Here is a 144,179-nt window from a genome sequence, read left to right as displayed (position 1 = left end):
GTCTGGCACGGAAGCCCAAAAAGCCCGTGAGTAACACCCAAAAATTTCTTGGGGGGGGGCTAAGAGGTAGTGGGCCAAGGGCAGGTAGGAGACCTGCGCCCACTTCCCAGGCTTACCGTGGAGAGCGGGAGTACGGGCAGGCGCCGTGTTACGCAGTAGAGCGCACGGTGTCTCCTGTACGAGTGCATAGCCCAGTGCGGGTTATTCCACCTCCCCGCACTGGTAGGGCTAGATTGGGCATTGAGCCAGGTGTCATGAGGCCGGCTCAACGCGTCTGGTCTCCAGTGCGTCTCCTCGGGCCGGCATACATGGCACCTGCCTTACGCATGGTTTCCCCGGTTCGCCTACATAGGACGGTGTGGGTTATTCCACCTCCCCGCACTGGTCGGGCGACCGGGAGCATTCAACCAGGTAAGGTTGGGCAGGCTCAATGCTCAAGAGAGCCACCTCCCCGCCCCAGCCTAGTACCTACAGTGCCTACACTACGCACTAGGCTACCAGTGCGTCTCCTGAGCCCTGTTCCTCCTCCACGCACTCTCCCTGTAGTGCGTGTATCCAGTTCGGTGCCTCCAGTTCCGGCACCACGCACTAAGCCTCCTGTGCGTCTCCAGAGCCCTGTACACACTGTATCTTCTCCCCCTACTAATCCTGATGTGCTTGTCCTCAGCCCGGTGTCACCAGTGCCGGTACCACGCACCAGGTATAGAGTGGGCTTTGAGAGTACAGTGTGCCCTGTCCCTGCTCCCCGCACTAGTATGAAGGTGCGTGTCCTTAGCCCGGTGCCTCCAGTTCCGGCACCACGCACCAGGTCTACAGTGCGCCTTATCCGGCCAGAGCCATCCGTCTTACTAGCGCCATCTGAGCCATCCGTCTCACCAGCGCCATCTGAGCCATCCGTCTCCCCAGCGCCATCTGAGCCATCCGTCTCCCCAGCGCCGTCTGAGCCATCCGTCTCCCCAGCGCCGTCTGAGCCATCCGTCTGCAATGAGCCTGCAAAGCCATCCGTCTGCAATGAGCCTGCAAAGCCGCCCGTCTGCCATGAGCCTGCAAAGCCGCCCGTCTGCCATGAGCCTGCAAAGCCACCCGTCTGCCATGAGCCTACAGAGCCGTCCGCCAGACAGGAGCCGCTAGAGCCGCCCGCCAGACAGGAGCCGCTAGAGCCGCCAACCAGACAGGATCTGCCAGAGCCGCCAGCCAGCCATGAGCGTCGAGAGCCGTCAGCCTGCCATGAGCGTCGAGAGCCGTCAGCCAGCCATGAGCGTCGAGAGCCGTCAGCCTGCCATGAGCGTCGAGAGCCGTCAGCCTGCCATGAGCGTCGAGAGCCGTCAGCCTGCCATGAGCGTCGAGAGCCGTCAGCCTGCCATGAGCGTCGAGAGCCGTCAGCCTGCCATGAGCGTCGAGAGCCGTCAGCCTGCCATGAGCGTCGAGAGCCGTCAGCCTGCCATGAGCGTCGAGAGCCGTCAGCCTGCCATGAGCGTCGAGAGCCGTCAGCCAGCCATGAGCGTCGAGAGCCGTCAGCCAGCCATGAGCGTCGAGAGCCGTCAGCCTGCCATGAGCGTCCAGATTCGTCAGTCAGCCAGGAGCTGCCCTTCAGCCAGAAATGGCTATATACCCAGAACTGCCCCTCAGTCCAGAGCTGTCTCTCTGTCCGGAGCTGCCTTTCAGTCCGGAGTTGCCCCTCTATTATGATCTCCCTCTCTATCTTGATCTACCTCTTTATTCTTATCTATCCCTCTGTCTTGATTTATTCCTCTGTCCCGGTGCTGTCCCTGTCATGGATGTTACAAAGAGGATTTTGTGGGATATGGGTGGACATTTTTAGGGGTAGATGGAGGTTGGGATTGACTATGGTGGGGTGGAGACCTCGCCCGGAGCCTGAGCCACCACCGTGGTTAGATGCCCACCCAGACCCTCCCCTAGATTTTGTTCTGGTGCGCCCAGAGTTCGCACCTTATGGGGGGGGTTATGTCACGTTCCTGACCTATTTATGTTAGTTTGTTATGTGTGTTAGTTGGTCAGGACGTGAGGTTGGGTGGGCATTCTATGTTTTCTGTTTCTGTGTTGGTTTTGGGTTGCCTGGTATGGCTCTTAATTAGAGGCAGGTGTTTGGCGTTCCTCTAATTAAGAGTCATATTTAGGTAGGCGTTGTCACAGTGTTCGTTGTGGGTGATTGTCTTCCGTGTCTGTGTAATTGTTTGCACCATACGGGACTGTTACGGTTTGTTCGGTTTGTGTAGTCTAATTGTCCTATTCGTGCGTTCTTCTTGTTTTATGTGAGTTCGTCGTATAGGTCTGTCTACACCGTTTTGTTGTTTTGTTAGTTTATACAAGCTCGTGTCTTTGTTAAATAAATATGTGTTCAAACTTCGCTGCGCCTTGGTTCCTTCAATACTCCTCCTCTTCCGAAGATGAAGAGGAGGAGGATCGCAGTTACAGAATCACCCACCAAATCTCCAGAACCAAGCAGCGGAGTAAATGGAGTAAGGGACAGGAAAAGAAGGAGGAATGGACTTGGGACGATATATTGGACGGGAAAGGTTGCTACACATGGGAGGAGATCCTGGCTGGTAGGGATCGCCTCCCATGGGAACAGCTGGAGGCACTGAGGAGAGCAGAGGCTACCGGAGAGAGGAACCGGAGTTATGAGGGAACGCGTCTGGCACGGAAGCCCAAAAAGCCCGTGAGTAACACCCAAAAATTTCTTGGGGGGGGCTAAGAGGTAGTGGGCCAAGGGCAGGTAGGAGACCTGCGCCCACTTCCCAGGCTTACCGTGGAGAGCGGGAGTACGGGCAGGCGCCGTGTTACGCAGTAGAGCGCACGGTGTCTCCTGTACGAGTGCATAGCCCAGTGCGGGTTATTCCACCTCCCCGCACTGGTAGGGCTAGATTGGGCATTGAGCCAGGTGTCATGAGGCCGGCTCAACGCGTCTGGTCTCCAGTGCGTCTCCTCGGGCCGGCATACATGGCACCTGCCTTACGCATGGTTTCCCCGGTTCGCCTACATAGGACGGTGTGGGTTATTCCACCTCCCCGCACTGGTCGGGCGACCGGGAGCATTCAACCAGGTAAGGTTGGGCAGGCTCAATGCTCAAGAGAGCCACCTCCCCGCCCCAGCCTAGTACCTACAGTGCCTACACTACGCACTAGGCTACCAGTGCGTCTCCTGAGCCCTGTTCCTCCTCCACGCACTCTCCCTGTAGTGCGTGTATCCAGTTCGGTGCCTCCAGTTCCGGCACCACGCACTAAGCCTCCTGTGCGTCTCCAGAGCCCTGTACACACTGTATCTTCTCCCCCTACTAATCCTGATGTGCTTGTCCTCAGCCCGGTGTCACCAGTGCCGGTACCACGCACCAGGTATAGAGTGGGCTTTGAGAGTACAGTGTGCCCTGTCCCTGCTCCCCGCACTAGTATGAAGGTGCGTGTCCTTAGCCCGGTGCCTCCAGTTCCGGCACCACGCACCAGGTCTACAGTGCGCCTTATCCGGCCAGAGCCATCCGTCTTACTAGCGCCATCTGAGCCATCCGTCTCACCAGCGCCATCTGAGCCATCCGTCTCCCCAGCGCCATCTGAGCCATCCGTCTCCCCAGCGCCGTCTGAGCCATCCGTCTCCCCAGCGCCGTCTGAGCCATCCGTCTGCAATGAGCCTGCAAAGCCATCCGTCTGCAATGAGCCTGCAAAGCCGCCCGTCTGCCATGAGCCTGCAAAGCCGCCCGTCTGCCATGAGCCTGCAAAGCCACCCGTCTGCCATGAGCCTACAGAGCCGTCCGCCAGACAGGAGCCGCTAGAGCCGCCCGCCAGACAGGAGCCGCTAGAGCCGCCAACCAGACAGGATCTGCCAGAGCCGCCAGCCAGCCATGAGCGTCGAGAGCCGTCAGCCTGCCATGAGCGTCGAGAGCCGTCAGCCAGCCATGAGCGTCGAGAGCCGTCAGCCTGCCATGAGCGTCGAGAGCCGTCAGCCTGCCATGAGCGTCGAGAGCCGTCAGCCTGCCATGAGCGTCGAGAGCCGTCAGCCTGCCATGAGCGTCGAGAGCCGTCAGCCTGCCATGAGCGTCGAGAGCCGTCAGCCTGCCATGAGCGTCGAGAGCCGTCAGCCTGCCATGAGCGTCGAGAGCCGTCAGCCTGCCATGAGCGTCGAGAGCCGTCAGCCAGCCATGAGCGTCGAGAGCCGTCAGCCAGCCATGAGCGTCGAGAGCCGTCAGCCTGCCATGAGCGTCCAGATTCGTCAGTCAGCCAGGAGCTGCCCTTCAGCCAGAAATGGCTATATACCCAGAACTGCCCCTCAGTCCAGAGCTGTCTCTCTGTCCGGAGCTGCCTTTCAGTCCGGAGTTGCCCCTCTATTATGATCTCCCTCTCTATCTTGATCTACCTCTTTATTCTTATCTATCCCTCTGTCTTGATTTATTCCTCTGTCCCGGTGCTGTCCCTGTCATGGATGTTACAAAGAGGATTTTGTGGGATATGGGTGGACATTTTTAGGGGTAGATGGAGGTTGGGATTGACTATGGTGGGGTGGAGACCTCGCCCGGAGCCTGAGCCACCACCGTGGTTAGATGCCCACCCAGACCCTCCCCTAGATTTTGTTCTGGTGCGCCCAGAGTTCGCACCTTATGGGGGGGGTTATGTCACGTTCCTGACCTATTTATGTTAGTTTGTTATGTGTGTTAGTTGGTCAGGACGTGAGGTTGGGTGGGCATTCTATGTTTTCTGTTTCTGTGTTGGTTTTGGGTTGCCTGGTATGGCTCTTAATTAGAGGCAGGTGTTTGGCGTTCCTCTAATTAAGAGTCATATTTAGGTAGGCGTTGTCACAGTGTTCGTTGTGGGTGATTGTCTTCCGTGTCTGTGTAATTGTTTGCACCATACGGGACTGTTACGGTTTGTTCGGTTTGTGTAGTCTAATTGTCCTATTCGTGCGTTCTTCTTGTTTTATGTGAGTTCGTCGTATAGGTCTGTCTACACCGTTTTGTTGTTTTGTTAGTTTATACAAGCTCGTGTCTTTGTTAAATAAATATGTGTTCAAACTTCGCTGCGCCTTGGTTCCCTCAATACTCCTCCTCTTCCGAAGATGAAGAGGAGGAGGATCGCCGTTACACACTGGCATTTAAATGTTCCTCCTATGCTGAGTCTCCTCCTTATGCATCTGGACAGCCAATACATCGCTGTTGCTGAACAGGACTTTAGTGATGCATGTTCTTTCTCACTTCATCTGACCTGACCTAGGCCCAAATTCCTCACTCCTCCCTAACTCACGGCTGTCCCGTTGACTTGTACCAGGACTGTTTCCCTTCTCCTTTCCATAGGATACCTGATATCTAGCAATAACATGTTCTGACAATGTAAACTTTCCGCATACCCCTCTCTCCCTCAGTAACATGAATAAGGATATTTCAAGTTTAGAAGTCAGACCCCATCACATTAGAAAAGTGCCCTCCGTGCTCCTTCTCGGATACCTTGATTTGGACTCATACTCCGACCGTCCAGTGCTCCAATGTGTGTGCTCGGAGCACGGTAGTATGCATTTTGAGAAACACCCTGTACATCTCTTTCTAACCTCAATACAGATGTGTATGTCTGGGTATCTCCTGTAGAAAATGGCCCTCGTGTTAATCTCCAAGTGGTTTCCATTCTCCCTTGAACCCATATGTTCTTATGGTGTCGTACTCCCATCGAATCGCAGCATACCAATCTGTTGCTACACGTCACAGATACAGACAATACATTTAGTCTTGATTTCGATGGAAATCAAGGTCTGTACGGAATAACATCAGATGTGATCAAATCAAAGTTGGTCATATGCACAGAATATAGGTCAAACGTTGTCGTGAAATGCTTACTCGTGGGCTCTTAACAGTGCAGTACACATCCACCATTACGAAAGATGTCAACATCCGTTATGATAATGTAATAACAATGGTCCAGTGGTGTGTATACCTGTACGCTTAGGCTGGCTGAGTCCAGAGGATGGTGGTCTCTAGATTGGGCTGGGGAAGACACTGCAATTTATGATGCAGAGACATGTTGTAAGTTTGTGTGTGTAAAAGGTTCTCCTTGAAGTCTGATAGTCCTGTCCAGCTGATCTGGAATCAGCTCAGGTATCTGCCACTATAAAAGGTATAACACAGAGACAGACACACAACTGGTAACTTAGCTTAGCTATACCTCATTGGAATGTCATGACGTGTCGCCATGCATAAATTGCAGTATTGTGATAATCAGATTCCATGTGAGGCTAAGTTCTTCACGAGATTCTATTCTATTCCTATTTATTGCCTTACCTCCTCACGCCATTTGCACACACTGTACAGAGACTTTCTTTTTCTCCTATTGTGTTATTGACTGTAAGCTTGTTTATTCCATGTGTAACTCTGTGTTGTTGTTTGTGTCGCACTACTTTGCTTTATCTTGGCCAGGTCGCAGTTGTAAATGAGAACTTGTTCTCAACTAGCTTACCTGGTTAAATAAAGGTGAAATAAATAAAAATAAAACTATTAATTCCCTCCATCTCATACTAGCTAGCTACTCCTCTCTTTCTCATACACACAGATGGCTTCAACGTAACAAGCTTATGAAACATTCAATGGGTTAACATTAGCCCTTTTGTTTGCTACATAGCTAGCTACCTAGGTTAGCTAGAAAAGCGAAGTGGTCTGGTCAGCATCTAAAACAGCTAGCTAGCTAAACTAACTTAACTCCATGATTTACGATAGACTTGAGTTTAGATTGGCTAGCTAACGTTAATGAGAGAGAGCTAGCTAGCCACAATGGCACCAAATTGTATGCAATCTAGCTAGTTTAGTTAGCTGCTGTTAGCATATAGTTAGCTACAGTTAGCTCGTTATACCAAATAATTACAATGCTGAACCAACCAAAATAATTAAGCAAATTTTGCAGCATGCCATCACATCTGAACCTCTACCTTCCATTCTGTCCCCTGGACTAGACTAGCTAGTCATTCCACATACGCTTCCACTCAACCTTCCATAGCAGTCTCCCTCCACAACAGTCTTTCAAAGAAGTTTACTCTGAAATTTCCACTTACAATCGTTCACTCTCCTCCCCTGACAGTCTGCGCTTCCGGATCTCATTTACATGAGAGGTTTGAGTCTTCCAATAATCACTATTGCGACACTGCCTTATGACTTGTTAGTTGAATATTACATGTTACAATTGACAATAGTGTGTGGGCACATCTTCTATATAAACAACAGTTTTTGTGACAAAACCATCAGTCGAGTTGAAATTGCGTTGGAAACCCATTTAACTTGCATTTTTCATTTGGTACATGGGAATTTAACCGCAAACGTTATTTTTTATGTGCAATACGTCATGGTCTTGGCATGTGCTCTGAAGCGTTATACATGCTGTATTGCCAATTGTAACATGTGAGATGGAAATTGAAAAACTAAAGGGTGTGCAATATGTAGGCCCACTGAGAGTAAATTCTGAACCTTGTTGACCAAGGAGCTATTGAAATGAGAAAGTTTGAAAAATGTAAAATCACCTGAGATGAAAAGGGACAAACAAAAGGGTGTGCAATATAGAAGGGTAGTCAGTGGACATTCTGAACCTTGGTTGAGGTCAGTAGGTCACATGACCAAGGAGCTATTTAAATTCGAATGTAAAAAAAAAAAAAAAAGTTTGTACTTTTGTTTACGCTCCCTAACTAATTCAACTAGGAATACACGATGCTGCTCACATTTCCAAATGTTTATTAGCTTTGGAAAGCGACTCAATGTCCAAATCGTGAAGGCCTGTGCAATCTTTTACAACACCATGACACTTGAATATCCAACTTGAAACTGTTTTGACCTAGGTATTACCTATTACCACCTCGGTATTATTAGGTATTGCCTTTGCTTGCCCGCCCGTTGGCTCAATGGTCGCTCCTCTGATCGCGCTAAGTGCACGTGATCCTTTGCTCTGTGCGCTACAGTGCCTGCTGTTCAATATGCTTTGTGTTGTAGTCACGACAGACAGATATATATATATAGTTAAGCAAACTTTACTATGCATGTGGTCAACCCACACATCCGGTACATGAAGAAAGTAAGTAACAATTGGTTTCCGTTTCCTGTATACCATCAATATGAGTAACATCAATATTGTTACACCTGGTGCTGTTATCCTCGAATAAACTATGATTGATAAGATAGCAGTGTCAAATAACCGTGTGCGGTAGGATCAATGACATGTACGTTGATATTGTTGATGAAGTGGTGAAACATTTTTTACGTCCGTTTTCTCTGCAGTTGGACGTTTGCGTTGATTGCGTTTGTGAGAAAGAAACATTTCGGAAATTAATGAGCACATTCTGTTCTGCAAGAAGCTAACGGGGAGATCTACATGTGAGGATGCGTTTCACATTATTGACAGCTTTTTCACAGAGCACAATCTCGATTGGAAATCCTGTTTTCCCGTGTGCACGGATCATGCTGTATCAATGCCTGGGAGAGTGAAATGATGAAATGCCCACATAAAGAAGGTAAATCCCACTCTATCATTCACAGAGAGGCATTGGCTAGCAAGAGAATGAGTCCTGAGTTACATGATGTTTTGAATGACGCAGTGAAAGTGATTCACTTTATCATGTCCAGGCTTCTGAATAACCGGTTGTTTGAAAAGCTCTGTGATGACAGCGGGACTGAGCACAAGCAGCTACAGCTTCACACCGATGTCCGTTGGCAATCCAGAGGGAAAACGCTAGAGGCTTTTTGAGCTGTGTGCGGAAGAAAGTGATTTTCTGTCTGACTCACACCCCCTTGTGGCTGTGTTTGAGGACACAGACTGGAGAGCCTGCCTTGCCAAACTTGCTGATGTGTTGAGCAAACTGAACAACCTAAATCGAACTCTGCAAGGTAGACACACACATTCTAAAGATGTATGACAATGGGTGTGGATTCATGAAGAAGATCAAATTCTGGGAGAGGAAATGTGGAAATGGGGATATAAGTTGTTTCAAGCAGCTTTACACCTACCTATCTACAGGTGAAGTTGACAGAGCTCCTATGGTGAAAGCGTTAGGGGTACAATACATGGTATGTCATTTCTCTGTTCACAATCCTGACACACGGTTATACAATTGGTATTTGATGAACCAATGTGTGAACAAACATCTGTCAAATTAAGCACTTTGCTGTTCTACAAGTGACATCAGTCAGGGTCGTTGGGAAAAATAAAGTGCCACAATCACTACGAAGGTTTTGGGAAACCCAGCCCAGTTGCCATCGTGTATAAATGTTTTTACTTAAATCCCCTGATGCATGTGCGGCCATCAATTGAGGTCCAAGTGGTACAGGAATTACAAGACACTTCTCACAAATGTAATGCTTTACATATACCCAATAGACAAATTCACTTCTAAAGTATTTTTAGAATTTTTTGACACATTGTAACGACCAGGTACAGAGAAATCTAATGTCATGGATCATGAAAATCAAGGTTATATATATATATATATATTTTTTTCTCCAGTATCTTATTTTGTATCAAGTCCCATCATTCATAGTCTCTCTTAACAACAAACAGAGCTTACCTCTGAATCCTCAGCCTGAATTCAGCCAACGACAGTTTGTCACTTCAAACAAACACCCATGGCTTGTGGAACAAGCTTTTCTCCCCCACTGCAGGATGGCAAAGCCTGGCCGCAGACTAGACTGGCACTTCACTGAGCTCTATGTCGGCAGGCACAGGATAGGCAGACATAGTGAGAGAGCAGTCCTGTTGGGTTCCTAACAGTTGCCCTGTGAATAGCTGTAATAAGCTGCTGGTCAAACCAGAATCTAATTTCATTGGTCACATACACATGTTTAGCAGATGTAGTGATGTTTCTAGCTCCAACAGTGCAGTGGTATCTAACAATTCACACAACCTAAAAGTAAAACAATTGAATTAAGGAATATATAAATATTAGGATGAGCAACGTTGGAGTGGCATAGACTAAAATACAGTAGAATAGAATACAGTATATACACATGAGCAAAAATATGTAAACAATATTAGAGTGACTAGTGTTCCATTATTAAAGTGGCCAGTGATTTCAAGTCTATGTATATGGGGCAGCAGCCTCTAAGGTGCAGGGTTAAGTAACCGGGTGGAAGCCGCCTAGTGATGGCTATTTAACTGATGGCCTTGAGATAGAAGCTGTATTTCAGTTTCTCGGTCCCAGCTTTGATGCACCTGTACTGACCTCGCCTTCTGGATGATAGCGGGGTGAACAGGCAGTGGCTCGGGTGGTTGTTGGCCTTGATGATCTTTTTGGCCTCCCTGTGACATCGGGTGCTGTAGGTGTCCTGGAGGGCAGGTAGTTTGCCCCCGGTGATGTGTTGGGCATACCGCACCACCCTCTGGAGAGCCCAGGTAGCCTACTACCTTGTAAAATCCTCTGGCATGCAGTACACAAACTATTTACTTAGGAAAAGCTGTGCAAATAGATAAACGTTTAACAGCTGTTATCTAGGTACAGTGCTTTCTTGACCACTCATAAGCAATATTATTGAAGGAAAACGATCAAAACTAATTGTTGAATCTCAGCATAGATGTGTTAACACTCTGAAACGATCTATGTTTAAAGGAGGTGGATCAGTGACCTGAGCCAATGTATGGGCTTTAGCGGGCTAAGGTATTCTTCTGGCACACAGGAGATCTGGGTTTGAATGACATCCGTTACATTGTGCTTTGATCCAGCTGTCTATGAGGAGGATGAGGTCAAAGGGTGACGTGTAATGTTGGTTGGTGACCATCCTCGTGCAATGAGGGACTTTGTCTGAAGAGTTGCGCTGGCTTCCTGACTGAGCAGGAAAAATATACTTTCTGACACTGATACCCAGTTGTCCATTTATTTTTATGGGAACTAAACAAGGCAGTTATTTCTATGCAATTGTGTGTGGAAATCTATTGCTTGATATAAACTCCAAACGGACCCATTTTAAATGTCTCTTTATTAAGAACTGGTGCAATTTGAAAAGACAAAGGGAAACATAAATATTATGTAAGAATATAATTTGCATATTATATATTTAAAATCAAAATATTAAAAGTGGTCTAGTACAGAAAAGAAATTACAAGTATTAAAAAAAAAAATTGGAATGAGAAACCATGATACACAGCTCTGAAGGCCACTTGTGTAAGGTTAACATGTTCTGAAGAAATGAGAGAACATTACACTGTAGACATGTCTATGTACATTCAAATGTCCATACATGAGAGTAGAAGCACTTTATGGCATGAGAACGAATCGAGAGGGCAGTAGTGCTATGATAAATGAAGGCCAGTAGTGTAACGCAACACTGTCACAGCAACATAATGCCTGCTTACTAACAACTGGATCGGACTCCCTGTGCTTGTCCAATAAGAAATGAACGTTTGTGTTTTCTGTTGCAACATAAAAACGACCGTTGTGTCTTAATGAACATGACCCTACACTCATGTTGACCGACGTAAGAATCTAATGACTTTCTCAAAGCATTCACGTCCATTGGGAGCATGTGTAGAACGTCCATCAGTCGTTATGTCACAGTTTTGCAAGGCTACATAACAGCTAGAGCGAGTTAGGTTTTTACCAAAAACTATATGAACGTACACTGAGAACTTGGAACTGTAAAAGGGCAAGGCACAAATAATTCACAGCGTTCATATGTCCATAAGTACAGATAATGCCAAATGTATACATCATGAGAAGTCCATTGCTTGGTATGCATTTAAAATGACCAAAACTCCAAAAAGAGAACAAAACACGTATCACAGCAAGTACTACTGCTCTCTCGATTAATTCTTATGCCACGAAGTGCTCCTACTCTTCAATGAATGGACGTTTGAATGTACATGTCCACAGTGTGATAAATATGCAGAAAAAAAATACATATTTTAGACACCTTTTGTAAAAGGCCAAAATGATTAACAAAGGGGGTAACTTATTATTAAAGGGTTAACTTCATTTTATGTTTAAATCTCTCGTCATCCGTTACAGCATGAACTATATTCTGCGTTGTGTTTTACTGTTGGATAAGGTGCACATTTTGACATAAGGACCAGTTATAGTTTTTGAAGATGGTTGTTAATCCAAATATCACTTCTGAGGAGGTATGGAGCAAGTATGGCCTTACGCCCAAACACAAAACAACCCCAAGCCCCTACACCCTGACCACTAAACACTTGTACAGATCTGTGAGGATTGGACTGGTGTGAGCAATATGGTGAACATTTCACTTCGACAAAAAGAGGCCAATGTGGAGCTCCACATGTGCATTTTGGGGATTGGGCTTCACAGCTATACTTATCCAATGTTCTATGTGTTCTATGGAAACACCAAGGTCAAATACTAGGCACCCAACGGGGGGAAAAAAACAGCTTGAAACAGGTAAGGGACTTAACTGAAGGTGTCCAATAAGAAACAGTCGTTTCCATTGTAACATTTGGATTACCCAAACTCCGTAACGTTTTTACTTTCGGATTACTTTCCCCTTAGGAGGCATTCGACCATATCTATTGCTATTGCAGGATAAATCAATGTTAGAGTTTACATCGTTAACCATAAATGGATGTTGCATTTTACTTTATGCGTTGGTTATATAGGCTTCTTCTAACCCATTGCTTTCTACTTTAATACAGATTTAGGTTATATCTTTACATTAAAAAAAACAAAGTCTGTCAGATTTCCAATCCAAATAATTTAATACCCCTTTATTTTCAAGAATAAGACTTGGAAATATACAACGCATTTGAAAAAGTATGTATATGTATATCAAAAAAAATCCATCTGAAATACCTTTTATTACATACGTTTTCAGACCCTTTGCTATGAGACTTGAAATTGAGCTTGGGTGCATCCGGTTTCCATTTCTCATACTTGAGATGTTTCTACAACTTGATTGGAGTCCACCGGTGGTAAATTCAGTTGATTGGATATGATTTGACCAAACTGAGCAATCGGGGGAGAAGGGCCTTGGTCAGGGAGGTGACCAAGAACCCATGCTTCAGATTTCCCCTGTGGAGATGGGAGAACCTTCCAGAAGGACAACCATCTTTACAGCACTCCACCAATCAGGCCTTTATGGGAGAGTGGCCAGACAGAAGCCACTCCTCAGTAATAGGCACATGACAGCCCGCTTGGAGTTTGCCATAAGGCACCTAAAGACTCTCAGACCATGATAAACTAGATTCTATGGTCTGATGAAACCATGACTCTTTGGCCTGAATGCCAAGCGTCACGTCTGGAGGAAATCTGATGCCATCCTACGGTGAAGCATGGTGGTGGCAGCATCATGCTGTTTTCAGCGGCAGGGACTGGGAGACTAGTCAGGATCGAGGGAATGATGAACGGAGCAAAGTACAGAGAGATCCTTGATGAAAACCTGCTCCAAAGCGCTCAGGACCTCAGACTGGGGCGATGGTTCACCATCCAACAGGACAATGACCGTAAGCACACAGCCAAGACAACGCAGGAGTGGCTTGAACTTGATCGAACTCTGGAGAGACCTGAAAATAGCTGTGCAGCGACACTCCCCATCCAACCTGACAGCGCTTGAGAGGATTTGCAGAGAAGTATGTGAGAAACTCCCAAAATACAGGTGTGTCAAGCTTACAGCATCATACCCAAGACTCGAGGTTGTAATCACTGCCAAAGGCGCTACTGAGTAAAGGTTCTGAATACTTATGTAAATGTGATATTTCCAGTTTTTATTTCTAATCAATTTGCAAAAATGTAAAAACTTTGCATTTTCATTATGGGATATTGTGTATAGATTGATTAGGGGATGTAACAAAATGTGGAAAAAGTCAAGGGGTCTGAATACTTTCAGAATGCACTGAGCATAACCTCAAAACTAAATTAAATATCAGCTTACTCTGTTTTGTTGTCATGGAGGACTGATTGGGCTCATTGCTTCAAGAGGAAAAATAAATGCTGCTCGTGGAATGGCATGCTTTGAGCACGACCTTAGTGTTATTTGCATGTGAAAAATGAATGCCATATGCTGCATTTGCTATCAGAATAGGCTCATTGTTTACATTTTTTTGTTGGTGACATTTTGATATCTCGATAATTTGCAGGTGTTAAGTCTATCAAAAGTGTGCGAATTTAGGCCTTATGGATTTTTAAAAATTATTATTCGATTGGCCAATACAAGCGTCTTCATAAATTAAACTTGTTTTTGACCGTATGGACCACAATACCACGGAGGAGCTTAGAATGGGTTAACTCCCTCAAACTGTTCTTCCATAGGCTGGGATCCGTACTATGCAGCTGTTGCAAGAGCACACTTTTCACAGGGGTCGCAAAAACGATGATTGATATGCAGCTTAAACTTCTTCAATTCATTTGGGTTAAAATACACGGCCATTTTGTGAACAGCCATCCCAAACAACCACAATCTAAGGCACAAACAGCGAAATGAGAGACTCACACTGCTGCTCTATGTAGATATCAATAATAAGTCATGTCCATATCACCCGTAGACATCCCTTGAACTGTAGCCTACAAAAGCCTATTCCTTCATTTTTCCCGCGATCCATCAAACGCATGTGGTGTGTCATCATAGTAGTCTATGACACTGGGACGGCATTATGGACGGGCCTTAGGTGGCCTGGCCCATCCTACCGTACCTCCTTGCCCGTCCAAATAAATATGGAAATATTGATTTATTTGACCGAATGTGCGCTGAGAGAAAGACCATCAATATGTTAAAGAATCAGAGCGAGCGAAACAGCACTACTCTGTCTCAATGTGTAGAGTATGTACACTACCTGGACAAAAGTATGTGGACACCTTCAAAGTAGATTAGTAGATTTGGCTATTTCAGCCACACCTGTTGCTGATAGGTGTATAAAATCGTGCACACGTCCATTCAATCTCCATAGACAAACATTGGCAGTAGAATGGCCCGTACTGAAGCGCTCCGTGATTTTCAACGTGGCATCATCATAGGATGCCACCTTTCCAACCAGTCAGTTAGTCAAATGTCTGCCCTGCTAGAGCTGCCCCTGTCAACTGTAAGCGCTGTTATTGTGAAGTGGAAACGTCTAGGAGCAACAGCTCAGGCGCGAATTGGTAGTCCACACAAACTCAAAGAACAGGACCGCTGAGTGCTAAAGCGTCTGTCCTTGGTTGTATCACTCACTACTGAGTTCCAAACTGCTTCTGGAAGCAACATCGGCACAAGAATTGTTCGATGGGAGCTTCTTGAAATGGGTTTCATTTCCGTGGCCGCACACCAGCCTAAGATCACAATGCGTAATGCCAAGCGTCAGCTGGAGTGGTGAAAGCTCGCCGTCATTGGATTCTAGAGCAGTGGACACACGTTCTCTGGAGTGATGAATCCTGCTTCACCATCTGGCAGTCCAACAGACAAATCTGGATTTGGAGGATGCCAGGAGAACGCTACCTGCCCCAATGCATAGTGCCAACTGTAAAGTTTGGTGGAGGAGGAATAATGGCCTGTTTTTCATGGTTCGGGCTAGGCTCCTTAGTTCCAGTGCAGGGAAATCTTAACGCTACAGCATACAATGACATTCTAGCATTCCTCTTTCAGCATGACAATGCCCCCATCCACAAAGCGAGGTCCATACAGAAATGGTTTGTTGAGATCGGTGTGGAAAAACTTGCACAGAGCCCTGACCTCAACACCATCGAACACCTTTGGGATGAATTGGAACGCGGACTGTGAGCCAGGCCTAATCTCCCAAAATCAGTGCCCGACCTCTAATGCTCTTGTGGCTGAATGGAAGCAAGTCCATGCAGCAATGTTCAAACAGCTTGTGGAAAGCCTTCCCAGAAGAGTGGAGGCTGTTATAGCAGCAAAGATGGGACCAACTCCATATTATTGCCAATGATTTAGGAACGAGATGTTCAATGAGCAGGTGTCCACATACACTACATGGTAAAACGTATCTGATGCTGTCTGGACCAAAATAGTATGATGCCATTTCTGACATGGGCTATATAGAGGGGGCGCTGTTTCGCTTGCTCGGATGCTTTCTCTGGTGAAATAGTTTCAGCAGAGAGGAAGAGGTTACGCGAGAGGGCTCACTCTCGCCAAAATCTGTCCAGAATAAGCCCAAATTGCCCAATACGTTTCTATGGGCATAATATGCAGACCTAAGCTTGTCGCCTACCTTACCGCCTTTGGGACAAAGTCTCCCATTGTTAGGGCAGAGTCATGAGCGGCTCATCATTATATACAGATCTCTGGTTTCAGCCTCTTGCGAATTGGAAAGTTGGCGGGTACATAGAGCACTGTTAGGATGCTGGATTGCCCTAAAGTAAAATGATGTTTTGCCAAAATTATATAATTACTCCTGTCAACAAAAAAAACTATCATGGAACATAAATTAGCCACTGAGGATCATTAGATTATTTGAAAAATAGCTGGATTGTTTCAAATCACAACCCAATGCCTATTTGGGAAGCCCACAATTATGGTAGTGCGCGTGGCAATAGGTGTAGCTGATTGAGTTGCGGCTGTCTGTGAAAATCGTCTAAAATGTGTGAAGATAATGTGTCTTGAGTATAATTTAAAATGTTGCATCAAGAAGTAGGGGAGGGGAGTGTGGCTTAGATATGGTGCGTCTCCCGAATGCATGCATATGTAGGAAAGTGCCCATTTGACAATGTCTGATTGTCTTAATTCACCACGAACACCACTAATAATGTAAGCTGAGTTTGTCATTTTTTCTTCACCTCACACAGTAATAAGTCAACAGTTTGTTTTTTTAACATCCATTGCGCATGATAGTCCCTCGCTATTTAAAAATCTTTCCAACACTCTCGGCCTCGATATTCACCAAGCCTCGGTGTGAAAGAGCAACGTTTCCTTATCTGATGATCCCATGCATCCAGTGGAAACAACATTTAAAAAACAGCTGTCTGTCCTGAGTTCACTGGCGCGGGAGTCTCTGAGGCTAGTTGATACAATATTGAAAGTTCGCTAGCGACTGGCCAGACTCGGTGATGATTTGATACAATGTTGTACTTCACTATAATAGCTCAAGTCAAGACTTAGCAAAGGAGGCAGACAGGCAGAGTTGAGAGATGAATGTGATTGAAAGAACCAGATATTTTTTACTGCTTTTATTTGTCGACTTTAGGCCTATCTATTTAACTTAGTTGACCCTTGAAGTTAGGCCTACTGCTGCATTGCCATAAACTGCATTGCCATAAACTATGAGTTCAACGCTCTCATTCCTTTAGCCGCCAATGGATCACTGTGTATCAATGTGTCCATATTGAGGCTGGTGCTCTCGCCTCAGTTGAATTTAAACTTTTCGATTTTAATAATTTTACATCAGATTATGATTAACCACGTGACAATGATTTGGAGAAACGAAAACGTTATTACACCAATTTACAAAAATTGTGAACAGGTGCTCACCTAGGGGAAATCAAAGGCCCATCCAACTGATTCGTTCTGGCGAAGGCCCTGCTCTGACTTGTAGTCAGACTCGCTCTGGTGGAACAAACTTAAAATGGCCACTGAATACGCCGATTGGCACGTGTGTTTTTCTGTTGCTCATCAGATTTCAGTCTTGGAGGTGTTTCCTGACTGATTCCGCATTTGGTTAAATATGCTTGTCCCCCATGAGCCACTGTAGACGCGGAAGCCCATATCACATCATAAAAATAACCAGAATGAATCTAAAAGACGTCTGTAATTAATGTAGACGTTTTTGCCGAGGATGTTTTAGTCGTGCAATTTTACACCCAACTACAGTGTTTGCTGCAGTATTTCTCAAGTAAAAGAATGCACGACGTGTTGTCTTACATAAACAAAGAGCTGCTGGGCAGGTCTGTCTCACTGTCTATGCTATTGGATAGAGCGAAATCACCACAGCTGTTCACACCATGTTAGTGGGCAAATGGACATCGTCAAATCAAAACCCAACCTTAATATTAGACAAGACTGACTTCATGATCAAAATTATCCTACAAGTTGTAGTCAATTTTGACACAATACCTTTTTCTGGCTTGAATCTTTGCCACACAGGCCGTTTTCAAAGGGATTGTTTGCTTTTTAAAAGCAGTTGCTCTTTAAACTTGCGTCTTTTTTAAATTCTGATTATGAATATCATTGAGAAAACTGAAAGGTGTCAAATACTTTTTTTGAGCATCCCAGAGTCGCCTCTTCACTGTTGACGTTGAGACTGGTGTTTTGCGGGTACTGTTTAATGAAGCTGCCAGTTGAGGACTTGTGAGGCGTCTGTTTCTTAAACTAGACACTAATGTACTTGTCCTCTTGCTCAGTTGTGCACCGGGGCCTCCCACTCCTCTTTCTATTCTGATTAGAGCCAGTTTGTGCTGTTCTGTGAAGGGAGAAGTACACAGCGTTGAACGAGATCTTCAGTTTCTTGGCAATTTCTCGCATGGAATATCCTTCATTTCTCAGAACAACAATAGACTGATGAGTTTCAGAAGAATATATTTTTTTTTCAGGAATCGAACCCACAAATGCTGATGCTCCAGATACTCAACTAGTCTAAAGAAGGCCAGTTTTATTGCTTCTTTAATCAGAACAACAGTTTTCAGCTGTGCTAACATAATTGCAAAACGGTTTTCTAATGATCAATTAGCCTTTTAAAATGATAAACATGGATTAGTTAACACAAAGTGCCATTGGAACACAGGAGTGATGGTTGCTGATAATGGGCCTCTGTATGCCTATGTAGATATTCCATCCAAAATCAGCTGTTTCCAGCTACAATAGTCATTTACAACATTAACAATGTTTACACTGTATTTCTGACCAAGTTTATGTTATTTTAATGGACAAAAAAATGTGATTTTCTTTCAGAAACATTTGTAAGTGCCCCCAAACTTTTGAACGGTAGTGTATATATAGACCTTTTGTCTTTTTTCCGTAAAAGCACAAGGATGTGAAACGGATGAGCTAAAACGTGGGATTCTGTCTTATATGCGAAAACGTGTCTTTTTCAATTTTGTATGATGTTAGCTAGTTGCTTAGTCAAGGATGCATCACATCATGCAATATGGCACTCTACACTTGAGACAGACCAAGTGAGTGGAACAAATGTAAACCTTGAAAATAGAGGTTTAAAATATCCCTTGTGAGGGAAAAATTATGTATTCACCTTATTTCTTGGCTATGTAACAATTATTTACTTAACAAACAGTAAGATATCGCTGTCCTGCTAATGCTGTGTTTTATGGTCTCCACTCTAGCACCCTGCAGCTAGTCTGGATGTTGAGGACATGGATTCTACTAGAGTTAGCTTGAAGCTGACAATTGATTTGTGTTGGTGATAAAAACCTAAAAGCTAGCATTCTATAGACAAGATGTGGTGTGTGTGACTGGAGATAGAGAGCCTGGAAGAGTTAAGAACAATGCCTCATTGTCTCATCTTCCTGGCATCTGGAAAACTAAGTAAAATACCATCCTGTGTAGATAACCAAGGTGGCTTATGGGAAGGTTAGAAGTGACTGACTAAGCAATCTTGGTATCAGCTATATAAAAACGGTGCATCGTCTGTAAAGGCTAGACTCTCAGCCTAACAGTCAGTCGAGGCTGGTGGGTTGACGGTCTCATTATTGCAATAATTAATCGATATTAAATAAAGATGATTGTTTGAAGAAATGACCAAGACCAAGTCTCTCTCAGTACTGAATTTCCTTGATGCCCTCTGGTGGCCAAGTTGACCTATTTTAAGAAATGCCATTGGTTGATGGAGAAAGAGTGTAATATATTTGATAGGCTGATGCAAAATTTGTTACAGGAAATAATCACTGGCACCTGCTCATGTTAGTATAGGGCCAGGTTATCTGGATGAGATAGCTAACATTTAGTGTTTGATCAAGTGCAACCATGTCAATGATTTTAATTGGCTGATGCTTAAATTTAGGGTTCTATTCAACCCGCATCACAGAAATTCAGCTTTACAGCGTGATTGAAATTTAAAGAAAATATTCCCATTTTAGCGAGACTGCATTCATGGTAAATTCTGCTTATGTCGGCTCAATCGGAAATTACTTTTACATTTATATTGTGGAATCTGTTACAGATTGAATAGAGCCCTTAAATTAAAACTTGAACATGCTCTAATGTTCGCAAGTATGGCCCCTACATGTCTTGATTCAATAAGTATTCAAATTCTTTGTTATGGCAAGTCTAAATAAGTTCAGGAGTAAAGGTTTGCTTTAAAAGTTAAATAATATGTTGCATGGACTCACTCTGTGTGTAATAATAGTGTTTAACATCATTTTTTTTATGACTACCTAATCTCTCTACCCCACACACAGATAATTGTAAGGTCCCTCAGTCGAGCAGTACATTTCAAACACAGATTCAACCACAAAGACCAAGGAGGTTTTCAAATGCCTCGCAAGGGGTAGATCTATTGGTAGATCATTAAAAAAAATACATTGAATATCCCTTTGAGCATGGTGAAGTTATTAATTACACTTTGGATGGTGTATCAATACACCTTCTTCTGATGGCATTTAGGAGTACACCACATCAATAAGTGCAACGATGACGTCGCCCCCAATGTGACCATACGTACATACCCCAACCAGAAGCCATGGATTACAGGCAACACCCGCACTGAGCTAAAGGGTAGAGGTGCCGCTTTCAAGAAGTAGGACTTTAACCCGGGAGCTGATAAGAAATCCCGCTTTGCCCTCCGACAAACTATCAAACCATCAATACAGGACTAAGATTGAATCGTACTACATCGGCTTCAACGCTCATCGGATGTGGCAGGGCTTGCAAACTATTACGGACTAAAAAGGGAAGCACAGCCGTGAGCTGCCCAGTGACACGAGGCTACCATGAAGTGCTTTGAAAGGCTGGTCATGGCTCACAACACCATTATCCCAGAAACCCTAGACCCACTCCAATTTGCATACCGCTCCAACAGATTCACAGATGATGCAATCTCTATTGCACTCCACACTGCCCTTTCCCACCTGGACAAAAGGAACACCTACGTGAGAATGCTATTCATTGACTACAGCTCAGCGTTCAACACCATAGTGCCTTCGAAGCTCATCACTAAGCTAAGGACCCTGGGACTAAACACCTCTCTCTGCAACTGGATCCTGGACTTCCTGACGGGCCACCCCCAGGTGGAAAGGGTAGGTAACAACACATCTGCCAATCTGATCCTTAACACGGGGGCCCCTCAGGGGTGCTTGCTCAGTCCCCTCCTGTACTTCCTGTTCACCCATGACTGCATGAACAAGGACGACTCCAACACCATCATTAAGTTTGCCGACGACAACAATGGTAGACCTGATCACAGACAACGATGAGACAGCCTATAGGGAGGTCAGAGATCTGGCAGTGTGGTGCCAGGATAACAACCTATCCCTCAACGTAATCAAGACAAAGGAGATGATTGTGGACTATAGGAAAAGGAGGACCGAGCACGCCCCCATCCTCATCGACGGGACTGTTGTGAAGCAGGTTGAGAGCTTCAAGTTCCTTGGTGTCCACATCACCAACAAACTATCATGGTCCAAACACACCAAGACAGTTGTGAAAAGGCCACGGCAATGCCTATTCCCCCTCAGGACACAAAATATTTGGCATGGGTCCTCAGATCCTCACAAAGTTCTACAGCTGCACCTTCGAAAGCATCCTGACTGGTTGCATCACCGTCTGGTATGGCAACTGCTCGTCCTCCGACCGCAAGGCACTACAGAGGGTAGTGTGTACGGCCCAGTACATCACTGGGGCCAAGCTTCCTGCCATCCAGGACATCTATACCAGGCGGTGTCAGAAGAAGGCCCTAAGAATTGTCAAGAACTCCAGCCACCCTAGTCGTAGACTGTTCTCTCTGCTACCGCACGGCAAGTGGCACTGGACTGCCAAGTCTAGGTCCATAAGGCTTCTTAACAGCTTCTAGCCCCAAGCCATAAGACTCCTGAACAGCTAATTAATTGGCTACCTGGACTATTTGCATTGTCCCCCATCTTTTCGCTGCTGCTTCTCTGTTTATTATCTGTGCTAAGTCACTTTACCTCTACCTACATATTACCTCGACTATTATTAGTTATTTTTATTTACAGTTTATTTTTCTTTACAGTTTATTTTTGTAAATACTTTCTTAACACTTATTTTTCTTAAAACTGCATTGTTGGTTAAGGGCTTGTAAGTATGCATTTCACTGTTGTATTTGGCGCATGTGACAAATACAATTTTATCTAATTTTGATTTGAAGACTATGGAGTGATATTAATACCAATAGAAATTTTTACTGAATTCAATTGTCTTGAATTTGACAAAGATGTGCTCACATCAGTTATTAAATTTAGTTAGCTTGTCAGAACAGTTGCTAAAATATGATTTGTGAGAAATAGTATGTGGAATTTATTGTAGATCCATTAAACCTCTCCTTGATTGTAAGCATACAAGCACTATTTGGTGAATGGGTGAATCCCAGAACTGTTCCAGGACTTGCTGTGGTTACTCAAATCTGAATTGGATGAATGGTCTTTCTGTCGACGTGATGGACAAGATTCACAATGTAACTCAAAAAGATAATCTAATTCAGGAGCTGTTCCAATAACATTGTCTACAAACGTAGTAATTACATTTGCAAAATGGACACTCAAATTTTGCAAATAGTGAGGGATGTGTTCTAATGCAGAGCTATTGAAACATTTTAATGGAAAATTACATTCGGGACACATTATCTAAAACTGCAGTGTGGTCAAAATTATGTTTTTCCAGTGTTTTGTATCATATTGTACCAACAGCTGATTAAACTAACATTGTAAAAATGTAAAATAAAATTGACAGTGTTATTCATGATAGTTGCTGGTTTAAAATACAATTCATACCGGGCCTTCTAATCAGCAGGTTTGCATGAGCAGCAGTTTCGGCTTTCCATGGTTATCGAATAACAGACAGTTCCAAACCTTTCTGCCAATAACAGCTAGTTTTCAGTTTTCCCCTCCCACTCAAAACACTCACAGACAGTCCTAGAAAAAATCTAGCTTGAGAAAGTTTTTTTTAAAAACTGTTTGCCCATTTTAATGGACATATATTTCAGTAAGGTACTTACTTCTTTATTAGCCAGAAATGGTACTGTACACCGTTAATCAATAAACAAATTCTTATTTGCTGTATTATCTGACAGACAGTGAATGTTATGCGATATTATAGGCGCCACTATAGTATGGGATTGGTTTAAACTTCATGTTAAATAAAAATCTCCCTAAAGTTTTTCTAAGCCAATATTACACCAATGTTGAAACTTCGTAAATTAACCTGATCGGAGGTACACAACACTCCCCTGCCTCTTGTCATGATCCGTTCAGCCCTTACCGAAAACCAAATACCGGATTTTTAACAGGGTCATTAGCATTAGGGGAAAAAAATATTTATTGAGGATGAAAAGGGCAGTTTTCATGGAGGAGTGTGGATAAAGGTCAAATTTGGAGTACAGTGGCAAGTCCCATCCTTGCATTGAGGTACATTTTCTGACGAATATCTCACGCAGGGTCCACGGTGTCTTAATGTAACCAAGATTGCGTTCCGACCCCAGTGCATCTCAGTGTAAACAAGCGTAATGGTAGGGTCGGTGTCTTCTGGCACGACCCGATTAGCTCAAGATCTTGGCGTCGGATAAGAACGAGAATACAGTGTCCATAAAGTGACCATTAGACTTGCCCCCTTTCGGACTGACTATGTTTGTGCAACAGTTCTGATTAAATGTATAATTTATCACTCTCACGTGTCAATAGAGAAACAAGGAGGTGCTAACTTTTTGTAGCATTTCTAACAATGCTAACATATTTTTCAACCCAATCTCAGAGTTCTATCTAAAACCGGGCCCAGCAACTAGGTTACTCAGCAAATCAATAACACAGCTGGCCGGCTGTACCAAGCATAATAAGTGGTTGAGAACAAACCTAGGCAACTGTAGATATATTGGTATTCAAGCTGAGGTGAATCAATACATGCATAATGGGTTGGTTGTTGGTTGTTATCAGTGAGCTGTTTCCGATTTGATAAGCCAATGAATGTGGTTTTGTAGCTGTAGATAGCTAGCTATCTAATGTAACGTTATACCAGTCAGACGAGAGCTAACGTTGGCTAGGTCGCTAACCAACAAGCAAGGAAAGCGAGCTAGCTATTTTTTTTTGCCAAGGAATGTTTTTCATATAAGACTGACATCATTTGTGTAAACTGCTGACCTATCCAGCATGCAATGAGGGATCGGCCCAGAAGCGGCCCTCTTCTGGGGGGCCGGAACTGATTGAATCGGGTGTCAGACTGCCCAGAATCGGCCCAAGTACATCAGGCCGTTTCCACCTACCGGAATTCAGCCGACTTTGCCGGCATCTTACCAGAATCCCCCCAGAAGCGTCCCGATGCAATTTTAAATAATACTATTATACGTTTTATCTATACAAATTATACCCATTCACAACTTTTTAAAATAATTGTATTTATCTATTTATTTGTATCCCCTTTTCGTCATATCCAATTGTCTTGTCCCATCGCTGCTCCCGTACGGAGGTCGAGAGCACCAATGTGTAGGAGGAAACACCGTAAACCTGGTGACGGTGTCAGCATGCATGCGCCTGGCACACACAGGAGTAGCTACAGCGCAATTGGACAAGGACATCCCGGCCGGCCAAACCCTCCAATAAACCGGACGATGCTGGGCCAATTGTGTGTCGCCTCATGGGTTTCCTTGTCACGGCCGGCACGGGTATCGAACCAGCATCTGTAGACCGCTGTGCTACTCGGGACCCCATCCACAAAGTTTTTAATGCTTATCAATTGCCTGGCACAAAGTATAAACATTTAAAAATACTACTTAAACAGGACTCTTAAATAATTAAATTTAAATGTTAATTTTATTTTTTGATCACAGAAACAATGAGGAAATATGGAAAAATAAATAAATAATGAAATGTTAATTATATAAAGCAGCCTGTGTAATCCTTTGCCAGAAAGTAGCCACAATCGGCCAGAGCCCTAAGTAATACATTTGGTCCAGATAACTCACACCAGAATCGGCCCGAGCTCAATCCCCGCATCCTAGCCATAAGTAATACTGCCGAAGGCGGGCTACATGACGTTGGCCGAGTCTGACTCTCAGCCGGAATCGGCCCAGATCCACTGTGCTAGCTGGGTAGACACTTGTGTGTAATCAGAGCACAGACACATATGACCAAATAAGCTAGCGAACGTCCTTGGCTGCCATGATAGCCAGTTAGCTAGTTAATATTAGCCAACGCAAGCCTGTAAAGTTATTTAATGTTAGATAGCTAACATTAGCTTGCTTATCCAAAGTCCAGCTTGCTAGCTAACACCAGTCAGCTGAAAGCTAGCTAGCTAACAAATAGGCAAAGAAAGGTAGCTAGCTATATTTGGGCATGGAAGCTTTTTACACAAATTACTTCGGCCATTAGCAGACAACGGCTGACCTAGACACAGAAGCTAGCTAACGTCCAAATGCCCCACCCAAAGCCGGATTATAGAAATGTATAGGATGCATAACTCTGCAATGCTTTAGGCTAGAAACAAGCTGTAAAAGGCACAAGAAATATGCGGCTCTAGTTTACTTGGGGATATCTTTGTTTAGTCTTTTTGATTATATGACCTTCAAAAGTAAATTACTTAAAACAGTATTCTTTTACTTTTGTCATAATTTAGAATGTAAGACTGTCAACAATCCATTTACCTCTCAGATAACTGCTGACAATTACTTTGGACTTAAATGACTATCCATGCTAAATTCTACACATATGTTAATAGTTACTTCCAAACTGATATTATTAACCCAGAAGAGTCTAAGCTGGGGGGGGGGGGGGGTACAATTAAGCTATATGGAATTGTTTTAAGAAGGTCATACCAACGATCATTTTGCTATTTGAGTTAGAATTTTAAGACCCCTTGAAGTACAACAAAAATATATGCAAAAATGATTTGCAAACATTTTATTTGGCCTATTAGCCCATACGAACGCATTGAATAACATTAACTATATGGAACAACAGATAGTCCCCAAAAAAGTATCTAAACAAGTGTAGTGTCTATCATATCTGAGAGATATGTGACTCGTTTCAGGAAACTAGGCGTATGTCGCGGGTCACTACTTCACAGGAGAGCCATTTGAACGTAAACCTTTTTTAAATCAAAATGCGTTTTTTAGCAGAAATGCCTTCTGAAACATGTGAACTTTCATGTGCCTTAACAACAAACTTGTATGCCATCTGTAAATACAATTGTTAAATTATGAGCCTAGTTGGTTAAGCCACAGAAAAAAACAGCAATCTTCCTGCTAGCCATGATTGGCTGAGATAATGAGTGGGCTGGACATGCTGAGAGAGGAGTTCAGATTGGTCTGCCATATAGAGGGCTTCTGTCTATTCGAGCTGGTCAGTCTGTGTTGGTAATCCTGTCGAACTCAGCTTTTTAAAAAACTGTATTGTGTAGTGGAGCTGCATAAGTGTTCATCTCCACTTTCTGGAGGATTGAGTTTTGAAATCAGTGGAATTAGAGTATGATAGCTAAAGAGATGGAGAAAACACCTGTCTCCGGATTACATCTTCAAAATAAGGGCAACCGTGGAATGGCATCCGTGACAGGGAGATGTGTCCATCATGCCTGATGATGTATATGGGTAAGATAGTCTAGCGAGCTATATTTTCAGATATTACACATTTCAAATTTTGACAGAAAGTGGTTTAATTTCAAGCTAAAATGTACTGTTAGCTAGCTGGCTGGCTCCCTAGCTAATGTTACGTGTATGATGTTATTATTCGTATCCCAGAGCTGTTTGCATGGCTAGTTAGAGCCTAATGTTAGCTAGCCTACATTGAACCTGGTTGGTTAGTTACCACTACCAGCAGAGTCATGTAAGGGGTAGTAACCTCATGAGCTGGCACTATGTTCACTGTTGTTTAACTAGCTAACGTTAGCTGGCTGGCTCACTAGCTAACGTTACGTGACGTGTATGATCTTACACGTTGTTTACCTAGCTAGGTTCATTGTTTACCTAGCTAGCTAACTACATGTCTTAAGCTAAAGTGTACTGTTAGCTAGCTAGCTAACTTTAGCTGGCTGGCTCCCTAGCTAACGTTACATGTACGATATTATTCGTATCCCAGAGTTTGCTTGGCTAGTTAGAGCCTAATGTTAGCTAGCTAACATTGAACCTGGTTGGTTAGGTCCCAGCTGATTCATGCAGGGTAGTCACGACATGATTTGGCACTTTGTTCATTGTTGTTTAACTAGCAAACGTTAGATGGATGGCTTGCTAGCTAACGTTCTGTGACGTGTATGGTCTTACACGTTGTTTATCTAGGTTCATTGTTTACCAACTAGCTAGCTACATGTCTTAACAAAAGTATAAATTTCAGGTGTGTTCGTAAATTCAGTCTGAGTACGCCAGAGCGCTGAGTAAGTGAATTTACAAACGCACAACACAAGTTGATTATGGCCGGTGTCAGTAAACGTCAGCAAAAACACGTAATGAAATTATTGCCAGCAGGGCTGGTTAGGCTGTTTTCATGTTATCCAGAGGTAAACAAATCATCGGCCAGAGCGTCAAGTGTGTGCTCTGAACGCTCCGAGAGTGAAACGAGATGGGTGGGGCTAAAGCTTAAGAGGGTGTGAATGATGCTGAATGGGTGTAGACAAAGAATAGCTCTTCACTAGGTACCAAAACATTCAAAAGGCCATTTTCTCAAAAGTGAGTTTACAAGTTTATCAACTTTCAAAGCATAATTACTTTCCCATTGTTCCTCAAAAATGCAGTGCATTATATACCATGTTGTAGTCTTTACTCTTCTCCAATGTAAAATGTCAAATTTTGCTACTTAAGACTGATTTGAGCCAGTTGGTCACATATAAGAAAGATCAGGAAACTTTAAAAAACATTATTTTTTTTTACATGTATTTAACCCCTTATTTTTGTCACTAAACAGTCTCCATATATACTTCCATTAATTTTTTCAACTGGTTCTGGAGGACCTTTCAGACGAGTCTTGTGAGGCCTGTGGGCGTCCTAGAGCAAAACAACCAACATGTTCGTGCGAGTCTCACCATTACACTATTAGTGTGTAGCCCAAACTGTGCGGACGCTACAGACAGAAGTTGGCAGATCAGCTGTACCGACTTCAGACAAGTCCTAATCCGCTTGTGGGGGCCGTAGAGCAAAACGGAGAACACCATCATGTTCGTGAGAGTCTCTTCTTTCCATAGAGTGGTCATAATAGTTTGGACGCTAGAGACGATTTTGTGAGAAGACTGATTTTCTGGATGTCTCGTGGTCTGACAAACACTGCTCTAGCTCTGTCACCTTTCACCACAAATGCGGAAGTGTTACATAGATATCTCTAGCTCAAACTGACAGATTTCTATGGGGATTTTTTAAATGCTAATTAGATTTCCGGAGGGGCGCAGACATCGACCTTAAGGCGTTAAAGGGCTACAGCCAGCAGAACAGGATTTAAACCAGCAGCCCTTGCAGTTATGCAAGCACATCACCTGTGGCATTAAGGCTGATCTTTTGGCAGAGGCCAAATTAAAGGTTACAATAGCACTGCCAATATTTTAAGTTGAATGTGGTACAAATCACCTTATAGTGGGAGCACCAATTCTAAGACTATGAATTACAGTAGGCTGTTTGAGAATGTTTGAATCCTAAGCAACCTGCATACACATTGTTTGAAGTACCAACATAGCTACTGTAGTAGGTCAAAGCTGTTTGCTGAAAAACCTTGGTAGAGCATGGGTAGAGTAGGCATTGTGGTGCTCATGTGAATTTCCTTTCTCTTTCGGCGTCAGACCAATGTCCTACTTCTCACTTAAAACATTGTTTAAAATTAACAATTATTTTAATTTTGTATTTATGTCTTTAATCCAATCAATTCAATCTGTATTGTAAAATATAAACATGTAGATAGATAAACCTTTGATTCTAACATTTGGCAAGTCTTAAAGACTTTGTGTGTATGCTGTATGTCTGGTTGAGAAGATGTCATACAACCAGATAAAGCCATTTTGTTTCATTCCAATACATTTTTGTTATCTGGTCAGATTACACTTCTCTGGTTGTTAAAAAGACATTAGCAAAACTCCCTCAGACTAGGGCGTCATAAAAGACAGCATAATCATGTAATTGCAAACAGTTTTTCCCACTGGATTGACATCTACAAAGAAACTACATTTTCCCTTTTAAACCAAAAAGAAAATAAACCATTTTGGAAAAACACAAAACTTCAATGTTACATTTGTGAGGGCGACATTTTTCCCCACTTTTGTTCATATTTCTTCAAGTGATTCACATCACAGTGATTTATTTGCCAATCTGCTCTCAGTAATAAAATAAGACATTACACAATTTTTTCACTTATCGTTAAAGTTGACCTACATCATGCTACACTTGTCATTACATTCTGTGAAAATGTCATGATATTGTCACGGTTTTCTCATTTTACATACTATGTAGATTATATATTTATGGCATAGACGTATATGTCATATTATGGTATTATTCTAGCTGTTTTAAGATATTGTACTATTTATATAGTGTTTTGTCATAAGTCTAAGTACATACAATATTATGTATTTTTTAAATTATGGAATCAGAATTTATGATGCAATCTTGCTAGATAACCGTTTCTTCTAATCTAGACGTGGCATGTGCAAATTCACTTTAAGCCTATCTGCCAAATGATCTGTAACTTATCATGCAAGAATTGGTTCTTACCATGCCTCATCACAGAACTTACTTGAGTTGTCCGTCCTGAATGTGTCATTACAAGTTTTTTTAAGATGCAAAAACCTCTGTATGCCAAATAAATCTGTGGTGTGTCAAAGAGGAAGAGTTGTCTCTCATTTAAGGATAATAGTGAATTAATGACTATGATTTTATGTTTGAATGTATTTCTGATAGGAACTAAAACAACCTTTCAATAACCGCACAGCACGAAAGAAGAAGGGGCATCCCTATATTGTCTATTGATAAAAAGGAAGCAGAAGTTGTCTTTTCTCTCTGGCTTGTCATTCTTTTCCCAACTCACACATACATTAGTAAGCAACACGTGTACTGTACTAAAGAATGAGACAGGAGACTTTTGTTAAAAATATCCAGGTCAACCGTTTGTAAATGGTGCATCATCATGCAAACCATGCAAAAGAAAAATGCAATGTATTTATATAAAAAAATAAGTATTACAAAAAATGACAGTATTTATAAGTACCATTCAAAATTGTTTATCTTTTTCCTGAAACCTGAACATTGCAGGGTCTACGACATAAAACTGCATGCGGTACATGCAGTGCGGTTTGCTTTGCAGCGATAAAGGTTTGGGCGTATATATTTATATGAATGCTATATATTTTTTTCTTCATCTTAGCGTTATGTATGTTGTGATGAGTGCGCTGTACTGTACAAAGTCTGTTAACTATTTTGAACGGTGCCTTTTCTTTTCGTGTGTGTACGCAGTCTTGAGACCTTGGCTTTCTCTGGGCCATCGGGTCACACAATGAGTGTAGGGTGTAAACCAAATCGAGTCAGGTTTCAGAGTCAATTAAATCCGGATCGAATTGGGGTCTATGGGGATGAAGTCTATCCAAACTGACTTGGGTGTAGAGACATGGGTTTCACCCAAAATAATTGACGTGTGCCGATTGAACTCGCACACGGCGTTGAGTTCAGTGATGTCCGTTTAAGCCAAAGACAACTGGCTTTTAGAGGCATGGGTTTAGGGGCTTAAGGTTGTCAATTTGAATAAAACTAAATAAGGTTGGTGAGGAGGTGTAAGATAAAGGAATAAAAATGAGGTGCGACTCAGGGCGGTGTGTTCCATACAGAATCAGGGAAGCCCTCTCCTGTGGATGACATGGGGAGTTGCCCCCCACCCCCGCTGGGCGTGAAGGGTTCCGTGTCTGTGTCCGTCTCCCCTTCCGCCAGGTAACGGCTGTCCCGCAACCTTCCCGACCCCCCTGCTGTCCCCAGCGTGGGGTCGTCCCGATCCTCGCGCTCCCCCGATATACTGAACCCGCTGGGTGAGCGATCCAGCTCCTCGTGGTTCACAGAGAGCATGGATAGCGGCGAAGTGTCCGTCACCGCTCTCTGCCCCATGGTCCTGCCCAGCCCCAGCGTGAGGTGCTCCGTGTAGGGACTTTGTGGCCCATGTCCTCCATCCCGTCCAGCCGCCTGGGTGTCCAGGAGTGAGCTGATGGGGAGTACGTTGGGCCGCTCTGTGTAGGTAGGGATCGGGGCTAGGTGGTGGCCAGGTGGGGCTTGATGGGCAGAGGGGATGTAGCCACCCCCAGGCAGCCCCAGTCCCCCAACTCCTTCCGCCCCTCCAGCTGCAGCACTGGGCTCCCTGCGGTAGCTGTAGTAAGGCGTCACTTTGCTCACAGGCACCTGGTAGGACATTTTGGGGCATGTCTCGGTGTAGTTGAAGAAGACCCGGCGGATCTCAGTGTAGCCACAGCCCTCCTTGCCGTCAGAGCCTGTGTTGCCTGTCACATGGTCAAGGGGCTCCGTGGTCATGCGGGCGGCGCCGGCCGAGTCCACCTGAAGGTGCTCAGTGTGCTGGATGTGCATGTCCACCAGAAAGTCCAGCTTCTTCTCCATGTCCTCCACCTGAGACCACACAACAGTTACTCACCTACATTCTGGAACTACTACAATCCTACACTCTTAGAAAAAAGGGTTCCAAAAGGGTTCTACTGAGGGATAGGGTTCTACAAAGGTACATTTTCATCTGAAGACCCCTTTCTTGGAAACGAGGGTTCCTTGTAAGGCAAAGGATTCTACCTCGAATCTTTTTCATTCTAAGAACTATTTTTTGGAAGAAGGGGTTCTTTGATGATTCTTAGGAAGGATAGAAGGGTTCTACATATACATATTTTTTTCTCTCTTTTAAATAGTGCCTGAGCATCAGAGGGTTGAGTAATCTGATGTGTTTACAAAGATAGGTGTGAGAATGTTTTAAAAACTATACCTATATGGGACTTTTTGTGCATGCTTCTAGTGTTCCCTTAATCATTTTACCTCTACAGTACTGACATAGTTGATATCTTTGCCATGATTTATGTCTCTCAAATTAGTATTTTATTGTGCAGAGAGTAGAGGAATTGAAGGGAGTATGAGTCAACCAGCAGTGCATTGTATGTTACACAGCAAATTGGCCAATTTGACATTGTGCTGATTTTTCCATCTAACATTTCTAGTGTTGATTCAGAAGTTAAAATAATTTAAAACAGTGGTGTAAAATATTCCCAGTGTTGGTGTTAGAGATTCTCTGGTACTTTTGTATACTCTTTAGCCAGTAGTTTTGAAAGTAGCGCTCACGAGCCAAAAGTGGCCCCCAAAAATTGCATACATCACATATGTGCCATTGCCTTCTCTTTCGCTCTGCTGTCTGTGCATCTTGCTAGCTGTCACTCAAATGGCAAGTGGCTGAACCTCATTGGCTGGAACTCTAATTGCTATGAGGCTGGCCCACGTGGGGGGGGAATTTAAGGGAAAATGTACAGCTTCTAGTAAACAGTCACTTTTAAACTAGGGATAGCTCATGCTCATAGATCATGCATGTATGAACTACACATTGACACATCCAGCCAAAAGCGTGAGGTTTAAAAAATACTTACTAGTCGCCAAAGTTCCAGAGCATGTCTTTAATAGCCAGAGTTGAGTGTGATAGTATAATTTTTACTCTTTGCAGAGTAAAACTCTCAAACAATCGCCCATCACTATCGTATTGCTCTATTGTAGGTTGATTTTCAGAATTGTTTGTTTCAAAATCTGTGTTTTTGCATGTACATTGAGTGGTTGACTAATCTTATGCTACAATAAATAAATAAATACTCTAAACTAATCGAATCTCTTAATAGTTGGACTTATTGCACCCCGCTACTGAGATGGTTGTTCCAGTTTCGATGAGTTAGGTAGTCTCATTACTCAAGCCTCTCTACCCCGGCAGTTATTCTGAATGCAGGTTGCGGGTGATTAAAAGTTCCAATTGTTGGATATCCTCACTCAGGCTGGATTCCAATAGGAATAACATATCACTTCGCAAGCCAGCATAATGTGACTTGCAGGTCTGATATGGCCTGTAAACCAGGAGTTTCCTCACACAACTGTGTTAGGGTACAACAAGGCCATCAAAGAAAGGCCTTATGATATGTTATAGATTGTCATAATGAGTTGAATTTTAAAGGCTAATAAGGCTGTTGGAACCCTACATGGAGGGTTCAAGGAAGAACCCTTCAAAGATGAAAGGGTTCTCGGGAAGGACCCTTCATAGGGTTAGAGGAAAAACCTTTAGATGATCAAAGGGTTATTGGTAGAACCCTTCATAGAGGATTCTATGTAGAACAATTTACATAGGGTTATTTGAAGAACCCTCTGCAAAGGGTTCTAAATAGCACCAAAAAGGGTGTGGATGTGGAAAACCAAAATGATGTGGAACACCGAAATGGAACACCAAAATGATGTGGAACACCAAAATGATGTGGAACACCAAAATGGAACACCGAAATGATGTGGAACACCGAAATGATGTGGAACACCGAAATGATGTGGAACACCAAAATGGTACACCAAAATGATGTGGAACACCAAAATGGAACACCAAAATGATGTGGAACACCAAAATGATGTGGAACACCGAAATGGAACACCAAAATGATGTTGAACACCAAAATGATGTGGAACACCAAAATGATGTGGAACACCAAAATGATGTGGAACACCAAAATGGAACACCAAAATGATGTGGAACACCAAAATGGAACACCAAAATGATGTGGAACACCAAAATGGAACACCAAAATGATGTGGAGCACCGAAATGGAACACCAAAATGTTCCATATGCACAACAAGCTTATTTCTCTCATTGTGTGCACACATTTGTTTACATCCCTGTTAATTAGCATTTCTCTTTTGTCAAGATAATCCATCCACCTAACAGGTGTGGCATATCAAGAACCTTGTGCTGGGGACAAAAGGCCACAAAAATGTGCAGTTTTGTCACATGCCACAGATGTCTCAAGTTTTGAGAAAGCGTACATTTGGCACGCCGACTGCAGGAATGTCCACCAGAGCTGTTGCCAGAGAATTTAATATTATTTTCTCTATTTCTCTACCATCAGTTTCATCAGCTGTCCGGATGGCTAAGATCAGCCACCCAGACAGCTGATGAAACTGAGGAGTATTTCGGTCTGCAATAAAGCCCTTTTGTGGGGTAAAACTCATTTTGATTGGCTGGGCCTGGCTCCCCAGTGGATGGGCCTACTCCCTCCCAGGTCCACCCATGGCTGCGCCCCTGCCAATCATGTAAAATACATAGATTAGGGCCTAATGAATTTATTTCAATTGTTATTTTATTGTATTCATTTTTTTATCTTTACATGTTTTATTTAATTCCAAAACATTTGTATTATATTTATTTCATTTTAAATATATTTTTTTACTTTAGTTATTTCAATAAATATTTTCTTCACTCTATTTTCTTAAAACTGCATTGTTTTTGTAAGTAAACATTTCACGGTAAGGTTGTATTCGGTGCATGTGACAAATAACATTTGATTTGATTTCCTTATATGAACTATAACTATAATTTTTGCATGTTGTGTTTAGATTTTTGTTCCGTATAAATGGATTATTGTCTACCTGCCTCTCAATTTCCCTACCTATCTGCAATCCAATGTCCCCAAAATCGACATTTCCTAACCTTCTCCTTCCATTAATTTGGAATTGTGTTACATGAGACCACTTTTGAAGTCGGAAAACATCTGACAAACTTTGATTTTGGAGTGTATTGTCCCCTTACATGTTGTTTTAAAACTCTTGCAAGAATGTTTCAGATGAACTACATGTTGACTCATTAGATGGATCTCCAATTGAAAGTGTTCCCGCATATAAATAATTAGGCATTTGGATTGATATGGATTTGACGTTTAAAAGAACATATAGATGAGCTGGTTAAGAAGCTAAGATTTAAAGTTGGCTTTTTCTACAGAAACAGATCCTTTCTCTAAGCAGTAGGAAGCAGATAATTCAGTCAACCTTTTTATCTGTTCCTGATTATGATGATATTATTTATCAAAGTGCAGCTGCTACTACTCTTAAACCCTTGGATGCCATCTCCCATAATGCCCTTTGTTTCGTTACAGGTGACAGTTTTAATACTCATCACTGCATCCTGTATCAAAAAGTTGGCTGGATTTCGCTAAAGACCCGTAGATCTCTACATTACCCCCTTTTGTATTTACAAGGTCCTACTTCATAAACTTCCGTCTTACCTAACTGTGCTGTTGAAGTACAGACACCCGAGTAGGCCGAACCTGTTCACAGGATTGGTTAACTCTTGAGGTTCCTAGGGTCTCCACCGAGCTAGGTAAATCTGCTTTTAGTTTAAAGCCTCCTATTGCTAGAACAATATTCTAAATACATTTAATCAACATTCTGGTGCCGTTCGGGCAGTTTAGAGGAATGTAACTGTTTTTGCAGGTGATTTATGATGTTTTACTTGTGTTTCCCATGACAGTGTTTAAAAAATAAAAATGCGTATGCATATTTTGGGTATAATATGTATATGTGTATAGGGCACTGAAAGAGAGACATGGGTCTCAGGAGCACAACTGGAGAAAAAGGATTGAACATGGACTGATAAGGCATTTCCTGTACCTGTCTCTCCACTCTGACAAATCTACCCATCATGCTTTGGTCTTGGTCAGCATCTGGAATGGATGCTTTGGCTAGATAGGACTCGTGCCTGCAACACATTTAGGGATTAACACAGTTTGATCAGAGCAATGCAGTACAAGACGCCAGTGCCACACATTAGTATAAGTAATGCAAGATTGTATGACGGTGGGGCAATGTTTTGACAGGAAATGACTTTTGCAGTCAGACCTTGGTGACTGTTGAGTTGGAAAGGCAAATGGGTTCTGTTTGTTCTGGCTCTTCTTGTGTTTCGGGGTCAAAGGGGCACCAGGGGCGAGGATCATGTCTATTCTGAAAAGGGAAAAAAACAAGAAAAGATAACAGTCGTATGAACAGATATTGTGATATGGTTTCAACACAAAGAATCATGGGCTCAAATGTTCTCGGCATAAATAGCACAAATGCTAAGTGCAACGAAAGGATTAGTTAAACTTCCACACAGAAGTTCATGGCGGAAAGTCAGTTTAGATGTATATGCTTGAGGTTGAGAGGCCTCGCCTTTGGGATACAGGTCAGAGAATTAATTGAAATGCAGTTCTTGATTTATAAATAATGTCTATTCATTTTGGTGAGGAATTGTGAATTGATTTTGTCAGGATTAAAATGAAATTGAAGAAAAACATACCACAGCATCTCACAATTACACAGCATTCACTGAATTGGTGCCATTATCATTAAATGTGAATACTTGTTTATATCAAATCAGTTCTCTAGGTTTAATTATTACGTGATTAAACAAATAATGTAAACATTTATTAACGAGGAAGTCGGGGCACCACGGAAAATGTTGAGATTAAAAAGTTAGAATTTTCCAAATATAACTCTTCAGATATTTTAATATCTGATCAATTAGTCTTCTATTAATGAATTATTACCTCATCAGTTCTCATTCCATGCGTCGTAAAATTATTGGTTATCTGCACGAACCGTAGTTTCCATAATGAATCAGCAATATACAAATTGGCTTAATTATTTATTTACTAACTAACTAAATAAATAATCACAGAAATACATTAACAAACAAACAGTAGATATTGGTTACTAACAATGATAGAAAAGTCCCTAGCCGGTATGACGGCTTGGTAGACAAAGGAAAGGGGTGGGGACTGAGAAAGCGGGAATGACTAAATGGATTCACTACACACAGTGGATAATTATAACCATTGAAATGCTAATCCTTTGCACATGAACGGCCACTCATTCGAGAATAATTGCAATGTATATATATATGAATATATTTACACCCGTATGTCGTTGTTGTCTTCTCTGTGGAGTCCTCGATCGTCCTGTAGAGTTCATCAGATTCTCAGGTTAACTTTCCCAGAAATCACAATGTATTTCGTGGTTGTGTTAGGAAGGATACTTTCGGTGGTTGTCGGTATACTCGTTCTAGACTTACGTAACTTCTAGCTGCAGACTAGTAATTATACTTCTAAGATTTGCTCTTATTCTGTAGTCATTAATAGTCTCAAAGTTTAACATCACATCTTTTCACAAATTTAATCACATACGTTTCACAAAATTTAGATGTAAACCTGACAGCTGGGAAATGTACACTAAGAGATACAGTTCTGTTGTTCTCCTGTGCTTCCCTGATGTCACAGAATAAAACAACTTTGACAGGATTGTTCTTTAATTAACCACGGACCATTCCCACATTCTCAAAAGTAGAAATATTGTTTAGTTCTCCCATTTCGGGGATTAGGAGTTTTGAACTAAGAGAAGCTCTTTGTTCTGGTAGACTCTCCCCCAATACTGCATGGCAGTTTCTACCAGGTATTTATGACCTGTCGTAAAGTCATAAAACTGTGGAGAGAGAGAGAGGGGGGGCTATGTTCCTCACCCCATGGCACGTCATGACATAGGATTCAATCTTAGTGCTGTATTGACCCATTGCCTGTTTGATGGTTCGCCTGAGGGCGTAGCAGGATTTATTATAAGCGTCCGGATTAGTGTCCCGCTCCTTGAAAGCGGCAGCTCTAGCCTTTAGCTTGGTGAGTATGTTGCCTGTAATCCCTGGCTTCTGGTTGGGGTATGTACGTACGGTCACTGTGGGGATGTCAATGCACTTATTGATGAAGCCGGTGACTGAGGTCGTATACTCCACAATGCCATTGAATCAATCCAGGAACATATTCCAGTCTGTGCAAACAAAACAGTCCTTTAGCGTAGCATCCACGCCATCTGACCACTTCCGTATTGAGCGAGTCACTGGTACTTCCTGCTTTAGTTTTTGCTTGTAAGCAAGAATCAGGGAGATAGAATTACGGTCAGATTTGCCAAAATGAGGGCGAGGGAGAGCTTTGTATGCATCTCTGTGTGTGGAGTAAAGGTGGTCTAGAGTATTTTCCCCTCTGGTTACAAGTGACATGCTGGTAGAAATGAGGTGAAATGGATTTAAGTTTCACCTACATTAAAGTCCCCGGCCACTAGGAGCACCACTTCTGGATGAGCATTTTCTTGTTTGCTTATGGCCTTTATAGAGTTGGTTGAGTCCGGTCTTAGTGCCAGCATCTGTCTGCGGTGGTAAATAGACGACTACGAACAATATAGACCAACTCTTTTGGTAGATAGTGCAGTCTACAGCTTATCATAAGGTACTCTACCTCAGGCGAGCAAATACCTCGAGACTTCTTTAATATTAGACATTGCGCACTAGCTGTTATTGACAAATAGACACACACCCCGCCCCTCGTCTTACCAGACGTAGCTGCTCTGTCCTGCCGATGCACGGAAAACCCAGCCAGCTCTATATTATCCGTGTCGTCATTCAGCCATGACATGGTGAAACATAAGATATATAATGTCCAGTTGGTAAGATAGTCTTAATCGTAGATTGTTCAGTTGATTTTCCAACGACTGCATTAGTACGGACGGTAGTAGAGGTTTATTCTCTCGCCGACTAAATTTTACAAGGCACCCTGACCCCCGACCCCTTTTTCTCCGTCTTTTCTTCACGCGAATGGCCAGAATTTGGGTCTGGTCTGAAGAAAGTAGTATATCCTTCGCGTCGAACTCGATAAAGAAAAATCTTCGTCCAGTTCAAGGTGAGTAATCGTTCTATTGATATCCAGCAGCTCTTTTCGGTCATACGAGACGGTAGTAGCAGCATTATGATCACAACAAAATGGCGCCGACAAAGAGGGCTGCCGTGCTTCTAGCTCTACTATGCAGTATGTTGTTTTTTCATGTATTATTTCTTACATTATTAGCCCAGAACTTTTTGGGTGTTATTACGTACAACCGGGAAAAACTATTGGATATCAGAGTGGCGGTAACTCACCAGCACTACGACCAGGAATACAACTTTCCCGAAGCGGATCATTTGTTCTCATCCCCCCAGGGAGCTTTAACTGATTCCAGAGGCCGACCCAAAACACCATCAGCGGAGGAGAGGAACTCGGAGTGGACTACTCGGAGCGCACACCACCCACCGCTTCCAAGTATATTACTCGCTAATGTTCAGTCTCTGGATAATAAAGTTGATGAGCTCAGGGTGAGGGTTTCTTTCCATAGAGACATCAGGGATTGAAACATACTCTGTTTCACGGAAACATGGCTCTCTTGGGATATACTGTCTGAGTCAGTCCAGCCAGTTGGGTTCTCAGTTCATCGCACAGACAGGACTAAATATCTCTCCGGGAAGAAGGGCAGGGGCGTATGTTTTATGATTAACGACTCATGGTGTAATTGTGATAACATACAGGAACTCAAGTCCTTTAGTTCAAACGACCTAGAATACCTCAATCAAATACCGACCGTATTATCTCCCAAGAGACTTCTCTTCGGTTATAGTCACAGCCGTGTATATCTCCCCTCAAGCCGATACCACGACAGCCCTCAAAGAACTTCACTGTACTTTATGCAAACTGGAAACCACATATCCTGAGGCTGCAAATTTGAGAAAAAGGCTGTCGAAGTTTTATCAACACACCGACTGTAGTCGCATTTGATTGTAGTACTCGCGCTGCTAAAATACTAGACCACTACTACTTCAACTTCCGGGATGCCTACAAGGCCCTCCCCAGACCTCCTTTTGCCAAATCTGACTAAAACTCAATTTCCTATAGGCAGAAACTCAAAAAGAACCCGTGCTAAGGACTATTCAATGCTGGTCTGACAAATTGGAGTCCACGCTTCAAGATTGTTTTGATCACGCAGATTGGGAAATGTTCTGGGTAGCTTCCAAGAATAATTTTGACTAATATACTGTTACAGTGACTGAGTTTATCAGGAAATGTATAGGAGATGTTGTACCCACTGTGATTATTAAAACCTACCCTAGAAACCGTGGATAGATGGCAGTATTCTCGCAAAACGCGAATCACCACATTTCACTATGGCAAGGTGACTGGGGATATGGCAGAATACTAACAGTGTATTCCCTCTGCAAGGCAATCAAACAGGCAAAACGTCAGTATAGAGACAAAGTGGAGTCGCAATTCAAAGGCTCAGAAACGAGACGTATGTGGCAGGGTCTACAGACAATCACGGACAACAAAAGGAACACCAGCCACGTCGCGGACACCGACTTCTTGCTTCCAGGCAAGCTAAGCACCTTCTTTGCCCGCTTTGAGGATAACACAGTGCCGCCGACGCGGCCAAGGACTGTGGGCTCTCCTTCTCTGTGGCCGACGTGAGTAAGACATTTAAGTGTGTTAACCCTAGCCGCGTTCTCAGAGCATGCGCAGACCAGCTGGCTGGTGTGTTTACGGCGATGTTCAATCTCTCCCTATCCCAGTCTGCTGTACCAACATGCTTCAAGATGGCCACGATTGTTCCTGTACCCAAGAAAGCAAAGGTAACTGAACTAAATGACTATCTGTCACTACTGTCATCATGAAGTGCATTGAGAGACTAGTCAAGGATCATATCACCTCTACCTTAGCGGTCACCCTAGACCCACTTCAATTTGCTTACCACCCCAATAGATCCACAGACGATGCAATCGCCATCGCACTGCAGACTGCCCTATCCCATCTGGACAAGAGAAATACCTATGTTCATTGACTATAGCTCAGCATTCAGCACCATAGTAGCCTCCAAGCTCATCATTAAGCTTGAGGCTCTGGGTCTGAATCCCGCCCTGTGCAACTGGATTTTGGACTTCCTGATGGGCCGCCACCAGGTGGTGAAGGTAGGAAACAACGCGTCCACTTCGCTGATCCTCAACACTGGGGCCCCTCAAGGGTGCGTGTTCTGCCCCCTCCTGTACTCCCCGTTCACCCATGACTGCGTGGCCAAGCATCCCTCCAACTGAATCATCAAGTTTGCAGATGACACAACAGTATTAGGCTTGATTACGGACAATAACGAGACAGGGTACAGGGAAGATGTGAGGGCTCTGGGAGTGTGGTGCCAGGAAAATAACCTCTCACTCAATGTCAACAAAACAAAGGAGATGATTGTAGACTTCAGGAAACAGCAGAGGAAGCACCCCCCTATCCACATCGATGGGACCGCAGTGGAGAAGGGAGAAAGCTTCAAGTTCCTCGGTGTACACATCACTGACAAACTGAAATGGTCCACCCACACAGACAGTGTAGTGAAGAAGTTGCAACAGCACCTCTTCAACCTCAGGAGGCTGAAGAAATTTGGCTTGGCACCTAAAACCCCCACAAACCTTTACAGATGCACAATTGAGAGCATCCTGTCGGGCTGTATCCCCGCCTGGTACGGAAGCTGCACCGCCCGCAATCGCAGGGCTCTCCAGAGTTTGCCCAACGCATTACCGGGGGCAAACTACCTGCCCTGCAGGACACCTACAGCACCCGATGTCACAGGAAGGACAAAAAGATTATCAAGGACAACAACCACCCAAGCCACTGCCTGTTCACCCCGCTATCATCCAGAATGTGAGGTCAGTACAGGTCCATCAAAGCTGGGAAACAAGAGACTGAAAAACAGCTTCTATCTCAAGGTCATCAGACTGTTAAATAGCCATCACCAGCACATTAGAGGCTCCTGCCTATATACATAGACTTGAAATCACTGGCCACTTGAATAAATGAAACACTAGTCTCTTTGATAATGTTTACATATTTTGCATTACTCATTTCATACGTATATACTGTATTCTATTCTATTGTATCTTAGTCTATGCTGCTCTGACATTGCTCCTCCATATATTTATATATTCTTAATTCCATTACTTTACTTAGATTTGTGTGTATGTTGTGAAACTTTTAGATATTACTTGTTAGATATTACTGCACTGTCAGAGCTAGAAACACAAGCATTTCGCTACACCCGCGATAACATCTACTAAACACGTGCATGTGACCAATAACATTTGATATGTACAAAATAAGTTACAAACCATACGAAAAAACAAAGAAAATAGCACAGTTGGTTAGGAGCCCGTAAAACGGCAGCCATCCCCTCCGGCGTCATTATATCACTTTGAATAAGATTCTAACTTTGAACAACTCTCATATACCCATTGTTTTTGTCAAAATTGCTCCAGCTCAGTACATTTGGTTGGGAGTCATTGATGGACAGCAATATTCAAACCTTGTTTCTCATTTTAAAGCAGATTTAAGTCAGAACTGAGACTGGACCATTCAGGAACACTCAACACCTTTTGGAAAGCCATTCTGGTGTGTCTTTGGGATTAACATTTGATGACATCAAATGTAATCGCTCTTTAGATTTCAATTTAAAACAGCACACTGTGAAGAATGTGCAAGGGGTGTGTAGACATTCACTAGGCACGGTAAATCAAATGCTTTGGGTAATACAATTTACGGTGCTGTTCAATGTCGACCCGGTTCATTTCAGTCAACTCAAAATGTAACCCCAACTCTGCTTACCTTGTCTGGAGGTATTTGATTCTACAGAGCATGTCTAGGTGGCCGGCAGAGTACTGCTCGATCACATCCTTGACATCATAAGGTCTCAAAGTCTCCTTAAACTTCTTCTTGTTCAAGAGGAACTTCATAATCCTGTAGAATAGAGTATAACTGAATTACTTAATTTTTCCAGAGGGAACTTCATTCATCCTGTGAGACAGCGTCCAAATTGGGTTAGGTGCAGCTTGCCTTTTGACAAATCAGAACAAGTAAAAAAGTACCATAAATACCATACAAATTGGATGAAGTGAATTACCTCCTCAAATGTTTTAAGGCAATTAGAACCAGAAATTGTGAGGAAAGCAAATCATTAATAATTAACTAAGTCCAATCAGAACATGTGAAATGGTTAACAATATTTTATAAGGACACCTGTAAATCAAAATCAAAGGCAGGCCTCAAAAACCACAATACAGAACAAAAAAACTAATTCTAACCTGCTTTGTAATAGAGAGCCGGGACAAAAATAACATGGGGTGAAAGTAACGGCCATTTTCTCAGATAAAACAGAAGCTAAAATGACATAGTGAAGTCAGCACGTTCCTAACGTGGAGGACGACCTCCTTGCAAAAAGACAGCCCAATCAGACCATGTTTTGCTGAGTTATCAACAAAAAGTGATTGAGAGATTTTTCATTTTTTTTTAAATGAACCCGGAAGTGTTTTTCGGTTGTAGAGTTGTGTTTAGTTGTTTAAGATTCCAAACATGTCAACTAGTGACTAAATGGCAGCATAGGTTTCAAGTATCATGCTATTTGGATGTTAGCCTAGGAGAAGTTACAGGAGAGATGGGTGGGACGAAAGTAACACACGATAACCTGGAATAAAATAAAATGAACGTTTACGCACAGGTCATTGTCTCCTCTAGTTCATATTCCTTTTATAAATGTTAGCAAAAATATCAACAAGTGACTGAATGTTTGAAAATTATATATGACATTCGAATTATGCCTTAATCAATTGACTTGATGGATCATCTTCTCACAAGCTTTTATCGAGAGGTTAGTGGCTAGAAATATGATTCTGGGGGTCAATTACCTTATGCTAAGACATGGAAATGTGATAAGCATGATGAGTTTTCTGTTCGTGAAGAGAATTAAGATGTTTATTCTTTCAAGACACGAGCAGCGCGCATGACAAGGACAGCTGGAGCACAGCTGATTGGTTGGGCTAAGCATTAATAGTCACTGAAAATGGTGCACTTCTCACCTGCTGTTATTTCAGTCCCAAGGCTGTGTTAATCCCGCCCCACCGGCGGGTACAAAAGTATTGCTGCGGTAGTTATGTTCTCGTTCAATTTAATTTAAACTCAATGACCCTAGAAATTAAATTACAGTTGCTAATGTTAGTGGACACACAGTTGAAGTCGGAAGTTTACATACACTTAGGTTGGAGTCATTAAAACTTGTTTTTCAACCACTCCACAAATGTCTTGTTAACAAACTATAGTTTTTGCAAGTCGGTTAGGACATCTACTTTGTGCATGACACAAGTAATTTTTCCAACAATTGTTTACAGACAGATTATTTCACTTATAATTCACTGTATCACAATTCCAGTGGGTCAGAAGAATACATATACTAAGTTGACTGCGCTTTTAATCAGCTTGGAAAATTCCTGAAAATGAAGTCATGGCTTTAGAAGCTTCTGATAGGCTAATTGACATAATTTGAGTCAATTGGAGTTGTACCTGTGGATGTATTTCAAGGGCTACAGTCATGGCCAAAAGTTTTGAGAATGACACAAATATTAATTTTCCACATAGTTTGCTGCCTCAGTTTGTATGATGGCAATTTGCATATACTCCAGAATGTTATGAAGAGTGATCAGATGAATTGCAATTAATTGCACAAGCCCTCTTTGCCATGCAAATGAACTGAATCCCCAAAAAAACATTTCCACTGCATTTCAGCCCTGCCACAAAAGGACCAGCTGACATCATGTCAGTGATTCTCTCATTAACACAGTTGTGAGTGTTGACGAGGACAAGGCTGGAGATCACTCTGTCATGCTGACTGAGTTCGAATAACAGACTGGAAGCTTCAAAAGGAGGGTGATGCTTTGAATCATTGTTCTTCCTCTGTCAACATGGTTACCTGCAAGGAACCACGTGCAGTCATCATTTCTTTGCACACAAAGGGCTTCACAGGCAAGAATATTGCTGCCAATAAGATTGCATCTAAATCAACCATTTATCGGATCATCAAGAACTTCAAGGAGAGCGGTTCAAATGTTGTGAAGAAGGCTTCAGGGCGCCCAAGAAAGTCCAGCAAGCGCCAGGACCGTCTCCTAAAGTTGATTCAGCTGCGGGATCGGGGCACCACCAGTACAGAGCTTGCTCAGGAATGGCAGCAGGCAGGTGTGAGTGCATCTGCACGCACAGTGAGGCGAAGACTTTTGGAGGATGGCTTGGTGTCAAGAAGGGCAGCAAAGAAGTGACTTCTCTCCAGGAAAAACATCAGGGACAGACTAATATTCTGCAAAAGGTACAGGGATTAGACTGCTGAGGACTGGGGTAAAGTCATTTTCTCTGATGAATCCCCTTTCCGATTGTTTGGGGCATCCGGAAAAAAGCTTGTCCGGAGAAGACAAGGTGAGCGCTATCATCAGTCCTGTGTCATGCCAACTGTAAAGCATCCTGAGACCATTCATGTGTGGGGTTGCTTCTCAGCCAAGGGAGTGGGTTCACTCACAATTAGACCTAAGAACACAGCCATGAATAAAGAATGGTGCCAACACATCCTCCGAGAGCAACTTCTCCCAACCATCCAGGAACAGTTTGGTGACGAGCAATGCCTTTTCCAGCATGATGGAGCACCTTGCCATAAGGGTAACGTGATAACTAAGTGGCTCGAGGAACAAAACATCGATATTTTGGGTCCATGGCCAGGAAACTCCCCAGACAGTAATCCTATTGAGAACTTGTGGTCAATCCTCAAGAGGCGGGTGGACAAACAAAACCCCACAAATTCTGACAAACTCCAAGCATTGATTATGCAAGAATGGGCTGCCATCAGTCAGGATGTGGCCCAGAAGTTAATTGACAGCAGGCCAGGGCGGATTGCAGAGGTCTTGAAAAAGAAAGGTCAACACTGCAAATATTGACTCTTTGCATCAACTTCATGTAATTGCCAATAAAAGCCTTTGACACTCATGAAGTGCTTGTAATTATACTTCAGTATTCCATCGTAACACCTGCCAAAAATATCTAAAGACACTGAAGCAGCAAACTTTGTGAAAATATATATCTGTGTCATTCTCAAAATGTTTGGCCATGACTGTACCTTCAAACTCCGTGCCTCTTTGCTTGACATCATGGGAAAATCAAAAGAAATCAGCCAAGACCTCAGAAAAACATTGTAGACCTCCACAAGTCTGGTTCTACATTGGGAGCAATTTCCAAATGGCTGAAGGTACCACGTTCAACTGTACAAACAATAGTATGCAAGTATAAACACCATGGGACCACACAGCCATCATACCACTCAGGAAGGAGACGCGTTCTGTCTCCTAGAGATGAACGTACTTTGGTGTGAAAAGTGCAAATCAATCCCAGAACAACAGCAAAGGACCTTGTGAAGATGCTGGAGGAAACAGGTACAAAAGTTTCTATATCCACAGTAAAACAAGTCCTATATCGAAATAACCTGAAACGCCGCTCAGCAAGGACGAAGCCACTGCTCCAAAACCATTATAAAAAAGCCAGACTACGGTTTGCAACTGCACATGGGGACAAAGATTGTACTTTTTTTGAGAAATGTCCTCTGGTCTGATGAAACAAAAATACGACTGTTTGGCCATAATGACCATCCTTATGTTTGGAGGAAAAAGGAGGAGGCTTGCAAGCCGAAGAACACCATCCCAACCGTGAAGCACGGGGGTGGCAGCATCATGTTGTGGGGGTGCTTTGCTGCAGGAGGGCCTGATGCACTTCACAAAATAGATGGCTTCATGAGGATGGACAATTATGTGGATATATTGAAGCAACATCTCAAGACATCAGTCAGGAAGTTTAAGCTTAGTTGCAAATGGCTCTTCCAAATGGACAATGACCTCAAGCATATTCAAAAGTGGTGGCAAAATGGCTTAAGGACAACAAAGTCAAGGTATTGGAGTGGCCATCACAAAGCCATGACCTCAATCCCATAGAAAATTTGTGGGCAGAACTGAAAAAGCATGTGCGAGCAAGGAGGCCTACAAACCTGACTCAGTTACACCAGCTCTGTCAGGAGGAATGGGCCAAAATTCACCCAACTTATTGTGGGAAGCTTGTGGAAGGCTGCCCGAAATGTTTGACCCAAGTTAAACAATTTAAAGGCAATGCTACCAAATATTAATTGAGTGTATGTAAACTTCTGACCGACTGTGAATGTGATGAAAGAAATAAAAGCTGAAATAAATCATTCTATCTACTATTATTCTGACATTTCACATTCTTAAAATAAAGTGGTGATCCTAACTGACCTAAGACGGGGATTTTTTACTCTGATTAAATGTCAAGAATTGTGAAAAACTGAGTTTAAATGTATTTGGCTAAATTGTATGTAAACTTCCAACTTCAACTGTATATACGTTGTTGGTCATAAAATATGGTCTCTCTAGCTCTATCGATCTCCGAGTAATTTGGAAAGCAATCCAGTTTCTGGAGCAATTCAGTTTCTAGTGACTTGAATTCAACACCTTTCCCATAGTTTTATGGTGCACACGCTCACTTAAAAAAAAAAAAATGAAACCCAACAGAACTTGCACATCCCATTAAAAACCCTATTCACCCACAGATAATGGTGTGGAAGGAAACAGACCAGTGGTGGCATGTCCATTAGGACATCCGGGGCACTTAAGCTCTTGTGATTGGTATTTTTTTTATTTTTATAAAGTGAATAATTTCACACTTTACTATACAAGCACATGTCACTGTCATGTTTGTTATGGGGAAGGGATGTAACATTAAAACTAAAAGAGAAACAGGTTATGATGCACTTTCCAGCACGGATGCAGAGTTATTACAGACACAATACAGTCACTGTTACCAGGTAACAAACATATGCTGGCTGGGGTGTCAGGAAAGGATTGGGGAAGAAACAACATGGTAACTACTAATGGTAATAACTAACTAATTACCTAGTGAATTCATAGTTATTACCATCTGATTACCCGGTTATTACCGAGCTGGAATGTAGAGGTAAAACGCTAAGGCCAGGATTAAAACAAACTCATGATGATCTCATGAATTCAGTCCTTGTATCCAGAGCTCTGTCTATGAATATAATAGAGGTTACACTTCTCAGGTCCCATCCCTCAGTTCATAGAGAGCAAAGTGGTTGGATCTAAAGTATGTAATATGTACATGGAGGTTCTATCTCTTCCATAGATTTTTAGCTAGCTGTGGCTAAATTTAGCTCAAGTTGTAGTGGCTGTTAATCATCATGGATTACAGTTTCTCCTGGCCATAGATTACTTTCAGGGTGTCGAACCATCTAACATTAAATTGTTGAATACGGAACTTCCCCTTTAAACTTCTATTACCTGACTGCCCTGATGACCAGCTTTAGCGTGGGGATCATCTCCTCCAGGAGGATGTCTGCAGGAAAGCCCCTCTCCTCAGGGTCCTGCAGGGCTCCAGCATCTGTGGGAACAACGACTGTCCCTACTTACAAACTACATGTTATAAAGGCTTTATATAGAATATATCAAGTCTTCATGAGACCTAGATAGATGTTTCACTAATCTTCTATAAGCCTATGTCACACTTTACCCAGTTCCTTGGGCGAAACAAAATAGGTCATAACTCCCAGATTACCATATACGGCAACGACAGATTATTTTACGGGATTATTTCAGATGGTCACAGTTGTGTTGATAGACAGCAGGGTTGGTGTCATTTTAATGTCAATTCAGGAAGTAAACTGAAATTACAGTTGAGGAAATGTGGATTGGAATTGGCTGAATTTGACTGTTGTTATACCATCAGAGCTCTGCCGCATGGTGTAGGCCTTCATCCGGAAGGCTGTGCGAAACCGCTCCCGGTTACTGAAGCCGCCGGGTTTGGGGTCCTTGGAAGGACTCTCTTCAATGTCCGGGTTCCCCGGCATCAGCACCCTGCCCCTCACTACTGCTGTCGACTGTCGCGCATTAGGCATGCGACAACGCTCCAGCAAACTCAGCTTTTGACTGAGACGAGAGAGAGGGGAGAGGAAAGGATTTTTCCTAAGAGTAACTTGAATTTATTCAATTACACAGATGATAATAACAGTAATGACAATATGGTAATAAACACTGAAACAAGGCAGACAATCAAGCTACTGTGAATCAATTTCTCTAAAATAGAGGTCAATTCAGGATCTTCTCTGTGGACACGCATGACGATACCACTGCCTCGACAGAAAACCCGATAATTTGGTTTCTATTTTGTTTGGGCTGTCTGCCTTGGACTGGGGACGGATTCAACGTAACAGTGCTTCAGTACTGAGGTATAAACGAAGACTCAAAGACCGCAGTAGGAGAAACACATTGAACGGGTCAGTAAGAAACAAGAGATCACCTCTCCTTTTTGCTTATTGACCGTTAGTTGTGGATCGGGGCACTTTTGTTTCTCATATGACCGAAAACTGATTTGATATCCACCTGACCTTTTAAATTACATGGAAACACTATCTCTCCTCCATCTCGCTCTTCCCCTCACTCTCTTGTCTGTCTCTCTCCCCCTCCCTGTCTCAGACTTGGCAGAGGTGCCTGGGCTGGCCTTTGGGGTGGCTGCCAGGGAGCATTTAGGGGCAGTAATTCAATCCTGAGTGGTGAACATGGATTAGCAGCGCGGGGGGCGGCAAGCCAGGAGCAGAACGCATCCTCTTCTAGTCTTGTAACGAGTGCCTATCGAGACAAAAAAAAAAATCTAAAAGCATTGGATTGGTGGAGGCCTGGGATACAGTGAATTTCTACCATATAATTTCCTTTTGAAGTGAACAAGTGCACAATTTGGGAGGAAGCAGAGGTAATTGGGATATAGCCAATGTTTAGAAAAGTGGTTGTTGTCAAAATAACATCCAATTAAATGTAGGGTAATGAATATCCATGAATGAAAGGACTACTGAAAGGTGGTAGTACAGCAGGAACATAAGAGGGCCTTGGGCCTTCTTGTCTTTCCAAGGACAGTGTATTTCAACTCTCCTCCTCACGTAGCCCCACACAGCACAGGTAAACCGGATTCAACTTCTCAACTAATCATCAAGGCCTTGATTGATGATTTTGTGGGGCTAAAACACTCAAGGAGTTGAGAAACACTGGCATAGGACATGCTACAGTGAACGTCAACCTGGGACCGATTATACCTGGTTCTAACACGCACCTTTGAACTGATCTTGACCACATTCTGATTGTATTCACATTTTTAAGCCCTGTTTATAACTGGTGCTAACATGCACCCTTTGTCCTGATCTTGTCTACATTCAGAACATTTTTACAAGTTTGACAATTCTTATTTTTTTTTATTATTCTTATTTTTTTAAACCCTTATTTAACTAGGCAAGTCAGGCAAGTCAGTTAAGAACAAATTCTTATTTACAATGACGGCCTACCCCGGCCAAACCCGGACTACGCTGGGCCAATTGTGCGCCGCCCTACGGGACTCCCAATCACGGCCGATCTCCCGGACCACCTCCAAAGGTAGGCATTGTGTCTGGATATTAATCAAGTTTAAACAGATCTGGATGGTCAAACCACTTAAATAACCCTTATAACAGCTTCTAAAAGCATCGACAGGTAGCACCATTGACTTACGACTTTGAAAAACGACTTCCTGAATGGATTTTTCTCAGGTTTTCGCCTGCCAAATCAGTTCTGTTATACTCACAGACACTATTGTAACAGTTTTGGAAACTTTAGAGTGTGTTCTATCCAAATCTACCAGTTCTATGCATATCATATCTTCTGGGCCCGAGATGCAGGCAGTTTAATTTGGGCATGCTTTTCATCCAAAATTCCAAATGCTGCCCCCTACCCTAGAGAAGTTAAAGAAGAAGACGTGTGTGAGAGAAAGTCATAGAACACATATTTATAATGGCCATTAGCCACTACTCTAGTTGGCAGATTCATATGAGTTGTGAATTAATTGAGGAAGTTATTTGAAGAAGGGGTATTCTGGGACCCTCGTTAGTCTTATGAGCTAATGAAAATGCCATGAGAGATTGTTATACCAGTGACTTTCCATGTTCGTGACTATACATGATCTATCAGTAGAAGAGATCAGTCATTGGTGACCTACCTTGCTATGCCCTCCAAATTATCCTTCCTTTGGACACAGAAAGAAAATACAGTAAATGAACGCAGTTTTAAGAACTTAAAATGCATGCCACCACTCAATATAACATGACATGGACACTAAGGACAGTAGTTTTGCACAACCTCCAACATCTCAATCTCTATCTTCGTCCCGTACCAGAGAATACCAGTGAAAAACAGGACTAGGCCTATAGATCAATAAGTAAAACTGTATGAAAAAATTTAGAGACTATGTTTACATTTCAGATCATGTAGGATCACGTTACAAGAGGAAGCTAAGGTAGAGTCTTAGCAATAAAACTATATTAATAATGCTGTTAGGCTCTATGAGGCAGTAAACACGAGATTAGATGCTAATTCAGTCATCAACTAGCTATTATGACAACTGTTATTTCTAATGACAATATTATTTAAGTCCTATAACACATTTCACTTCATGTATATTTTGACCAAGAAAACAAAATCAGTGAGGCAATAGACAGACAGACAGACAGTTAAAAAAGGACCAAATGACATCTGTGTTACCTCACAGATTGTTATCCTGTTTGGTTGCAGGAATCCAGTTTTCCATGGAAACCAATGTCTCCAACTCAGGGTAATGTAAATCATGCAAACTAAAAAACAAAACAAATAAAGTTGAACAAATCATATGGTGAGGTTACAAATGCACAAATTAATTGATAAATCATTAAGAAACTCACACTGTACATGTTGGATTGACAACATGAATGCAACACTTGATCAAACAAAAACACATTGTAGCCTGCCATAGAAAAAAGTTTCACGTACATATGTAGGATCTTAATTTGATCACCCTGTTACAGGAGAACTTGTCATGTATTTGAGGTTTAAAAAGGTTTGTTTGTAATTTCCACTTTGAAATGCCAGACTTGATTTTCTAAATATATCAACCCGTAAAAAAATTCACATAAAAATGCAAATATCCTGTTGCTGCAGGATTATTTTCCTGCTCTAGCAAACTGGCTCAATTTAAGACCCTACATATGTATCAGAAATGTACGCAAGTACTTGCCTGAAACAGGGTAAAGAGATGACCGTTTCGTAGAATCTCCATGTGGAAATAAGGTCCTCTCTGATTGGATTGGTGGCATAGTATCGCCAGGCAGACTGCACACGAAAGAAAACAATACACATTTTGTAAGGAAAGTCACCTTACAGTTTTTACAGTTTGTGTGTGTACCAGTTGCCAATTAAACCCCCATGCAGTTTTTTTATTGTATTTTTAAATCATCACTGTATGTCTAATATACAGTACCAGTCAAAAGTTGACACACACCTACACATTCCAGAGTTTTTCTGTATTTTTATTATTTTCTACATTGTAGTACTCGCATATGGAATCATGTAGGAACCAAAAAAGTGTAAAACAAAGAAAAATATATTTCAAATGTTAGATTCTTCAAAGTAGCCAAACTTTGCCTTGTTAAGAAAAACCCTCGAATGAGTAGGTGTCCAAACTTTTGACTGGTACAGTATATATATATATATATATATATATTTTAAAATTTAACCCAACTAGGAAAGTCAGTTAATAACTAATTCTTATTTACAATGACAGCCTACTGTGGACAAATTCTCCCCTAACCCGGACGACACTGGGCCAATTGTGCGCCGCCCTATGGGACTCCCGATCACGGCCGGTTGTGATACAGCCCGGGATCGAACCCGGGATCTGTAGTGATTCTTCTAGCACTGCAATGAAGTGCCTTAGAATGCTGTGCCACTCGGTTCACTATGTGTGTTTATTTCATGAATATAACTCCAAATATATTTTTATAATTTATTTCCCTGAGCCTCCTTCTGCCATTGAAATGCTCAAGCTGATTGTGTGGGCGTGTTAATAAAATACTTACATAGACAGCCCTGATTGTGTAAATGAGTGGTCACCAACCTTTTCTGAGTCAAGATCCCTTTCTGAGTCAAAATGTAAGCCGAGATCTACCGCTCAGATGTTTTTTTAAACATGACATATAAAACGTAAGCCTATGCAACATTAACCAATTAAAAACAGTTCTGGAGCAATGAGGTTTGTGCAGTAGGCTATAGGCCTAATACATTATCACTGCATATTGTCTATGCTTGAATTGCCATGCCAATGTTATTCGTCTCAGACCATTCTGAAATTATTTTAAACAATTTTAGGTATATGACCACACTGGTCATAGATAATTTGTTGTATTACTTGTGGGGCACAGCTAAGTGACCATAATAATTTGCTTATTTATTTTACTGGACTGACGGTCTGCATCTGATGGTCAGTCTGAGTGGAGCGAGGGAGCAGCGGTGAGGCTGCCTCTCACCCGACTCACCGTCCCTCCGCTCTCCCTCCCTTCGCTGAGAAGAAGGGACAGTTTTCCATCTGATGGCGAAACTCAAGTCGCACTGCATTATTTCTGCCTCATGCACAAATTCATGTTGCTCCTCCGATGACCAGAGGAAGTGAACTATTCCTCGATATTAAAAAAGGCACGCGCCACAAATAATGACAACGCAAGCTGATCGAAAAACTTACTCATTCATTGCAGCTGCAGTGCTGGTTGTAGCGTGAGTGGAAGTAGGTAGAACGCGCATTTTATGGCTTATAAAACTGTTGAACAAAGTGTTGACAGTGCTGAACAACAACTTAAACATGAACTTACTCGTAATGAAGGCGCCGAATAACATGGCTGACGTTCTACATTCTCCCAACCAATTGTGCTATTTAGTTGTTTTTTTTGCGTGACTTTTTATTTTTTTAACTTATTGTGTACAAAATGTTGCTGCTACCGTCTCTTATGACCAAAAATAACTTCTGGACATCAGAAAAGTGATTACTCACTGCGGACTGGAAGAAACGGGTAAGACTATATTTTACCAAGGGGACATTAAATATCTTATGTTTCACCGTGTTGTGGCTGACCGACGACACGGATAATATAGAGCTGGCGGGGTTTTCCGTGCATTGGCAGGACAGAGCAGCTACGTCTGGGAAGACGAGGGGCGGGGGTGTGTGTCTATTTGTCAATAACAGCTGGTGCGCGATGTCTAATATTAAAGACGTCTCGAGGTATTGCTCGCCTGAGGTAGTGCGGTCTACAGCTTATCATGAGGTACTCTATCTACCAAGAGAGTTCGCATCTGTATTATTCGTAGCCGTCTATTTATCACCACAAAACGAAGATGGCACTAAGACCGCTCAAACAACTCTATAAGGCCAAAAGCAAAGAAGAAAATGCTCACCCAGAAGCGGTGCTCCTAGTGGCCGGGGACTTCAATGCAGGCAAACTTAAATCCGTTTCACCTCATTTCTACCAGCATGTCACGTGTAACCAGAGGGATAAAAAATTCTAGACCAACTTTACTCCACACACAGAGACGCATACAAAGCTCTCCATTTGGCAAATCTGACAAGAATTCTATCCTCCTGATAAGCAAAAACTAAAGACTAAACCAGTGACTTGCTCAATACGGAAGTGGTCAGATGACGCGGATGCTACACTACAGGACTGTTTTGCTAGCACAGACTGGAATATGTTCTGGGACTCATCAAATGGCATTGAGGAATACACTCGCTCAGTCATCGGCTTCATCAATAAGTGCATCGATGACGTCGTCCCCACAGTGACAGTACGTACATATCCCAACCAGAAGCCATGGATTACAGGCAACATCCACACCGAGCTAAAGGCTAGAGCTGTCGCTTTCAAGGAGCGGGAGACTAATCCGGACGCTTATAAGAAATCCCGCTATGCCCTCAGACGAACCATCAAACAGGCAAAGCGTCATTACAGGATTAAGATTGAATCCTACTACACCGGCCCTGACACTCGTCGGATGTGGCAGGGCTTGAAAACTATTTCTAAACTATTACTACAAAGGGAAAACCAGACGTGAGATGCCCAGTGACGCGAGCCTACCAGATGAGCTAAATGCCTTGCTTGCCTCGAAGCGAGCATACAACAATTAAGCATGCACTAGAGCACCAGCTATTCTGGATGACTGTGTGATAACGCTCTTGGTAGCCGATGTGAACAAAACCTTTAAACAGGTCCATATTCACAAAGCCGCTGGGCCAGACTGATTACCAGGACGTGTACTCAAAGCATGCGCGGACCAAATGTCAAGTGTCTTCACTGACATTTTCAACCTCTCCCTGACCGAGTCTGTAATACCTACATGTCCTCCCGGACACCGTAGGACAGCGGAGTCAATCACCACCTTCCGGAGACACCTGAAACCCCACCTCTTCAAGGAATACCTAGGATAGGATAAAGCAATCCTTCTGCCCCCCCCCCCCCCCCCCTTAAAAGATTTAGATGCACTATTGTAAAGTGGCTGTTCCACTGGATGTCATAAGGTGAATGCACCAATTTGTAAGTCGCTCTGGATAAGAGCGTCTGCTAAATGACTTAAATGTAAATGTAAATGTTTCAAGCAGAGCACAATAGTCCCTTGTGCCCAAGGAAGTGAAGGTAACCTGCCTAAATGATTACCGCCCCGTGGCACTCACGTCGGTAGTCCTGAAGTGCTTTGAAAGGCTGGTCATGGCTCGCATCAACAGCATCCTCCCGGACACCGTAGACCCACTCCAATTCGCATACCATCCCAACAGATCCACAGATGACGCAATCTCAATCGCACTCCACACTGCCCTTTCCCACCTGGACAAAAGGAACACCGAAGTGAGAATGCTGTTCATTGACTACAGCTCAGCGTTCAACACCATAGTGCCCACGAAGCTCATCACTAAGCTAAGGACCCTGGGACTAAACACCTGGACTTCCTGACGGGCCGCCCCCAGATGGTAAGAGTGGGCAACAAACACGTCTGCCACGCTGATCCTTAACACTGGGGCCTCTCAAGGGTGTGTGCTTAGTCCCCATCCCGTATTCTCTGTTCACACACGACTGCGTGGCCAAACACGACTCCAACACCATCATTACGTTTTCTGACGACACAACAGAGGTAGGCCTGATCACCGACAACGATGCGACGGCCTATAGGGAGGTGGTCAGAGAACTGGCAGTGTGGTGCCAGGACAACAACCTCTCCCTCAATGTGAGCAAGACAAAGGAGCTGATCGTGGACTACAGGAACAGGCAGGCCGAACAGGCCCGCATTAACATTGACGGGGCTGTAGTGGAGCGGGTCGAGAGTTTTAAGTTCCTTGGGGTCCAAACAAACTATCATGGTCCAAACATACCAAGACAGTGGTGAAGAGGGCACAACAAAACCTTTTCCCGCTCAGGAGACTGAAAAGATTTGGCATGGATCCCCAGATCCTCAAAAGGTTCTACAGCTGCACCATCGAGAGCATCCTGACCGGTTGCATCACCGCCTGGTATGGCAACTGTGCGGGCATCTGACCGTAAGCCGCTACAGAGTGTAGTGCGAACCAAGCTTCCTGCCATCCAGGACCTATATAATAGTATCAGAGGAAAGCCCATAAAATTGTCAGAGACTCCATTCACCCAAGTTATAGACTGTTTTCTCTGCTACCAAACAGCAAGAGGTACCGGAGCGCCAAGTCTATGACCAAAAGGATCCTCAACAGCTTCTATCCCCAAACCATAAGACTGCTTAACAATTCATAAAATCGCCACCGGACAATTTACATTGACACCACCCCCCTCCCTTTTGTACACTCGCTGTTTGTTTGTTAGCTATGCATAGTCACTTCGACCCCACCTACATGTACAGATTACCTCAACTAGCTTGTACACCTGCACACTGACTCGGTACCGGTGGCCCCTGTATACAGCCTCATTATTGTTATTCTTATTGTGTTACTTTTATTATAACTTTTTATTTTAGTCTACTTGGTCAATACTTTCTTCTACTTGAACTGCACTGTTGGGTAAGGGCTTGTAAGTAAGCATTTCACTGTAACGTCTACTCTTGTTGTATTCGGCACGTGACAAATAACATTTGATTTGATTTGAAAAACAGCAGCTCTTTGCTGTATTCATTGAGTCTCTCTAGTCATGTATTTTTTATTGTACTTCTACGTGATACACACGCTTATCCCAGAAGCCAGCCGCAACAATGTGTCAGAGGAAACTGCCAAAAGGAGTCGCTAGAACGCGATGGGACAAGAAAATCTCGGCCAGCCAAACCCTCCCCTAACGCGGACGATGCTGGGCCAATTGTGTGCCGCCTCATGGGTCTCCCGGTGACACAGCCTGGGATCAAACCCGGGCTGCAGTGACGCCTCAAGCACTGCGATGCAATGCCTTAGACCATTGCGCCTCTCAGGAGGCCATCTATGATTTTAAAAGTTTCGAAATCTCACAGTATCAACTTTGCTGTGTGTTCGAGGCTTCTTTTAACAGTCTATGGCTCGAGGAAACTGTGCTGACAAGGTGATCTGAGCTATCTGATTGGCGAGCCGTAGGCCTATGGATGCACTTGATTTGCTCTCTGGGCCTGCCGGGTAGGCGGAGTTCTACCTTTAGACACATTCAATGGTTCAAAATGGGAACACTTTGCCTTCCCGGCGCTAGGGCTGCTGAATCAAGCGCACCTACTATCAAAAGCACAAAACTATTATTATATTATTTTTTTTAAATAGGGACGCAAGGCTTTACCATTGTTTTTTTTTACAGAAATGTTTGATGATCGACTAGGAATGCCTTGGAGATCGACCAGTAAATCACGATCGACCGGTTGGTGACCACTGGTCTAGACTCTCGAGCCTACCCCGCTTAAGACTTCAGCATGTTTCAGTTCGGCTGGTCAACCGAACGAGTGTGCTTGCATACTCCCTTAAAAGACTTTGGCTTGAAAAACTTGAAAAAGCAGCAATAGTAGTGTTTGTCCATCTTGAGACGCTGTAGCCAGTATTCACTACTTCAAAGTAGTCTGAATTAATCTAAGATAACTCAAGAAATCTGTCATTCAAATTGCCCGAGGAGATGTTAGTCGTGCAATTTTACATTTAGCCAAGATATGTGGTGCATATTTCTCAAGTCAATTTTTTTTCATGGAAACTAGTCATTTTATTGAAGAATCCCTATAGTTGACCAATGACTGACGAAGGGGCGTAGACTTTGGCCCTGAACTTTGGCTTGCCTCAAGAACTTTTTTGGTTTGCACGAACAGCCGAAAAAAACTTTGCAGAAGACCAAAACGAACAAAAAAGTCACAAAATGTTGTCATGATATATGCACAAACTGTTCTGTACTGTTTTAGATGGGAAGCATGTGGACGCCTTTTATGCATCCTCCTTTTTGACGGGGTATCCTTTTATGCATCCTCCTTTTTGACGGGGTATTCAAATAAAAGATGACTGGCCATTGGTCAGGATAATCAGATAAGATTTTTTTTTTTAAATTACAAACAGCTCTTACACAAAAAGAGCGTTATCATTTTCACAATTTCAGAGTTTTCTTTTGACCTCGTAGTGTGGAAATATAATTAAAATCACATTTTTGACTGCATCTTTAAGGAGATCACTAGTCAGTACTTTTGTCTATATAATACCACCACTATGCCTATGCAGTGGGAATAAATGTCAGAGGCCCCACAGGGTTCAGTCCTTGATCCGCTGTCATTTTCCTTCAATGCGATATGCCAGATCTATCCTGTTTTCTCAAGTCTTCCCAGCAAGCACATTTGGTGCCTTTAGAATTTGTGGAAACAGGTGTTTTTGGTTTCAGATTGGTTCTGTGAACAAAACCTTCAGGAATACTGAAATCTTTTTTTCTTAGAATGTATTTAAAAAAAAACATTCCACAGTTTTGTGAACATTTGTTTTTAGGTTGAAGGTGGGTTCTGTGAACATTTAATTAACGAATGTATAGGTCTGAGAATGGAAATTATAGGTGATTAAATAACATTCTGAGAACATTCTTTAAATGTTGTGAAAGTTGTATTATTGTTATTATTAAACGTTTTCTTAGCACTCTGAGAACGAAATTTAAAGGTCATTTGGAGATTTTTGAATAACAATTTGTTTGAACTTTCACTGAATGTTGCATGAAGGTTTTTAATAACACTGCTGGCTTATTTTGGATAATTGCTTTTAACTCCAAGCACAGATTGACATAGACATACAGAGTAGGGCCGGTAGGTGGCAGGATTTGTAACCACACAGGCAGGATAATAATGTATGTGCCTAGGGAGGCAACCACAAGTGCACACTCAGAATGTGCCCCAGTTTGACCTATACTGTCATCCAGTGGTTTTAGGGGTGGTAATCTCTTTACTTAATCAAAGTTATAGGGATTTAGGTTGTGCCAGTAAAATATACCCCTTGATAATAAAAAATGTCCCTTTTTCTCTCATGGAGTTTCATTCAGATATTGTATGCCATTACCATTAAGGGATTTTTGTATGTGAGAGGCATTCCACCCTTACTATTACTGTAGTCTCACCTGAATAAGCCCAGCGGCTGGATGCCTACGCTTCTCAAAGTGCTTCTGTCTGTGCTGCTCCTGGACCTTCAAAGCCAAGCCTGAGCCCAAGATGCCCTAGGGGGGAGACAGGCAGCATTCATCAATTATCGTTCCCATTGTGGAAAAGACATCAAAAGGTCCAATGCAACCGTTTTTATCTCAATATATCATATCATTTCTGGGTAACAATTAAGTACCTTACTGTGAATGTCTTCAACAAAAATTGCTTCTTAGTAAAGAGCAATTTCTCAAGCAAGAATTGAAACTGAAATAACTAGCTGTTATTGGCAGAGAGGTTTATAACTCATTTTCTTATTGGTCTGTTAACTAATTAGCCGCCTGGTGATGTCACCAAGCAAGCCAAAATTCCATTCCTCCACACCAGGCAAAAATGTAATGCAGTCTTTTCAAACTGCTATTACACAAAAAGGTATTATCATCATTTTCACAATTTCACAGTATTATTCCAATTTCAGCGTGAAAATATATATCATACACGGGAAATCATATTTTTGACTGCACTGGGCCTTTAATCAACTAGTGATCGCCTTTGCGAAGCCACTGAGTTTACCAAGTTTACACATCGCCTAAGGAACATACACTTTATATCAAATACTGTATGTATCCATTAAGGAAACAGATCTTATTCATCAATAAAATATTACTTCTTAATGTTGATGATTCAGTCACCTAATCCTTGACGAATGCCAAGTGTGTAAATAAGTGGTCTTACTATACAGTACATAACTAATAATGAATTTAACATTTGAGCAAATTGACACTGGCGTGGTATAGAATTTGCATCTTCATGTACAATTGCAAAACAAATGCATGTGTAAAGTATGTGATAATTCATACATTTCACAATAATGCAATCATGGACTAAACCCTATCCAAGAGTTGTTTACTTACTGCAGGCAAAGCGAAGAAGGACACTCCAATGAGAGCAAAAGTGCCAGCTAACAGTCTCCCAGCCCACGTCTTTGGGGTTTTGTCCCCATAACCAATGGTGGTCAATGTGATCTACGTACAGGGGAGAGACGTGATCTTCATACACGGCGCCATGGAAACTGAAGAAAGGTACAACATGGTTGGTAATGTGAATGTTGCCGTATTTGTAAAGATGCAGGTAGGATCTGACATTGCCAGCTGGTATTATAGCTATCCATATGTACTGCAGATGCTTCCAGCTCTCAGACATTAAAGATAAATGGGGCAATAGTGTACAAAAACATTACATAAACATTGCTACGGCATGATTGATTGAGTTTGGCTCAACTTATGTCGCTACATCCCACCTTGCACATAACCTTCTAAGAGCTTTTGAGAGTGGTTGTCCTATGGTGATTTTGCATACAACCTTCCGACAACTTTATGGGAATGTTGAAGGATAGTTGCTTGGCTTTGCAACTTTCTCAGCATCTTTAATGAACTTTCTTCGTATTTTATGACTGAAATGTAACGTTTCCTCAAAATGGTGTGGCATTGGGAATGTTCTGAAACCGTTCAGAGATCATTCCCAATATCACATGTTTTAGAACACTCCCAGAATATAATCAAAAATGTTTTTAAACAGAACCTTGTGGGAACCTCCAGGAAGCGTTATGTTGAAGTACTGAAATTCTCCCAAAATAATGTTTTTTCCCGAAAGTTCTCTCAACTATTTGAGAACATTCCTAACACCGCACCATTTTTGAGAATGTTCCCAGAATAACGCCCCAAAAATGACATTAACTAGAACCATTAGGGAACCTGGAGGAAACGTTATGCTGAAGTAATGAAATTCTCCCAAAATGGAGGCTGTTTCCTAAAGTTCCTCTGAACTATTTGAGAACATTCCCAATATCACACCATTTTGAGATTGTTCTTAGAATATTACCTACAATGAAATGAAATGTAACCCCGTGGGAACTTATAGGAAGCATTCTGTTAAAGTAATGAAATGTAACAAGAAAATCATGTTTTTTTTCTTCAAGTTCCTTAAATGTGCTGAGAATGTTCCAAAGCCAAGCAACTATCCTGCAACATTGTATGAAAATAATAACCGTAGTAGTGATGCGTGGGTCAGCTGTTCGTTCACAAGCACCCGCCCACAATTGCTAATAACCAATCCGCAACCGCCCGACTATATGTATGGGATAAAGCGAAAATCTGAGGCCTGCACCAGACCCTAACTCGCTAACATAGAAAATGCGCTGTAGCCTACAGTCAGAGACAGCGGAATAATTTTTTGACAGGGTTGCAGGATTTTTTTTGTTGCCTGGTTTATATGTTTCTGCTTATAATTTCCAACTATTTGTTAGTCAACTTCTCTACAATTAAATACATGCAACTTCTCTTCTGTCATTATACACTGAGTGTACAAAACATTAGGAACACCTGCTATTCCATGATATAAACTGGCCAGGTAAATCCAGGTGAAAACTATGATTGATGTCACCTGGTAAATCCACTTGAATCAGTGTAGATGAAGGGGACGAGACAGGTTAAAGAAGGATTTTAAGCCTTGAGACAATTGAGACATGGATTGTGTAATGTGTGCCATTCAGAGAGTGAATGGGAAAGACAAAGTATTTAATTGCCTTTGAACAGAGTATGGTAGTAGGTGACAGGCGCACCGGTTTGAGTTTAATCAAGAACTGCAACGCTGCTGGGTTTTTCACGCTCAACAGTTTCCTCTGTGTATCAAGAATGGTCCACCATCCAAAGGACATCCAGCCAACTTGACAACTGTGGGAAGCATTGGAGTCCACATGGGCTAGCGTCCATGTGTAAGGCTGTTCTGAGGTCAAAATGGGGTGCGCCTCAACATAAGGAAGGTGTTCCTAATGTTTTGTACACTCAGTTTCCCAAACTTGGTCCTGCCCCCCACATTCCCTCAAGATGCTGAAAGAAATACATCATATTTCTCCACTCCTGTGCCCATGTCAAAATGTACATTTGGTGTATCATTTTACTGTAAGAAATGCTTCATTCTGCAGGAGTTAATATTAAGGCTATGTGAGCTGTTATAGACCTACAGTCAGTGTCCAGATTCTATTTAACCCATCTGAACAGCAGTCTACAGCTCCCTTGATGTGCCATAAGCCTTTTTGAAGTCCCCGTCTTGTGACTGTGGAATTTGTATAGCACCTCACAATCATCACACATAATATAGCCGGCACTGCTATCGTCCTCTTTTACCATTTCACCAAATCTTTCCCCAAAATGTATTTTCTGACCCTCTCGTTCCTTTATTTTCAACTCTCCATTTTACAGCTTTTCTCTAATTTAATTAAATTCCGACATTGTCCTTTTCGCCTCTGTGAATAACGTTCACTTTTTAATGCCGTTCCCAAAAGCATTTGGCGATTGGCGTGTAGGCCTTTTTGGAAGGGTGTACGGTTAGGCCCTAAAACTTAGGCTTACGCACTAATGCCAGGTAGTCTAAAATAATGAAAGAAAAATGTAAATGTAGACTATACTGTAGATATAAATTGCACAAGAATGAAACGTTTATAGATTTTTTTTAAGGTATTGTTTTCTCTTTATCCCACCTGCCCTTCATCCACACAATATTTCATGATCCTAAACCCGCCCGGCCCGCAGTTATCCGCAGGGACTGCGGGTTATGAGTCAACCCGCGCATCACTAAACATAGGGCAACCACGCTCTCTAGGAAACATATGGTTCTTAGAACTTTTTGTGCAAACTGGGAATATACCAGTTGGCTGAGATTCTCTTTTAAAACATAGACCTGGGAAGGTACCAACTACAGGTTTTTCTATAAATACATACCAGGCCCCACCACAGTCTCGTTTAAAACAAAGACCTGGGCAGGTACCAACTACGGGTCTTTCTACAAATACATACCAGGCCCCACCACAGAGCGTCGGCATACGTGTCAAAGTCCTGGGGTTCGGGCTTAATGGTGGGGCTATCAGTATCCGACACCTCCATGGTGACATCATCCTTCTCCACCAGGTACACCAGGAAGGAGGCCAGAATGAGGGACAGGAAGCCAATGTACCAAGCGGTGATCAGCTCCTAAAAGCCAGTCACACAGAAACATACAGTAAGGGTTCTGATGTGTATTTAGGGACGTGAAACACTCTGAACCTTGCAGATTGAAATACAGTACCAGTCAAAAGTTTGGACGAACCTACTCATTTAAGGGTTTTTCTTTATTTGTACTATTTTCTAAATTGTAGAATAATAGTGAAGACATCAAAACTATGAAATAACACATATGGAATCATGTAGTAACCCCCCAAAATAATCCTTAGCAATCTACACACAATACCCCATGAAGACAAAGCAAAAACAGGTTAACATTTTTGCACATGTATTAAAAATAAAAAAACGAAAACCGACTACTTATTTAGATAAGTATTCTTTGCTATGAGACTCAGAAATTTTTGCTCAGGTGCATCCTGTTTCCATTGAGGTTATTCTACAACTTGATTGGAGTCCACCTGTGGTAAATTCAATTGATTGAACATGATTTGGAAAGGCACACACCTGTCTATATAAGGTCCCACAGTGCATGTCAGAGCAAAAACCAAGCCATGAGGTCGAAGGAACTGTCCATAGAGCTCCGAGACAGGTAAGTGTCGAGGCACATATCTGGGGAAGGGTACCAAAATATTTCTGCAGCATTGAAGGTCCCTAAGAACACAGTGGCCTACATCATTCTTAAATGAGCAATCAGGGGAGAAGGGCCTTGGTCAGGGAGGTGACCAAGAAACCGATGGTCATTTGGACAGAGCTCTAGAGTTACTTTGTGGAGATGGGAGAACCTTTCAGAAGGACAACCATCTCTGCAGCAGTCCAACAATCAGGCCTTTATGGTAGAGTGGCCAGACGGAAGCCTCTGCTCAGTAAAAGGCACTTGACAGCCCGCTTAGCATTTGCCAAAAGTCACCTAAAGATTCTCAGACTATAAGAAACACGATTCTCTGGTCTGATGAAACCAAGATTGAACTCTTTGGCCTGAATGCCAAGCGTCACGCCTGGAGGAAACCTGGCACCATCCCTACGGTGAAGCATGGTGGTGGCAGCATCATGCTGTGGGGATGTTTTTCAGCAGCAGGGACTGGGAGACTAGTCAGGGTCGAGGGAAAGATGAACGGAGCAAAGTACAGAGATATCCTTGATGAAAACCTGATCCAGAGTGCTCAGGACCTCAGACCGAGGCGAAGGTTCACCTTCCAACAGGACAACAACCCTAAGCACACAGCCAAGACAACGCAGGAGTGGCTTCGGGACAAGTCTCTAAATGTCCTTGAGTGGCAAGGCCAGAGCCCGGACTTAAACCTGATCAAACATCTCTGGAGAGACCTGAAAATAGCTGTGCAGCAACGCTCCCCATCCAACCTGACAGAGCATGAGAGGATCTGCAGAGAAGAATGTGAGAAACTCCCCAAATACAGGTGTTCCAAGCTTGTAGCGTCATACCCAAGAAGACAAAGGCTGTGATCACTGCCAAAGGTGCTTCAACAAAGTCCTAAGTAAAGGGTCTGAATACTAATGTGAATGTAATATTTCGTTTTTTTTATTAGTAATAAATTAGCAAACATAAAAATAAAAATAAACTATTTTCCTTTGTCATTATGGGGTATTGTGTGTAGATTGATGAGGGGAAAAACTATTGAGGCAATTTAAAATAAGGCTGTACCCTAACAAATAGTGGAAAAAGTCAAGAGGTCTGAATACTTTCTGAAAGCACTGTAGATGGAGTTGGATCAGGGCACTTTGTGTGATGGAATTATGAGGACTCTGTACATTACATCTCCAACTCCGGTACTGGAGAGCTACTGGGTGTGCAGGCTTTTGTTCAGCTTTTTTCTGCGTTTAAGTAATGAGAACTCCATCTGACATAAGTTCAAATACTATTTCAAAGTATTAAAAATACTTGATCTGCACTTCATTGAGCTTGCCTGTTGCAATGGAACCAATACAAAAGTCCCAAAAGTGGAAACCCCACCCCATCTGACCGTCAAAGCAAGCTAGGGCCGACACTCAATAAAGTATTTGAAAGATTTCAAACATTATTTGAACCCAGGTGTAAACTCTATACATCAGTAGCTGGAGTAAGGGTATATAAGGACACTGTACCTTACTGTGTGTGTAGATGGAGTATTTTGAAAACATATACTTAATTGTTTGAAACCTGAACATTTTAATACATATTATGAGGCATGTCTTACCTTGCTTGTAACCTATTAACCTATTAAGTAACCTATTCGATCTCCTCTCTTTCTTTCTAAATTCCTAAAGGATATTTTCATCTCCGTCACATGAAACCGCACGCATTTGCAATGCACTTTTGACAATGGTGTTTCCCCACTAATTGCATTATGGGACATACGTAGCCTACTGCCTGGTGCACATGCTGCGCTCATAATGTGACGAAATAATAGTTTAGAAACATTTTAAGCTCAACGTTCTGATCGGTTGCATCAGACTCAATGCTTTACAAAAGGATGTTGCCTCGGCCTACCAGTTCTATTCATTTGGTATCGTCCCACAACTGTTCCAGAGTCTGTTTGGAATAGGCCATTTATTTCTCCACAAGCTGACCAATAGAATAGGTAGCCTAAACTTTTCTACTGTAGTAGATTGACATAGTTTAGTGATTTCGCTGTTCGTTACTCGTCTTGTTGGCCGAGGAAAAGTACACGTGGACAGTTATTCTAACATGTTCAAAGTGCACGTCAGCATTCCATAAAAGGACCGCACATTTTTGCATCCTGGACTTGCACGTTCTGTTATTATCAATTACCATATTCTAAATGTGATTTCCATCATTCTGAGCACCGTGGGTGGATGCCCTAACCAGGTTACACACCCAATGCATATGGGTCTGGTATATTTAAACGCTGCCTGTCAAATATCCGGCGCCACATTTTCCTAAAGGAAACCCTGCTCTGTGTGCGTAGATGGAGTAAGTGTTTATGGACACCATACCTTACTGTGTGCGTAGATGGAGTAAGTGTTTATGGACACCATACCTTACTGTGTGCGTAGATGGAGTAAGTGTTTATGGACACCATACCTTACAGTGGGAGTAGATGGAGTAAGTGTTTATGGACACCATACCTTACTGTGTGCGTAGATGGAGTAAGTGTTTATGGACACCATACCTTACAGTGGGAGTAGATGGAGTAAGTGTTTATGGACACCATACCTTACTGTGTGCGTAGATGGAGTAAGTGTTTATGGACACCATACCTTACAGTGGGAGTAGATGGAGTAAGTGTTTATGGACACCATACCTTACTGTGGGAGTAGATGGAGTAAGTGTTTATGGACACCATACCTTACTGTGGGAGTAGATGGAGTAAGTGTTTATGGACACCATACCTTACTGTGTGCGTAGATGGAGTAAGTGTTTATGGACACCATACCTTACTGTGTGCGTAGATGGAGTAAGTGTTTATGGACACCATACCTTACTGTGTGCGTAGATGGAGTAAGTGTTTATGGACACCATACCTTACTGTGGGAGTAGAAGGAGTAAGTGTTTATGGACACCATACCTTACTGTGTGCGTAGATGGAGTAAGTGTTTATGGACACCATACCTTACTGTGTGCGTAGATGGAGTAAGTGTTTATGGACACCATACCTTACTGTGGGAGTAATGGAGTAAGTGTTTATGGACACCATACCTTACTGTGTGCGTAGATGGCGGAGCCCAGTAGTTTCCAGGTGCCTCCGCGGCGGTCCATGCGGAGCATGCGCAGAATCTGCAAGAAGCGCAGACTGCGCAGGGATGTGGCAAGCACGTTGCCTTGGTTACGCACAGCAACCACCGGCACCGAGGCAATCAGCACAAAAATATCTACCAGAGAGAAAATGAAAAGACAAAAAACATCCAAAATTAGATTCAATTCATAAACCAATTGTCAATGTGTATAACACAGGGACGGTTTCCCAGACACAGATTAAGCCTAGTGGAGAATCTCTATTGAACATGCTTTTTAGTCTAGAACGCGTAATCTGTGTCCGGGAAACCAGCCCATAGTTGTATAGTTAACTGATAAGTCTACAATATCAACCAGATATAAAGAATTCTGTGTGAGAGGATGATTGTGTTCTGAAAGGTTCTGGGTCGTATTCATTAGGGAAACCAGCCCGTAGATGTATATTTAGCTGATAAGTCTACAATATCACATAGATATAAAGAATGCTGTGTGAGTGGATGATTGTGTTTGGAAAAGCCATGGGTCATGTTCAATAGGGCACGCAACAGCAGAAAATGTTGTAAAACCTTTGCATTTGAGCATTGGTTATTGGACAAGTCCAGGTAGTCCCAGCCAGGTATTCCCTGTTGCAGTCCATTTTTCTTCCCTTTGGTGCCTAATGAACACAACTCTGGATGTAGTGCCGACAGGTTGCTCTGAGTTAGTTCTTACTTGTCAGGGAATATATGTATTTACTATTTGAAGACGTGGCTGTGTAGTAGTATATTTTAGTAATTAGCTAAAGGGCTTACTGCACTATACGTTGGGTTTAGTCTTGTACGATTATGACCAAATAGAAATCTTGATATCAAACCTGGCCAGATTGTACAATTTGCTTGTCAACTTCAGCAGTGTATTTGATCTGCGTATGTGCCTCCCTCTAATCGTACAGTATATGCAGTATATGAGTAAAGTGAGTTTGTCAAAACTGAAAGCATGCATCTTAGAAACTGTTTTTAAATCCAAACTTTATACGTCCGAACTTGGCTTATTCGCTGTGGTAGAACGTTTATTGATTGGCGATTTTGTGCACGTATCTAAATCCCATCAGGTAGCCTGATTTCAGATGTGTCATGTAAATGAGATTATTAGGGAAATTGTTATTTTTGCAAGGCATGTAAACGTTGAAATCAAACTATAATATTCATCTGACTGTGCATACTCAGTGCCGGCCGTGTTCCTACTGGTCAGTCACAGGGATCGGTTCGTAACACCAGCCACACTACATGATAATGGCTCAATATTTCTGACACTGTCAGAACTTTGTCGGAGCCTGCAACTGCACGTAGTGGTGCTTAATTGGCAGACCCAAACCCTGTCACACTGAACGAGCCAAGATATCCGACAATTGTTCACGACCTAAGAATTTACCCACGAGGAAATGTTTTGTCTGTGACGGCAAAATCGTAGCATAAGACGGCTAAAATTGTACAGTCCATGAAGCCCTTAAGGGATTTTGGAACAGTATTTGAAATTCGATTGAGTGTATATGCATTTTGTACTTAACATTTTCAGATATGGCCCTGACTAATAATGAATAATAAATAATAGTAGTAAATAGTCATTATAATTACGTGCACTGCAAATAATCAAAGACTAAAAATGAAACATGCTAAATCTGTTTCTTTGGCTGAAGAGACTCTTGCGCTCTTAACATGACTGTGTACTGGTGAAACCAAAAGTATTCTGTACTTCCTCCATCTTACCTAAAATACATAATGGCTTGCGGGCGAATTTGAGGCGCCCCCTCCATCCTTTGTATCTGGAGCAACAGCCTGCCGACCATATTCTCAACCCAAACTCTGTTCCGAAGACAAATATGGTGGATGTTTCCTGAGAAAGTCAAACAAGACAAATAGAATACCTTCAGTAAAGATTTCACATCAAATGTTGCTATTATTATGCATTAAATTCATTAGTACAGATTTTTGCAATTGGACCCAATATTAATATGTGATGTATTTATGATGTATGTATTTCAATATTGAACTTTTGTGCATTTATTTACAAGATAAATCTGCAAACTTACCAATATAACAAGCCAATGGCCGGAGGCCTTTTCGTGTTCTTTGAAAGTTGTTAGTATGGCCAATATCAAACATCCCAGCACAATCAAAAATCTGCAAAGACAGAAAACTAGAACAGTTCGCAATAGATTCAGGAGATTGTATAGCCAGCAATTTGACACAAAAGGTAGCCCATATGCTGTAATAACAAAGTATGCTTCATTAGTGAATGGAATTGTATTTTTGTTTAACAATAATTGTCTACAGTGAACTCAATTTGAGACTGTATTTCGTCCAACCTTTTTGCCATTTTGTAATCACAAAGCCATGCCACTAGGGGGACTTAAGTCCTTTCTAATGTGTGGGTTTATAGAAATCTCTGCTTTATATATCCCCTAAACAAACAAAATTCATAGAGTGGAGAGGTTCCTGGAACCTCAAAACCCCCACAGTTGACAACAAAATGTCCATTTTATCTAAAATGTTTGAAACAATTGTAAACAGACTTAGCATCTCATTAACTGACTGTCGTCTTTAGAGAACTGGAGCACATGTTCAAAATGATATACACAACTGAGGTTCACACAGAAGATACTCATCAACGTTCCCTTACAAACATTTGTAGATATGAATTAGTCGGTCCTGTAGGTATGCTGACATGAAACCGGATTGGTCCATTTCACTTCTCTCTCTTTTTTTGTTGTTGTTGAAATCGTAAAGTGAAACAATACAATTCAGTTTGGATCTAACCTCTCACTGATGGTTCAGTGAGGGGTTAGAAGTTGTCACTCCCGGATGTCTGCTAACAGGATACGGTCTATAGAATACAGGACATGTGCCAAACAGAGCCATCAATCGGTTAAGTGTCTGAGCCCCTAATGGCACCCTATTGCCTATGTAGTGCACTACTTTTGGCCAGGGCTCCACAGGCAAATAGGGTGCCATTTGGGACGCAAACAATGTGTACAGTTCTAGCTACCTACAGTCAGGAAGTGTTGCTACGGTAGCCCCCAGTGTTTCTCTATCAATTACCAGGGGAACCAATTCAGGCGGTGCACAGTCAAGCCCAGCACTAAAACACTTGTTTCAACTGATCAACTGGTTCTAGCCCAGTACTAACAAGCCCAGTACAAACACACCTGTTTCAACTAGTTCTAGCCCAGCACTAACAAGCCCAGTACAAACACACCTGATCAACTAGTTCTAGCCCAGTACTAACAAGCCCAGTACAAACACACCTGATCAACTAGTTCTAGCCCAGTACTAACAAGCCCAGTACGAACACACCTGTTACAACTGATCAACTAGTTCTAGACCAGTACTAACACACCTGTTACAACTGATCAACTAGTTCTAGCCCAGTACTAACACACCTGTTACAACTGATCAACTAGTTCTAGACCAGTACTAACACACCTGTTACAACTGATCAACTAGTTCTAGACCAGTACTAACACACCTGTTACAACTGATCAACTAGTTCTAGACCAGTACTAACACACCTGTTACAACTGATCAACTAGTTCTAGACCAGTACTAACACACCTGTTACAACTGATCAACTAGTTCTAGCCCAGTACTAACACACCTGTTACAACTGATCAACTAGTTCTAGACCAGTACTAACACACCTGTTACAACTGATCAACTAGTTCTAGCCCAGTACTAACAAGCCCAGTACGAACACACCTGTTTCAACTGATCAACTAGTTCTAGCCCAGTACGAACACACCTGTTTCAACTGATCAACTAGTTCTAGACCAGTACTAACACACCTGTTACAACTGATCAACTAGTTCTAGACCAGTACTAACACACCTGTTACAACTGATCAACTAGTTCTAGACCAGTACTAACACACCTGTTACAACTGATCAACTAGTTCTAGACCAGTACTAACACACCTGTTACAACTGATCAACTAGTTCTAGCCCAGTACTAACCCACCTGTTACAACTGATCAACTAGTTCTAGCCCAGTACGAACACACCTGTTACAACTGATCAACTAGTTCTAGACCAGTACTAACACACCTGTTACAACTGATCAACTAGTTCTAGACCAGTACTAACACACCTGTTACAACTGATCGAGTTCTAGCCCAGTACTAACACACCTCGATTCAACTAAATTAATAATTACCAAACCCAAGGTTAGTTAAATCAGTTGTGAGATAGTGCTGGGGATGGGCCAGCTGAGTATAAGCCTGTATCATCTGCATATAAATGGATGAGAGAGCTTCCTACTGCCTGAGCTATGTTGTTGATGTAAATTGAGACGAGCGCGTGGCCTAGGATCGAGCCTTGGGGTACACCCTTGGTGACAGGCAGTGGCTAAGACAGCCAATGTTCTGACTTTATACACTGTACTCTTCGAGAAAAGTAGTTAGCAAACCAGGCCAAAGACCTCTCAGAGACACCAATACTCCTTAGCCGGCCCACAAGACCGCCCTATCCCATCTGGACAAGAGGAATACCTATGTAAGAATACTGTTCATTGACTATAGCTCAGCATTCAACACCATAGTTACCTCCAAGCTCATCATTAAGCTAGAGGCCCTGGGTCTCAACCCCACCCTGTGCAATTGGGTCCTGGACTTCCTGGCGGGCCTCCCCCAGGTGATGAATGTAGGAAACAAAATCTCCACTTCGCTGATCCTCAACACTGGGGCCCCACAAGGGTGCATGCTAAGTCCCCACCTGTACTCCCATGACTGCGTGGCCATATACACTTCTAACTCCATCATCAAGTTTGCAGACGACAACAGTAGTAGGCTTGATTACCAACAACGACGAGACAGCCTACAGGGAGGAGTTGAGGGCACTCGGAGTGTGGTGTCAGGTTGCCAAAACAAAGGAGATGATCATGGACTTCAGGAAACAGCAGAGGGAGCACTCCCCTATCCACATCGACGGGACAGCAGTGGAGAAGGATGAAAGTTTTAAAGTTCCTCGGCGTACACATCACGGACAAACTGAAATAGTCCACCCGCGCAACAGCGCCTCTTCAACCTCAGGAGGCTGAAGACATTTGGCTTGTCACCTAAAACTTTTACAGATGCACAATCGAGAGCATTCTGTTGGGCATCCTGTGCAGTCTGCACAACGCATCACCGGGGGCAAATTACCCGAGACACCTACAGCACCCGATGTGACAGGAAGGCCAAAAAGATCATCAAGGACAACAACCACCCGAGCCACTGCCTGTTCACCCCGCTACCATCCAAAAGGCGAGGTCAGTACAGGTGCATCAAAGCTGGGACCGAGAGACTGAAAAACAGCATCTATCTCAAGGCCATCAGCCTGTTAAACATCCATCATTAACACAGAGGCTGCTGCCAACATACAGACTTGAAATCATTGGCCACTTTAATAAATGGATCACTAGTCACTTTAATAATGTTTACATATCTTGCATTACTCATCTCATTTGCATCTACTGTATTTTATCCCATTTCGCCTATGCTGCTCTGTCATTGCTCATCCATATACTAATATGTATATATTCGTATTCCATTCCTTTACTTAGACTTGTGTGTATTAGGTAGTTGTTGTGGAATTGTTAGATATTGCTGCACTGTCGGAACTAGAAGCTACATTCGCAATAACATCTGCTAACCACGTGTATGTGACCAATACAATTTCATTTGATTTGACAAGCCAGGGCAGACGGTGAACAGATTGCCAGGTGGAATCCAAGCAGCAGGCAACGGCAATAGATGTCACACCCTAAATGACCTAACGTAAAGTCCACTTGAGTGACAGAAGACTTAGCCAATCACTGCGCAACGCTCCATATTTTCTGCTGGCTTTCCCCACCACCACAGAAAGCACTGAGCTAGACTTAAACACCTGCATTTTGGAGCTGCCTTACACAAGAAACCAAAAAAAGAGACCATGTTTGTATGCGGCTTTATTAATTCAATGATATATATTAATTTGACATTGTTTGCAAACTGATATGTGACACGTATTAATTGCAAAATAACATACAAAACAGGCAAGCCCACCTGCCCTAAATGACAGGTCGCTATTGTGCAGAACATTGTCCCAAAACAGCCCTTGCAGGTCTGAAAGGACTGGATAGATATGAGCGATATAACAATAGCTCATGCAAGACTATTTTAGGTTGTTTATTTATATGTAGTGTACTGTACCAGCAAGAACCAGCATGACAGCTCCCTTCCTGGCATGAGACAGAAGTAAAACATTTTTTTTTTCACTTATTCTTATTATATTCCGCCTTCTGCACTAGAATTTCCTAGACGGCTCTGAGTCATGCGTGACCTTAGTTTACCAGACTATACTCATTTTAATTTAATTCACTGTGCAGTTAACAAGCTGTAAAATGGCTGTGATATCATCCTTGTTTCAGCTATTGCTTTACTGCAAAGCATATTTTCTCAGTCATTTAATTTAAGGTAACAATGCAACAAAATGGTACATGTAAATGGGAGTTGTTGGGAGAGTAAGACTTGATAATGTACAGTACCCGTCAAAAGTTTGGACACACCTAATGATTCAAGTGTTTTTCATTATTTTTACTGTTTTCTACATTGTAGAATAATATTGAAGACATCAATATTAAGAAATAACACATATGGAATCATGTAGTAACCAAAAAAAGTGTTAAACAAATCAAAATATATTTTTGATTATTCAAAGTAGCCATCCCTTGAAGACACCTTTGTACACTCTTGGCATTCTCTCAACCAGCTTCACCTGGAATGCTTTTCCAACAGACTTGAGTTCTCGCATATGCTGAGCACTTGTTGGCTGATTTTCCTTCAACTCATCCCAAACCATCTCAATTGGGTTTAGGTTGGGTGATTGTGGGGGCCAGGTCATATGATGCAGCAATCCGTCACTCTCCTTATTGGTCAAATTGACCTTACACTACCTGGAGGTGTGTTGGGTCATTGTCCCGTTGAAAAACAAATGATAGTCTCACTAAGCACAAACCAGATGGGATGGCGTATCGCTCTGGTAGCCATGCTGGTTAAGTGTGTCTTGAATTCTAAATAAATCAATCACCAGCAAATAACGCCCACACCATCACACCTCCTCCTCCATGCTTCAGGGTGGGAAACACACATGCAGAGATTCCCGTTCACCTATTCTGCATCTCACAAAGAATCAGTGGTTGAAGTCCATTGCTCGTGTTTCTTGGCCCAAGCAAATCTCTTCTTCTTATTGGTGTCCTTTAGTAGTGGTTTCTTTGCAGGAATTCAATCATGAAGGCCTGAATCACAAAGTCTCCTCTGAACAAATCAAATCAAACTTTGTCACATGCGCCAAGAACAAATAGTGCAGACCTTACCGTGAAATGCTTACTGACAAGCACTTAATAACCTCTTGAAGCTAGGGGTCAGATTTATAAAAAAAAAAAAAAAAAAAAAAAACGTTCCCAAGGTAAACGGACTATTTCTCAGGTCCAGATTGTAGAATATGCATATAATTTACAGATTAGGATAGAAAACACTCCAAAGTTTCCAAAACTGTCCAAATATTGTCTGTGAGTATAACAAAACTGATTCTGCAGGCGAAAACCTGAGAAAATCTAACTCGGAAGTGTTTACATTTTTATTTATTTATTTATTTATTATTATTATTTATTTTTTATCTGTGTTTCCTGGCCCGTCTTTCTTCCATTTAAAGGGGTATCAACCAGATTGCTTTTCCAATGGCTTTCTCAGGCTGTGACATAGTTTCAGGCTTTTATTTTGAAAAATTAGCGAGATTCTTCGAAACTAGTCAGGTGTCCTCTGATTAGTTCCTGCGCGCGAGAGGGGTAGCTCTCCATTTTCTTTTTCTCTCTTATTGAATAGGTTACGGTCAAAATATTATCGATTATGTTTGTTAAAAACAACCTGAGGATTGATTATAAAAACCATTTGACATGTTTCTACGAACATTACGGATACTTTTTGGAATTTTCGGTGAACGGAACGAGGCTTTGGTTTTCTGAACATAACGCGCAACCCAAATGGCGTTTTTTTGTTATAAAAGTAATATTTATCGAACAAAAATAACATTTGTTGTGTAACTGGGAGTCTCGTGAGTGTAAATATCCGAAGATTATCAAAGGTAAGCGATTAATTTTATTGCTTTTCTGACTTTCGTGATCATGCTAATTTGGGGCTAGCTGTTGTAGCATTGATTGATACACTCACAAAAGCTTGGATTGCTTTCGCTGCAAAGCATATTTTCAAAATCTGACACGATAGGTGGATTAACAACAAGCTAAACTGTGTTTTGGTATATTTCACTTGTGATTGCATGATTATAAATACTTTTAGTAATATTTTAGTTTAGGAAAATGATCCCGCTAAAGGGATCCGTAGCGCAGAGAAGTTAACCAACAGTGCAGTTCATGAACAATTAAGAAAATATTTACCAAATAAACTACAGTAAAAAACAATAAAAAGTAACAATAAAATAACAATAACGAGGTTTTATGCAGGGGGTACCGGTACCGAGTCAGTGTGTGGAGGTACAGGTTAGTTGAGGTAATTCAGTCTTATGGCTTGGGGGTAGAAGCTGTTGAGGAGCCTTTTGGTCCTAGACTTGGCGCTCCGGTACTGGTTGCCGTGCGGTAGCAGACAAAAACTGTCTATGACTTGGGTGACTGGAGTCTCTGATGATTTTATGGGCTTTCAGCTGACACCGCCTATTATATATGTCCTAGATGGCAGGAAGCTTGGCCCCAGTACGCACTACCCTCTGTAGTGCCTTACGGTCAGATGCCGAACAGTTTCCATACCAGGCGGTAATGCAACCGGTCAGGATGATCTCGATGGTGCAGCTGTAGAACTTTTTGAGGATCTGGGGACCCATGCCAAATCCTTTCAGTCTCCTGAGGGAGAAAAGGTTTTGTTGTGCCCTCTTTACGACTGTCTTGGTGTGTTTGGACAATGATAGTTCCTTGGTGATGTGGACACCAACGAACTTGAAACTCTCGACCTGCTCCACAACAGCCCTGTCGATGTTAAGGGGGGCCTGTTTGGCCCGCCTTTTCCTGTAGTCCACGATCAGCTCATCTCCCTCAGCACCACACTGCCAGTTCTCTGACCTCCTCCCTATAGGCTGTCTCATCGTTGTCGGTGAGCAGGCCTACCACTGTTGTGTCGTCAGCAAACGTAATGATGGTGTTGGAGTCGTGTTTGCCCAACCAGTCGTGGGTGAACAGGGAGTACAGGAGGGGACTAAGTTCACACCCCTGAGGGGCACCAGTGCTAAGGATCATGATGGCAGGTGTGTTGTTGCCTACTCTTACTATCTGGGGGCGGCCCGTCAGGAAGTCCAGGATCCATTGCAGAAGGGGGTGTTTAGTCCCAGGGTCCTTAGCATTGTGGGCACTACGGTGTTCAACACTGAGCTGTAGTCAATGAATAGCATTCTCACATAGGTGTTCCTTTTGTTCAGGTGAGAAAAGGACAGTGTGGAGTGCGATTGAGATTACGTCATCTGTGGATCTGTTGGGGCGGTATGCGAATTGGAGTGGGTCTAGGGTATCTGGGAGGATGCTTATGATGTGAGCCATGACCAGCCTTTCAAAGCACTTCATGGCTACCAACGTGAGTGCTACGGGGCGGTAATCATTTAGGCAGGTTACCTTTGCTTTTTTGGGCACAGGAACTACGTTGGTCTGCTTGAAACATGTAGGTATTACAGACTCGGTCAGGGAGAGATTGAAAATGTCAGTGAAGACACTTGCCAGTTGGTCCAAGCATGCTTTGCGTACATGTCCTGTACTGGCCCAGCGGATTTGTGAATGTTGACCTGTTTAAAGGTTTTGTTCACATCGGCTACCGAGTGCGTTATCACCCAGTCACGCAGAACAGCTGGTGCTCTTATGCATGCGTCAGTGTTGCTTGCCTCGAGCATAAAAGACATTTAGCTCATCTGTTAGGCTCGCGTTAATGAGCAGCTCGCCTCTGGGTTTCCCTTTGTAGTCTGTAATATTTTTCAAGCCCTGCCACATCCGAGGAGCGTCAGAGCTGGTGGAGTAGGATTCAATCTTAATCCTGTATTGACGCTTTGCTTGTTTGATGGTTCGTCTGAGGGCACAGCGCGATTTCTTATAAGCGTCCGGATTAGTGTCCCGCTCCTTGAAAGCGGCAGCTCTAGCCTTTAGCTCAATGTAGATTTTGCCTGTAATCCATGGCTTCTGGTAGGGATATGTACGTACAATCACTGTGGGGACAACGTAGTCAATGCACTTACTAATGAAGCCGATGACTGAGATGGTATACTCATCAATGGCATCCTATGAAACACATTCCAGTCTCTGCTAGCAAAACAGTCCTGAAGCGTAGCATCCGCGTCATCTAAACACTTCCGTATTGCACGAGTCACTGGTACTTCCTGCTTTAGTTTTTACTTGTAAGCAGGAATCATGAGGATAGACTTATGGTCAGATTTGTCAAATGGAGGACGGGGGAGAGCTTTGTATGCATCTCTGTGTGTGGATTAAAGGTAGTCTAGAGTATTTTTTCCTCTGGTTGCACATGTGACATGCTGGTAGAAATGAGGTAAAACTGATTTAAGTTTGCCTACATTAAAAGTCCCCGGCCAGTAGGATCACCGCTTCTGGATGAGCATTTTCTTGTTTGCTTATGGCCTAATACAGCTCGTTGAGTGAGGTCTTAGTGCCAGTATCAGTTTGTGGTGGTAAATAGACGGCTATGAATAATATAGATGAGAACTCTCTTGATAGATAGTGCGGTCTACAGCTTATCATAAGGTACTCTACCTCAAGACTTCTTCTAGACATCGCGCAACAGGTGTTGTTGACAAAAAGACACACACCCCCACCCCTTGTCTTACCAGACGTAGCTTCTTCTCTGTTCTGCCGGTGCATGGAAAATCCCACCAGCTCTAAATGATCCATGTCGTCCTTCAGCCACTACTCATGAAACACAAGATATTACAGTTTTTAATGTCCCATTGGTAGGGTAATCGTAGGTCATAAATGTTATTTTCCAATGAATGCATGTTAGCCAGTAGAACGGGTGTCAGTGGGAGTTTAATCGATCACCTACGAATTCTCAGAAGGCAGCCCAACCTGCGCCCCAATTTTCCTGTTCCCGGGAAAGCAGTATATCCTTCTCGGCGGACTCGTTAAAGGTAAAAGCTTCTTCCAGTTCGTGGTAAGTAATCGCTGTTCTGATGTCCAGAAGATATTTTCGGTCAAAAGAGACAGTAGCAGCAACATTATGTACAAAATAAGTATAAATATAAGTTACAAACAACGCAAAAAAACTAACAAAATAGCACAGTTGGTTAGGAGCATGTAAAATGTCAGCCATCCTCTTCGGCGCCATCTTAACAGTTGATGTTGAGATGTGTCGTTACTTGAACTCTGTGAAGCATTTATTTGGGCTGCAATTTCTGAGGCTGGTAACTAATGAACTTATCCTCTGCAGAGTAAACTCTGGGTTTTCCTTTTCTGTGGCGGTCCTCATGAGAGCCAGTTTCGTCATAGCGCTTGGTGGTTTTTTGCGACTGCACTTGAAGAAACGTTCAAAGTTCTTGACATTTTCCAGATTGACTGACCTTCATGTCTTAAAGTAATGATGGACTGTCGTTTCTTTTTGCTTATTTGAGCTGTTCTTGCCATAATATGGACTTGGTCTTTTACCAGATAGGGCTATCTTCTGTATACCACCCCTACCTTGTCACAACACAACTGATTGTCTCAAACGCATTAAGAAGGAAAGAAATTCCACAAATGAACTTTTAACACGGCACACCTGTTCATTTAAATGCATTCCAGGTGACTACCTCATGAAGCTGGTTGAGAGAAGCTGGTTGCAAGAGTGTGCAAAGTGGTCTTCAAAGTAGCAAAGGTTGGCTACTTTGAAGAATCTCACATATAAAATCTATTTTGATTTGCTTAACAGTTTTTTGGTTACTATATGTTTCAATATGTGTTATTTCATAGTTTTTGATGTCTTCACTACTTTTCTACAATGTAGAACATTTTTAAAATAAAGAAAAACCCTTCAATGAGTAGGTGTGTCCAAACTTTTGACTGGTACTGTATATATGTATAATATACAGTATAAATGTATGTATAAATGTCATTATTTTAAAACACAATCTCAATGTTGAATCAACGGTTTGTTCATTTATAATATAGGTTTATCTTAGGTTTAAAATTAATAACGTGATATGACCAGTGATACTGTTCTATTATATGACCAGTGCATCTATATTTCTATCCACACAATGCAGTGTTCCACCTAAATTCTTATTTGTTTTGTAAATGTCTGCCTAGACACGGTATTAAGATCAGAGTGACAAGTTACAACAAGTTACATATCATCCTCAAATTCTCATCAGATCGTCCGAGAAACCGCTAAGGTAACTAGCTTGCTGGCTTGTAAATCCTGGAAGTGTAGTCAACCGTATTAATATATACAATGCATTCGGGAAAGTATTCAGACCCCTTGACTTTTTCCACATTTTGTTACATTACAGCCTTCTTCTACAATGGATTAAATAGTTTTCCTCCCCTCATCAATCTACACACAATACCCCATAATGACAAAGCAAAAACAGGTTTTTATAAGTGTTTGCACAAATATTACATTTACATAAGTATTCAGACCCTTTGCTATGAGACTCGAAATTGTGCTCAGGTGCATCCTGTTTCCATTGATCACTCTTGAGATGTAGATTGAAGAGAAAAAAATAAATATTGAATACATTTTAGAATAAGGCTGTAACGTAACAAAATGTGGTAAAAGGGAAGGGGTCTGAATACTTTCCGAATGCACAGTATATGCAATGTGTGTTAGCCAAGATACAGTAACGGTATGCTATCTAAATCATTTGTTGGGTTAATATAGAATTGGCTGGTGATGTCACTGAGATCAAATTAAACTGTCCTCGATTTTCAGATGAGTTTCAAAGGAAAAACATTTCATTTTCATGCATTTTGGAGTAGAATGTCCTTTAAAAAAAGGTCACCAGAAGTTACCTTTTCACAGTTGTTCAACAAAAAACTAAAAATTCCTGGAGGGGCATGCCCCTGGACCCGCCTAGGAAGACCCCACCTCTGACTCCGCTGCTCAAAGAAATCCTAGGGGAAACACTGCTCAATGCAATACCCTGAATCTAACAATGAACAATCATGGTCCAAATAAGCATTGAATCACCAACTGCATGAGCATACCGACTGTCAATTAACATTTACCTAATGCCACTGTCCAATATCATCGAGTAGTGTTTTTGCAAAGTTATTTTATGGACCATATTCCCTGGGCGTACCCCATTCATCCCAATAGAGCCTGGAGAGTGCACATGCAATGCAGATTCAATATGACTTTAAGAGGGTCCTGAAATAAGACAGCATGTACAGGCTCATCAGGAGCATGGTCCCATATTGGCAATTAGCTCAGGGTAGGGCAGAGTTTATGAAGGGTGAAATGGTGGAAGGTTTACAGGAAACTCTGAGTAAAGTGCTAACCTAACTATGAGGGCTGTGAAGAGGAAGAGAGCAGGAGCCTGTGTATTTATCAAGTGTCTCAGAGTAGAGGAGTGCCGATTCAGGATCGGTTGAGCTTTTTAGACAACAATGACAGGGCTGTGAGTTTTGCTTTGTGAATTTCATTGCCCTTTGGCACAACCACTGTTATAAAGCAAATATCCTGTAATTCTACATATTATGACATGGCTTAGGCATATGACCAAGGTGGAAAATTTCAAAAATGCTTTGCACATTAAATGAACAATTCGACGACTTTGTTACTTTGAGATTATTTGGGGATTACATTTAAAAGTAATTTTTTTATATTAATGCTCGATGGCAGTGGGTAACCAAATAATAGATTGTGGTCTCCTTGTCCATAGACTGTTTCAAGGTAAGGACACAAACAGTTTGTAATTTGGTTGAACTCTCTCTTTAAAATAGGGCTGGAAGAAACTCCTGCTTGCTCTCCAGGAGGGTTGGCCTCTCCTGCAGTGCTGGGCGTTGGAAACTGTTCCTGTTACAACAATTAATTTCTCAAAATCGCATAACCTTCAAGAAAAATCGAATGAATATCAATATTCACGTGGTTTATGCCTACTGGTTGAAGATCCTTGCCATCATCTTAGTCTACATAGACCAAATAGCTCTACTCTGTGAAGTGCAAGAGGTGTGAATGCACTGACTTCAGCAGAGGCTGTATCACTGTAAACGCTGTAGCGCCAATGCAGACATCAGATTGACCATGCAGCTACAGTCATACTTCTTGCGCTTCACGGAGCAGCGTAGAGCTTTTGTGACGGAAGTGAGTTTGGGTTTATAAAAAGGCCTCCCGCCCTCACCTACCGTCAAACAATCACGTCAATGGGGAGCTATACGGAGCCTGTTACAGAATGTGAGAGATGCACGGCGATGCAGTTCAGAGCTCAATTTGGCCTCTGGAGGCTCTGCAATTGCTTCATAATCATCCATACAGCGCCTCTGACCACAATTTCGGGTTCAAGCATAATTTGTCTCTTATGCTAAGCTAACTGTTAAGCGCTGCAGGGCTGGGAAGTGTAAGTGTATCCTTATATGCTAAGCTATGTATGTGGCAAACTCAATCAAAGCCACAGTGTCTGTCTGTGCACTACAAAAGAGAATGGTTTAATTTAACTTGAAAGTAGTTGCTTTTCTCACCCACTTAGCCTAATCCACTTATTTGGTTTTGAGACTTGATGGAATGGTTAAAACTAGGGATGTGACAAATGGACAATTTCGCTTAACGTTTAAAACAGCCATTTTGTATATGTCAATTACAGTTTACAATGCAGAATAATGGTACTTTTCTTCTGCTTGACCGCTAGGGCTGGGCAATGAAGTTATATGTTCCGCAACCCTTTACAGACAGGACGCAGCTACAGTAACATGTCAATGGCGACAATTGATAACTTTTCAGACAATTAAAAAGTGCCGCATCAGGTCTGTACCTGTAAAATGTTCTGTATTTTTTCCCTGACAACAATAAATGTAGCTGATTGATGTGCTTCTGTGTTGTGTTTTATGGTATGCTAGATGTGTTATATTTCTACTAAATGTCTTGGTAAGTCATGGTATTGAACACACTTTAAAGTACTTAAAAAAAAAAAAACACTTTAAAGTAAAGCCCCCTCGGCCAAACCCTCCCCTACCCGGACGACGCTGGGCCAATTATATATTGGTGTATTGTTGACATGCCTTTTATGAAACTTGAGCAGTGCACTTTAGACAGCTCTGATCCAAAATGGAGTCCTCACAAAGGGATGCCTTTGAGAGTTTCCTCCTGCCTAATTCTCTAATGCTCAGCACTTTCCCCCTAGTTTCCAGAAACTAAATCATTCATGGGCCTGTTGTGTTGCCATTAGGCTGCGTCGACACCTCTGATAAGTTCTGAAGCACAAAACCATACCAGCATTTCAATGGCAGCCCAAACAGAGCGTGAGTCATTTGCTTGACTGACTCAGAGTGGTTATGTGTTCGGAGTCATACACAATGCAAACTTTTTTGCGCCCAGAACCAAAATCTTGATTGCAGCTACTTGACTGGATTCTGAAGGCTGAGGTGTTCAAATCTGAACTGGGGGAAGTGGACGGAAACAGCAAAACATCCTCCAATCACCAACTTCCCCTTCTGAAAAGTCCACCTGTGTTTACAATCTTTTGCAGTGAAAATCCCCACCTCCACTTCAAAACACCACCCCCACAAATGAATAATTTGTCAAAAGAATCAGAAATGCTATACCAGAACATGCAGTGTGCAGATTCCCCTTTTCACCTTTTATGTATCACCAAACCAAGCTAACGGGAACCTGTAAGGGCAAGTCAGGCAAAGGGCAGTGTTTATTCATTGCAGACCTGGTTATGTCAATGTTAGGTCAATAGAGTACAGTAAATACGGATCTATCAAGTAAAGATGAATGGGGTTTAACCACAAGCAGGGTTTTAGACTTGATGTGGTCGCACCAACTTTTGCACACATCATTTAAATGTTATCTTTAATTTGCGGTCTGAGCAAGTAGCCAATAGCTATAATGACCTACCCTCCGTATGCAAAAAATAAAATGTCAACTTGACAATATCATATTTACATTGATTGATTGTTTGGAGAGAAAAAAAATCAATCCTATGCTCAATCGCAAAAAGGGTGGTATTGTTAGCGATTTTGAACTGTCGCTTTACAGTTGTAGGTCCCTATAAAATGTGTTTTATCTTTAGGTAAATTCCGGTATTTTCCTGCTTTTATTTTTCCTTTTTTTTCTCTTCAGGTTTTCACTCTCAAAATCACACTTTGTTATAGAGAAATTACAACAGTTGGATGTTCTAAGTCCACAACAATGCTTAAACCACATCAGAACACTAAATAAAAAGATTGCCCTTAGCTAGTGACTGTTGTGTTTGGCTAGTGTTTTTTTTGCAATGTATAATGTACAGTGTAGGAAACGTGTTCGGGCAGAGTTTGAAAAACAAATGGCCCGTGATTGACACAAATCATTGTGATATCATTCTGCCAGGTAGGCCTACTTTGCAGCCAACATTTAATTGGGAAGGTTTTTGGGGAAAGCCATTAGAAATGTTTATTCAAACAGCACGTGACGACTGAATTGCAAAGACCAGCAACAACAAAACAATTCACTGGCACCCCAGCAACCGATAAAAATTGGTGCCACACTGCAGTTAAGCCTTCTATTAGTATTTTTTTGCTTCAAACAGTTTGTTCAATAAGGCACAACCAGCAGTGTCAGTGTCTTATGGGATTGCCTCATAAATATAGAGTGAAATCAAAGAGTTGACCACTAAAACGATATAAAATGGCACCCTCATCAAATGCAGTATACTTTGGATTCACCGATGTTCAGTTCAATGCGCTTGTCATCGAACTGAACATGTAAAAAGGGTTTCACTTTAACCTTGTCATTTTCGCATCATGTATGCAAATGGCATGATATGACACACTGGGCTCAACTGTTGATTGGACTCAAATGTCAAGAAGGAAGACTGTAGTTGTACTTCCAAATTTGACATAATACCTTGGTCTTGACTTAACTCGAGTTTTGACACAAATCCCTCATAATTCACAATTTACACAAGACCCCGAGCAACGCTCGCAAGGGAAGAAGCACAAAGGCACTAGACCTAAAAATGAACTCTGTTTTTCACACGTTCTGCTATGGGTGGGATTATTGCCTGACTGGAAGTCGAGTTAGACACATACTTCACACTGGATGCTTCCATTGGAATGCTCCATTACCACCATGTTAGCTAAATAAATGAGGTGTGATGCCTAGTACCATTGTAACTAACATGAACCTTTCTAATATCAACACAACCCGATGAAGTCGACATGACATACATACACTATATAAACAAAAGTATGTGGACACCCCTTCAAATTAGTGGATTCGGCTATTTCAGCCACACCTGCTCCTCACAGGTGTATACAATCGAGCACACAGCCATGCAATCTCCATAGACAAACACTGGCAGTAGAATGGCCTTACTGAAGAGCTCCGTGACTTTCAACGTGGCACCTTCATAGGATGCCAGTTCGTCAAATTTCCGCCCTGCTAGAGCTGCCCCGGGAAACTGTAAGTGCTGTTATTGTGAAGTGGAATCTTCTATGAGCAACAACGGCTCAGATGCAATGTCGTCGGCCACACAAGCTCACCGAATGGGACCGGCGAGTGCTGAAGCGTGTAGCACGTGATAATAGTCTGTCCTCGGTTGCAACACTTACTACCAAGTTGCAAACTGCTTCTGGAAGCAACATCAGCACATTAACTGTTCGTCGGGAGCTTCATGAAATGGGTTTCCATGGCCCGAACAGCCACACGCAAACCTAAGATTACCATGTTCAATGTCAAGCGTTGGCTGGAGTGGTGTAAAGCTCGCCACCATTGGACTCTGGAGCAGTGGAAACGTGTTCTCTGGAGTGATGAATCACACTTCACAATCTGGCAGTCCAACTGACAAATATGAGTTTAGCGGATGCCAGGAGAACTTTACCTGCCCCAATGCATAGTGCCAACTGTAAAGTCTGGTGGAGGACGAATAATGGTCAGGGGCTGTTTTTATGGTTTGGGCTAGACCCCTTAGTTCCAGTGAAGGGAAATCTTAATGCTACAGCATACAATGACATTATAGACGATTCTGTGTTTCCAACTTTGAGGCAACATTTTTGGGAAGTTCCTGTTTCAGCATGACAATGCCCCTGTACACAATGCGAGATCCATACAGAAATGGTTTGTCAAGATCGGTGTGGAAGAACTTGACTGGCCTGCACAGAGCCCTGACCTCAACCCATCAAACACCTTTGGGATGAATTGGAACGCCGACTGTGAGCCAGGCGTAATCGCCAAACATCAGTGCCCGACCTCACTAATGCTCGTGGCTGAATGGAAGCAAGTCCCCGCAGCAATGTTCCAACATCTAGTGGAAAGCCTTCCCAGAAAAGTGGAGGCTGTTATAGCAGTAAAGGAGGCGACCAACTCCATATTATTGCCCATGATTTTGGAATGAGGGGGTGGGCTGGGTACAATAGAGATAAGACAGCATTCCTGAGTGGAGATCCTTGTATGCAGTGTCATCAGAGTTCAATCTGTACAGATACAAGTAACCATATGTATGGCATCAGAGTTACCCTCAGTGAACAAATTTCAAATAGAATAATACTATAGCATGTTTGGTATCTATCACACATTCACTCGGGTTCCCGAGCATGGTGATCGTTACAAACTGTGGACTTCAACACAAAAGCAATAGCTTTTTAAATATCCATTATGTGGAGGAAAAAAAGGGCAAATGATATCATTATTGATTAGAGAAATGTGGCTATAAGACTGATTATCATGTGATAAGCTGTTGATGACCTACAGTAGCACTCATACTCACAGTGTAAGGTTGCTATAACACACACACACACACAGTTAATTACACACAGTTTCTAAACTGATCAACTCAGGTTAACTATCAATGTACATTTCTGGAGGATGACAGCAGTGCTTCCACTGCAATGTGGAAGCACCTTTTTCTGCCAGTCTCCCTTGCGATGATCATGCCTCTGGGTATTCTTAACCAATTTACGGGGAAGAATCAATAAAAGGCTGCCGAATATGCAGTCCTGACAGTTCATTTGCTCTGTATTACCCACATAAAAAATACTATAGTACTGTATACTATGGTATAAATACTACAGTATTTCAATGTATAGTTTTTGCGGCCTTTACTGTAGTATTCACTGTAATGTTTTAGCTTAGTCCGCTAAAACATAAGTGAATACTTTAGTATTAACTGTAGTATAATGTAGTATTTACAGCATAAATACTGTAGTAAAATAAAACTGTAGTATATACTATAGTAATTAATGTAGTGTTTTTGCTGATACTGAAGTATTTCCTGTATTTTTTTTTTTGTAGAATGTACTATACTGTAGTATTTCCTGTAGTGTTTTTGCAGACTGTACAATACTGTAGTATTTACTATAGTGTTTTTGTTTTATTATCATTAACATAGAAGTGGAGGCTTTCTAAATACACTAAATACAAAAAATACTAAATGTTCCATAACCTGTAGGTAGGTCGCTAGGTAGGACTGGGGTCTGAACACATAGTTCAGAGCTTCTATTATTTTCTATAACTTGTAGGTAACACAATATACTGTATGGTCTATACATTTAGGTTTCTCATCTATGGGGGAGGGGAATAGGCAGGGTATATGCACATTAAATGTTTTACTGTAGTGAACTGTTTTTGCGGACATTCAACAGTATATTACAGCATTCATTAGTAAGTACTACACATGATCGATGGATACTAGAGTATGTATTATAGCACTCTACAGTTTACTACAGAATTCTATAATAAGTACTGCAGTATTCTATAGTAAACTATAGTATGCAAACATCAAGAGGACACCGCGGTTGCTGTAGTCAATTCTTGAATAGCTTTTCTTACTTTGAGATAAAAAGTCTTTTGTAGTTGGGAATAGTAATCCCCAGGTGTCCAGTAAATTATTTGTAGAGATGAAACTATCTTCTGGTGACCTATTGAAAACAGTACAACAACGTAACCAAAAAAAAGTGTTAAGCAAATCAAAATATGGTCTTGTGGTCTTGTCTTCTATTGTGTGGTTTCCTGATGGTCCCGTTTTCTATCGTGTGGTTTCCTGACGGTCCCGTCTTCTATCGTGTGGTTTCCTGACGTTCCCGTCTTCTATCGTGTGGTTTCCTGACGGTCCCGTCTTCTATCGTGTGGTTTCCTGACGGTCCCGTCTTCTATCGTGTGGTTTCCTGATGGTCCCGTCTTCTATCGTGTGGTTTCCTGATGGTCCCGTTTTCTATCGTGTGGTTTCCTGACGGTCCCATCTTCTATCGTGTGGTTTCCTGATGGTCCCGTCTTCTATCGTGTGGTTTCCTGACGGTCCCGTTTTCTATCGTGTGGTTTCCTGACGGTCCCGTCTTCTATCGTGTGGTTTCCTGATGTTCCCGTCTTCTATCGCGTGGTTTCCTGATGGTCCCGTCTTCTATCGTCTGGTTTCCTGATGTTCCCGTTTTCTATCCTGTTGTTTTTCTCGATGGTCCTGTTTTCTATCGTCTGGTTTCCTGATGTTCCCGTTTTCTATTGCGTGGTTTCCTGATGTTCCCGTTTTCTATTGTGTGGTTTCCTGATGTTCCCGTTTTCTATCGTGTGGTTTCCTGATGGTCCCGTTTTCTATCGTGTGGTTTCCTGATGGTCCTGTTTTCTATCGTGTGGTTTCCTGATGGTCCCGTTTTCTATTGTGTGGTTTCCTGATGGTCCCGTCTTCTATTGTGTGGTTTCCTGATGGTCCCGTTTTCTATTGTGTGGTTTCCTGATGGTCCCGTTTTCTATTGTGTGGTTTCCTGATGTTCCCATCTTCTATTGTGTGGTTTCCTGATGGTCCCGTCTTCTATTGTGTGGTTTCCTGATGGTCCCGTCTTCTATTGTGTGGTTTCCTGATGGTCCCGTCTTCTATCGTGTGGTTTCCTGATGTTCCCGTTTTCTATTGTGTGGTTTCCTGATGGTCCCGTCTTCTATTGTGTGGTTTCCTGATGTTCCCGTCTTCTATTGTGTGGTTTCCTGATGGTCCCGTCTTCTATCGTGTGGTTTCCTGATGTTCCCGTTTTCTATTGTGTGGTTTCCTGATGGTCCCGTTTTCTATTGTGTGGTTTCCTGATGGTCCTGTTTTCTTGCGACAACAATTTCAAGCAGTGTTTATTCTACTCTCCTTTTGATCTAATTTGCTTCTCTAATTAGCTATTTTAAGTTGACATTTCTCCAGTAGAGAACAGTAGACTACATAACCACCTCAGTAAAATGTTTCATCAACAATTAATTTTCTTTAAATACAAACAAATTGAAACAAATCCATTATAGCATACTCTGGAGATGATGGGCATCTGCAAGTAATTAAGTTCTGAATTAATTACATTTCCAATGCTACTTTTATGAACTTATTCATGCTTCTTAGAAAAAGGATAATATCAAAAGTGGTGAAACTTTCATATTCGCTACTTGTTAGTACAGGTGATAAGACTGCCATGATGCAGCATGATGATGAGAGCAAATATATGCTGGGATTCAATGAAAGACATGCACACCAACACACTGCACTTTTAATTAAATAAATACAGCTAATCTTCAAACATAAAATCGTAATTTTAGATGCCAATTAACCTGTGTGACATAACAATCTGAAGTAATAAAGTTATGACTGACAAAAGCAGAGCTATGTGGAAAGTGAACTTTAAAAGCACTTGTGGTATAGGAACTTTTGATCAACCAAAAGAATTAACCCCAATCTCTCAAACTCGGAGACACAAATACATTTGACGAGAGGAAAACACTCCTGGCATATATAATACATTTAAAAGAGATGAAGCTAGGAAATGGAGATCTGCCCTACGGACAACAACATGAATTCTGTCTACCCTGCAGACTGGAGTTTTACAAATGGGGAGATAAACTTCAGCATTTTCAGTGTTTCAAGACCACCAAAACTGTAAGGGATGCCAATGTAACAGCATAGCGTCTGTCTCTTTCTGCCCTAAGATGGGAGAAAATCAGGGTCCCTCTGCAACCTCTCACCACCCAAAAGAGACCATGAAGTATCACTGACTCAGAAACTCCTTTGCGACAGGCAATGCCCTCACTTGGCCTCTACTAGCGCTGAGTAGCTAGTGATTTACTAAGAAAAATAAGATAAGGAGTCAACAACAAGACATTGTTTATTATAGTCACAAAAGTAACTACGCTATGTAGTTCCCGAAATGTAACTTTTCTATTCAGTCAATGACAAGAGGATTAACTGATCATGTTGTTTTAAATCATGGAATTTAAATTAGCCTACATTGGTTCCCAAAGTGCATCAAAGAACTGTCAATCATATCAATGGATGGAATCAGTGAATTAATAGTTGCAGCAACCATTACATTGTCTGACAAGCTGCATAACAAACTAGTCCTAAGTAGACAAAATAACAATTCTCGTTCGAAGGACTTAGTATCTTGTTTAAATGACTTACTAAGTAGTTCAAACTCGATACTAAGTCGTTCAAACTTGATACTAAGTCATTCAGATGAGATAATTCAAATAATCAAATGTCCTATAATTTTTTGGGCCTTCAGGGCGTCCGTATTAACAAAAATATATTTTTTAAATATGCATTTCTGCTTGGACTGGAACGAGCTGCAACAAACACTCAAACTGGACAGCTCTCTCTCTGATGTTCATAAATACCTAAAACTCTTTACCCCACTTGGCCAAAATCAAGGTTGAGAATCCCTTTGTTACCAGAGAGAAAGACTTTGCAGTACGGTAACATCAAAAGGTGGAATAACTGAACAGTATTTCTGTATTCCAAGCAGCCGGAGTGGTCCACGGACACTTAAGGAACAGTCATGTCGAGTTTGTTTCATTTGGTGACCTCATGAAGGACAGGAGACACACATTACCGTTTCTTCGTTCGTATACATTTCTCAATTATTGGGTTTTGCCTCTGAATGTTGTATGAAATAAATGATTGAGAATAGGAACACTTCTGAAAAGAAGAAACGTGACGTTAGCCTTCTAAATGAGAGTATGGGTTTTCATATAAAGTTTGAAACTAGTCAGTGGCCACACCCCCGTGAGCACAGACATTATAGCCAAACGTGATGGAACCGCCCTCCTAGGCGAGTGCTTATTAACAACTCCCGACAAAATGCATATTAGAGCAGAAAACATGGAGCCGTCGCTACATGTTGGAATGGTTGGCAACTCTACCAAAGGACAAGACCAGAGAACGTGGAGATCATTCCTATGTTGAAATGGTGAAGAAATCGACAAAGTAAGGACCAATTATTCAGGCTGCAGCTGTTTAAATACTTTAGTCTGTCAAACGCATCCATCCGAAGAACATTTCCTTATGGTACTCTGAAGTATCCATTATAACAAGCTACAACATGCCTTGGTCTCTGGTGGACAAACCAGAGGCTTTCAGTCGACTGACTATCCAGCAGACGGACAAGCGATCACAGAGAGGGACAGCAAAGGCATACACTCGTAAATATGTACATTTCAATTTATTTTCAAATGAGCGGTTGTTCATGTTGAAAGTATTAGCAATTTCTATGAGCATAGTTATCAGCTCTGAGTTTCCCGCTCTTGAGCTGTCCCCCACCTCTTTCCTCTGTCTACCAAGCCGTCATATCGGTTTCGTCCACTAGGGACTTATTTGTATCATGTTCGTAACCAATGTATGACCTATTGTGTGTGTGTTTGTCATTATGTGATTGATTAAGATAGTTGGTAAATAAATAAATAAGCCTATTTGTATATCGCTGATTCATGATCTATGCTAGGGTTCGTGCAGATATCCAAGGGTTTGCTACATTCAGAATATGACTGATGAGGTAATAATATATTAATAAGTGACTAATCGATAAGATATGAAATATCTCAGGAGTTAATTTGGGAAATAAAGACTCTATAAACATTTTCCCGTGGTGCTCTGACTTCCTAGTTAACTAAAGTTACATGATTAGTTGAATCACGTAAGGAATAATTACACAGAGAATTGATTTGATAAATATTAGTCTTCACATTTAATGATAGTCAGCAGTGTTGCTGCCTTGCTATGTTGTTGTCTAAGGTCTCTCTTTATGTAGTGTTGTGTTGACTGTCTTGTCGTGATGTGTGTTTTGTCCTATTTATCCCAGCCCCCATAGGAGGCCTTTTGCCTTTTGGTAGGCCGTCATCGTAAATAAGAATTTGTTTTTAACTGACTTACCTAGTTAAATAAAAGTTCAATAAATAAATAAAATAAAAGATTTATCAACTTATTCATTGAATACCATCTCAGTAGTCTATTACACTTCTTAATAAAGCATTGTGACTCAAGATTATGACTCAAATGTATTCTATTGTATATCGCTGCACTTTCTTTGGGGGGGGGGGGGGGGTGTCACCAATTCATGAGCTGGTGCCGCCAACTGGAAAAGTTAGTGGCATCAGTGCCACCAGTGGAAAATATTAGTCTGGAGCCCTGTTTTGTAAACAAACAACAGTGATATACTCTGTGCAGTTAACACAATTCTGGTTGTTGCTCAGTGCAGTCGCACCTTGGGGTGTTGTTGCTCAGTGCAGTCGCACCTTGGGGTGTTGTTCATTTTGTATCTCTGTGGGCTTTCCCCGAGAGCCAGACCACTAATTTCAAAACAGTAAAACTTCATGGGCACAAAAAACAAGGAATACTAAGGACTGGATCGCAAGGATCGCAATAATGAATCAATTATTACATTTGTTCTGTTAATCGAATATTCTTATTCTGGATGTTGCTAATGTACATGTATTCTCTAAGAAACAAATCTATGAGTAACTCTGATGAGACGCAGAAAATACAAAAACTAAAAAGTCCTTTACTTAGACTATTTAGCAGCTAATGGAAACACGATTTCCTTAGCAATGCAAATGCTAACCCAATGTTTATTTCAGTACCGCAGGTTACAACTTCCTGAGAGATGCTAATGCTAAAGTTTGTTTATTTCAGGAGCGCCGGGTCTTGGCTTGACTTCAGAGTGGTACAGCAGGCGAATACTTGTGAGATGACAGTCAGATCTGACACAACATCTGTTTCATAGACAAGTTCCCCTTGCCTGCCCCTCAACACTTGTTCACTGTTTACATAAGCGGATCAAGTTGCAAGCTTCTGTATCTAAAAACAGACCAACAAGGTCTGTATAATGCAGAGAAGCTAAGTGAACTATATAAAAAGCTATATTAATCGTGGTAGGAACAGATCAAGCTACTGTATGTACCCAAGCTTATGATTGGCTCAATGAACACTCACACATTTTAGACATGTTATGCTGATTATGGCATGTGTCTTTATTCATAGTCTAAACTAACAACCAAGGTACTTTTTGAGGGGACCAGGAATGGAAAAGGCTTCATGTGTTTCTCTCCACCTACTGTATGTGTTTCTGCAACACACATCCTCGAGATGGTAAGTTATTTGTTTGGGGTGTTGATACTGAATTTAGGAGCGGCATGACTTTCATGGCAGAGACGTAACACTCACATGAAACAATCACATGTCAACATTCACAAGGCCGCAGGACCAGACGGACTACCAGGACGTGTACTGCGAGCACGCGCTGACTAACTGGCAAGTGTCTTCACTGACATTTTAAACCTCTCCCTGTCCGAGTCTGTAATACCAACATGTTTCAAGCAGACCACCATAGTTCCTGTGCCCAAGAACACTAAGGTAACCCTCCTGAAACGTAGTACTCACGTCTGTAGCCATGAAGAACCTTGAAAGGCTGGTCATGGCTCACATCAACACCATCATCCCAGAAACCCTAGACCCACCTCAATTTGCATACCGCCCCAACAGATCCACAGATGATGCAATCTCCATTGCACTCCACACTGCCCTTTCCCACCTGGACAAAAGGAACACCGATGTGAGAATGCTATTCATTGACTACAGCTCAGCGTTCAACACCATAATGCCCTCAAAGCTCATCAATAAGCTAAGGACTCCGGGACTAAACACCTCCCTTTGCGACTGGATCCTGGACTTCCTGACGGGCCGTCCCCAGGTGGTAAGGGGTAGGTAACAACACATCCCCCACGATGATCCTCAACACAGGGACCCCTCACGCGTTCTCAGTCCCCTCCTGTACTCACTATTCACTCATGACTGCACGGTCAGGCACGACTCCAACACCATCATTAAGTTTGCCGATGACACAACAGTGGTAGGCCTGATCACCAACAACGACGAGACAGCCTATATATTAGGGAGAAGGTCAGAGACCTGGCTGTGTGGTGCCAGTACAACAACCTCTCCCTTAACGTGATCAAGACAAAGGACATGATTGTGGACTACAGGAAAAAGAGGACTGAGCATGCCCCCATTCTCATCGAAGGGGCTGCAGTGGAGCAGGTTGAGAGATTCAAGTTCTTTGGTGTCCATATCACCAACAAGGTCCAAGCACACCAAGACAGTCGTGTCTGACACCGCCTGGTATGGCAACTGCTCGGCCTCCGACCGCAAGGCACTACAGAGGGTAGTGCGAATGGCCCAGTACATCACTGGGGCCAAGATTCCTGCCATCCAGGATCTCTATACCAGGCGGTGTCAGAGGAAAGGCTTAAAAATTGTAAAAGACTCCAGTCCCCCTAGACATAGATTGTTCTCTCTGCTTCCGCATGGCAAGCAGTACCGGAGCGCCAAGTCTAGGTCCAAGAGGCTTCTAAACAGCTTCTACAACAAGTCATAAGACTCCTGAACATCTAGTCAAATGGATACCCAGACTATTTGCAGTGCCCCCCCACACACACACCACTGCAACTCTCTGTTGTCATCTATGCATAGTCACGTTAATAACTCTACCTCAAATAACCGGTGCCCCCGCACATTGTACCGGTACACCCCTGTATATAGTCTCGCTATTGTTATTTTACTGCTGCTCTTTAATTACTTGTTACTTTTATCTCTTATTCTTAACTGTTTGTTTTTTTTAAACTGCGTTGTTGGTTAGGGGCTCGTAAGTAAGCATTTCACTGTAAGGTGTATTCGGCACGTGACTAATAACATGTGATTTGATAAATCAGATTCGATACGTAATTATATGGCTTCCACACTCCGTGGATCTCCAAGACCAAGACTGTCACAACATGGCGGTGGGACCTGAGCAGTGCTACTCCAGTGCCCCTGAACTAAGTGGCGTATCTCCTGACTCACTTCTAACTGAAATGCTGTGACGCATCTGTAGCTCAGAGACGCCCACACATGCTGCTGTCACATATCTCTTCATTGAGAACAATGCGTTACACGTAAACACAGGGGTGGGCTGTTGTTTTTTTGACTGATGTGCAGCATTCTTTGGGAACAAGGCACCACCACGCTTGGCATTTCAGTTTCTATGGAAACGGGAACACTGCAGGCTAAAATAGCGTTAGCCCATTATCGCTTTCCCAGCACTGTAAAATTGAAGCGCGAACCTGCTTGGTAAGCGGGTAGTAACATAATAATTCTTAACATTCCGGAACATGGAGCCTGATCTGGGTTACATGTTATTGTATGGTCTGTTATTTACTTGGTATTTACTTAGAAATAAGGTTTAAAGGGTACCACAGTACATTATAATGCCACTATTGGTGTGATTTGGTACAAGGTAGTCTTTTTTCCCCCACTTAAAAAACAACAACATTTTAGTCATTTAGCAAACACTCCTATACAGAGCAACTTACAGCAGCAATTACTGTTAAGTGCCCTGCTCAAGGGCACAGGCAGATTTTTCACCTAGTCGGCTCAAGGATTCGAACCAGTGACCCTTTGGTTACTGGCCCAGAGCGAGTGTGTCGGAGATAGTGTGCATGTGTGTGTGAAGAGGTGGGGCTTTAGGAGGGACTGAAGGATGATGGTGATGGACTCAAGAATCACAAATAGCTGGAGGGAGGGAGTTCCGGAGCCTTGGAACAACCCTGGAGAAGTCCCTGTTGCCAACGCTGTCGACCTTGGACTTGGGAACGGCAAGGTGGCCTGCTGTGAAGGAAAGGGGTGAGCGTGTGGGTTGGAAAGGTAGAAGAATGTTTTGAGATAGTACTATGTTCAGGGCTCTAAATACATTTTTTACATTGGTAGCACTGGTCGTCCCAACTTAAAAAAGTTAGGAACACGACCTTAAATTTAGGAGCACCAAAAATTACGTTATTTATTTTTTCTTGATTGAGATACAGCCTATATTGCGCCTATATGAATTCTAGCTACAAACACGCAACACTGTAAAGACATATATTTTTATAAAACCTACATAAAATGTTGATATGAATACCTGTCATTGAAATAACATTGTGTAAAAGCCCTATTTTCCTATTAAGATCAGTTACATTGAAAATTGTACACTGTCTCTTTAAAAATGTCAGGTTTGTGATGACAACATGCAACATATCTGTCATTCATTCATTGCTAAGATCATTGATCTCCTGAAGAAGCTATCCCTTTTCCTTTCTTTATGTACTCCCAAATGTTTAGATCTACTGGTTGAGTTAACAGGTTGTTCGCTAGCTAGCCAATAAGGTAACATGACTGAACAAAATGTAAACAAATGGTTAACAAAGCAGGAGTCGCTTTAGAACGTCCCACAACATAGTTTATGAATATAAGATTCGTCCCAGCGTTCCGAGTTTGGGAAACCCTGAGATATAGGAAGATAAGTGTTGTGCCGGTAATATGAGGCACATCTTTTGACATGGTTGGGCAAGACGTTTTCGTTGCGGTAATGGTGCTATCGAATCTGCACTCACTTTTTTCTGCAGGGCACTTGGAAAGAAACGGAACAGCGCAGCCTTTTCATGACAACCATTATTATCTGGGAGATAATCAAATCAAATCAAATTGTATTGGTTCACATTCACATATTTAGCAGATGTTCTTGCGGGTGTAGCGAAATGCTTATGTTCCTAGTTCCAAAAGTGCAGTAGTATCTAACAATTCACAACAATACACACACATCTAAAAGTAAAACAATGGAATTAATACATATACACTGCTCAAAAAAATAAAGGGAACACTTAAACACATGTTTAAGTGAGAAACATGAGATGTTTCTACAATTTGACCAGAGTCCACCTGTGGTAAATTCAATTGATTGGACATGATTTGGAAAGGCACACACCGGTCTATATAAGGTCCCACAGTTGACAGTGGAGGTCAGAGCAAAAACCAAGCCATGAGGTCGAAGGAACTGTCCATAGAGCTCCGAGACAGGTAAGTGTCGAGGCACATATCTGGGGAAGGGTACCAAAAAATGTCTGCAGCATTGAAGGTCCCTTTGCAGCATTGAAGAACACAGTGGCCTCCATCATTCTAAAGTGCGATTAGTTTGTAACCACCAAGACTCTTCCTAGAGCTGGACGCCCAGCCAAACTGAGCAATCGGGGGAGTAGGGACAAGAACACAATGGTCACTCTGACAGAGCTCCAGAGTTCCTCTAAGATGAGATGAGATGGGAGAACCTTCCAGAACCTTCCAGAAGGACAACCATCTCTGCAGCACTCCACCAATCAGGCCTTTATGGTAGAGAGGCCAGACGGAAGACACTCCTCAGTAAAAAACACTTAAACAGCCAGCTTGGAGTTTGCCAAGAGGCACCTAAAGTACTCTGACCATGAGAAACAAGATTATCTGGTGTGATGAAACCAAGATTGAACTCTTTGGCCTGAATGCCAAGCGTCACGCCTGGAGGAAACCTGGCGCCATCCCTACAGTGAAGCACAGTGGTGGCAGCATCATGCTGTGGGGATGTTATTCAGCGACAGGGACTAGGAGACTAGTCAGGTTCGAGGGAAAGATTAACAGAGCAAAGTACAGAGAGATCCGTGATGAAAACCTGCTCCAGAGCGCTCAGGGCCTCAGATTGATGCGAATGTTCACCTTCCAAACGGACAACGACCCTAAGCACACAGCCAAGACAACACAGGGGTCGTTTCGGGACAAGTCTCTGAATGTCCTTAAGTGACCCAGCCAGAGCCCGGACTTAAAACTGATCGAACATTTCTGGAGAGACTGTGTAGCGACGCTCCCCATCCAACCTGTCAGAGCATGAGAGGATCTGCAGAGAAGAAGGGGAGAAACTCCCCAAATACAGGTGTGCCAAGCTTGTAGCGTTATACCCAAGAAGACTCAAGGCTGTAATCACTGCCAAAGGTGCTTGAACAAAGTACTGAGTAAAGGGTGTGAATACTTATGTAAACGTGATATTTGCGGGGGGGGTTTTCCTAATCAATTTGCACTGTTTTTGCTTTGTCATTATGGGATAGTGTGTAGATTGATGAGGTGCAAAAAATAAAAATAGTTGAATCAATTTTAGAATAAGGCTGTAACGTAACAAAATGTGGATGAAGTCAAGAGGTCTGAAAACTTTCCGAATGCACTGTACATCTTGTCTGAGCCGTTGAATTCTGACTCCACCTTGTCTCTGTACTGACATTTTGCCTGTTTGATTGCCTTACGGAAGACATAACTGCAATGTTTGTATTCAACCATAGTCCCAGTCACCTTTACCCATTCACTGTCTTCTTGGTAAGCAACTCCACTGTAGATTTGGCCTTGTGTTTTCGGTTATTGTCCTGCTGAAAGGTGAATTCCATTAAACACCAACTGGTGAAATCCCTAACCTACCTCTCCAGCAACGGAGTTAGAAAGGACGCCTGTATCTTTGTAGTGACTGGGTGTATTGATACACCATCCAAAGGGTAATTAATAACTTCACCATGCTCAAAGGGTTTTACCCAAACCTCCCAGGTCTTTGTGGTTGAATCTGTGTTTGAAATTCACTGCTCGACTGATGCTTAGATATAATTGTACGTGTGGGGTACAGAGATGAGGTAGTCATTCAAAAATCATGTTAAACACTATCATTGCACACAGAGTGAGCACCTGCAACTTATGTGACTTGTTAAGGCATAACAACTCACATAACAAAGGTGTTGAAAACTCGAGACATTTCAGCTTTTCAATTTTCCTTAACTCCACTTTGAAAAAAATTACAAATGGGAAAAATGTGTGCCTATAGCTATGGAAATAAATTCCTCTATAAAAAGAGAAAAAAATATGCTCTATTTGGGTGTGATGCCTGGCCTTTGCCTATACTATTCAGGCTAACTATAATTATGTGGTGCTAACATTCCAGAAGAAAACAAATGTGTTATGATTGATTTTGAGCCAGACTTGGTTTCATACTCTGTCACATCCACAATGGAGAGTAAAAATGGAAATGACAAGCTTTTCAAAATGATACTTTTTTTGTGTTCAGCCTTTCATTTGAAATGACTATTCGTGTTTTAATTTAATATCCAGAAGCTCTTTTCGGGTCATAAGAGACGGTGGCAAAAACATGATGTACAAAGTAAGTTTACAAATAGCCGCATTTTTCGCGCGTTACAGAGCCAGTACTCTTCTTTCTTCAGACAAGCGCAGGGCAGATAGCATGTAGGGTGTTGTGTGGGTAAGCGGTTTCCTGATGTCAACATTGTGAACAGAGTGCCCCATAGTGGAGGTGGGGTTATAGTATGGGCAGGCATAAGCTACAGACAACAAACACAATTGCATTTTATCAATGGCAATTTAAATGCACAGAGATACCGTGACGAGATCCTGAGGCCCATTGTCGTGCCATTCATCCGCCTCCATCACCTCATGTTTCAGCATGATAATACACAGTCCCATGTCGCAAGGATCTGTACACAATTCATGGAAGCTGAAAATGTCCCAGTTCATCCATGGCCTGCTTACTCAGACATGTCACCCATTGAGCATGTTTGGGATGCTCTGGATCAACGTGTACGGCAGAGTGCTCCAGTTCCTGCCAATGTCCAGCAACTTCTCACAGCCATTGAGGAGGAGTGGGACAACATTCCATAGGCCACAATCAACATCCTGATCAACTCTATGCGAAGGAGATTTGTCGCTCCGCATGAGTCAAATGATCACACCACATAGGGGAGTAAATCAGAAAACCAGTCACTGCCTTTAAGGTATCTGTGACCAACAGATGTATATCTGTTTTCCAAGTCATGTGAAATCCATAGATGAGGGCCTAATGAATTGATTTCAATTGACTTATTTCCTTATATAAACTGTAACTCACAAACATCATTGGAATTGTTTCATGTTGTGTTTATATTTTTGTTCGCTGTATATAAAGTGCCTTCCAAAAGTAGTCATACCCCTTGACTTATTCCACATTGTGTTGCGTTAGACAAATTAAAAAATGTATTACATTTTTTTTATTATCTACACACAATGCCCCATAATGAAAAGGTGAATACAAGTTTTTTGACATTTTTGCAAATATATTGAAATGTATATACATGTTCACATACCTGAATCAATACTTTAAAGAAGCACCTTTGGCAGCGATTACAGCTGTGAGTCTTTCTGGGTAAGTTTCTAAGAGATTTGCACCCCTGGATTGTGCAACAATTGCTAATTAGTATTTTCAGAATTCTTCAAGCTGTCAAATTGTTTGTTGATCATTGCTAGACAACCATTTTCAGGTCTTGCCATATATTTTCAAGTAGATTGAGGTCAAAACTAACTCCCCCACCCAGGAACATTCACTGGTCTTCCTGGTAAGCAACTCCAGTGTAAATTTGGCCTTGTGTTTTAGGTTAATGTCCTGCTGAAAGGTGAATTCATATCCCAGTGCTTAGTGGAAAGGCAGACTGAACAAGGTTCTCCTCCAGGATTTTGCCTGTGCTAAGCTCCATTCCGCAGTTTTTTTGTTTGTTTTTTTATTCTGAAAAACACTCCAGTCCTTAACAATTACAAGCATTCCCATAAAATGATGCAGCCACCACTATGCTTGGAAATATGGATAGTGGTACTCATGTATGTGTTATATTGGATTTGCCCCAAACATTGTACACTTTGTATTCAGGACCAAAAGTTAATAGCTTTGCCACATTTTTTTGTAGTATTACTTTAATAGAAATACAAAAAGGCACTCGCACATCTGAGCAATCTTATTTGCAGGTGCATGGCATCAATTGAACAAGATGAAGGAAAAGGAAACCGCACACTGCTCTTGATAGTATCACCGATATTTAATAAGCTTACGTATCGGCCACACGGCCTTCGTCAGAGATTTTGGGATTTTTTGAAAGTTGCACCCTTATGTAGACCTGGCTCCACCCACATCCGTTCTACACATCGAAGGGGGTTGGAAGCAAAGGAAAATAAATAAGTGCTACCAAATATAACAATGTGCATTTCATAACTCTTACAAAAGTGTATAAATAAGGCGTATTGAACACTTCTGTATAATCTCAATGAGGACATAGCAAGTTCATTAGTCATTGGGTACATCATATGAAAAACGTCAGAATAATCTACAAGAGACACACATTTCATGTTCCAATTCACAGCATAACATACAAAGGCATTTCATCATTAAGTCCTTTTGGAAACAATGTCTGGAGGGTGAAAATCCAAAAACATTCTCTTTTACTCAGAGTATTATTAATATCACCTCCCCTGTCTGATATCTTAACTTTCTCTATGCCACAAAATCTAAAGGTGGAAATGTCATGCTTCATGTCATTGAAATGTACAGCGACTGGATACTCCCTGTCGTTTCTCCTGATTGAACTTTTATGTTCACTAATTCTCTGTTTAAGAGAGCGGGTGGTTTTACCGACATAACAGAGCCCACATGGACATTTAATAATGTAAATAACATGGGTGGTGGAACACGTAATAATGTCATTTATTTGGAACCTTTTTCCTGTGTGTGGGTGACAGAAATATTGACACTTCATCATGTTGTTGCACTGTGCGCATCCTCTGCATTTATAGCTACCATTTGGTAGAGGGCGTAAAAGTGCTTGGCTAATTTTCTTAAGTGGCTGGCAGTTGGCATGAACCAATTTATCGCGTAAATTGCGACCTCTCCTATACACAATACGTGGTGGATATTTAAATTCAGCCGGCAAAGCTGGGTCAGATGATAAAATATGCCAGTGTTTCTTGACCACCTCTCCCACTTTTCGCGAATTCAAAGTATATGTAGTTGTGAACATTACGGAGTGTTCTGTAGCTTTAGCGGGTCTTTTTTGTAGCAGTTCATCTCGTGTTTTTTCCAATGCCAAGTTATGAGCTTCATCCACACATTGTGACGAATAGCCTCTTTTTAGAAACCTCATGCGCATCTCCGCTGCTTTTTCTAGATAATCATCTGTGGAGTGGCATATACGGCGCAGTCTAAAAAATTGGCTTCTTGGAAGTCCTCTTTTTAATGGCTCAGGGTGGAAGCTGTCACCCTGTAATAGAGTATTTCTGTCCGTTTCTTTTCTATATAGACTTGTAAACAAGGTTCCATTTGATTTCTCAATCCACATATCGAGATAATGAACACGTTTAGTGTCACGTTCAATAGTGAATTTGAGATTAGGGTCAATGTCATTGAGTAGTGCCATAAACTCTGACAGTTCTTCTTCGGTTCCTACCCATATACAAAAAATGTCATCAATATATCGATACCACTTAAGGACTTTATTCAAAAATGGATTCTCGTTTTCATTATTAACAAAACGTTCTTCAAAAAGACCCATATAGAGGTTGGCATAGCTCGGAGCAAATGTAGAGCCCATCGATGTTCCATTCGTTTGGAGGTAGTATTCATCATCAAACCTGAAATAGTTGTACGTCAAAACATATTCAGCCAACTCTAGAATGAAGTTTGTTGGTGGATATTCATTAGTATCTCTGTCTCCCAAATAGTGTGCTAGTGCTGCCAGCCCCCCCACATGGGGAATGCTGGTATAAAGACTCTCGACGTCTAATGTGACCAAGATACAGTCTTCTTTTAAACCCGTTATTGGTGAGATCTTGTTTATGAAGTCTATAGAGTCCTTTACATATGATGGCAATGATTGCACATGAGATTTAATAAAAGAGTCTACAAAGTTTGACAATGGCTCTAGCATTGAGCCTATTCCTGCAACCACTGGTCTGCCTGGATAGTTGCCTTGTTGTGTTTTAGGTTTGTGTAATTTCGGTAAAATGTATAAGCATGGACGTATGGCACATTTGCAACAAAGATATTCATATTCAGGTTTTGAGATAAGGTTGTTTAATAGGGCTTGCTCCAAATTAGAGCAAATATCCCTTTGGAACACCTGTGTGGGATCAACACTCAATTTTCTATAGAAACGTTCATTGCTGAGTTGTCTCTGAATTTCTTCTTTATATTTGTCATAGTCTAAAACAACCACAGCACCACCCTTGTCTGCAGGTTTTATAACCAAAGATGAATCTTTCATTAATTCTTTGAGTGCCAGTTCTTCTGTTCTCGTGAGATTCTTCTGAATATGTTTTGTTTGTCTTGTATATACTGACATTGCTTCTTGTTCGACTAACCTACAATAGGTATTAATCGAGGAGTTGTTAACCATAGGACAGAATTTGCTTTTGGGCTTAAAATGGGTGCCAGTTCCTTGATGTGTTACTAGGCCCGAATCAGTGTTGTGTGAAAACACATGCTTAAGTTTAATCTTGCGAAAGAATTTAAACAGATCTACTTTCGTATCGAATGGTTTATCTGTACATGTAGGTACAAAAGAGAGGCCCTTAGATAAGACTGAGACTTGAGCGTCAGTAAGGTCTTTCCACCTTTAGATTTTGTGGCATAGAGAAAGTTAAGATATCAGACAGGGGAGGTGATATTAATAATACTCTGAGTAAAAGAGAATGTTTTTGGATTTTCACCCTCCAGACATTGTTTCCAAAAGGACTTAATGATGAAATGCCTTTGTATGTTATGCTGTGAATTGGAACATGAAATGTGTGTCTCTTGTAGATTATTCTGACGTTTTTCATATGATGTACCCAATGACTAATGAACTTGCTATGTCCTCATTGAGATTATACAGAAGTGTTCAATACGCCTTATTTATACACTTTTGTAAGAGTTATGAAATGCACATTGTTATATTTGGTAGCACTTATTTATTTTCCTTTGCTTCCAACCCCCTTCGATGTGTAGAACGGATGTGGGTGGAGCCAGGTCTACATAAGGGTGCAACTTTCAAAAAATCCCAAAATCTCTGACGAAGGCCGTGTGGCCGATACGTAAGCTTATTAAATATCGGTGATACTATCAAGAGCAGTGTGCGGTTTCCTTTTCCTTCATCTAGTATTACTTTAATACCTTGCTGCAAACAAGATGCATGTTTTTGAAAATGTTTATTCTGTATTGTGGAGTAACTACTGTACAATGTTGTTGATTCTGCCTTAGTGTTTAATGGCTGTGATTGGATAAAACTAACTGTTTTAAAGTCACCTTTGGCCTCATGGTGAAACTCCTGAGCGGTTTCCTTTCTCTCAGAGTTAGGAAGGACACCTGTATTTTTGTATTGACTGGGAGTATTGATACACCATCCAAATATTAATTCATAACTTCACCATGCTCAAATGGATATTCATTATCTGCTTTTTTTGCCATCTACCAATACATGCCCTTTTTGTGAGGCAGTGGAAAACCTCCCAGGTCTTTGTGGTTCAATCTGTGTTTTAAATTCACTGCTCAACTGAGGGACTTAACAGATAATTGTATGTGTGGGGTAGAGAGATGAGGTAGTCATTAAAAAATCATGTTAAACACTTATTGGAAACAGAGCGAGTCCATACAACTCATTATGTGACCTGGGATCGGTGTCCCTCCATCGGGAAAGTTGAGCTAACGTGCACTAATATGATTAGCATGAGGTTGTAAGTAACAAGAAAATGTCCCAGGACACAGAAATGTCTTATATGGGCAGAAAGCTTAAATTCTTGTTAATCTAATTTAAATGCTATTACATTGAATAAATACCATGCTATTGTTTGAGGAGAGTGCACAACAACAAACATATTTTATTCATGGCAACTAGTTTGATACATTCACCTCGAGGTAAATAATGTACTTACATTCAGCAATCTTGCTCTGATTTGTCATCCAGAGGGTCCCAGAGATAAAATGTGGCATCGTTTTGTTTGATTCTAAAGTTCTAAAGTTTTAACCCCTGCTGTTTCTGGGTATGTCATTTTTGGCGAGGGTCAGATCCTGAAGAGGTTTGAAGCACATTTTTTACTCCCGATCTTATTTCAGCTTGCCATAACAAAGGGGTTGAATACTTGACTCAAGACATTTCAGATATTCATTTTTTATTAATTTGTAAAACTTTCTAAAAACATAATTCCACTTTGACATTATTGGGTATTGTGTGTACCCAACCCTACTTTACACTTTTATCTCTCTCTCTCTCTCTCTCTGTCCCGCAACCTCTTCATCCTCTAATCTAAACCTTCTCTCTAAATGTCTCTCTTTACCCTCTCTTCCACTTTTTTTCCCACCCTGTGCTTCTGTCTCTGACCTTGCCACTCTGTTCTGGTTCACACCTAGCTCTCCTTTATTCCATAACTTCTAACCCAGTGCCTCTGTGTCCATCTCTACTCCCAATGGCTCTGCCCCTGCCAACTCTGCAGTCAAAATGTGCCTGCCGGTTCACTCTTTGCGCTCCCCTTCCTGTATCAAGGTACTGCTCTCGCATTTTCCCCAAGTATTGTCCCTGTAAAGAGCTTTCCGTCCTTGAGGTTGCATACAAATGGGTTGTATATTTGTTCATCCAACGTTGTCTTGTGCTACTATTTGCCAAATTGACAATACAGTATTCATGTCTGTGTGTGTGCGCATGTGTCAGACATGGGTCTTAAAAGTATTGATTTTCCTTGAAAAACATAGATGCATGTGTGTGGATATAAAACTACCACCCTAACAATACGACATTCGATGACTCTTCCCCGGCAACAGATCACCAAAAAGTATTTGTGCAACCTAATCAATATTCGCTTCATGGAAATTGGATAGGAAAAAACCTACAACAACAAAAAACCTGAACGTCCCACATCAAAATTCTACCAAAAACTTTTTGAACCAAAAGGCACCCTCTTCTGGGGCCAAATCAGCATATTGGAACATCAGAGACCACTGCTGTTCTGAGATCAGTAATTACCCCAAGGTCATCCAACTCAGTCTCATTATCCACTTGGCACAAACTGCAGTGTGAGGGCGATTGGAATGCTTCCGGGAGAGCCTTGAACTGCTGCCATTGAGGTCGTTGGTGAGGTTACAAACTCACACACCCATATAAAGTGTACACATGACGGCAGGAGGTTAGAGAGGTGGGCCAGTAATCGGAAAGTTGCCGGTTCAAAACCCAGGGGTGGCTGCTGGCCTGCCCGCTGCGGAACCCTGACCTGATTCTCTCTCTCTGACCTGCTGTTTCGACCTCAAATCTCAGAATGCCTGGTTATGAAAAGCCAACTGACATTGACTCCTGAGGTGTTGAACTGTTGAACCCTCAATAGCCAGCACGGATATTCTTTTTTGACCCTGGTCCTCGATGAACGTTTGAACGTCTGGAATTACGATCTGGCCTTAATGCCATATGTATTCCTAACCCTTTAACTGACACACCAAGAAATAAATATCCCAACAAATAGTTTTTACAACTCTACGTGCATTTAGCCATAAATGAATCCTTTTCATTTGTATGACTTAGAATTTGATATATAACATCTCAACCAGCCGGTTCAGTTGCCCAATATGGGTAAACTTATTTTCTGTTGGAATTTGCACAGACTATAAAGTTCAAAAATATGATTCATTAATTAACATTGTCTAGTTTTTATTTATTTATATTTTTTTATTTCACCTTTATTTAACCAGGTAGGCTAGTTGAGAACAAGTTCTCATTTGCAACTGCGACCTGGCCGAGATAAAGCAAAGCGACAAAAACAACAGAGTTACACATGGAATAAACAAACATACAGTCAATAATACAGTAGAACCAGGAAAACAAAAAGTCTATGTACAGTGAGTGCAAATGAGGTAAGATAAGGGAGTTATGGCAAGAAATAGGCCATGGTGGCGAAGTAATTACAATATAGCAATTAAACACTGGAATGGTAGATGTGCAGAAGATGAATGTGCAAGTAGAGATACTGGGGTACAAAGGAGCAAGATAAATAAATAAATACAGTATGGGGATGAGGTAGGTAGATAGATGGGCTGTTTACAGATGGGCTATGTACAGGTGCAGTGATCTGTGACCTGCTCTGATAGCTTTAGCTTAAAGCTAGTGAGGGAGATATGAGTCTCCAGCTTCAGAGATTTTTGAAATTCGTTCCAGTCATTGGCAGCAGAGAACTGGAAGGAAAGATGACGAAAGGAGGAATTGGCTTTGGGGGTGACCAGTGAGATATACCTGCTGGAGCGCGTGCTATGAGTGGGTGCTGCTATGGTGACCAGTGAGCTGAGATAAGTCAGGGCTTTACCTAGCAGAGACTTGTAGATAACCTGTAAGCAACGAGTATGAAGCGAGGGCCAACCAACGAGAGCATACAGGTCGCAATGGTGGGTAGTATATGGGGCTTTGGTGACAAAACAGATGGCACTGTGATAGACTTCATCCAATTTATTGAGTGTTTGAGGCTATTTTGTAAATGACGTCGCCGAAGTCAAAGATCGGTAGGATGGTCAGTTTTACAAGGGTATGTTTGACAGCATGAGTTAAGGATGCTTTGTTGCGATATAGAAAGCCGATTCTAGATTTAGTTTTGGATTGGAGATGCTTAATGTGAGTCTGGAAGGAGAGTTTACATTCTAGTCAGACACCTAGGTATTTGTAGTTGCCCACGTATTCTAAGTCAGAGCCATCCAGAGTAGTGATGCTTGACGGGCTAGCAGGTGCGGGCAGTGATCGGTTGAAGAGCATGCATTTAGTTTTACTTGCGTTTAAGAGCAGTTGGAGGCCACGTAAGGAGAGTTGTATGGCATTGAAGCTCGTCTGGAGGTTAGTTAACACAGAGTCCAAAGAGGGGCCAGAGGTATACAGAATGGTGTCGTCTGCGTAAAGGTGGATCAGAGAATCACCAGCAGCAAGAGTGACATCATTGACGTATACAGAGAAGAGAGTCGGCCCGAGGATTGAACACGTGGCACCCCATAGAGACTGCCAGAGGTCCAGACCACAGGCCCGCCGATTTGACACACTGAACTCTATCAGAGAAGGAGTTGGTAAACCAGGCGAGGCAATCATTTGAGAAACCAAGGCTGTCGAGTCTGCCAATAAGAATATGGTGATTGACAGAGTTGAAAGCCTTGGCCAGGTCGATGAATACGGCTGCACAGTAATGTCTCTTATCGATGGCGGTTATGATGTCGTTTAGGACCTTGAGCGTGGCTGAGGTGCACCCATGACCAGCTCTGAAACCAGATTGCATAGTGGAGAAGGTATGGTGGGATTCGAAATGGTCGGTGATCTGTTTGTTAACTTGGCTTTCGAAGACCTTAGAAAGACAGGGTAGGATAGATATAGGTCTGTAGCAGTTTGGGTCTAGAGTGTCACCCCCTTTGAAGAGGGTGATGACCGCGGCAGCTTTCCAATCTTTGGGAATCTCAGACGATACGAAAGAGAGGTTGAACAAGCTAGTAATAGGGGTTGCAACAATTTCAGCTGACAATTTTAGAAAGAGAGGGTCCAGTTGATTTGTAGGGGTCCAGATTTTGCAGCTCTTTCAGAAATCAGCTATCTGGATTTGGGTGAAGGAGAAATGGTGGGGGCTTTGGCGGGTTGCTGTGGAGGGTGCCGGGCAGTTGACCGGGGTAGGGGTAGCTAGGTGGAAAGCATGGCCAGCCGTAGAGAAATGCTTATTGAAATTCTTGATTATAGTGGATTTATCGGTAGTGACAGTGTTTCCTAGCCTCAGAACAGTGGGCAGCTGGGAGGAGGTGCTCTTATTCTCCATGGACTTTACAGTGTCCCAGAACTATTTTGAGTTAGTACTACAGGATGCAAATTTCTGTTTGAAAAAACTAGCCTTAGCTTTCCTAACTGCCTGTGTATATTTGTTCCTAACTTCCCTGAAAAGTTGCATATCACGGGGGCTATTTGATGCTAATGCAGAATGCCACAGAATGTTTTTGGATAGAGCCCTGGCTTAAAATTAAGGCCCGCACGGGGCTCTACTTTGACTAAATAGATTTCCTTTCAAAATGGGCAACTCAACGGCCTGGTAGAGCATATTTTATAAGAATTCCTAAAATTATTAAACATTTTTATAATTATTTCATAATTCCAAAATAACGTTTCAAAGGTCAACAACATTTTACAGTCTTGCAATTTCCAATTTTATAATTAGTACTGAAAATGTGTGATTAATGAGTTTTTGTTTTGCTAACATTCACTTCCCGGTTTTCAACCATCTTTGAATGTGTGTTTAAAAAAAAAAACCCGAGTCCGATAATGAAAACCACATGATCATTTTACTAAATAGCATTGGTTAAGATGATCAAATATGCCAAACAACGTTAATGTTTAATTTAATTTAAAAGTGGTTGTCAAAATTACCTCAACTGCCTTTCCTTCTAACGGGTTAAATATCCACCCGGCATAGCCAGAAGAGAATCTGGCCACCCCTCTAAGCCTGGTTCCACTCTAAGCCTGGTTCCACTCCCTTTCTTCCTATGTTCCTGCCATTGTACTTCTGCATCTGCATTGCTTGCTCTCTGGGGTTTTAGGCTGTAAAGGATTTGTGACAACTGCTGATGTAAAAAGGCCAATGTGAAATACATTTGATTCATTGGCTGACGGCTGGCGTCAGAAGCTCAGGTGACACCTGCTGCCATTGTGCACTTGAGCAAGGCACTGAATCCCTAACCTGCTCCAGTGATGCTGCTCTGCAGGTGGTCCTGTGCTGCTTCCAACCTTTTGGAGTGCAAGTAAAACAGCGTGACACACGCACTCAAATTAATTCGGAGGTGTGATATTCAGAGCTCCGGCCTATTTGGAATGTTATGGTTAGTTTGCCTACAACGCGTGTGTCATTGTGGGAGGAAAATGTCACTCATATTCTTCAAAATGAAATGGGTATATCTAATTATCTAAAATTACTAATGGCAATTCCTCGATAGGAAACCTCAAACGGGATTGTATAGTGTCAAGTCAATTGCAGTGGTGGCTTATCTGTGTGTTTGAGTTGTCGTCTAGGTGTTATTACTCTACCAGCAGAGGCTGGATGCTTTGTGCTTTCCCTCTATTTTGGTTATTGAGCGTTTTTTAGGTGCGGTTGCCTAGCAACTGAGATTTTTTGTTGCACATGGCTGTGTCATGGTACTGTAACAAACAATCACACACACACACTGTAGACACTCAGTCTAGCTCATAATGCGGACATACACAGACATTTTTTCTAAATATAGGTGCTCGACAGTGCTCTTTTATGGAGTCTTGGTCCCAGAGGAAACATCATTTTATAGTAATGCCACTATGCGTATAGTGTCCACTCTAAAGACATCGGCCCCAGTATATTTTTACTATCCTATTCTACAATATGAGCCTATCCCTCTTACACAAATACAGATAAATATATATTGATTTAGTTCTGGCATGACCCAGCAAGCACATAACATTCCGAGAACCATATGTTTCTTAGAGCTTGGTGAGGGCGTGGTTGTCCTATGGTTATTTTGCATACAACCTTCCCACAATGTTCTGGGAATGGTGCAGGATAGTTGCTTGGCTTCTGAACATTCTCAGTACATTTAACAAGTGCTTGTTTCCTTTGAAATGGGGTCTGTTTGAATAGACTAAAATGAACTACTTAGAATGAGTAAAAACTAATTCCATGGATAGAGAACAGATGCCATGCCACAATACATGTGTTTTCATGATTAATGCCTAAGAAAATGGATTTCCATGTGTCCTAGCTGTGCTTGGAGTTGAAAACAGTGAACCCAAACTAAGCTAGCAGTGTTATTAAGTCTTATTGAAACATTTAGTGAAAGTTAAGGAAATTATTCAAAAACCTCAAAATAACCTTTACATTCCTTTCAAAACATTCACAACATTTAGAGAATGTTCTCAGAACGTTATTTAATTACCTTCAAATAACCTATCATTTCCGTTCTCAGAACGTTAATAAAACCTCAGAGGAAAACTTTCAGGGAACCACAGTAAAAATGTTCTCAGGACCTCCCTGCAACCTAAAAATGTACGTTCCCTGAATTATGGAAATTTTCACTTCCATTCTCAGAATGTTACATTTTTTTCCGTTTTATCGGTCAGGATCGGCTTTGTTCCCAGAACCAATAGGAAACCAAAAAATGTACGTTCCCACAACTTCCAAAGAACCGAATGTGTTAGCTGGGGAATACTGTACTCAAAGAACCGAATGTGTTAGCTGGGGAATACTGTACTGGCAATTTGCAGCCGAATACAAAGTAGGCCGCATACACACACAGAGCATTTGGGTTCAACACACCTAGTGCATATAAAAAAAAATACACTTCAAACACAGAGAGAGCACACCAAGTGTTACTCCCAGCACCCCCATGTGTGGGAGAGAGGGAAAGCAAGAGAAGCGGGACTCTCTGCATGGAGGCGTTACCATGGCAACACACCACAGTCCAGATGCCGGTGGGAGCTCAGGGGAGGCGTGCTTTCAAGCAGTGAAAGGGGTTAAAGGGTAAACTACAGTGCGAGTGGAACTTGAGAGGTATCGTAGACAAATACTTTTTCCTACACTCTCACTGTCTCCTTTGTAGGCAACTGTCTCTACTTTGTTAATTTTCCCATAAGAAGATTCAACGTGTCTGGTCTATTTGTTGTGATATTTTATTCAAAGAGACCGACTGCTAACCAAAAGAGAAGAAGACCGCCTGCTAACCAACTTACACTCTCACTGTCTCTACTTTGACAGTGTATTTTCCATTTCCATCTTAATTTTCCATTTACAGATACACTGTCACAGCTTCAGTCTCTAGACCATCTTTGGTCCCGCTTTAAATGACGTGCCGCGCTTATAAAGGCTTCATAAAGCCTTCATAAACACTACATACATGTTACAAATCTATAACTGTATGTCATGCTTTATAAAGGGTTCATAAATGTGGCATAACTGTGACATAACCCACTATGTCAAATATGACAAACCTGTGCTTCATAAAAGGGTGGCATAAGCACTGCTTAATAAAAAGCATTAAAATCTTATCAAATTGAGGCTTTACAAAGCATTTATATCCAATGTTCCCTCGAAGCTGCGCATCAATATCAGCCCGTGCAGAGAAGCACAAGATTTAACTTCACTCAACTTTCTAGAGTTTTCCGTGATAGTTAACACTATCAATGTTTCCCTTTACCGTTGGAATTGTGATCGAATCAATGCAATATTAGCCGCTTTCAATGCAACATACCGAAACAAAACGAAGTATGCAAGAGATTTTGTTCTAGGCAGAACGCATCGGAGTATGATTCTATTGAATTGACAGGCACGACTCGGGCCCATACTCTACACAGAGCGGTGCGTTATAACCAATCAGAGCTCCGGTGGCCTATATGCAAATCGACCATTGCCATAAATGGATCTGTTCTATTCAATTTGAACTGGACTGTGTTTACTCATGACTGCTCATGCTGTAGATGCGCTTGTTTTGAGATCAAAGCGAGAGCTACATGTAGAAACGTGTGCACATTTGTTCATATTCTTTTCTAGTTAGTGAGTTACTAGCCCAGTTCTAGATCATTTGTAGTCAGCAATGGGGGAGTGATTGCTTCCTACAAGAGAACAAAAGGTGTGCCTTTCTAGCCATCTTTGAAAAGTGAGACAGGTAAAGAGCTTTTTTTTTTATCTTAAAGGGCCAGTGTTTGAATAAGCTAAGTAGACAATAGGCAGAGGGTAGCATGATTAGTCTGATTCTCTGTAACAATGCTATGGGAATAATTATACATTTCATGTTGTGAAGTGGTATCTTGCATCAAACAACAACATTCTCCGTCACCTCCTTGTCTGAAGGACAAGTGGATAAACAAGTTAATGTCAAGGAGTGCATGTTTTCTTCAAAAGTCTCATGGAATGTAGGTCTACATCGATCACCACACATTGGCTGCTGCTGTAGGCTGAATGATAGAACAATTGAACTATTGTTTTTGATGGTAGGCCACCCTGGTAGGCCTACATTATGATCAAAAAGCCACAGTCGCCTACTTGACCACTGTTAAAACTGTAACTTAGTGGATTTTCAGAGTAAATGTGCACTGGAAGTTGCACAGAATTTTCACATTTTCAGACCAGAAATTTGCTCAGTGCCCAATTTCTTTTGAGGGAACATTGTGTATAACCCTGTCATGCATCTTGGTAGAGCATTGCAACACCAGGATAGTGGGTTCCATTCCCACTCACACATGACTAAGTCGCTTTCGATAAAAGTGTTTGCTAAATTTGATATATTATATTGCTCTAAAACATTTCTAGAACCATACTCTAAAACATTCCCTCTTGGGTGTATTGTCAATATTGGACCTGACCTCAACTTTCCACAAAATACTGTTCTGCAGGATGACACACTCTAAAGTGCATTCATGCACTGTAAAAATCACTGGTGAGGCCTTTAAAAAAATGAATTTTTTACCTACTTTCGTTTCCCCCCCTAAATTCCATTTTCTCAGTTTTGTTTTTCCAGGTTTCGGATTTCTTTAATGTTTCCACACTTTCTTAATAGAAAAACATTTGATTTTCTGTGTTCACAACCATGCATAAACCACATCAGGGGATGACTTTTGAAGTCTGTGAAAAATCGAAGAAACTTCTATTGATTTTGTGTATTTGTTCTTTAATTCAGTGCTCATACCCTGCACAGTTGTTTGGTTAGAGGGTTTTCTGTAGCGCAGTTATCGCACATGTGATGATTATGTATTCCATATACAGTGGGAACCACACATGCGGAGATCATCCGTTCACCTACTCTGCATCTCAGAGCCACGGCAGTTGGAACCAAAAATCTCACATTTGTACTCATCAGACCAAAGGACAGATATCCACTGGTCTAATGTCCAATGCGCGTGTTTCTTGGCCCAAGCAAGTCTCTTCTTCTGATTGGTGTCCTTTAGTAGTGGATTCATTGCTGGTATCAAAAGTTGCGTTCTCAGGACCTAACCACGAGATAATTATTCCCATAGGGCAGCGTCAGTGAAACCAACGTTTTTGGCTTCCGATGAAGAGTCGTTGAAAACGCAAATGGATTGGTTGATGTGAGTACCTAAGATTTCCTACGTTATGCACTGACTCTTTGAAGATATGGGGAAAATTTGAAATTGTATCTGCGTATAATCGATTACTAGAGATTTGATAAAGTAATACTGGGAATATTTATATGCAACTTAAACAACCCATACGTAGACGTACGTTGGTTCAGATAGAATTTTCTATCATGATGTCATCATGAATCATGACATGATTCAAACAGTTTTAGAAACTTTAGAGTGTTTTCTATCCAAATCTACTAATAATATGCATAGCTTATCTTCTGGGGATGAGTAGCTGGCAGTTTAATTTGGGTATGCTTTTCATCCAAACGTGAAAATGCTGCCCCCTATCCTAGAGAAGTTAAAGGAGTAGACGACCTTGTGCATTTCAGGTAAAATAACAACCCAATATCCCAGAACAAATTAGCTATCAACAGCAAGCTAGCTAAATAGGACAAATTAGCTAGCAACTGCAAGCTAGCTAGCCAAATTGCCATAAATGTTTAATGCTAATCGACCTGTCCCCAAATTAATACATTTATAATTGGTTCAGAGTTTGTTTTGATATTTTAACCTGCGTGTCTTCATCGCGTTTGGTGTCGGGGGGACAAACTCAATTTGCACACGATGGCGCACACGCGTGGCTGGTTTGGGTATGGTGTAAGCTAAGAAAGACGTGAGTAGTTAATATACTAGCAATTTCGATGCAATGATATGCTACGCGGTTCATAAGGATAGCGCAACCAACAAATTTGTCTTGATTAGTTAAAACAAAGAATTTGCATCTTAATCGGTATCGGCTTTTTTTGGTCCTCCAAAAAATCGGTATTGTTATCGGCGTTGAAAAAATCATAAATCGGTCGACCTCTATACAGGACACTACATAGTGTCAATAAAATATGTTATTAACGTTCTGCTGACTTATGAAGGTTCTCATGATCCACAGGTTACTGTAGGGTGTGAGAGATATTTAGATGGGTTGATGGACCGCCAAGATGATTTGGAGTAGTCCAACCTGAGACTACCTCAATGGGTATTTCTCTTCTGTTCCCATGTTGGAGACCAGGGATTACAGTCTGTTAAAATAGGGCCAACATTTTGTGGCTGGTCTTTCAACGGTTGAATGTGTGTGTTTGTGTAATGAGGAACATGTAACTTGGTTCCAGAAGGAAGTCCATTTCAATTAACTTTCATCAAGGTAAGTGTTTCTGGGTGTAACGTCGTCCCCAGGTTATTGCATACACAGCACATACAATATAAGCCTGGGATATCAACCATTCCAAATTGGCCTTAACTTCTCTAGGGTAGGGGGCAGCATTCGGAATTTTGGATGAAAAGCATGCCCACATTAAACTGCCTGCTACTCGGGCCCAGAAGATATGAGATGCATATAACTGGTAGATTTGGATAGAAAACACTCTAAATTTTCCAAAACTGTTAAAATAGTGTCTGTGAGTATAACAGAACTGATTTGGCAGGCGAAAACCTTTTGGTTTTGTAGTTTTCTATTCAATGCCATTACAGTATCCATTGACTTAGGACTCAAATTGCAGTTTCTATGCCTTCCACTAGATGTCAACAGTCTTTAGAAATTGTTTCAGGCTTGTATTCTGAAAAATGAGGAAGTAAGAGCAGTCTGAATGAGTGGACCCTCCCGTGTCACAGAGCTTTTTCATGTGCGAGACCGAGAGAGTGCCTTTCTTGTTTACCTTATAAATTGACAACGTTATTGTCCGGTTGAAATATTATCGATTATTTAGGCTAAAAACAACCTGAGGGTTGAATATAAACATCGTTTGACATGTTTCTATGAACTTTACAGATACAATTTGGATTTTTTTGTCTTCCTGTTTTGAATGCGTTTGAGTCTATGGATTACTGAAGAAAACACGCGAACAAAACGGAGGTTTTTGGATATAAAGAGACTTTATCGAACAAAAGGAACATTTATTGAGTAAATGAATGTCTGCTGAGTGCAACCATATGAAGATCATCAAAGGTAAGGGATTAATTTTATCTCTATTTCTGACTTGTGTAACTGTTACTGTTACTGTTTGTAATGATTTGTCTAGTGGGCTATGTTCTCAAATAAATCGTAAGGTATGCTTCGCCGTAAAGCATTTTTTAAATCTGACACCGGGGTTGGATTCACAAGAAGTTAATCTTTAAACCTATGTCAAATATGTTTTGTTTTATGAATTTTTATAATGAGCATTTCTGTATTTGAATTTGGCGCCCAGCAGTTTCACTGGCTGTTGAAGAGGTGGGACGCTAACGTCTCACGTACCCAAGAGAGGTTAATGGGAGTGACCATAGAATTGTGTGTGTGACCTTACTGAGTAAAATGTGTGTCAGGGTCACTAGATAACAGTAAAAAAGGCTAAACCCTGCCCATTTCTACAATTTATCTTCTTAAAATTGTATTTTAAACCTAACCCTAACTAATGAAGGCCAAGTTTGATGCGTTGGTCCACATTTGGGCATAAGTGTCTGGGAACAAGATTAGGTGTAATATAACTCACTTTTCACTTCAGAGCGTATTGCAATCCTTCGACCCAACATGTCACCCTTTATAAAGCACGTTTATATCATATTCAACATAGTGGGTTATGTCACATTTGACATGGGTGATTATGCCACATTTATGAACCCTTTATAAAGCATGACATACGGTTATAGAAACGTTACAACATGTATTTACTGCTTATGAAAGCATTATGAAGGCTTTACGAAGCCTTCATAAGCTAAAAGTCATTTAAAAGAGGGACCCTATTGCGTTGTGATATTTGCAGAGTCATGCCTGCGTTATACAACGAAAGAGACCAACTGTTGTGAGTGTCTGGGTTCATAATACACCACGATTAATCTGTTCAAAAGAGCTCGTTTCCTCGCCAATTAGTTTTGATGATTCAAGCATTCCTTATATAAGGCACCATGATGCTGCCAGTTACCACTGCTAACGTTGTAACAATAAATAAAAAGAGCTATAGTCACAGCAAAGTTTGCAAAAAAAGAGGGAGTAACCTTGCCGACGCTTGGCAGAAGCGGTTGCACAGTTTCAATGAGAGTTTGAAAGGGGGGGGGGGGGGGGGGGGGTGTTCTCAAGCGGAAGGACTGCAGTGTGAGATGCTTCGCTGCTCGCTCGGCATGCTAGTTCGAGTTATACGAGCATTCAGCTCAGAGCCAAAGATGCTCCTACAACAAAAATGTGTGTGCGCGCGTCGAGGTGGGTTCATCTCCCAGCTAATTTACAGCCTGTCACATTGTATCGGGTGTCAATGCGCAACGAGAAAACACTTGCTTAGGCCACGATGCTGAAGACACAAGGCAACAACAGAAACATCTGTCTGAATAACTGCAGTCCTTACCATCTGCACATGGTAATGTGAGAAGACCAGTGGCAATGGGGGGGAGAATAATAATGACAGTAGAGTGGGGGTCAAAATGATGCACTGGGAGTGCTGGTGTCAGGACCAGTTGAAGAGAGGACGGGGTGAGAGAAAGGTAGGGGGAGCAAACGAGCTGGTGACAGAAAAAGGGGATAGGAGGGAGTAGGAGAGGACAGAAAGAGAAATGAGCCTTGGACTGCTGGTGGCAGACCAAAAAGAAAAATAAGCAGATACAGAAAGAATGTGGCTCTTAAGAGTGGTGGTATAAACCATTGGAGGCAATGAGAGAGAGAGATGTACAGAAACATTATACAAAGCTACTGTAAGAAAAAGAGACTCACAGGGATACAGAGGCCCACGTTGGAAGAGCGACACTGAACAAGTCGCATGAAAAGACAATAAGACAGGAGGAAAAAAGAGAGATAGGAAAAATGGCCTTTCGAGTGCTGGCACTGAGAAGAGAGAGAGAGAGCAAGAGGAGAAAGAGCAAAAAAAAAATACAAACAATGAGAAATGTGCAGATGGATAGAGTCAGAGCGAAGGGATGAATAGAGCGACAGAGAGAATGAGAAGTGAATGTGAAGGCTCTGCTCAATTACTCACCAACCTGTTTGCTGGGAAATGTCAGAAATTCTGCACATGCTCAGATCACCACAGCCCCACACTCTCAATGCCACTGAAGCGAGGCAAGCGTGGCTACCTAATGTCTGTGAAGGCAATTGTCTTCACCCCCCCTCCAGGTGTCGGCCATCTTCCCCATTATCCCGTGTATTTATACCGGTGTTCTCTGTCTGTTGCCAGTTTGTTTTGTTCGTGAAAACTCCCAGTGTTTATCCCCCTGCTCGCCTGTTTGTTGCTCCTGTTTTCTAGTCCTCCCCAGTTTTGACCGTTCTGCCTGCCCTGAGCCCGCCTGCCGTTCTATACCTTGCCCCACCTCACTGGATTATTAACCCCTGCCTGCCCTGACCCAGAGACTGCCTGCCGTTCTGGGCCCTTGGCAGCCTCTCTGGATTATTGACCCCTGCCTGCCTTTGACCTGTCATTTGCCTGCCCCTGTATTAGAAATAATCTTTGTTTCTTCAACACTGTCTACATCTGGGTCACACCTGAAACGTGATACTTGTTCAGTCAAAGGCTCTTTCTCCAATTCATCCTTCCTTGATTCATTGTATCCTCTCTCCTCAGCTTCTTCTAAAAAGACAGTGGAAAAGAATGTCCTTAGCAAGGACCTTGGACCATCTCCTCCAATACGGTTGAAAAGGAGCCGAGTAGATAGGATGCGAGGAATCATGGTAATATGAATTGAGATGACTGAAGACAGCTCGGTTGCTCTTTCAGTGTGTCTATCGACAATCAGAAGTGGCTTCTCTGCCTCGTCTCCTTTCCACCATCTGTGCCCTGGTGTGTTTGTTTCAGCTTTCCTTCCCCCCCCCAAATCCTATCCTTAACCATTACTGTGGACATTCTAAACTACCCCAAAATCAGCGTCTAGGGGCAACTTGCCCCTACTCCTCCATCTGCACTGATGTGAAAGAACTGGACATTTATCTGCACGACTCACAACTTTGTTGGTTTGGGGTTGTTTTCCCCCCCACCTTGTCTGCAGTTTGTCTCGTTGCCACAGAGGACAGAGAGAACTTTGCACCTTAAGGCCCACATAGCTAAAATCCTACAGTCTATCTTAAGCCACGATTTTCCCGTCCCAGACAAAATATCCACGTCGTGGGCCAATTCTTAGGTCGTAAACGATTGTCGGACGTCATAGAACATGCAGTGTGACATGGTTTAGGTCCACTATGTAGGGTCGTTAGGCTTCGGGGGAAAAAATCTGTCAGTGTCACAATTGTTTTGCCTTTATTGTGTAGTGTGGCAGAAGTTACGAACCGATCCCAGTTGACTAACCAATAGGAACACGGCTGTCAGTGACGCAATGCATTTTTTACGCCCATGCTTGATACACCCAGTTGACCTAGCCTACGTCGCAGTTGACAGCCTACGTTGGCTGACGTAGCCTTGCGAGCCAATCGCAGAATGGGACGACAAAAATGAAGCAAAAAATTGTACAATCTGGCAAGGTTGATCAAGATTTTAAATTTGGTCACGTCGCACAGTGGGACATGTAATAATCGTAAAAGACTGAATCCAACATACAACGTGGGAGGACCTTTAAAGGGATAGTTCACAAACCCAAATCAGATTTGTCCAATGTTTTCAGATCTCCAAGGCAACTTAGCACCTAGATTACGATCTTGGGTCAGTTCAGCATTTTCCCCAGTAATGGTTAAAGTTAGGATTGGTGAGGGTGAACTGATCCTAGATACAGTTGAAGTCGGAAGTTTACATACACATTAGCCAAATACATTTAAATGCAGTTTTTCACAATTCCTGACATTTAATCCAAGTAAAAATTCCCTGTTTTAGGATCACCACTTTATTTTAAGAATGTGAAATGTCAGAATAATAGTAGAGAGAATGATTTATTTCAGCTTTTATTTCTTTCATCACATTCCCAGTGGGTCAGAAATTTACATACACTCAATTAGTATTTGGTAGCATTGCCTTTAAATTGTTTAACTTGGGTCAAATGTCTTGGGTAGCCTTCCACAAGCTTCCCACAATAAATTGGTTTAATTTTTCCCCATTCCTCCTGACAGAGCTGGTGTAACGGAGTCAGGTTTGTAGGCCTCCTTGCTCGCACACGCTTTTTCAGTTCTGCCCATTATAGGATTGAGGTCAGGGCTTTAACATCTGCCAAATATGTGTACACGACCAATAGAATTTGATTTGGATAGATGGATAGGATTTCCCAGGACTGTACCATTAGGCCTACGCCATGAACGAGGACGTGACGGGCCAAGACTGAAATCCCATCACTTGTTAAGTGCATGTGCAAAGTTAAAAATCCACACTGTTGCTTGTAGTATCATAAGACTTTAGTAAGCTAGCGTCACATCTACCACAACTGAAATGTCCTCTGAAAAATTGTGTATTGTAACTGTTCTTTTCAGAGACAGTGACAGTACTTATCCTTTGAAACCGTGCATGTAAACTGCCCCTTAGATTTTTATGCTTTCATTGTTTCAAAACTGTCGAGTCAGCAATCCCCTCTTCCCTCGCTCTCTCTCTGGTCTCAAGCTGTGTCCTCTCTCGCCCTTCAACCGCTATACGTGGACACGCATCTTTCAGAGCGATTTGGCCTTAATATGTGTTAAATCTTACCAGATATAGCTCCCTGCCACTGCTGATCCAGTTACAACCCCTATTTCAATTCTAATATGACACCTTCTGTGTCACAAAGCTGGTGTCAGCACAAGGTATTTCCCTATGATCCATTACCTCAACTCTCTTCAAGGGAGCCCATGGTTGAACAAAAAAGTTAAAGTAAAATAAGGTGGTTTGGGGGGATTGAGTGAATCTCAGGAGGAACATCTGAACATGTAACATATTTTTTACTAAATGTCCTGCAAAGTAATTATAGTAAAAACAAAAAGGAATAGTGAAAAAACTATTTCGTAAACTGAAATGAAATAATTAACAAAACTGTTTGAAAAAACTAAAACTATACTGAAACCTTTACCTTTGACACCAAAACAAACTAAAAACAAAAATGATCATGAGTTATATTCATAAAAAATAGATATCTAAACTTTGGGCAAAAATCAAATACGGTTTAAGCTTTTTCCATTCTTTAAATAGAGTTTTCGAGTTTCAGAATCTGGCAGGTAAATGCTGCCAGTTGATGATGTTTTAAATAGCCCTAGCTTGTGCATCGCTATCACTAGCTACACTATATATACAAAAGTATGTGGACACTCAGTTACTTTCAATGTGGCACCGTCACAGGATGCCACCTTTCCAACAAGTCAGTTCGTCAAATTTCTGACGAACTAGAGCTGCCTCAGTCAACTTTAAGTGCTGTTATTGTGAAGTGGAAACATCTAGGAGCAACAACGGCTCAGCCGCAAAGTGGTAGGCCACACAAGCTCACAGAACGGGACTGCCGAGCACTGAAGCGTGTAAAAATAGTCTGTCCTCGGTTGCAACACTCACTACCGTGTTGCAACCTGCATCTGGAAGCAATGTCAGCAAATTAACTGTTAGTCGGGAGCATCATGAAATGGGTTTCTATGGCCGAGCAGCCACACACAAGCCTAAGATCACCATACACAATGCCAAGTGTCGGCTGGTGTAAAGCTTGCCACCAGTGGACTCTGGTGCAGTGGAAACACGTTCTCTGGAGTGATGAATTCCACTTCACCGTCTGGCAGTCCAACAGAGAAATCTTGGTCTGGCGGTTGCCAGGAGAACGCTACCTCCCCGAATGCATAGTGCCAACTGTAAAGTTTGGTGGAGGAGGAATAATGGTCTGGGGCTGTTTTTCATGGTTTGGGCTAGGCCTCTTAGTTCCAGTGTAGGGAAATCTTAAAGCTACAGCATACAATGACATTCTAGACGATTCTGGGCTTCAAATGTTGTGGCAACAGTTTGAGGAAGGCCTTTTCCTGTTTCAGCATGACAATGCCCCCGTGCACAAAGCGAGGTCCATATAGAAATGGTTTGTTGATATCGATGTGGAAAAACTTGACTGGCATGCACAGAGCCCTGACCTCAACTCCATTGGATGTCGATTAAGGCAGTCAGAGGGGTTGGCTTAAACGCGGAAGACACATTTCTGTTGAAGGCATTCAGTTGTACAACTGACCAGGTATCCCCCCTTTCCCATTTAACACGTTTGGGATGAATTGGAACACCGACTGCGAGCTACAGTAGGCCTAATCGACCAACCTCACTCACTGCTCGTGGCTAAATGGAAGCTAATCCCCGCTGCAATGTTCCAACATCTAGCGGAAAGCATTCCCGGAAGAGTGGAGGCTGTAATAGCAGCAAAGGGGAGACCAACTCCATATTAATACCCATGATTATGGAATACTTTTGGTCATGTAGTATATCAGTTGCGAACAGTGAAGAATTCTGCTAGGTAGCTAGCTAAAAGGGGAAGGTAAACCACCAGTGGTCGGTTGAGAGAGTCTCCTTCCACCATATTTCTTGCACCAGTCTAGGCGCTAATCATCAAGGCAAATTGTGGCTATTTGAAGAAGCTCAAACATAAAATATATTTTGATTTGTTTAACACTTTTTTGGTGACTACATGATTCCATATGTGTTATTTAATAGTTCTGATGTCTTCACTATTATTCTACAATGTAGAAAATAGTAAAAGAAAAGAAAAAACATTGAATGTCATTCACTGCAGTTAAGGAACAAACGGGAAAGTAATTCTGCTTTGAAAGTTGATAAACTTGTAGCCCCACTGTTTTTCACAGTATTCACAGGATCTGTGTCTTTCGATTAGTGTATGCTGTGTATTTTTACGAAATGTTTGATGATTAGTAAGTAGGTAAACACGTTGCTCTATGTAGTTATTCTAGTCCATTTGTGACGGTGGGTGCAATTGTAACCTATGCCATCTACCTGAAATATGCACATTTTTCTAACAAAACCTATCCCATACCATAAATATGTTATCAGACTGTCATCTGATGAGTTTTTTTCTTGGTTAGGGGCTATAAATATCTTAGTTTAGCCGAATTAGTGATAGCTACTGTTGTTGGTGGACAAATAAAAGATGGTGGATTATGCTAATGTGTTTTTAGCTAATAGATTTACATCTTTACATATTGTGTCTTCCCTGTAAAACATTTTAAAAATCGGACATGTTGGCTGGATTCACAAGATCTGTGTCTTTCATTAGCTGTATTGGACTTTAATGTGTGAAAGTTAAATATTTAAAAAAAAATAAAAAAAATTGAATTTCGCGGCTCTGCCTTTTCAGTGGGGGTGGGGGGGGAGTGCCGCTAGCGGCACCCTCATCCTAGACAGGTTAAGGATTCACGTGAGGCCATATGGTAAAAACGCCATGTCAAATAAAATCTCTTTATTTGTCACATGCGCATGATACAGAAGGTGTAAATGATACAGTGAAATGGTTACTTTCATAGTAGCAATATCAAAAACAGAAAGTGTCTTGATACAAATATTTTATCATTATTAGATGACACTTATCCGACACACTCATATAAATTGATGGATCATCTGAAGGAAATGCTAAAACCATCCCCCAGCCACATCTAGCTAAGTGGATGGGCCACTATTATCTAGACATTATTGTCTAGACACATTGTCTAGACAAACACCCCCAGACACACCTGGCTAATTTGACCTCCAGGCGAAGTGGAGTCTATTGTTTACACATGTAGCTTAGCTAGGTAGCTAAACAATGAACCGGCATAATCCCAACTCATACGGTGGTGGTGTATGTTTCATGATTAATTATTCATGGTGTGATTGTGATAATGTACAGAAACTCAAGACCTTTTGTTCACCCAACCTAGAATACCTCACAATCAATTGCCGACTGTATTACCTCCCAAGAGAATTATCTTCGGTTATAGTCACAGCCGTGTATATTCCCACTCAAGCAGATACCACGACTGCCCTCAAGGAACTACACTGGACTTTGTGCAAACTAGAAACCACATTTATTGTAGCTGGGGATTTTAACAAAGCAAATTTGAGAAAGAACTTCGGTAGCGTTTTATCAACACATTAACTGAAGTACTCTCACTGGAAATACACTCGACCACTGCTCCTACCCCTTCCGGGATGCCTACAAGGTGCCCTCCCTCCCACCCTCCCTTCGGCAAATCAGATCACAACTCCATTTTGCTCCTCCCTTCCTATAAGCAGAAACTCAAACAGGACGTACCCGTGCTAAGGTCTATTCAACGCTGGCCAATCGGAATCCATGCTTCAAGACTGTTTTGATTACGCGGACTGGGAAATGCTCCGGGTAGCCTCTGAGAATAACATTGACGTATACACGGGCACGGTGACTGAGTTCATCAGGAAGTCTATAGGGGATAATGTTCCCAATGTGAATATTGAAACCTACCCAAACCAGAAACCGTATATACACTAATGTTCAAAAGTTCGGGGTGACTTAAATGTCCTTGTTTTTTAAAGAAAAGCAATTTTTTTGTCTATTAAAATAACATCAAATTGATCAGAAATACAGTGCAGATATTGTTAATGTTGTAAATGACTATTGTAGCAGGAAACGGCAGATTTTTTATGGAGTATCTACATAGGCATACATAGGCCCATTATCAGCAACCATCCCTCCTGTGTTCCAATGGCACGTTGTGTTAGCTAATCCAAGTTTATCATTTTAAAAAGGCTAATTGATCATTAGAAAACCCTTCTGCAATTATGTTAGCACAGCTGAAAACTGTTCTGATTAAAGAAGCAATACAACTGTCCTTCTTTAGACTAGTTGAGTATCTGGTGCATCAGCATTTGTGGGTTCGATTACAGGCTCAAAATGGCCAGAAACAATATATATTTTTTTTTACAACTAATTAAAGAGCAGCAGTAAATAAATAACAGTATCAAGGCTATTTACAGGGGGTACCGGTACAGTCAATGTGCCATCTCCAAAGCATACTAGAAATTGTCCTGTTTTGCCAATCGTTTATGAAATGAAAACTTTCCAACACCAGCCATATCATGATAATTCATGAACGTTTATACGCCTTTATGACAGCTTTATGTCGCCTTTTTATATAGGAGGAGTCAAGTCAAGTGTTATCTAATCATACAGAGAAGCAGCAAAATTCATATGATTTATTTGTTTAAGGTAATGTCAAGATAATGACTAAACATATTCCACTCTGAAAACATAGAATTGTATGAAATTTCTTAGAATCATAAAACTATAATCTGATGATGTGTGCAGTTTTAGTCAGAATTAGAACAAGGACCTTTTTAGTCTGTAAGCAGGTTGCAAGTGGGAAACAAATGATAAGAGGAGCTATCGACAGACGAGTTGTACTACTGTGTTCCTTACAGGACATTGTCTCCACCCGTGGAGGGGATAAACTGTTAGGCTTGCAGAAAATTATGAAACATGTTGCAGATTAAACAATGTATCTGTGTAGTGGAAAAAGACTGACTGTCTGAGCATGGCATAGCTTAAGACTTGAACATGTATGTGTGTGCCTAAGAAAATACCGAGAACAATTAAACTGTGTTTGACTCGACCCGGCTACAACTCTGAGAAATGTATGATAGGACAGGGAGTACTTCTCAAGGTTTCTCTAATCTCGGTGGAGCGGAACTGTCGGCTGGGTAGTGATACACAGGGGTGAGAACTCTGGAGAAGGATACAACTCACCTACTGTTCGTGTGTATGTATGTGCGTAGGATGTCTACTGTTTGTGTGAAAGTATGTGCGTAAGTAAGGAGCAAGGTATAAAATGGATGTCTTTGTATAATGGACTTCAGAGTGCTCTCGTGAGTAAACGTTTTGACTATTGTAAGCTGGGAAATCGGTCCGTTTCATTTCAACCAGAACCTTACAAACTCTGGGTTGCAGACGAAGTAGAATAATTGAAGTTTATGAACATTGATAACCAAATTCTCATAACATTTTACGACCACGGAAATCCCTCTGTGATTAAATTGAAGTGTTGACATAAGTAATGGCTTGGTGAAGCAATTCATTGCTCCAGCCCAATTATAAAACCATGGAAGGGTATGGTGGATACTTGTGTCTGCCAACAGAAAAAGTATAGTCAGAGTGCCAAGAGGATGGGACAAAGATCCCTACATATGCAAGACAAAACTGCTGATGCATAACGGAACTGCTCTCTCTGTCTCGCTCTCTTTCGCTGTCAATCTCTAGCTCTTTCTGCTAAATGAATATAGGGGAAACACTGTAGCACAGAGTCAGTTTAAAGGGATACTACAAGATTTCGGGAATTTAGTTATGAGTCATGCTCGTAATATGCTAACAAAGCATCTGCCAGACGTTATGTCAAGTGTCACCCAATTCTCCTTTGTGTCTACATCCTCCACGACCCTGACAATATGAGTTACATTAGTGGAGCACAGCCACTGACCTATCAGTTTTGAATGTGTTGCTGTGCCCAAGGCCATGGAGAGAGGTTTCCACTTACACTGGCCAGATCTCCTTTTCCTCTCTCTGGGTGTAAGAGAATCCTCCTCAGGGTGCTTCCCCCTCAAGCCTGCTACTATATTGATCTGTCTCCTTTAAGAGGGCTGCGGGAGACAAGATCGGAGGAGGAAGGAGAATACCAAACTGCACCCATACATAGCCCACCTGTAATTAGCCCATCCAACTACCTCATCCCCATACTGTTATCCATTTTATTTATTTTGCTCCTTTGCACCCCAGTAGCTCTACTTGTACACTCAACTTCTGCACATCTATCACTCCCGTGTTTAATTGCTATATTGTAATTATTTTGCCACTATGGCCTATTTATTGCCTCACCTCCGTTATAATACCTCATTTGCACACACTGTACATAGACTTTTTCTATTGTATTATTGACTGTATGTTTGTTTATTCCATGTGTAACTCTGTGTTGTTGTTTGTGTTGCACTGCTTTGCTTTATCTTGGCCAGGTCGCAGTTGTAAATGAGAACTTATTCTCAACTAGCTTACCTGGTTAAATAAAAAAAGGTGACATTTTTATTTTATTTTAAATACACTTAGAAATGGCGAGACCAGAGGAAGGCCTCAAGCTAGAGATGTGTGTGGCAGGAGATGGGTTGGGGGATGTGGTGTGTGTGTGTGACTGATCTGGTGAGAGTGTGTTTGTTCTAAATATGAAATTAAGTCCATCTAGGGCTGTTACGGTGACTGCATTACCGCCACAACGGCGGTCACGAGTCATGACGGCAGTCAAATTCCACGTGACCGTTTAGACACCGTAAATAGGATTCTCCAAGCTCTGATACTGCTGCTGGTCATTAGCAGCCTACCCAACTTGCTAACTGCCTGGTACGCAGCACTCTATTGTCCCTCTAATCACTGACATCAATGCAAATGTACTCAACAATCGAATCAAACACTTCATGAGAGCCCATGAGCTCATGTTGCACAACATTTCTGAAGGCTATGTAATTGCGTGAGAAAACAGTGTTTGGATGGCGTCTATTAAAAAGAGCAGAATCGCATCAGCTTTCTATAGGCTAGGCCTACTATATGTATTTCTTAAGTTTCCTAATATTAAGCACATTGCTTCTCGTTACAAACAGGAGTTTAACTTCTTATGGCTGGGGGCAGTATTGAGTAGCTTGGATGAATGAGGTGCCCAGAGGTGCCCAGAGTAAACAGCCTGATACTCAGTCCCAGTTGCTAATATATGCATAGTATTAGTAGATTTGGATAAAAAAACTCTGAAGTTTCTAAAACTGTTTGAATGATGTCTGTGAGTATAACAGAACTCATTTGGCAGGAAAAAACCTGATAACAAATCCAACCAGGAAGTGGGAATTCTGAGGTTGGTCGTTTTTCAACTCATTCCCTATTGAAGATACAGTGGGATATTGGTCATGTTGCACTTCCTAAGGCTTCCACTACATGTCAACAGTCTTCATAAACTTGTTTGAGGCTTCTACTGTGAAGTGGGGCCGAATGAGAGGGGATTGAGTAAGGTCGACCATGACCTGAACATGCGCATTCATGTGAGAGCGAGCTCTGTTCCATCGCACTTCTGAAGACAAAGGAATTCTCCGGTTGGAAGATTATTGAAGATTACGTTAAAAACATGCTAAAGATTGATTCAATACTTCGTTTGTCATGTTTTTATGGACTGTAAAATAACTTAAACTTTTCGTCCGTACTTTCGCTGGACTTGCCCGCGCGTCGTGAGTTTGGAAAGTGTACTGAACGCTAGAACAAAAAGGAAGAATTTGGACATAAATGATGGACATTATCGAACAAAACATTTATTGTGGAACTGGGATTCCTGGGAGTGCATTCTGATGATCATCAAAGGTAAGTGAATGTTTATAATGTTATTTCTGACTTCTGTTGACTGCACAATATGGCGGAGAAATGTTGTTTAATCTGAGCGCAGCCTCAAATTATTGCATGGTGTGCTTTTTCCGTAAAGTTTTTTTTAAATCTGACACAGCGGTTGCATTAAGAACAAGTGTATCTTTAATTCTATGTAAAACATGTATCTTTCATCAAAGTTTGATGATGAGTATTCCGGTTATTTGATGTGGCTCTCTGCAATTTCTCCGGATATTTTGGAAACATTTCTGAACATGGCGCCAATGTAAACCGAGTTTTTTTTAATATAAATATGCACATTATCGAACAAACATACATGTATTGTGTAACATGATGTCCTATGAATGTCATCTGATGAAGATCATCAAAGGTTAGTGATTAATTTTATCTCTATTTCTGCGACTCCTATCTTTGGCTGGGAAAATGGCTGTGTGTTTCTTGCACTTGGCGGTGATCTAACATAATCATATGTTGTTTTTTCGCTGTAAAACATATTTTATTTTTTTTAATCGACACGATGGGTAGATTAACAAGATGTTTCTTTCATTTGCTGTATTGGACTTGTTAATGTGTGAAAGTTACATATTTCAAAAAAAATATTTTTGAATTTCCTTGAGACAATTGTATGTGCCATTCAGATGGTTAAAATGAGCAAGACCAAATATTTAAGTGCCTTAGAACTGGGTATGATTGTGGGTGCCAGGTACAATGGTTTGTGTCAAGAACTGAAACGCTGCTGGGTTTTTCATGCTCAACAGTTTCCTGTTGGAGGAGACTCACTTCTTTTTTGTTTCTTTTTTCCTCTTTTACATACTATATTTATTGTTACTTTTTGGCTCTGTCGCTTTGTCATTTTTGGGGTAGTGTGTGTAGATTGATTAGGGGAAAAAAACGATTTTAATCCATTTTAAAATAACTCTGTAATGTAAAAAAATTTGGGAAAAGGGGTTTGAATATTTGCCGAATGCACTGTACGTATTGAATCGCCTTGAAAGGGAAAGATGCACATCCCTAATATTTAGGCAAGTTAGCTTGCTAATTCCTTGATCCTGCTTTATAGTACACCCCTCTGTCCTGCACTGAAGTCAAGCCTCTGAACACCTCAACTCATGCCTCAAACCATCACTGCGGTGATCCCTTCCCAGCACTAAGTAGCCCTCTCATTCCCATTCCCCATAATATGTCACTATAAATGTCTTTATATTCAAATGTTTTGGTTAAAAATGACTTGTCTTTGGGTTTTTTTTAACACGCTTTGACAGCTGCGTCCTTTACCGTGGGTCTCCCACCCTCCTATATTTTTCAAGTCACCAGCCTCCACTGGTATAGGTAATTCCATGTGAAGAAAGCATGTCGCTCAAACGTTTACTTTAACTTGCTCTAGCGCACACTTTTTGAGCTCTGTGCACCTGCGCACTCTCACTGCTGTAAAAAATAATAATAGTTTTGAGTCTGAATAATTTTTGGGACCAGTATGCGTCCAGCATCCCCCTTTAAAAAAAAAAAATAAACATCTGTTATATGCCATGATGAAAACCAAGTAAGGAAATGCACTGCTTGGTAATTGCAGTCTTTCCTTTTCCAGTAAAAGGAAATACTTCCATATTAGCAAGGCATTATACAGTCATCTCTACTCTGAGAGCATAGGCATTGGGAGCTGTCCGCCAATGAGTGCACCAGTTTGTCTGCATGCCAAGGATCACTATACTGATCCAGGATAGAACTGCTGATGCACAACGTCTCTCCCTTCCTCTCTCTCTCACACACACCATCTATCTGTATTTGTCCATCCTGTTCCTCTAACCCTCTCGTTTAAGTGTATGCACCTCTTATCTCTCGTAACACGAGTCTGTGGAGCAAGAGTGGGTTTCAAATCAAATACAATTGTGTTTGTCACATGCTTCTTAAGCAACAGAGAAATGCTTACTTCACGGGCCCTCCCCAACAACGCCGAGAGAAAAATAGAAAAATAATAGAAAAATATTAACGAGGAATAAATACACAATGAGTAGAGAACGATAACTTTGCTATATACACGAGGTACCAGTACTGAGCCGATATGCAGTGCTGTGAGTTTATTAAGGTAGGTATGTACATATAGCTAGTAGGGGTAAAGTGACTAGAAAACAGAATAGATAATAAAACAGTAGCAGCAGTGTTGGCGATCAGTCAAAAGAGTTGATGCAAAAAGGGTCAATGCAGATATTAACAGAAGCAGAGAGACACACACTATGACTTGGGTGGCTGGAATCTGACCATTTTTAGGGCCTTCCTCTGACACCCTCCTGGATGGCAGGGAGCTTGGCGCCAGTGACATACTGGGCCGTACGCACTACCCTCTGTAGCGCTTTACAGGGCACAAAAAAAATAAACCAAGCATCACACAGTTCTGCTCCCTAAATTCCCTTTCCCCGTCTCACTCACTCAATTGCGTTCTGTCTGTCTGTCTGCTCGCTCCACACGCACGTGCGCGCTGTGTGCGCCTAAAGAAATGGATGCTTAGAAAAAGGTATCTAACTGATGGGATAGGGTAAGGCAAAAGGTTAACAGTGTGGCTAGGGTTAAGAGTAAGGTTTCAAATCTGATTTTAAGAAGCAAAATTGTAGAAGCAAGCATGGTTTATGACTTTGTGGTGGTGGTAACTAACGTTAGTGACAACCCGACTTTGCGAACTGCTGGTGGCACTTAGCCTAGGCTAACCAATTCTATTAGCCCTCTAAAAATAGACAGTTCGACACTGAAAATATGCAAAAACATTAGTTTGATAAAGACAAAGTGCGTATTTTCATCAGAGTCATTAAACCTAGGCCTACTCACCAGACAGATGTCCTGGCCATAATTCATCCCATGCAGAGTTCAATGTAGAATTGTTCATCCATGTAGAAAATTCCGAGGAACAAGCATAATAAACTCAATCGAACATCTGTATATCGAAAAGAAGACAGATTTTGGTTTGTAACCCTACAAAATGGTGTCTTTCAACTTGCCAAATTGAGCCCCGTTTCAAATAATTACTGAAAACAACTGTTCCAGCCACAGTACTTTGTTCTATTTTATTCTGTTATATTACATCATGTTTTATACTATAAAATAGGTGTTCACTGTGGTAAGGGCTCGGGAAATAAGATCGTCTTGTCTGCTAAACTAACAAAACAAGTCTATGCCATTGCACAGCCATAGGCTTCATCAAGCAATCACCACACCTGCCCAAAGCGTTCTGGCATCCGCCAAACCCAGATTCGTCAGTCGGACTGCCAGATGGTGAAGCGTGATTCATCACTCCAGAGAATGGGTTTCCACTGCTCCAGAGTCCAATGGCGGCAAGGTTTACACCACTTCATGGTCGAATTGCTGCAAAGAATCCACTACTAAAGGACACCAATCAGAAGAAGAAACTTGCTTGGGCCTAGAAACACGAGCAATGGACATTCGACCGATGGAAATCTGTCATTTGGTCTGATGAGTCCAAATTTGAGATTTTTGGTTCCAACCGCAGTGTCTTTGTGAGACGCAGAGTAGGTGAACAGATGATCTCCGCATATGTGGTTCCCACTGTGAAGCATGGAGGAGGAGGTGTGATGGTGCTTTGCTGGTGACAGTCTGTGATTTATTTAGGTCAAGGCACACTTAACCAGCATGGCTACCACAGCATTCTGCAGCGATATGCCATCCCATCTGGTTTGCGCTTAGTGTGACTATCATTTGTTTTTCAACAGGACAATGACCCAACACACATCCAGGCTGTGTAAGTGCTATTTGTCCAAGAAGGAAAGTGATGGAGTGCTGCATCAGATGACATGGCCTCCACATTCACCCGACCTCAACCAAATTGAAGAAACTCAAATATATTTTGATTGGTTTAATACTTTTTTGGTTACTACATGATTCCATGTGTTATTTCATAGTTTTATTCAACAACGTAGAAAATAGTAAAAATAAAGAAAAACCCTTAAATGAGTAGGTATGTCCAATTTAGCAATTAGGATTCGTCATCTGTAAAGGTTGTGATAAATTAGCCATTGTTTCTCACTTTTAGCATATAGATAAATGCGCACATATTTTTTTTCAGTGCCGCCTTTGTTCTAAAAAATAAGGGTACTCAGAAAAAAAAAATCAGGCGAGTACTTGAACAGTCAAAAAAGGTCACATGCCTGTCCAGTCTCAGCATTGACTCCTGTTAAAATAAAAGTTTAATCAAATTTTAAAAACACACGTGCGCGAACACACACATACACACTCCTACCACAATTGCGAAGTGCAAAGACTTCAGCCAATGACCACAAACACACGCTAAACGGACCATGGAGCGCACACACAAATTCCTCTTGACCCTACCACACACACGCACACACTCCTGATGCTACCACATAGGACCCTAACAGATGCAGTCCTGAGCCTAACACACATATATAAATGTGACCCTGCAATGGACCACACATATAGTTCTCACCTAGGCACAAACGAGCAGTGCTTGACTTTTACTGGAATAGGTGCAGGTACTGTTTATACTGAGGTGCAGGAGCTCCACAATACTTTTGAGCTAATATTCTATAAGAGGAACAGGAGCACAAGCAGTAGAACATTTGAAGTGCTGGTACTCCGCTCCGGTGAGCTCCTGCCCAAGTCAAGCACTGCAAATGATCTCCCTCGCCCTCCATTTGGCAAATCTGACCATAATTCTATCCTCCTGATTCCAGATTACAAGCAAAAATTTAAGCAGGAAGCACCAGTGACTAGATCAATAAAGTGGTCAGATGAAGCAGATGCTCAGCTACAGGACTGTTTTGCTAGCATAGACTGGAATATGTTCCGGGATTCTTCCGATGGCATTGAGGAGTACCTCAGTCATCTCAGTCATCGGCTTCATCAATAAGTGCATAGACGAAATCGCACCCACAGTGACCTTACGTACATATCCCAACCAGAAGCCATGGATTTCAGGAAACATCTGCACTGAGCTAAAGGCTAGAGCTGCCGCTTTCAAGGAGCGGGATACTAATCCGGACGCTTATAAAAAAATCCTGCTGTGTCCTCAGACGAACCATCAAACAAGCAAAGCGTCAATACAGGATTAAGATTGGATCCTACTAAACTGTCTGACGCTCGTCGAATGTGGCAGAGCTTGAAAACTATTACGGACTACAAAGGGAAACCCAGCCGTGAGCTGCCCAGTGACGCGAGCCAACCAGATGAACTAAATGCCTTTTATGCTCGCTTCGAGGCAAGCAACACTGAAGCATGCATGAGAGCACCAGCTGTTCTGGACGACTGTATGATAACACTCTCAGTAGACGATGTGAGCAAGACCTTTACACAGGTCAACATTCACAAAGCCGCAGGGCCAGATGGATTACCAGGTCGTGTACTCAAAGCATGCGCGGACCAACTGGCAAGTGTCTTTACTGACATTTTCAACCTCTCCCTGACTGAGTCTGTAATACCTATATGTTTCAAGCAGAACACCATAGTCCCTGTGCCCAAGGAAGCGAAGATAACCTGCCTAAATGATTACCGCCCCGTAGCACTCACGTCGGTAGCCATGAAGTGCTTTGATCAGCTGGTCAAGGCTCACATCAATAAGATCCTCTCAGATACCCTAGACCCACTCCAATTTGCACACCACCCCAACAGATCACGCAATCTCAATCGCACTCCACACTGCCCTTTCCCACCTGGACAAAAGGAACACCTATGTGAGAATGCTGTTCATTGACTACAGCTCAGCATTCAACACCATAGTGCCCTCAAAGCTCATCAATAAGCTAAGGACCCTGGGACTAAACACCTCCCTCTGCAACTGGATCCTGGACTTTCTGACGGGCCACCCCCAGGTGGTAAGGGTAGGCAACAACACGTCTGCTACGCTGATCCTCAATGCCAAGTATGGTAACTGCTCAGCATCTGACCGTAAGGCGCTACAGAGGGTAGTGCGTTCGGCCCAGTACATCACTGGGGCCAAGCTTCCTGGCATCCAGGACCTCTATAAAAGGTGGTGTCAGAGGAAAGCCCCCAAAAATTGGCAAAGACTCCATTCACCCAAGTCATAGATTGTTTTCTCTGCTACCGCACGGCAAGCGGTACCAGAGCGCCAAGTCTAGGACCAAAAGGCTCCTTAACAGCTTCTACCCCCAAGCCATAAGACTGCTGAACAATTAATCGAATGGCCACCTGGACTATTTACATTGACACCCCCCCCCCCCTCCCATTTGTTTTTTTATACTGCTGCTACTCGCTGTTTATTATCTATGCATAGCCACTTCAGCCCTACATACATGTACAAATTACCTAAACTAACCTGTACCCCCGCACACCGGCTCGGTGTATAGCCTTGTTATTGTTATTTTATTGTGTTACTTTATTTGGTAAATATTTTCTTAACTCTTCTTGAACTGCACTGTTGGTTAAGGGCTTGTAAATACGCATTTCACAGTAAGGTTGTATTCGGCAGAGGTGACAAATAAAGTTTGATTTGACAGACAGGTGAGACAGACAAACGTGTGCAATCCGTTACTGAGCTACAGCATTAGGCTAAGATCAAGAATGGTCATGAGAGTCAATTCCCTAGACCAGGGATGGGCAACTGGGGGAACCCGGACCCCCTTTTGGACCAATTTCACACAAATTGGGTACTCAGTCTGGGTCTCAACTTACCGTTGAGAGTTAGAATAATAGAATACACAAGGTGCAATTTCCAAAATGTGGTTGTGCATCAGCAGTCACTCAGTTAGCCGATGTCAACTAAATGTTTAGCAGCCAGCTATCTAAAATTGTAGTAAGCATGGTCGAATTACCGACCAGGGTGGAGCCCATTGAGCATCTGTAAGCATTTGACTCCATTTTAGTGCAAAATGTGTAGAATTGCATGAAATTAGCTGTAAAACTGCTCATGTTTCTCTCCGCTCCATTGCAAAATGTTTAGAATCGCAGCAAACTTGCTTTAAAACAGAAAAATGTTCACTATGCCCCATGGCAAAATGTGCAGAAATGCAGGAAATGAACTTTAAAACGTTTTTTTTTTTTTAAGTATCTTCGCTTTCACGAGGGGGTCCACTAAAATGTTTTGCTCACAAGGTGGGGGCATGGACTGATGTGGATACGCAGACTCATGATGAGTTCCAATTCTTTGTGGCCCCCACCCCATCAAAGTTGCCTATCCCTGCCCTAGACTATTGGTCATCATTTCATTTGAGATTCATTTGCTTTTGGGGCATCCATCCCCTTTAGGTGGTATTTTGTTGTCCTCTGGTGTAACAAATGTCTGTCATTGCCTGAAAAACTACCACTTCTCCAATTCACCTAAATTAAAGGATTACCAGACTTACATACACACAGTTACTCATCTGTGAAGAGATTTGTGACATGGAAAAACACATGAAAGCAAGACCATACATTTTGCTCAATTACAAAAGGACTGGCTTAAAAAAAAAAAAAAGGTATTAAATTGTGAGCGCTAAGTCTTGGAAATGGTGGACTACTTATACTCAAATTACTTGGGCGAGACTGGTAAGTGAGGCACTTGAGATGTGTGCTCTGAGCATATAATGCTGTCTATCTCAATTTTTTATCTTAGGGCAATCCTTTTGACATAAACGGTTTGGATATTACAATTAATCAAATTTACTTGACATTGGATTAGTTTCCAAGGTGTGCTTTTTTTCTTTCTATCCACTTTTCTGCCGGACTTTTCTCAACAAATGTTTCAAATTGAAATACTGTAGAACAAAAGGGAACGAGTTACGTCTGTGCTTGAGAAAAACAGACTTCACATAGATCTTTTGGTTACTCACACAAACGCGTGGTACAGTAGCGCCCATCCTCTCGGTCTCTCCAGGGCATCATAAATAAGGGTTTGAATTCTCCGCTTCCTGATGTTATTCCGCTTAACGGGTCGCGTGTACCCCAGGGGCGTCTTGGCCAACAGTCCGAAACCCTGCGTGCTCCTTTTGAAATCTTCCCGACCCGGAGCCACCAGCAAGAGAGCTCCATCTTTGTCCACCCCAGCCTCTTGGTCCAAGTCCACGGGCAGGGCTGATGTCTTTTTGTCCCTCTGCTCCTCTGAACCGTTAGCAACATTTCTGGACCTGATCCCCATGTTCACTCGTGATCCTTGGCGCCGGGCTTATGGAGATCTGGTATGAGCCGCATGTCATGATCTGAAGGGATAAATCAAGATGACTTCAGCAGAGGGTCATTTAAGGATCTGGTCCCCTTCATAAAGGGGGGTGCTCCTCAGTCTGACTGGAGAGAACATAAAGGGTGTGTGTGTATATATATATATGTGTGTGTGTGTGTGGGGGGGGGGGGGGGGGGGGGGGGGGGCTATATAGCTACTTTGCACACTTGACAATGCATGAGTGAATACTCTTTGCAATAGCTTATTCAATTGGGTGTTGTATTTGCAGACAACGCTATCAACTAGGAAGCGTACCAGCGTAGGTTATTAATGCCTAGCGATAAAACAATAATGTAGCTATGAATGGAAACATTCGCCCACATTAAGAAGATTCGAGCAACAATTGCATGGCATGTAATTTCATAACCCTTAACAGACTGTCAACAGTAAATAGCCTACTACACCTTGAATTTCCATCGCTAAAATGTGAAAATAACTGATAGGAAAAACATAGGCTAGGCGAGCTCGCAACACTGGCTAAATTATCCATGAGGGACGAGACGTCCACAGGGAGTTGACCCGTAGCCTACCCGTGCTCCAAAGCCGACTGCTCCCGACAAAGCATGATTTATGTCGAGGCTTCCTCCTTCCAGCCTACACCTGCCGCTCCCGATAAAACCAACGCTGTGATGAGAGGTGGGGTATGGATGAGATGTCTTGCGTGATGGAGGAGAAAGGAGTCGATACGGAAATTGAAGCCCAACGATCCCAGGGAAAGATTCCTTTTTCTTACAGTGGCGAGAACAAGTTGCCTGGCTACCCAGACTACAATGCTACGCCACGCCCACGGACGTGAGTTTCTTCAAGTATAGAGAACGACAGAGCAGCGGTAGAATTTAGTGTGAGACGTCAGGCTAGCCAGAACCTACGTCGAAAATGTACGTCTTCAACCTAGGCTACAGCACAGGAGACTTCTGGAGCAGGCGATGCATTGCTGACATCGCATCTCCGAACGCTTTTGCACGTCCACACAATTATGTAAACATTACATGATTATCAAATTAGATTCGGCTCTGCCTATTTATTACTTTTATATTGTGTTAATTGTTCGTGATAAGCAAAGCAAATTGTAATTAGGAATTTGATAGGCTCTTGAAGAAATACCAAAAAATATATGGACGTCAGTGGGCGCAAATAAGATTTGCAACACCCACTGGGCATACATTGGTTTTCAAGGCAATCACTGTAGGTGTAATCAACGTGGAAAATACATTGGATTTGAAAAAAGTACTGTTTCCTTCTCATTTCAACCAGCATTGTAAAAATTGCAATTAGGGTAAATGTTCCATTTAAATACATTGACTACATCTGACTAACAGGTTGTTACATCAATCTAATTTCAACATAATCATAACTATGTACATATTGAAATTGCGTTGAGAATTCCACATAGAAACATTGAAGATATTTTGAATCCTATTCATGTATTGGGTGATTGAAATGAAGTGGAATTCTATATTTGATTAGACATTTTAGTAGAGGTAGTCTATGCAAATGACTATGGAAGCTGATCAATATAGCTTATTTTTAAAGCTAAGCAGGGCACATAGTCTTACATGCTGACCAGACCGCACCGACGTGCGCACGTTGATTTTGCCCACCCACACCAGACACGATCAGGGCATGTAGGTTGAAATATTAGTTTCTAGTCACCTCTCCTCCTTCTTTAAGGCTTATTATTATTATTTTGGACTTTATATGGTGGTTGGCAACCAACTTTAGGTGTATTGCCACAACCAACGAGTGTGGACCTAAGTTCATCTTTCAATCACCCACGTGGTTAAATGCTCCTAAAAACCAATGAGGAGATGGGAGAGGCCAAACTTGCAGCGCGTTGAGCGTCACAAATAGAACCAATTTCTATTTTAGCGCCTGGCCACACAGATGCTTGTGAGCAGTGTGGGTGCAATGATTGAATAACATGTGTACATTTTATTTTGCAATGCGCAAGCGACGTGTCCGGTCTTGGCAGCATGTAACATGGTAGGCTGGTTATTACTGAAGTACATTACCAGTCATATACCAGTAGGTGTCACTGTTAAGTTAGAAAGTGTTGGACTGGGGCTTCACATTGTATTTAAATTTGTCACATGCTTTGTAAACAAAAGGTATAGACTAACAGTGAAATGCTTACTTAATAGAACAATTACAACACAAGGAATAAATACATAATGAGTGGATTCAACTATTTCAGCCACACCTGTTGCTGACAGGTGTATAAAATCGAGCACTCAGCCATGCAATCTCAATAGACAAACATTGGCAGTAGAATGGCCTTACTGAAGAGCTCAGTGACTTTCAACGTGGCACCGTCATAGGATGCCACCTTTCCAACAAGTCAGTTAGTCAAATGTATACCCTGCTAGAGCTGCCCCAGTCAGCTTTAAGAACTGTTATTGTGAAGCAGAAATGTATCGGATCAACAATGTCTCAGCCGCAAAGTGGTAGGCTACACAAGCTCACAGAACGGGACCGGCGAGCGCTGAAGCGCGTAAAGATCATCTGTCCTCGCTTGTAACACTCACTACCAAGTTCCAAACTGCCTCTGTTCGTTGGGAGCTTCATGAAATGGGTTTCCATGGCCGAGTAGCCGCACACAAGCCTAAAATCACCATCCGCACCAAGCATCGGCTCGAGTGGTGCAAAGCTCGCTGCCATTGGACTCTTGAGCAGTGGAAACGCATCATTTTTTGTATTATTTTTTATTTAACCTTTATTTAACCAGGCAAGTCAGTTAAGAACTAATTCTTATTTACAATGACGGTCTACCCCGGCTAAACCCTCCCCTAACCCGGACGACGCTGGGCCAATTGTGCGCTGCCCTATGGGACTCCGGATCAAGGTCGGTTGTGATACAGCCCGGGATCGAACCAGGGTCTGTAGTTGGCACTTAGACCGCTGCACTTAGACTGTAGCGCTACTCCTTCCCCCCAAAACGCGTTCTCTGGAGTGAACCATCTGATGGACGAATCTCGGTTTGGTGAGAACGGGAGAACGCTACCTGCCCCAACGCATAGTACTAACTGTAAAGTTTGGTGGAGGAGGAATAATGGTCTGGAGCTGTTTTTCATGGTTTGGGTTAGGCACCTTAGGTCCAGTGAAGGGAAATCGTAACGCTACAGCATACAATGACATTCTATACAATTATGTGCTTCCAACTTTGTGGCAACAGTTTGGGGAAGGCCCTTTCTTCTTTCAGCATGACAATGCCCCCATGCACAAAGCGATATTCATACAGAAATGGTTTGTCGGGATTGGCGTGGAATAACTTGACTGGCCTGCAGAGAGCCCTGACCTCAACCCCATCAAACACCTTTAGAATGAATTGGAACGCCGACTGCGAGCCAGTCCTAATCGCCCAAAATCATTGCCCGACTGAGAAGTCAGAATGGAACATTGTCTTCATATGTGAATGTATCTGTTAAACCATGTGAAGGGATGATTAAGGAGGAACCAATTATCTCTTGGCTCCACAATGTCTGTGCGCAAGTCACTCCCCTCAGTTAGCTTGTCCAGGGGAGTGGGGTGTTCTTGAGATGGGAGTATCTAAAGTTGACAATTGATATATGCCATTGGATGAGTTGGTGTTTTTGAACTATGAAGTACCAGAAACGAGATTAGAAGCTCGTCTTAGAGACCAAACTGAACGATAATTTATAGCTAATGCTATCTGGCTATGGGATACTCCTTTCTCAAGTAAAAGGCCCTTTGTGATGTTCCTGAGATCTGTGGTTCGTCATGTGAGTTGAGAGGGGTGTATCTTGGCTATAAAAGATACTGGTATTCTTTTGTAGGCACTCTCAGAATTCATTTTTGACACTGAATTGATCTGAGAGTCAAAGGGCGATTTTAAAGCTCACATACAATTAAAGATAAAATTTAAGTATAACTCTGACTGGTGTGTGGTTTATAACTATCCTCATTTAGTAATACAGGAAATTACCACAACAATAGCAGTCTACACTATTATAATTAGTGGTGACTCAAGAAACCCTGGAGATCCTCAAAGAACCCCTGGAGTTCCTCAGGGAACCATTGCTAGTCAATGGTTCATGTTTGCACCTTCAGTTATTTGAGGGGTTCTTGGAGGAACCTTTAATGGTTCAATGTAGCAGCAGGTTCCTGGAAGAACCCTGGAGTGGAGGTGCGCTTTGTAGGGGCTTGACTTTAAAGCTCAATCTTTTTTGGGCCACTCGTTAGAGTAAATGTCATTCCTGTTAATCTGTTCTGTTGTATTGTCATCACATGTTAAAGTTGAACACTAACAGTTTTCTAGCTACAATGAGGCTAATAGAGGTGTCTTAGCTCCTCAAGAGCCTATGCATATCCCAAATTTGGAATAGTTACTACTTTATATACTCAGCAATGTTAATGTTATTAATATTATATCAGAATGATGCAATCTGCATAAATATTCAAGGAAACAAACAAAATTGCAACGTACAAACTTAACATGATGAACAGGAATTACATTTACGCTGACATGTGGCCAAAAAAACTGGTGATGTCTTGTGAGGACTTGCCTTACAACAGACCTACAAGCCCTCAGTCCAGCCTCTCTAAGCCTATTGCGCACAGTCTGAGCACTGATGGAGGGATTGTGCGTTCCTGGTGTAACTCGGGCAGTTGTTGTTGCTGCCATCCTGTACCTGTCCCGCAGGCGTGATGTTCGGATGTACAGATCCTGTGCAGGTGTTGTTACACGTGGTCTGCCACTGCGAGGATGATCAGCTGCCTGTCCTGTCTCCGGGTAGCGCTGTCTTAGGCGTCTCACAGTATGGACATTGTATTTTTTTCCCTGGCCACATCTGCAGTCCTCATGCCTCCTTGCAGCATGCCTAAGGCACATTCACGCAGATGAGCAGGGACCCTGGGCGTCTTTCTTTTGGTGTTTTTCAGGGTCAGTAGAAAGGCCTCTTTAGTGTCCTAAGTTTTCGTAACTGTGACCTTAATTGCCTACCGTCTGTAAGCTGTAGGCAGTGGGGATTTGGGTGCAGAGTTCAACACAGGTTCTGCTTGTCGAAAGCCGCAATAGCCCCGTGTGACACTTCCTCAATGCAGACATTTGACACCTCTTGTTCTGTCTTCGTGAAAGGAAAGAGTTTACTTTTTATTTTACTCACCACTCAGCTTCTAAAACTGTAGAAACAGAATGGGTTCAACTGGAGTTCAGACTGAGAAGGCACATGATTAGAGGCATTTATTCTTAGAGACATTGATTCAGCCATAGCCTATATAGACATTCAGTATTTCTATTAACACCAATATTTGAATGCTCTAATCCAGCATATTTCATGTGGTAGGAGATACACTCTCTCCAGCTGCGTAGAGAATGTGAAAAATTGGTCGATGTGCCCTTGAGCAAGGCACTTAACCATACTTTTCTCCAGGGGCGCCGTACTACTATGGCTGACCCTGTAAATCAACACATTTCACTGCCCCTAGGTGCATTGAAAAAAATGTATAAGTTTAAGTCCACCTGAGCGAGTCTGACCACAAGTCAGAGACCACTATGACACATCAAATGTGTTTGATTGATCCTTTTTTTGTGTAAAGCGACATGTTAGCAGGCGATGCAGCGTCATGGAAGAGACTGTCTACATGCAAAGCAAATGCAGATGAACTGAAAATGCACAGTAAGTCCATAATAATTTAGCATAACGCGTATTCAATCAAAAATCAAAAACAGATCATGGCCATTGTAGGCTATATTGGCTCTACAATAACAGCACACATTTCTTTTCTGGCGTGTGGGCTACAATGTTGCACATTTGTGCTGCAACAGTTGGCTACACGCAAAACAAATTATGGGTTCAACAAGGATTCTTCTTAGATCCTCATAGTTCTTCGAAGAACATTAGAGTTCTTGGCACTGAAAAATGTCCCCAAAAGGTTCTTCCAAGAACTCCATAAGAGGTTGAGTTTATCGAGGAACCTCCTTAGGTTCCTGCAAGAACCCCCAAGAACTAACTGCCCAACTGAAAAATGTGGATTTGAGTTTGAGAAAACAGCAGGTGCTGGTACTTAATGGATTTTTTTTAAGATCTCCTCAATTTAAGGTAAGGTTTCTCCCTTGTATAATCTAAATTGATATTGTTTTATGATGAAACCACCTACCTTTTCATATTTGTGCAAATTACTGTTCTTTCTAAAATATAAAATGGACACAATTCAATGGATATCCATCAACAAAGAGGTAAGAATATGTAGAAGGCAATTGCTGCATTGGGCGCAGATGACTGAACTGCCCACCTATTTTTGTGTTTCTGTGTCTGCAGGTGTTCTTTTTTTTACCCCCTTTTTCTCGTGGTATCCAATTGTTAGTAGTTTCTCGTGGTATCCAATTGTTAGTAGTTACTGTCTTGTCTCATCGCTGCAACTCCCGTACGGACTCGGGAGAGGTGAAGGTCGAGAGCGACGCGTCCTCCGAAACACAACCCAACCAAGCCACACTGCTTCTTAACACAACGCGCATCCAACCCGGAAGCCAGCCACACCAATATGTCAGAGGAAATACCGTACACCTAGTGACCTGCTCAGCGTGCACTGCGCCCGGCCCACCACAGGAGTCGCTAGTGCACGATGAGACAAGGATATCCCTTTGTCTCTAGTATTATCTGAGATTTTCTGTGCAACTGTTTTGTCGAATTTGCCTATGACTTGTAAAAGTTCAAGGAAGTTTCCCTGGTTGATAGCCATGTCGTTTTCTATATCTCCTCTCTGTGAAAGTCCCTGGTATGCAGTGTAACGCAATGACTCCACAACTGCTCTCATACACTCTCTGTTCTCTCTGACTATTTTCAAATGTTCATCAGTTAGAGCACTGCATATTGTTGAGCCAGACTCTTTCTGAATAGTCCACTCATTCCACGATGTCATTGCATATTTATGCTCCAAACTAGCATTGTGTATCTTGAACAAACTTGTCGCCTTCTTCCAGTTCTGGTAGCCATCGTGGGTAAATGCCGCCTTCTCTACACCATGGTTTCCTGGACGTTGAAAGTGGTGGCATGCAAAGCAGAAACCACGGTACTTTGAAATAGAATATTCCAGCCATTTGTAATCCTCATACCATCTACGATTGAAGTAATGATCCTGCTGTCCAACTTTTGTGGCTAGATAGCGCCGAAGAAGAGGGCGCCTTGGTTCTTCAACAGGTGACTGGCTTAAATTAGAGGGAGCGGTGGCTGTGCTAACATTGCAGCTAACGATGGCTGTGGAGCAGCTAGCAGCGATGAACTGCTCTGGTGCCCCCTCACGTCGTGGCTCTCGAGTTTCTCTCTCCGACTCATTTTTCTTATCTTTTTTCTTAAGGTAGAAAGTTTTAAATTCCTCAGCGTACACATCACGGACAAACGGAAATGGTCCACCCACACAGACAACAGCGCCTCTTCAACCTCCGGAGGCTAAAGAAATTTGGCTTGTCACCTAAAACCCTAACAAACTTTTACAGATGCACAATTGAGAGCATCCTGTCGGGCTGTATCACCGCCTGGTATGGCAACTGCTCTGCCCACAACCACAAGGCTCTCCAGAGGGTGGTGCGGTCTGCACAATGCATCAGCGTGGGCAAACTACCTGCCCTCCATGACACCTACAGCACCCGATGTCACAGGAAGGCCAAAAAGATCATCAAGGACAACAACCACCCGAGCCACTGCCTGTTCACCCCGCTATCATCCAGAAGGCGAGGTCAGTACAGGTGCATCAAAGCGGAGACCGAGAGACTGAAAAACAGCTTCTATCTCAAGGCCATACAGCCACTAACACAGAGAGGCTGCTGCCTTCCATATAGACTTCAAATCATTGGCCACTTTAATAAATGGATCAGCAGTCACTTTAATAATGCCACTTTAATAATGTTTACATACCCTGCATTACTCATCTCATCTTGCCTATGCCGCTCTGCCGTTCTTATTCCATTGCTTTACTTAGATTTGTGTGTATGAGGTAGTTGCTGTGGAATTGTTAGATTACATGTTAGATATTGCTGCACTGTGGGAACTAGAAGCACAAGGATTTCGCTACACTCGCAATAACATCTTCTAACCATGTGTACGTGGCCAATACAATTTGATTTGATTCCCAGAAGGCATGGATTATTGAGCCATTGTTAGTTTTACAATTAAGACAGGACTCTGCCGTTTGTGCTGTAGAATTTGTGAATTTTGTCTCTTGTGTAATACAATTCTATACATCAGTTTATAGTGGATTAAGCGTACATTTTCATTAACTGTAATTTTGTTAGTTAAGTTCCAACATTCCTTCCATTTTGTGCCAATATCAGTTCATAAGTCTTGGTTCCAATAGTTTATATTTTTCTAAAATAATCTCAGTTGGATAGGCTCTCTGCAAGGTTTTGTATATCTTACCTATCATTGAATGTATTTTTTGACTCAAATAGGATTCCCTCAAGATTGCTCTGATATCCAAAAGATTTCAAATCGAAAATTCTTGACAAGAAACTTTTACGTTGCATATATTGAAAAATATCTACATTGGTCAGTCCAAAATTTCTATTTCATTCGGTCATGGAAATAAATGTATTGACTATTAACATGTAATTTACGGTTTCTATATCTTTAGTTTTCCATTTGGACCAATTAATCGGTGAATTCTGAAAAGCTATCCAAGGATCGTTTAATACGGTTGTGTCACAACTTCCGCCGAAGTCGGCTCCTCTCCTTGTTCGGGCGG

The 144,179-nt window shown here is 42.1% G+C and overlaps 1 protein-coding gene across 1 annotated transcript; it reads right to left on the bottom strand.

The window, feature by feature from the left end:
• Positions 1 to 25,884: 25,884 nt before the first annotated feature.
• On the bottom strand, positions 25,885 to 136,385 carry kcnq3 (potassium voltage-gated channel, KQT-like subfamily, member 3). The gene is made up of 16 exons (XM_055867570.1): positions 136,013 to 136,385; positions 135,097 to 135,462; positions 68,934 to 69,024; positions 68,611 to 68,737; positions 66,830 to 67,002; positions 63,031 to 63,204; positions 60,091 to 60,201; positions 59,158 to 59,253; positions 51,812 to 51,910; positions 50,766 to 50,788; positions 48,471 to 48,676; positions 48,032 to 48,131; positions 42,468 to 42,599; positions 35,845 to 35,946; positions 35,617 to 35,704; positions 25,885 to 31,565 (listed from the first exon to the last, which is right to left on the bottom strand). The coding sequence occupies exons 2-16, from the start codon at positions 135,399 to 135,401 to the stop codon at positions 30,762 to 30,764; spliced, it is 2,631 nt and encodes an 876-aa protein (XP_055723545.1). The 5' UTR covers positions 135,402 to 135,462; positions 136,013 to 136,385; the 3' UTR covers positions 25,885 to 30,761.
• Between the last annotated feature and the right edge of the window lie 7,794 nt (positions 136,386 to 144,179).

The sequence above is a fragment of the Salvelinus fontinalis genome, chromosome 17 (assembly GCF_029448725.1).
Source record: "Salvelinus fontinalis isolate EN_2023a chromosome 17, ASM2944872v1, whole genome shotgun sequence".
NCBI classification, from domain to species: Eukaryota; Metazoa; Chordata; class Actinopteri; order Salmoniformes; family Salmonidae; genus Salvelinus; species Salvelinus fontinalis.
This window is presented reverse-complemented; position numbering and strand designations above follow the sequence as displayed.

What these genes read in the sequence shown, in the direction of transcription:
- kcnq3 (XM_055867570.1), bottom strand. Translation starts at nt 135,401, where the DNA reads ATGGGGATCAGGTCCAGAAATGTTGCTAACGGTTCAGAGGAGCAGAGG. An exon ending in CCTTCTTCGCTTTGCCTGCA is followed by an intron (nt 59,254 to 60,090) that starts GTAAGTAAACAA and finishes TCTCCCCCCTAG; the next exon opens with GGCATCTTGGGCTCAGGCTT. An exon ending in CTGGTCATCAGGGCAGTCAG is followed by an intron (nt 42,600 to 48,031) that starts GTAATAGAAGTT and finishes TCTATTCTACAG; the next exon opens with GATTATGAAGTTCCTCTTGA.